General features: G+C 49.3%; 10 protein-coding genes across 16 annotated transcripts in view; 4 read left to right on the forward strand and 6 right to left on the reverse strand.

Annotated features, from left to right (window-relative positions):
* Positions 1–14279, forward strand: part of WNT4 (Wnt family member 4) — a 14535-nt gene extending 256 nt beyond the window's left edge. The window contains exons 1-5 of one of the 3 annotated variants that reach the window (XM_015648602.3): positions 1657–1885; positions 10666–10901; positions 12861–12992; positions 13317–13459; positions 13640–14279. In XM_015648602.3, coding sequence (XP_015504088.1) covers positions 1758–1885; positions 10666–10901; positions 12861–12992; positions 13317–13459; positions 13640–14107 — 1107 coding nt within the window. In that variant the 5' untranslated portion in view covers positions 1657–1757 and the 3' untranslated portion in view covers positions 14108–14279. Of the gene's footprint in view, positions 1–1656; positions 1886–10665; positions 10902–12860; positions 12993–13316; positions 13460–13639 lie in introns of those variants that run through there. The other 2 variants (XM_033519318.1, XM_015648604.1) reach the window with 2 other exon arrangements.
* Positions 14280–39735: 25456 nt separating this feature from the next.
* On the reverse strand, positions 39736–63587 carry CDC42 (cell division cycle 42). 2 transcript variants are annotated; one of them, XM_015648373.2, is made up of 6 exons: positions 63469–63585; positions 50579–50720; positions 49980–50052; positions 47019–47128; positions 46726–46923; positions 39736–41113 (listed from the first exon to the last, which is right to left on the reverse strand). In XM_015648373.2, the coding sequence occupies exons 2-6, from the start codon at positions 50681–50683 to the stop codon at positions 41024–41026; spliced, it is 576 nt and encodes a 191-aa protein (XP_015503859.1). In that variant the 5' UTR covers positions 50684–50720; positions 63469–63585; the 3' UTR covers positions 39736–41023. The 2 variants fall into 2 exon arrangements, with proteins under 2 accessions (XP_015503859.1, XP_015503860.1); XM_015648374.3 differs by lacking the exon at positions 39736–41113 and adding an exon at positions 41732–42594 and having other exon boundaries at positions 63469–63587.
* Positions 63588–66092: 2505 nt separating this feature from the next.
* Positions 66093–69881, reverse strand: C21H1orf50 (chromosome 21 C1orf50 homolog). Its single transcript, XM_015647953.1, has 4 exons — positions 69671–69881; positions 68771–68857; positions 67627–67758; positions 66093–67001 (listed from the first exon to the last, which is right to left on the reverse strand). Exons 1-4 carry the CDS (start codon positions 69815–69817, stop codon positions 66810–66812), a joined length of 558 nt encoding a protein of 185 aa, XP_015503439.1. The 5' UTR covers positions 69818–69881; the 3' UTR covers positions 66093–66809.
* Positions 69882–69966: 85 nt separating this feature from the next.
* P3H1 (prolyl 3-hydroxylase 1) lies at positions 69967–76649 on the forward strand. Its single transcript, XM_015648613.2, has 15 exons — positions 69967–70484; positions 70868–71020; positions 71153–71342; positions 71823–71954; positions 72694–72833; positions 73517–73606; positions 73717–73769; positions 74107–74228; positions 74404–74531; positions 74626–74721; positions 74829–74979; positions 75449–75566; positions 75745–75820; positions 75985–76125; positions 76211–76649. The coding sequence occupies exons 1-15, from the start codon at positions 69993–69995 to the stop codon at positions 76328–76330; spliced, it is 2202 nt and encodes a 733-aa protein (XP_015504099.1). The 5' UTR covers positions 69967–69992; the 3' UTR covers positions 76331–76649.
* Positions 76650–77266: 617 nt separating this feature from the next.
* Positions 77267–80969, forward strand: CLDN19 (claudin 19). The gene is made up of 5 exons (XM_015648437.1): positions 77267–78081; positions 78912–79076; positions 79275–79362; positions 79772–79918; positions 80015–80969. The coding sequence occupies exons 1-5, from the start codon at positions 77859–77861 to the stop codon at positions 80058–80060; spliced, it is 669 nt and encodes a 222-aa protein (XP_015503923.1). The 5' UTR covers positions 77267–77858; the 3' UTR covers positions 80061–80969.
* Positions 80970–85591: 4622 nt separating this feature from the next.
* Positions 85592–87745, forward strand: LOC107213710 (claudin-16-like). Its single transcript, XM_015648440.2, has 4 exons — positions 85592–85705; positions 86130–86232; positions 87188–87352; positions 87498–87745. Exons 1-4 carry the CDS (start codon positions 85592–85594, stop codon positions 87743–87745), a joined length of 630 nt encoding a protein of 209 aa, XP_015503926.2.
* A 2697-nt stretch (positions 87746–90442) lies between these two features.
* YBX1 (Y-box binding protein 1) lies at positions 90443–99811 on the reverse strand. Of its 4 annotated transcripts, none has more exons than XM_015648436.1 (8): positions 99480–99811; positions 99043–99106; positions 95676–95709; positions 93539–93628; positions 93013–93315; positions 92572–92651; positions 92204–92469; positions 90443–90813 (listed from the first exon to the last, which is right to left on the reverse strand). In XM_015648436.1, exons 1-7 carry the CDS (start codon positions 99634–99636, stop codon positions 92235–92237), a joined length of 963 nt encoding a protein of 320 aa, XP_015503922.1. In that variant the 5' UTR covers positions 99637–99811; the 3' UTR covers positions 90443–90813; positions 92204–92234. The 4 variants fall into 4 exon arrangements, with proteins under 4 accessions (XP_015503922.1, XP_015503921.1, XP_015503920.1 ...); XM_015648435.1 differs by having other exon boundaries at positions 90443–90818; XM_015648434.1 differs by having other exon boundaries at positions 92204–92481.
* Positions 99812–102770: 2959 nt separating this feature from the next.
* PPIH (peptidylprolyl isomerase H) lies at positions 102771–112338 on the reverse strand. Its single transcript, XM_015648467.2, has 10 exons — positions 112230–112338; positions 111862–111926; positions 111244–111267; positions 110717–110761; positions 110267–110309; positions 108876–108968; positions 107304–107391; positions 106421–106461; positions 104536–104624; positions 102771–102973 (listed from the first exon to the last, which is right to left on the reverse strand). Exons 1-9 carry the CDS (start codon positions 112293–112295, stop codon positions 104556–104558), a joined length of 534 nt encoding a protein of 177 aa, XP_015503953.1. The 5' UTR covers positions 112296–112338; the 3' UTR covers positions 102771–102973; positions 104536–104555.
* A 3362-nt stretch (positions 112339–115700) lies between these two features.
* Positions 115701–117400, reverse strand: HIPK4 (homeodomain interacting protein kinase 4). The gene has a single exon (XM_033519365.1). It carries the CDS (start codon positions 117398–117400, stop codon positions 115835–115837), a length of 1566 nt encoding a protein of 521 aa, XP_033375256.1. The 3' UTR covers positions 115701–115834.
* Positions 117401–125150: 7750 nt separating this feature from the next.
* On the reverse strand, positions 125151–131163 carry SRM (spermidine synthase). The gene is made up of 7 exons (XM_015648466.1): positions 131035–131163; positions 130702–130794; positions 129125–129278; positions 128353–128436; positions 127886–128031; positions 126896–127018; positions 125151–126344 (listed from the first exon to the last, which is right to left on the reverse strand). The coding sequence occupies exons 1-7, from the start codon at positions 131077–131079 to the stop codon at positions 126327–126329; spliced, it is 663 nt and encodes a 220-aa protein (XP_015503952.1). The 5' UTR covers positions 131080–131163; the 3' UTR covers positions 125151–126326.
* Positions 131164–131169: the final 6 nt, after the last annotated feature.

Raw genomic sequence — 131169 nt, forward strand, 5'->3', positions numbered from 1 at the left:
GGCACGGGGCTCCCGCGGATGTCGAGCCGCCGGTCCCGCTGAGGGTCGCGGTCGTGGCGGGGGTGTAGCCCCCATCCGCAGGCAGGTGGGCGGCGGGGGCTGCAGGGGATGCCGGCTCTCCCCAGCCGCTCAGCGGCGGTGTGTTAGCGCGGCTGATGCGAGCGGGGCCGCTCAGCAAGCCCCTGTCCCATTTTTTTCTGTCCTTAAGTTATGAATCCGGATCGCGCCGGGATCGCGGGTGGAGGTCGGGGCACGGGGTCGGAGCGGGGCCCGGGTGCTGGCGAGGGCCGGGGAAGGCTTCGGCAGAGCCGGGGCGGCCAAACGTGCTGGGCCCGGGGATCTGCAGCGAGCGGGGCTGCCCACGCCTCGGGACCCCGCTCCCGGGAGGAGGACGGGGGTCGGGGGGCTGTTGCACGCCGCAGAGGAGCCCGATGACATCGGGAACCCGCTGAACAAACACTGAAATAATATGTAAGGTAAACAGGGGCGGAAATCGTTCTGGAAAATTCCTACGTGTTTGCCAAGGCGGTGGGACTACTTTCTGAAGAGGACACCCTCCCTTTCCCCCTCCCCGGGTCAGAGGGGATGGAACGTGACAGCACTTTGTCACCTAACTTTGAACGAAGGCATCGGTTCTTCCTAATAAATCTGCTTTGGTGGGAGATGGTGCTTCCCCTGCTCTCGGCTGATGAGAACTCATTATTTCCCGTGCGCGAACCCAGCACACCCGCTCTCCGGCCGGGAGCTTGGGCCGCCTCCATCTCACCTTCATGGATTTCTATCGGCAGGGGCAGGTAAAGCACACGGGATAAGGAGTTCCCGGGGTTGTCAGCACGAAAGATCCCGGGTGTCGTGTACCTTTCCCAGCGCAGGTGCTCAGGTGGGCAGCACATCCCCCGCAAGCAAGGAGTCTCTGCATCCCGATACAGCTCCTGCCTTTAGGTTCAGACTCGCCGTGGGATGTGGGTGGTTTTTGGAGGATTCCTGGGGAAAAGCGCCAGGTCAGCAGCACTCTCGGAGTGTCCTGCCTGTGGGAAAAGGTGGCTGCCTGGGATGCGTTAGTGCTTAGTCCTTCTCCCCTCCTCCTTTGCCAGATGGAGCGACTTGCGTGCCACACGTCTCCAGCAACTGGTGGGTGGATCATAGCAGCTATCAAGGTGGTCTTTTAAGCTGTCATGCTTCTGGTGAAGGTATATTGGGAACTGTGGGAGTGTTTTTTTTCCTGCAGGAAGAAAGTCCTGCTGCGGAAGCTCTGTGAGATGATGGCAGAGCAGCTTCGGGACGGGCAGGGCGGAAAGTGGGGATTTCATGAGCGAGGTCAGCGAGCTGCCCCGCACGGATGGGCAGAGGTGGGAGTCCCCTCGGAGCCGGAGCCTCGCACAGCTGGGTTAGGATTTGGGAGGCGAGGCGGAGGGGGGATTCTCCGCACTGCTCAGGGAGGGCTGTGTGCAGCCGTCCGTGCTGGCAGAGCAAGGGTGGGCGCGGGGGGCTCGGCAGCAGAGAGCGGAGGGCTCATTCCTGCCAACAGGGGAGGAAAAGCAGATACATTTCAGTGCGTTTCAAAGGAAGGGGGTCAGCTTTTTTTGATGTTGCGAATGTATCGTGATAAAAGGATCGTCCCCCGCTCAGTGCTTTTTATTCTTTGCCTTTAGGATTAAGACAATTCCCATTGTTTATCTTCTCACATCAGAAACAAAGGCTGCCGGAGGCAATAAACAGAGTTAGAAGGATCCCAGGAATTATCAGATATTCGAGGAATGAGTGTGCCTCGTATGTCTTCACGTGTGTGGGCTCGGCATGCTCGGCGTTATCCCAGGGCGCTGCCAGCTTGTGCCCAGCACACGGGACGGATCCAGCCTCGCCAGGCACATAGTTCTGCACAGAGGTGTGTGTGCACGGAGTGGCAGTGAATGGTGAAGTTTGCTTTTCCAGAAACCTGCTGGATTAGTGATTAAGCTCAGTTGTGGGCTTTTCTTTTTTGGCTTTTTTTTTTTTCTCTCTCCCCCTAAAGCTCTAAAGCTTCTTTGGACCTGTACAGACTCGCATTCCCCCAGCACTTTGGAGAGATGCCGCTCGCAGTGCTTTGAGCTGAGGGTTTCTGTGAGCCTGGCTTTGTGGGGAGAGCTCTTGTTCTGGCCATGCCATGGTGTCTGATGAGCTGCCCCATCCAGTGTAAAAAGGAGATGATACAGGGATCTCTCAAAGGGATCACTCTGCTACAGTGGCTGGAAGGGATTTCCCAAATCTTTTCATTAAACAAACCATGTTACTTTCTCCCTGGTTAGGAAGCAAACCTCAGGTGTTTTCTCTCAGTGTCATGAGTTTGGCTTCTTGCTTATCCAGAAAGCCTCTGCTCTCCAAATCTGAAAGAGATGCTCTGTTCCCACTTCTTGTGGAAGCCTCAGGCTTGCTCTTCCTTCTGCCTTTGGAGGCTCAGATTTGCCTCCTGCCTCTTCAGGCAGAGGTTTGTAAATTAAATAAAGAGCTGTAGATAGAGCCTTTGACATTTTGCTGGCTGTGCACAGGAAGGTCCCTCTGTCTTCTGCTTTATCTCTGAAGGAGTCCAGTGCTTTATACAGGGGAAGCAGATGAGTTACTTTTCAAAGCAAATTGCACTTTGTAGACACTTTAACCCGCACGTGCAGTGATGTGGCTGAATTTGGAACCAAGGCCTCTTCTGCTCCAAACCCAGCCTGATGCTGAGGATGTTTCAAAGAGACTTCTAGCCAAACAAGCATCCTTCCACAGCTGGCACAGGAGTGCCAGGCTCTGCTTTCACTCCAGTTGTTTAGTTAGTTAGTTATTAATTTATTTACCTGTTTTGGAGAGAAGGAAGTCCACTTGAAGAAGTGAAGTAGAAAATGTGCAAAGTGGGTTGTGGATGTAAACATCCACTAAATGCATGAGGCACTGGGGCCCACTGCCTTGCTCTCTTGGCTTTCAGAGGATTTGAATGATGAGAGAACAGAAACAGAAAACATCAGATACAACAGGGTAAGGTCCTTTAGGGATGAGACCCCTGATTATCAAAACTATCTGGGAATCATTATAGCCTCTCTCCATTTTCTTGCAGCTAAAAGTGGCTCTGGAGGAGGCTGTCCATATGGACATGCTTGGTCTGAGATGTGGTTATGCCATTTTAGAGCAGGGTGTACCACCAGCAGCTCTGTCTACCCATTCTTTACAGGGATTTAAAATTTCTGTCCGGGCTTGGGACTTGGCTTAAAGGGCCAGGAGCACAGATGGGCTTTTAAAACCTTAAAAAACAAAATTATTTTGAGTGCTCTGGGAAAGCTTGAAGACATTGTGAGGGTCCAAACAAACCTGGCTAAGCAGCTGCTCTCTAACCACTTTTGAGGGCTGGTGAGGAAGGGATAAAAGGAGTTTGGATTTCCCTGGCCTCCTTTCATCTGAACATCACAAGGTGCTTTACAAACAGGGGGTCCAATTCTCTGTGCCCATCTCTGCCAGCTTAGGAGAGGGGATGTTGCAAGAGCAGCCAAAATATTCATTTTGTTTGGGTCATTATGCAATGCAGAGGATTTGAGAGGAAGCATTCCTGGGTCCTGCATTTTCATCCTGCTGGTTTTAAACCAGCCTTTATTTTTTTCAAGTGAGTCCTCCACAGCTTTGATAGTGGGGAGAGATCACTTCACCTGGAGCCTGGCATAGTTTAATTTTGTACATTCCTTGCATTGTCATTGCAATGCTTCCATCTTCCACCTGGTGAGGAACTGGTCCAGCACTTTCCCTTCAGATGCTGTGCTGCCCTGGCACAGCTTTGGCAGCTGGCTCTAACACAGAGCTGTTCCTGCCAAGCTCTGCTCCCCTCTTTTTTGCCCTGAGAACAGTGTCAGGAAGGTTCCCAGGTCACATCTGTCCCAGCAGTCAGGATGGTAGCTTGCAGCATTTTGGGTTTGATGAGGAATTTCCTTACTTTGAGGGGTGCTGTGGGTTGGATGAGTGGCTCTTCACCTCTGGGATGCTCAGGGCTCCTTTGCATTGCTCTGGGGATCCTGTCAGATCCACAAGGTCGGTGAATGAACCCCTGGAACCCGTTCCCAAGGCTGTGAGGTGGGAAATTGAAACTGCTGGAAATATATTTGAAATTTTATTTATTTGTAGGTCTTCTGACAATACCATCTGATTTTAGCTCAGTGATGAAAATGGACTGGTTGTGGGTTGCACCCTGCAGGTTGCACCCAGTGGTCCTGGACTTTCCAAACAAGTCTGGCATGTCTCTGAGGACAGCTGTCCTTCAGGGCTGTGTTTGCCAGGGTGTAGGAGGGCCCCTCTAGCTCCTCACTGGTGATGGGCATTTCTGTCCTTTCCTAAGAAAGCCTCAAGTAAAATTATACCCCTGTTTTTCACAGCAGAACCTAACTCTAGGGAAGATGGACAGGAGGGAGATAAAACCACCCTGCACACCAGGCTGTGAAGAACTGGATAAGCTCCCAATATGAGCAACAGCAAGAGGCAGGTTTCTTTTTTGCAATGGCTTGATGTGACTCCATGAATCAGAAATGGACTTTTGCATTAAAGCAAAAAAGTGTTTATGTTGCTCTGGTGAGAGCTACTGTCTGCTTGATTAATTCTTCCTCACAGATGTAGAGAAATGCATTACAGCCACTTCCTTAAAATGATGAAATTGCTGAGCAATCCTGGAGGTTAAGAGTTTCTAGGAGATTCTTCTCTATTTCCTTACAAGTACAATGGCACTGGCTCTTACAATAGCTGGTGTTTTTTTCCTTAAAGCTTTGAAAGCCTTGTGAATCCACAAAACTTGCAGTCATCCAAGGCTTCATGAATGGTAGAGTGTGCAGGTAACCTCTGTCTGGGGCTGTGTGTCCCCAGCACCTGTGGGTGACCCCTGGCAGCATCCTCCAGGCTGTCTCAGAGCTGCTGCCATGAGCTGTTGCACTTCACAGCCAGGAAGGATCTGCATTGCAGGATCTGGCTGGCTCAGCACAACCAGAGCCAGTATTGTGCTTTCATGAAATTACTTGGGGAAAAGTAATTGAGTCTCTTGGCCAATGGAGAGCGGCCTGGGGTCTGTTCAAAGTTGGGTGAGATCAAACTAATCCTGTAGAAGGCTTTTTTTTTTTTGCCACATGTTTGCAAATTCTGATCAAAACTTAAAGCTCATCAGATTTTTTGCAACCAAGTCTAGCCTGAAGCACTGCAGGAGTTGGCCTGCACTTGCCTCCTCTTGCAACAAGGCCAGGGTGTTGTACCTGAATCCAGGAGTAGCTTCTGTTGGCTTAGAAAGGAAGTAAAGGAAGTTTCCTACACATTCAAAGCAGATTTCCAAAACAGATGCTCTTCCCAGCTTCCATCCTGCTCTTCCCCATTACAAATTGGAGATTTTGCCCTCAAATGCTCAGAAAAAAAAAAGCAGCACTGGCTCAGGACCAGCAGCTGTCCCCAGAGATTTGTGATGGGAGAGGCAAGGCACCAGCAGGGGCTGGGGCATGGGTGTTTGCTGGGGGCACACGGTGTTAAATTCAGGGTCCAAGGGGTGGGGGACAGGATTGGAAGTGCAGGTTCACCCTTGAGCTGAGGGGTGGAGGTGTTGGCACAGCCCTGCCTCCTCCTGGGTGAATCTTTTGGCAGCTGTTAACTGGAGCTGAAGAATAGGTGTGAAAAGCAGGTTTCAGCCAAGAGATGGTGGCCTGGCTGTGGCACACAGCTGTATTTCTTTCCAAGAAAGAGACCAGACAGCTTCAAACCTGTAAATCAGAGTTTACACTTAGAAAGGCAGGATGTCTAATCCCAGGAGGGGATGCCTGATCCCTGGGAGAGCCAGGTCTGCTACAGAGCCAGCAGCTGGACAAGGGCAACCTTGCAGGTGTTCCACAGATCCTGACAGGAACATGCCCAAGCTGGCAGGCTTGAGGAACCATGGATGTGGTGTGCCCTAGCAGGCTGGTGCTGTTGGCACTGGGACACCGGTGCTGTTGGCACTGGGACACCGGTGCTGTTGGCACTGGGACACCGGTGCTGTTGGCACTGGGACACTGGCACTAAGCCCAGTGTGGGACACCTTGAGAAATCTTGGGAGCTCTCTGGAGCATCATCTGGCCTGCCAGACTGAGACATCTTTCTGTGGCTTCACTCTCCCTGCTTGGTAGGAGAAAGCAACAAAGCAAAGATGAAGCACTCAGGACCTCTCCCTGCATGGATCTATCTATGGAGACAGATGCATGCAGGGATGCACAGGGTTTTTCCATGGATTTTTCACATTCTAAACAAACCTTTGGTTCTTCCCTAGAAGAAACTTGCCTGCATGAGCAGTCACAATCCTTAGGAGAATCCTGAGTCACTGCTGACTGTCCCTGCAGCCTCGGGAGGCACAGAGATGTGCTTGCTGAGCCCTCCACAAGCAGGGGGGTGTTTGATACCTCTCAGACAGGAGCAGAGCTGAATCATCTTCACAGTTTAAGGCTTGGACAAGCCTTTTGTGGCCTTGGCCACTCAACCTTGTGGGAAGGTTGAGTATTTGCTGAGCAGGGTGAAGCTTCTGAGCCTGATTTCAGAACATGTATTTGAGTGGTTTATCAGGGATGCCACTGGCTGGGTCTGAGAGTTCTCATCTTCAGGAAATTATTCCCAAAATGAGACAATACAAAGAGTTCCTACTTGAAACTCATTTGTTTGGGAAAAAAAAGAAACACCAGAGGTCTCTGCTGTCCCCAAGGTATCTTCTCTGACCCACCTCAATTGAGTATTTTTCAGTGACTGAAATTTCTGTGCCTTTCCATGGCAGGGAATCTTCCCTCTCCTCCTGGCTCTGTCTGCCAGATGCTGTGGCTCTTTCAATGTCTCCTAGTCAATTATTCTTCCTAATGAATGTACTATCATAATTTTTATTTAAGCAGGGCTTTCTGACATCCCCCACCTTTCCAAAGCTCCCTGGATTTGAGATTTACTTATTTGCCATCTTGCAGAGTGCATCTGCTGCAGCTGCTTAAATTATGGGGCTTCATTCCTGATCTCAATACTTCAGATGGGAAAAAAGGAAGGACTTTCTGACAGTTTCCTCCTAAATCAATGACTCCTAAGAGGGAGTCTGTTCTGCAAGTGACTTGCCTGGATTTAAAGGCAGGAGAAAATAAACATACAAGGCCATGATGAAGCAAGAAGACAAAACTTGAAAAAACTGTGTGGGCAGCAGCTCCCCTCTTGAAACATTCTTTGCCCAGTCTTGGAAAAGGAAGAAAATACACCATTGTTTGGGTTTGTTTTCCACAAGCAGGGCTGTTTTGAGACTGCATGTGAGACTTAAATTATAATCTGGAGCTCTGCATAGCAATCGAGATGTGATGTCATGATAGAGATCTGCATTGAGACTTTGCAGAGGACAGGAGCTGTTTGTTGTGTTCATCCTGCTGTGCCTGTCTAGCTCTCTGTGCAGGTAGACAAAGGTTTTGCCTGTGGATTTTATCATTTCAGCCCAGGGAAACAAAGTTTGGAGCAAAGTTCTTGTTAAGGACCAGGCAAAGTGCTGGAGCCAGGTTTCCATGGGGACCGTGGGATGCTGCAGATGGGTTTGGTTCCTGACAGCCCTGGTGCTCCACAGCCCTGAGAAACACGAGATGGAAGCATCTCTGAGTGCTGATGAGGGCAGAGCCTGTTCCCCAGCTCTTACCTCACTCTTCATCTTCCCAGAGAGGGGAAGGGGATAAGATGTTCCCACCTGGTGCTCCTGAATGTGCTGTGATGAGATGCCATGTGAGAACCTCAAAGCTGAGCTTCTTCAGCAAAGGTCTCTCCTTAAATCCTTGCCTCAACCTCTGGGTCCTGAACCAGGGATCAAAGATGGGAGCTTCCTCCCTGATCAAAACCATGTCTTTTGGAAAGCAGTGATGGCTCTCCTGGACCAGTAACAAACTGGGAGCATGATGGGGCCACAGCATTTTTAGGCACAGTTACCTCCAGCTCCACAGAGGGGCTGGCAAACACAGGCTGTGGAGGGGTGATAGGACACAGGACCTGTCAGAGGGGAGAGAGGCCAGAGCACTGTTCTGGATAGTTTCATCTTATTTGTCTTGCAAAACAAATTACCAGACCTGTTCTTGGAGAGCTGTACCTATCTTTGAAGCATCCTTGGCCTTTGTTTTATCATCCCAAACAGCATTAAATGTGACTTGGGAAGGCACCTTATCAGGTGCATCTCCTTGGAAAAGCCTGAAAGGCTCTTGTCACCCTTTCCTTCATTTGTGTTTTGAATTTATTACTCCATATTGCCCAGAGAATCTCAAGCTGGGAAATATATTAGAAAAGGAGATGATGCCACATCCTGAGCAGAGCTGATAATAATGTGGGTGCTACATCTGTGTCACAGAACTCTTCTGCTTCTTTCTGCACTCAAAGCAGGCACTGACTCATCTGTAGGACCAGTCTCATGGCCTGGCATGATAAATGCTGCTGCAGTTGCAGAGGGGGAAGCCAAATCAGCTCAAGGGCATGGTACTGGTTGGTATTCTGATTTTCTTGGCTTCCAGGCTCAAAGCTGATCAATAACCCACACTGTCTTGAGCTGGATCTTACCACTCTGCTGTGTGTCACCTTCCCCATGCCCAGACTGGAATGATGGCTGCACTTGGGAGGAAACAGCTGTAACAGGCATTCAACATCCTCAAAGCTCCCAGAGTTTGGTGCCTTCACCCCCAGGTCAGCCAAGTGCAGGGAGGTGTGAGAACAGCAGCTGTTGCACTCCATGTCTGGGACTGCAGGGTTGGGGACACCCACTGCGTGGTGTGGGGAGCAGCAGAAAGGTGACACTCCTGAGTTTGGCCACAGTGGGTTTTTCAAGCCACCACTGTGCATCAGATTCTGTCTTCTGCAAACAGGGCTGTCCCTTTGGAGGAGCAGGAAGCCTTGGGCAGAGATGATTTGCTGGTGTAAAGGTTCTAACAGCACTTGGCTCTGAAAGCCCAGCAGCCTGCTGTTTCCTGCTGTCAGAGAAGCATTGCCTCCATGATCACACACAGGGAAAACTGAATACTTTTGACATCTCGCCATGCAGACTCCCCACGGACACCATGAGCCAAGACAGCTTTATCCCTGGCTCCCACAGCCTGCCCCCCAGTTGTGAGCATGAAACCAAGCTGGTGAATAATTCTGCTGATGCACAGAAGAGAAAATCCTGTTCTCTCCTCCTGGGGCTGACTGGCAGGGTTAATGGGAGGAAGAGGCTGTGACAACTTGATTTTGTGGCTGAAGTCAGCAGATCTGGCTCCTGGGACACATGGGAACAAGCAGGGAGCAGGAGCCACTTTTGCACAGTCACTTCTCGGAGACAAGCAGGGCTTCAAAAGAAAAAAAATCCTTAGCAGGATGTTGCAACTTGGGAGGGGGAGTTAAAAAAACAGGCAAACAAAAAACCCACAAGTTCTGTAGGGCTGGGAAATGCAGAGTCAATGAATGAAGTTTCCAAATAGCTCAGTACTTGTGTCTCTTGGTGCAGGCAAGGTAACAGCATGAGAAAATGCTGGAAATTCCCAAAGATGCTAAAGCTCAGTGTGGTTACTGGATGGGTGCAGGTGTGTGTTACAGGACCCTCCATGTCCACACCAGGTCAGGGCTCCATGGCAGTGTCCTCTGAAGTTGCTATCAGCAGCCACAGGAAGGAGGGAGTCTCATGTACACACCTGCCAACACAGTCACTTATAGTTGTAGAGGATATTGGATTATCACACAGCCTTGTTGGAAAATCTGACTGGGTCTATCTTGAGCTCCTTCTGTGATCCAGAAGTTGGGGCAGGAGGATGGAACTGGGAAATGGGCAAGCATGAACACCATGCCCACAGCACAGCAAGGGGTGGGAGGTTGATTTACTGGGCTGTGCAGCAGGGACCACCATGCCCACACACTGGACAAGGAAATGCTGAGAGCTTTTGAGGTGCTTGCTCCCTCATTCTCCTCATGCTGACACCAAGAGCAGCTCTGTGGCTCTTTCTGCTGAGGATCATGCTGTGGAAAGCAGTACACATGGTCCTCTCCACACATGGCCAGTCTTTTCCAGACCAGCAAAGACCTCATGTCCCTATTCACAAGCTGGGCTGGGGGAGGATGTGCCCAGCCTGTGCAACTTTACCCTGGCAGGCTCCTGAATCTGCTTCAAACCCTGCTTGAATCCCAAGTGACAGGAAACCTGGCAGCTCCCAGAGGCCATCCCTGCCTGCTGGGATCTGGGGCAGCTAAAAGCAGCCTCCGGGAGGGAAGTGGTTTGGAGGGCAGTGTTTGCTGGTGATGAGCACACAGCCACGCTGTGGGAGCACTGTGGCAGATGGAGCTGGCAGCCAAGTGCCTGTCCTGCTTGTTTTGGCTGACTTCAGAGACCTCTGGCTTTTCCTAGTAGCACTTGGATATGCCGATACTCAGGAGACCTGACCAGGCACATTCACACAGCGCTGAAAATATCTTCCTTGCAGGCAACAGAGGCAAAGGGGAGCCAACAGCTGGACTCCCCAAGAGACAGGGATAGGCTGCTGAGGGATGGTTGTTTCGCCTGGGCTTGTTCTCTGTCAGCCAAAAATGCATCCTGCAGAGCCACTGCTGTGGCACATTTAAAGGTGACCCCAGATGGGCAGGAGGTCTCAGCTATGGAGGGGCTAAGAGGTTCCTCCAGCCTCCTAACCCTTTGTGCTGCTGCCGTGGCAGGTACCTGGCAAAGCTGTCTTCAGTGGGGAGCATCTCCGAGGAGGAGACCTGTGAGAAGCTGAAGGGCTTGATCCAGCGCCAGGTGCAGATGTGCAAGAGGAACCTGGAGGTGATGGACTCAGTGAGGCGTGGAGCCCAGCTGGCCATCGAGGAGTGCCAGTACCAGTTCCGCAACCGCCGCTGGAACTGCTCCACGCTGGACACCCTGCCTGTCTTTGGCAAGGTGGTGACACAAGGTGAGCTGGAAGGATGTGTGCCTGGGGTGATGCTGCTGGCTGTAAAAGCGGTCTGCTGGGCTGCAAGTGGGGTTTTGTCTCTTTGCCCCTGAGCTGGTGGCTGGGGAGGGTCAGGAATGGCCCAGCCAGTGCTGGATCTTGGTGTGGATGGGTCCCTGTGCACCTCAGCAGGGCTCATTCACTGTGCTGGGTACAGCATATCCTGACTCCTGCTGCTCCTCAGCTCCCCTGAAGTTTCAGGGTGAATTTCACACCCATTGACAAGGACGTGCCAAGTTTGAACAAAGGTGCTGAAGTCACCCTGTGGTCTCATCTCTTCCCCACCAAACCCAGGAGCTCCACTCCATAAAGCCATGGGTGCATTTATTCAGTCTCTTTCTGGGCAGTGCTGAAGCAGTGGCTGCTGCCAGGCTGGCACGTGGCCACTCCTGAGCTGAGCATCAATGGGGGCACCATCAGGAGGATGGCTCAGTGCTGCCTGGCATGGGAAGGACATGTGGCAGCATCACTGCCTGCTACCAGCCTTCAGGGCTGGGAATGGCCAGCCCCCAGCCCCTCTGATCCCAGCTGCACCCTGACTTCCCAGAAGCACAGGATCAATCAAAGCAGAGCACTGGAGTGAGGATACAGAGGGGAAAACCCCTCTGCAACCCCTTAAGATCACTGAAGCATCCCTTGCCTCTCCTCAGGTGCTGTCTCTGACACACTGTCTCACCTCCCATCCCAGGACCCCCAGACCAAAGCATCCCCCTGGCTCCTTATTTGACTTTCCTCCCCTCAATGCAGGGGTGAAGATTTCTTGTGAAGGTTCAGGGACTGGAAATACCAGAAATACCAGAAACTAAAAGTCGTCTCTTTTTAGGCAGCCACAGCACAAACCGACCAACATGATCCTACTATTAACCTCGATTAACTTGGAGGCAGTTCAGTCCCCACACTGGCTGGGTCCTCCCCAGCCACTGCCAGCTGGGCCACCAAAGTCTGGGATGCGACCACCAAAGTAGCTGCCCTCTCTCTGACCGGCAAGCTGAGTGATGCCTGCTCACAAGCCATCCCCCCTGTGTCCCAAGCATGGGACCACCCCAAATACCAGCTCTCCTTGCTCAGAAATGAGGGTTTGTGTCCTCAACCAGCCTCGGAGCATAGTGGGGGTTTGTGTGTTGCTAAAGCTGATCCCTGCCACTGCTACTCTGTGTGTTCACACCCAGGGATGCTCCCAGCTTCCCAAACATGGAACTTTTCTCAACCATGTGGCACCACACAGAGCTGGGACTGCACTGCACCCTGGATGTCAATCAGTGGGGTTGTGTGAGGTGCTTTGGAAGCAGAACAGCATTTTGCAGGGTAGTTTGTGAGGCACTGCAAGCTACAGGACCCTGTGAAAGAGGCTGGCAAGGATCTGCAGGGAATGTTCCTGCATATGGAAAACAGACAGCTATTTTGGATGCAGGAAAGATTTCATGGCAAGACAGTCTTCCATATAAGCTCTGGAGAGCTCTGCCCACATTGGCAGTGCAGGTTCTGTCTTTCCTTTTGCCAGGTTTTATCACTCAGCCATGTTTTTAATGTTGTGGGGCAGTTCCCAAGAATGGGCCCTCACTTCTGCAAAACATCTCCCAGCACCCAGGGGTCTCTGATGAGCCAGGTCCAGGCTTGGCACTAAGCAAAGAGCATCCATGGGCGTGGGACAGGAAGGGTCCTGCATGTGCTGATTCATCTCAGGAGGAAGTGACAGAGCAAAAAGCTTGGCCTGAGAGCTCTGTATAGCGTGCTTTGCCAAGAGCTCTTTCAGACCAGCTTTTCAGAGGGGTTGATGTGCCACACCAGCGTTAAGAGGGGAGAGGAGAAGACACACATGTGGCAGTCCACCAAGGGCTTGGTGCTGCACTGCCTGCAGACCTCCCTGTCATGTTGCCTCGGGCTTGCTGCCCTTTCCCACCATGGTCTGTGCCATTGCAGGGACACGGGAGGCAGCGTTCGTCTATGCCATCTCTTCGGCAGGGGTGGCCTTCGCCGTGACCCGCGCCTGCAGCAGCGGCGAGCTGGACAAGTGTGGGTGTGACCGCACGGTGCAGGGGGGCAGCCCGCAGGGTGAGTGTCTGAACAGCTGCCTGGGGATGAAAAGTAGCCAAAATACCTGCAATTCAAAGCCACTCTCTGGAGACATGCAGAAAGGAGGGCAAAGTTTAAAAAAAATGGAACTCTGGCTAGTCCATGTGCCTGTCCATCACCCACAGGACAGAAAGCATCTTGTCCGTGTGTCCCCCAGGGCCACACTCCCTGGCTTTGCTGTTCCCATGTGGCACAGACTAGAAGGCAGAGAGGGGACAGGCCAGCTGGATTTTAGGAAGAGCAGGGCTAGAGAGTGGCACTACAGGGTGGCAGGACCTGTCTCATCTGTGCTCTCTGCCTCAGGCTTCCAGTGGTCGGGCTGCTCCGACAACATCGCCTACGGCGTGGCCTTCTCGCAGTCCTTCGTCGACATCCGCGAGAGGAGCAAAGGGGCCTCTTCCAACAGAGCATTAATGAACCTCCACAACAACGAGGCAGGGAGGAAGGTAATGGCAAGGAGGAAACCTCGGTAGTTGGTGCTGCTCTGCAGCATCCCAGCTGGGCTCTGCAGCCACAGCTTGAGCCATTTGGGCTTTTTTTAATCCCATACCCAGCCAGCAGTGTTTTCTGTGTCCATCCCTCGCTGACCATCCATCCCATCGTGTTCCTTGTGTGTGTTCCTGCAGGCCATCCTGAACAACATGCGGGTGGAGTGTAAGTGTCACGGTGTGTCAGGCTCCTGCGAGTTCAAGACGTGCTGGAAAGCCATGCCCCCCTTCCGCAAAGTGGGCAACGTCCTGAAGGAGAAATTCGACGGTGCCACCGAGGTCGAACAGAGCGAGATTGGATCCACCAAAGTGCTGGTGCCCAAAAACTCCCAGTTCAAGCCACACACAGACGAGGACCTCGTCTATCTAGACTCCAGTCCTGACTTCTGTGACCACGACCTCAAGAATGGGGTCCTGGGCACCAGTGGGCGGCAGTGCAACAAGACCTCCAAGGCCATCGACGGCTGCGAGCTGATGTGCTGCGGCCGTGGCTTTCACACGGACGAAGTGGAGGTTGTGGAAAGGTGCAGCTGCAAATTCCACTGGTGCTGCTCCGTCAAGTGCAAGCCCTGCCATCGGGTGGTGGAGATCCACACGTGCCGGTGATGCACGCGGGGAGAGCACCCACCTGTACCCTCTTTAACTGACCCTGCTTCTCCCTTGCCCCACAGCCAGGACTGAGGAAGTGACCCAGATGCTGCAGGGAGAGCACAGCTCTTTACAGAGACAGAACCACAGAGAAAAACAGATTTTAAAGAAAAAAATATTTAAAGTTTAAAAAAACTGATCATTGTTGGCTTTTTTTTATTTTGTTTTGTCTGTTTTGCTGTATTTATTGCTGAAGCCAGAGCCCCTTTGCTCTCTGGTTGTCTGGGGACCTGTGTGATGCCAGCTCCTGTCGGATGGGCTCCTGCTGCTTTTGGAGTGCTGGAGACAAGAAGTGTTTAAAGCAAGGGTAGTGCAGCATTTGAAATATTCCATTGCAGTTATTTTTGTTTGTTTAAAGGCATGTGCTGAGCATCCTGGAGCACTGCTGCCCTGGCTAAGCCTCAGGAAGGGAAGGAGTGCAGCCAGCCTGTGCAGCCAGTGCATGGCAAGGGACAGGCAGGTGGTGACAGGGTGGCACTGTCCCCAAGGGTTAACTTCCATGTGGAGCCCAGCCAGGGTGATCAGAGCAATGTGAGACACTCCTGCACCTCTTTGCTGTGGGATGCTCAAAGGCCTCCTGGCAATGGATGGATTTTGGAGCAGCTCCAGTGCCTGCTCTGATTTACAGAAGCTCCTCAGTGGCTGCCTAGGGCACGGTGCTCCCACCATTGCTCCCTTTCCCCCATCTCTTCTCCAGGACCTGGTTCCACTGGAGACAGTGAAAGGCAGTGATACCTGCAATCCACTGACTCTCAATGGAGCTGGCAGCTGATGGGAGAAAAACCAAGTTGATTTCTTCTCCTCTGTCCTATAATTACCCCCACCTTGAATACATCCCACAACAGGTCTCCTCTTTCTCCTCCACGTTCATCTCACTCAGGGAGGCACTGGGGGACAGTCCCTATCCTGCTGAGAAAAGCAAAAATATAAAATGGAGCAATTGCTGGGGGTGGAGGAATGCTGATGCTCTGCTGCTATTGCTGTCACACCCTTAGGAAGGCACAAGAGAAAGACTCAGCCAGAGGGATGCTGCCATGTGTGCTCTGGCCACACAGATTTAGTGCAGCAGGGCCCCAGCTGTCCTGTCCTGCTCCCTGGGACACTGCCACGAGGATAAGGCGCTGTCCTGCCTGCGCTGGCTTCCCTCTGCCTAGGACTGGGTTAGTGCAGAGCCCTTGCTGTTGGGCTGCAGTACAAAATATTTGAAGAACTAATAAGCAGAGGGGCACTGTGAGGGAAGGTGGAAAGTGAAAACCAGTTCCTCTCTCCCTCACCCACTGGTCTATGAGTCAAGAAGTAAAAGGGAAGCAGAGAAAAACCTCAACATGGAACCTCAAGCCAACAGGTGAGGAGTCAGCACTGCCAAGCCCTCCTGTGTAGGAGGGAGATCCCTGCATGGTCCAGGAAAGCCCAGAGCTGAAGGAGGGGGTCCCTGCAAAACCTGCAGGCTTGTTCTTGAGAAGGGAAAGGCTGGGGGAATGCACAGGCCTATGTGAAATCCCATCTGTGCCACGGCATGATGGGCTGGGGGAGAGCCTGTGGTCACTGGAAGGTCTCCAGACACCATCTGCTGACAACTGACTTGAAGCAGTGCAGGGTGAGGGAGGTTTGCATTAGGGCAAACCCCAGCACAGCCCAGCTGCCTCCCCCTCCTGCCTGCTCAGCACCAGTTCCAATAAACCTCCAGCAAAATGGGCCAGATGGTGGGAAGGGACACCCTAGGTGGGTCCTGAGGTGGAGCACTGTGGGTTGATCCATGTCAGTGCAAACCAGAGATCTCCTCACCAGAGCAAGGTTTGCCTCTCTCAGTTGGCCAAGGGTGCAGCATTAAATCCCCAGGGAGGGGGGAAATCTAAGCTGTGACTCCCCTGGTTCCATCTCTTCAGCCCCCCAAGGCTGCAAATCCTCAAATACCTTAGAGACAGCTCTTCCCTTCCCAGCTCATGCAGAGGTCACAGACCTCAGGCCATTGGCCAAGTCTTCTGCTCCTTGTCCATTTAGGATGAGGGCCAAAGCTGAACAAGACAATCTGAATCAGCATGGAGATAATCTCTGCATATGGGATTTTTTCAGGCTGCAATGAAAGCTAAGCCCTGCAAATGCCACCCAGGGATAGTTTGTCTCAGCAGCACTCTGGCTCTTCTTACAACTTAAGTTTCAACACCAGAGGGGGGTTTAGAAATGCATTTTCATATTTACTTTGTCTGTTAAATAATGGGTTTGTGCTGAACAAGCCATGGGGTTTTCCTGTCCTGAAATCAGCTCCACTGGGCTGTGTAAAACCATAACGTGCTGCAAACATCTCGTGCATGGTGGTCTCCTCCCAGGAATCCTTAGCTGGGAAGAGAGGTGCCCACATGGTGCCTCCTGACAATGCCAGGAGACACTAAAGCTCTCTTTGTCCCTCCTCCAGTGTCTCTGCAGGAGATGCTGATGTTTGGACCACAGGTGGCATCCCTGCTCTCCCACCAGTGGAAACACAGCTTGCTTCTGCCTTAACCACTTGACACACCACTGGCTTAAGAGGCAACTTATTTTAGATTTCAGTAAGTCTGTGACTTCCTCCTGTGGAGAGGGCATCAATATCCACCTGATCAGAACAGAGCTCCCCTGCCCTGCCCAGAGCCAAGGAGCCCCAGATACCTTGTGTGCTGCTGGAAGCCTCCTGCCATGGGCTCAAGGTGTGTCTGAGCTGGGAGGGGGCAAGAACTGTCCACAGATGCCAAGTCAGGGACCTGCTGCCTTCTGCCTCCATCCCTGTGCTGCAGGATTTGGAGGGGATGCAGTGCCCAATACCCAGGTATGCTCCAAGCTGCCCACAGAAAGTGCATTTTGCTTGTTCCTTGTCCTTCCCCTAAGCCAGGAGCATTGCCTGCATCCTCTTCACACTGTTCCCTACAGTCTGGAGCTTCTTGCTTCAGCAGGGGTTGCTGCTGGTTCCAGCTGCACACTCTGCTTTGTCTCCTTTCTTTAGCTGTAGCTCTCCATTTGTGTGCTCTCCTTTTCATACCAGTGTCTTCTCATTTTCAAACCAGTGTCTTCTCTTCCTTTGGCTTCTGTGCTGGCAGAGCTTGAGGGATATTTTGTTAAGTTTAATTTGTTGCAGAAAGAGGATGGTAGAATGGGAGAAAATTATGCCTGAGCCTCCCAAAAACCCTTACTTCCAACAGCTCCTCTCTTCCCCTGGTGGATCCCACTCCTCCAGCTCTTCTTTCCCCCATTCCAGCTTCAGCCTCAGGTAAGGAATTGTCTCCAGTGAAAAAAAAGATGCTTCACTCTTCTCTTGAAACAAGGTTTAGGGAAACACTGGCTTCTCTGTGATCATAGAGCAAGATATTTGTGTTCTCCTCTTCCAATGCCCTCCTCCTATTCCAGCTGTCCCCTGCATCCCACACGCATCAGACCACATCACCCCGTGCCTCTCCCCACCACTGCATCCTGCCACATGCTCAGCCCCATTCCAGCCCCACAGGCCCAGCACAAGGTCCTCATCCTCAGTCCCCCAAAATCTCCTTAGTAAGCTCATTCCTCCTCTGAGAACTCACAGGCTGACATCTCCACCCAGCCTCTCCCCCTCATAAACCTTCCTGGATGTCCCACTGCCAACTCGAGATCACCACAGCAAAAACAGGACATCACCTCCAAGTCCTCCCCACCCTGCTCCAAAGGGTAAATTCAGGATTTTTTTTCCCATTCCCCAAACTCCCAGCTTTACTACCATGTTTTGCTTCTTCTGTTTTCTTCCTTTTCTACTGGAAAAACACATCTAGGTGTCAGGTACCTTCAGCCTCAGCTATTCCAAGCTCTGGGCTTCACATTTCCCAACTCTCCATCCCAGATCCAGTCCAAGGCCAGCACAGCCAAGCACATGGGCAGAGCTGGTATTTTTCTCCAGATGTTTTGACCACATCACCCTCATGCCCTTTTTCTGGCCAAGGACACTTCCATCACTCCCAACTATCTCATTCTCCCTCCCTGGGCAAGTTCAGCCTCACCCTCCTTGCAAAGCAATTAAATCACTGTGGGTGACATTAATGATGCTGATGGAGCATAAGTTAGCACTCACATCCTTTCCCTCCCTCACACACCATCAGTGAACATTACAGCAAATCCCTTTGCATATTCTTTCAGCAATGAGCACAGTAATTCTTCTGCATCTCTGTCTCTCCCTTTATCCACAATTTTACCAGCTGGCTGTAGGGAAGCAAGGTGATGGAGACAGCAGGAGAGAAGTGTCTAGGACCACCAAAGAGATACTTCAAGGACAGAATGATGTCTCACTGCATGGGCAGGTAAAGAAGAAGATCAGTCTTCCTCAGAGTTGTCACACCACACACACCATGCCACCCAAAACTGGGCATGACAGGCCTCACATCAGCCTGGCACAGGAGAACCCACACTGGGGTGACCATCCCGTCCACCTGCACTTGCTGGAGATGTCAGTGGTGCCTTGGCCATGCAGTGTGTCCCTCAAGGCTGTGCTGAAGGACAGACACCCGGCAGAGCAGAGCCTTTGACAGCAGTATGATACCGTGACGGCAGGAGGGCGCCCAGCCAGCGCTCCTCAGAGAGGCCTCCCGACCCTGACTGCCAAAATCCTGCTTTAAGCACAAGAAAATAAATTGTGCAACCTGCCTTGGACTGAATTGTAACACTCAGTGTGGGTGGAGGGGAGAAAGGGGCAGGAGCTGGTCTGAGGATCAGGCCCTGCATCACAGCGTTTGGGCTGGACCACACTAACACCTGGAGCTCGAGCAGTGCTGGGCTCTGCCCTTCTCATCCCTCACAGGTATGCCCAGGGTCATTCCAAGCCATCAAGCACCTTGCCAGGGATCCAGAGATGCAGCCACATGCAAGCCCCATCCTTGTGCCTGTGCTCAGTCCTCAGGAGCTATGATCTCTCCTAGGCTGGCCTGACCCAGAAACACATTTCTTCTCCCATCCCAGCTCTGGCCATCAGTATTTCCTCAAGTGCATGTGCAAGGAGAGTTGCCTGGGTGAACTCCATACCACTGTGGATCCCCAAACTGCTCTGGCAGTGCATCAACACTAGATATTTGGTCCAAAGGAGCTGAATAATCTACCAGGATCCTCTCCTTCCAGCTCCTCATCACCACAAGTGAAAGCACAATTGCAAGCCTTAATTAGAGTAATTTGTTCGGCAATGCAAAAAAAAATAACCCACCCCAAACCCCTGTTTGAGCCTACTTGGCTCTGATCTAGGACAGTTGTTGCATTATCACAGCTTTGCTCCCATAATTTACATGGGCAGATAGTGATGGGACCACGACAAACTTCAAACTAAAAGAGAATAGATTAGATTGGATGTTAGGAAGAAATTCTTTACCCAGATGGTTGTGAGGCTATTACAGCAAGGCTTAATAAGTAGAGGTGGGAAAAATGCAATGGCCTGTTTCTTCAGGTGTCTCAGCTCCAGGTGATCTCACAGAGGTACATAAACCACTGCCAGAACTATGTACCTGCTGCTTGCTCACCGATCAGAGCTCAGTGGACTGTGAATTCTTCCCTACAGCATAATCTGAGAAGTCACCAGCTTCTCCAGCTCCCATCCTTTGGTCTGCAAGATGATTTCAACTACCTGCATGTACATTAATGTTTTGCAGGTTCAGAAACAAGAGAAGCACAACTCCTCCACATGTCAAGGAACTGTCAGAAAAACTGCTGTGGTCAGGAAAGGATGTAGGAACCAGAAGTGCTGCTGCATCTTCCCTCCTGTCTACAGCTTGCACCAAAGACACCCAGGAGAGCAGCACCTGACAGCATCAGATTTATAGCATCAAAGTGTCCACATTTCTGAAGGAGAGGAAGATGGTGTATAGAATTTTATCAGCAAATAGTCTTGAACCCAAGAATTAGAACTTTTAAAAGGGAGTTTTTCAGGCTGTTTCTGAAAAAAACAGTCCAGGTCTTGTCACTGCTTGTTGAGCTACTGTCCAGGAAGGAAGTTGTGCAGGAAATTTAATGTAGCAGGCCTTCAAACTTGGCTGTAAAACAAGATGTCCAAGAATGACCATAGAAATATAGAATATGTTCAGAGCAGTGCAGAAGGTCTCAGCACTGTGGTTACTATGTTGTTTAATTTGAAGAGTGAAAAACCATGGAATTCTGGGAGAAAAATAAAAATATTCATGTGGAATCTCAGAATTACCAGGGGTAACAGACCTTGCACAGATGAGCTCCATCAACACAAAGTGATGTTCTGCCTGCAGCCACTTTCAAGACACCATGAGGATCACAGAATCACAGAGTGGTTTGGGTTGGAAGGGACCTTAAAGCTCATCCAGTGCCACCCCATGCCATGGGCAGGGACACCTCCCACTATCCCAGGTTGCTCCAAACCCTGTCCAACCTGGCCTTGGATATTTCCAGGGATGGAGCAGCCACAGCTGCCCTGGACAAGCACTGTAGAACAATGACACTCTCAAGGGGTCTGGGACCACAAGGGAAGAGTGGGACAGACCAGACCCCCAGGATCCTGTGAAGAAAAGTGAATTTTGAGATGAATTTTGAGGGAAAGGCAGAACAACCCAAGTGAAGAAGCAGCAGCAGAAGCCCTGCAGATAGCTCACCTGGGACCTGGCGTGGGGTGAGTACTCTGCTACCTGGCCAGCTGAAAAGTATGCAACAATTTAATTTCCCTCATGAAATCTAGCATATCTCAGCCTCAGAGCTGAGTTTGAGGCAAATTAAATCAGTCTTTTGTGACTTTTTTTCTCAATAAAGCCACTTTGTCATCTCAATTTTCCACGTGACACAGCCAGGAAATGTCAAGCTGATAGAAATGCCACTGGGATTATGGTGACCTTGGAGCCCCATAGCCCCAGAACCTGCTCTGGGGAGCCTGCAGGTTCAGGAAGTCAAGGCATCAATTACACATCAACCTTAGATTTTTCTTTACCTTCTCTTGGTGTCTATCACTGTACCTGTAAACCTCACAAAGGCTGGAACACTGTCCTGGTCTTAGTGAGTGCCAAAGGCACAGAAAGCACGATAAGAGAAGGCACTCATGGAATGGGAAAGCATCTTCCAACACCACAGCTGTGAGAGAGCTGCCATCCAAGGGATTTGTCAGATGAAGGTGCTGGAGGCAACAAAATACCGTTTAAGGGAGCAGAGGTGAGGATGAAAATGTGGCTGAGGAGGCAAACAGAGATTTCTGACCAGGCAGAGGTAATGGAGGAGGTGTTGCCACTTCCCCAAGCACTCTCTGAGTTTCTCAGCCAGCACGAGCTGGAAACATCCCAGAACCAAGCAAAGAGCCCAGGAGAAGTTGATCTCTGGGCTAGTGGGAATGGTGCCTGGAGAGCAGGTGAAGACAAGGTTGTAGAAGCCAATTAAGAGTGGGAGCAGTGGGACATATCTATTTTAAATCCTCCTGCACTGCTCTGCCACAGTTTAAGAGCAGACCTTTGGAAGTGCCCAAGCTCTCCTAGCAGAGCAGTTCCCCAGCTGCATCCCATACATCTTCCTGTGGTGCCAAGACCCTTTTACCCACGTGCTTCCCCATGAAGAAAACCTCTCAGTGCTGTGGAGGCAAGAGCACTGGTTGGGCAGATGAAAAGCAGTTGTTTCATCACTGCTGAAGAAGTGCTCAGCCCACCAGAATTTGGGGGGGAACCCAATTCTGCCATGGGGCTGAGCACTCTGAGGAGGAAGTGAAGGATGCAGAACTCAGCCAGGAATGGCACTGGGTGTCCCACAGGTCATCTGAGCACAAGGGCCATTCAGGGGTGTTCTGAGCACAGTAACAGACTCTGCACGTGTTTTTCCAGCCAAACCCAGCTCAGGAAGGTCTGTTCTGCATCCTGATACAGCAGAAGCCCTGAGCTTAACTCTGGAACTGTAATAAAAAGCCTCTCTAATAGACAAATTCACAATGTCCTAATGATACCAACCCCTTTTTTTCCTTTGCAGTAACCAATGGGAAAGTCACCTCAAGCTGGTTTTGCCCCATCCTATTTCTGTCTCCATCTCTCATTTCCTTCTATCCAATATTACCTTCCAAATTCCTACTCTGATCCTTGGATAATTCAAACATATTGCATTGCTTTACAAACTGTGTTATTTTATCCCTTTCACCTGCCACTTTTCTTTTAGATAAACACTCATAACTCCCAACATATCACTTTAACTCTTTGACTGTCACTGGAAATTGAACCAGCTGAGACTTTCACAGGGGAAATTCTTTCTTCTCCTTTTCTTCTCTGTGTTAAGCCAAGCAAAATCTTACCTGCCTTAGCACTGTCTTCAGATCATTTCACTTAAACTCTGCCTAATAGTTTTACCAACTTCTGGCCCTATTGTATCTGTTTAGGCCTCACTTGTGGTAAAGTTGTCTTAACCACAGCTCTTTGTTGAGACCTACTTATTTCTTGCCACAACCATCACGTCTCAGGATGTGAAGGCACTGAGCTGTACCCAGGAATGAGATTTGGATGCATGCATACCCTCAGCATGTCTCACACCACTTTCCCATCCCAGTGCAGTGAGCATGGACAGCACCATGAGCAGGAGCTAAACTAAACACTCCCAAATGAGGAGCATTTTCCTGGTGCTCCTCCCACACCACTGCCATCACTCAAAGTCCAGGCCTGCCTCGCCCTCGCTGCTGGATCTGAGCTCAAAGATGCTCCAGCATCACATCTTGCAAACCAGCACAGTCCAGGCAAGCCAGAAACAAGCCATGGGTGGAGCTGGAGAACAACCAACACAGCAAGCAAAGGGAAAAAGTTGCAAGTTACAGTTCCCCTACAAACAAAAAACAGGAGCACTTCACTCCTCATCTTCACATCCATCACCCAGGGATCCCTGTGCAGTTCCTTGGGCTTAGCTGTGCCTGCACTCCTCAGGACCCAGATCCACCTCCCATAACCATGGGATCAGCTAAATCATCTCAAATCATTCAAAACCTCTAATCCACTCAGTCTTCCCAACCTTAATCTTTTTTGTTTCCCCTAACTTCCTTCAGGACACAGGATCAAAGGGGGTTTTTGTTGGACTTTGCTAAAGCAGGGTTTTGCTTTTGCCTGCAAAACATCCTGCTGGATATCCTGCTTTGGCCAAGTGCTCCTCACTGCTGGGCCACCAGAGCCAGCAGCCTGGTCCTCTGCCTCCCATGCACTACTACCATGTCCTCAGTTTGCCATCCCAGCCCCAAGGGGCTACAGAAACAGGTCATGTACAAGGCAGGTGAGGTGGTGTGGAGAAAAGAGACTTGAGCACAACTTTTCTGCTCCCATGAAAAGATATCTCTTGATATCTATCAGTGGATGCTGTCACCTTCTTCCAGGGCTACCTTCACCAATCTCTGGTCACCATTTGGAGGAAAAGGACCACAATGAAGGTCTTGGGAGGTTCCACACTATCCATGGCCACAATATTGCATCACCTTCTCAGCAACACCAAACCAGATCTCAGGAGCTAACTGTAGGACCAGATGGACAACAGCTGTGCCACGAGGGATGGCTGTTTGGAAACAGCTCACAAATCAGGAGGGATCCCACAGTCTGCTGGCTGCTTTGCCATGAGCCTCAAAAGGCTGCCGGGAGGTGCCTGGGTTAACAGGGCTGCTCCACTGAGATCCTCTGGCTCAGCCAGGGTCACTGCAGATCTGTGTTGCAATGCCTCTCTGAGTCATCTGTTTCCTTCCACTCACTGAAAATGGCCTCAAAGTTTGTACAGATGGTGCTTAATCCCCATTTGGACAATAGGTGTTTGGACTTTTAAAGGATAATTCCTGAAGGAAAGCAGGGGCAGGGAGAGAAGGGTGGGAGAGGGCACAAGCAGGATGACAGGATGCAGGCCTGCAGGGCAGCCAGCCAGGCAAGGCTAAGCATCCAGCAGGGATGAAGCCACAGGACAGACATCCTTTGAGCCCACAGAGGCTCAAAGCAACAGTCAGTGCTAAATCTCAGAGGCATGAGGACCGAGGGACCATGTCCACCCCAGAGACCTGAGTCTGCCTGGGGTTTTCAGTCCTTGACCTGGCACAGAGCCCTCTCCCTGCTCATTGCCCTGGTCATGGCTGCATGAAAGATGTGGTTGGGCTGGCCTCTTCCCAAGGCCAGGATAGCACCTCCTCCTGCCCAGATCCCACCCAGCTCAGGTGAGGAAAGGACGTGTCCATCCCACCTGGATGTTCAGCTGATGCTACAGGAAACAGTGGTGAAGCTGAGCTGCTCGAATGATGTCCAGCCTGCAAAGGTAAACACTCAGCAGCCCACAACCAGGGTTTGGGTGCTAGCACGTCTGGAGGTCCCAGGAACACTTTGTACAACACACAGGGTGGTGCTTTCAAAGCTTCTCCATTCTTGCTTGCCCTCAGCTGTGCTCATATCAAGGTGAGTGAACTCTACCACCACCCCAGCACTGAAGCTATGGCAGGGGCCAGGTACAGTGGAAAGACAGGAATGGAGGGGGTCAGCTCATGCTTGAGCAAGGGAGAAGCTCTTCTGTGGGGTAAAATCTTCCATTTCCACCAGTCAGAGCACTGTGGGACTTAAAAGCATGAGAGCAAACCTGACCCAATGCAGGAAGAACCAGCAGGGGGATTTGGGGCTGGGAAAGCCTCTTGCCCACCAGTTCTCCCCTCCATCCCAGACCAGATGATGTGCAGCAGGGAAGGGGTTTGCTCTTTCTCTCTCCACCAGAAACAGAGCATCACATCTCCATACTGGGGCTCCTGAGAAACAGGGTCACAGCCAAAACACCTCCACTCCCTGCAGATTCACTGGGGCTGATGCAGCCAGGAGAAGTGAGATACCAAAGTCCTGAGAGCACTGAGCAAAACAGCGTGGGGCCAGCCTTCCTCCCTCAGCCACGCTTGCTGTCCCTATCACGCATCCGTTTGACACGGCCCCACACTTCTGAAGCAATTAGCGGCTGAACTGAAGCAATTCCCAGCATGGTGTGTCCAACACAAACAGCACAGGCTGGCCCATGCCCCACACCTCCATGCATGGAGGGCCTGGCTGTCCCTGCCAAGAGCAACACAAATAACCCACTGCTCCTCCAGGTTAAGAAGCAGCCCTGGAGGACTGGAGCGCGATGGCTGAGGCTGAACGCCGGCTCCCGCGCCGGCAGAAAAGCAGCCTCTGTTCACGGGTGGGTCAGGAGGGAGGCAAGCACAAGGCTCTGTGTATGCACTGCCTGTCCCAGGGGCCTGGGGAAGAGGCGTGAGGGCGGGGGGCAGGCAGTGAGGGAACCCCAAGGCAGGGCACGGGGGTGTTTCATGGAGAAGGCACTTGCAAACGGCACCTGCAGGGTGTTTATCAGCCCTGCCAAGGCTCCAGCAGCTGAAATAACAACTTGGGGAAAGGGGGAAAACGCTGCTGGGCCCCCTTGTCCCAGCCCTGCTTGGCTAGGTGCTGCTGGGATGCAGGCTGGTGGGTCACCACAAAGATCAACCCCTTCCCTCCAGAGCCAGGGATGTTCCTGGACTTGGTGACAGTCCCTGGCAGGGTTTTGGGAGCCCAGCAGAGGCCTCCTGCTCATGTTAGAATCTCTTGATGCAGCAGCACAAGCAAGGTTGTAAAGGCTTTTCTGAGGCACATCACGATTTTGGATGAAACAAGTTAAAACCAGGCCACTCCTCTCTGGGGACATCATTTGACAGCAAAGGGACCCAGGCTGCTCTCCAGGAGACTGAGCTGAGGACAGGAGGTGCAATGGCAGCAAGCCCTGCCCCTTGGCATGCCAGCCCCCATCAGGAGCTGTTTGACACCAGGCACTGTGCAGCTGCTGCCAGGCCAGGATGCCACTCATGCATCCCCTGCAGGTCAGAGCTGCCTGGCTGATCAAGTGTGCTCAGACATCCACACGGTAGCAGCTGGCACACAGCAGAGCTGGCACACCAGGAAATGTGTTGGGAGCAGTGTGGGAGAGAAGTCAGTGGGGTTATGGTGATGCTGAGAGCTGTCTTGCCTGGGATCAGCAGGTAGTGGGGATCCCAGAGGGAAGCTGTGATCCCAGTGTGCCAGCTCCTCCTCACCTTTCACTGTACTGGAGCTGTCCTTATCCTAAGAAAGCCAATGACATCCTGGACAGCATCAGGAGGACCAGGGAAGTGATTCTCCTCCTGTACTGGGCACTGGGAGGCCAGACCTCAAGTGCTGTGTCCAGTTCTGGGTACCTCAATCCAGAGAGAACATTGAGGGGCTGGAGCAGGCCCAGGGAAGAGCAACAAAGCTGGTGAAGGGTCCAGAGCACATGTCCTGCAAGGAACAGCTGAGGGATCTGGCAGAGCTCAGCCTGGTGAAAAGGAGGCTCAGAGGGGATCTTCTTGCTCTCTATAACTTCCTGACAGGAGGGTGTAGCCAGGTGGGAGATCAGGCTCTGCTCCCAGCCAACCAGCCCAGGGAGGTGGTGGGGTCACTGTCCCTGGAGGTGTTTAAGGCACTCAGTGAGGTCCAGCTGACACAATGGTGTTCATAGGTTGGACTCAATGATCTCAGAGGTCTTTCCAACCTGATTCTGTGATTCTGTAGTTCAGTGTCTCCTTAGTGCATTCCAGTGTGCCCAATGGCTGAAACTGAGCTGCTGCCATATCCCCAGGGTGTTATCCTCAGCAGGATGGACAGGAGGATGAAGGAAGCCATAAGTACAAAACATGGCTGGAGATGGTCTACACAAATGCCACAGCAGTGGCAGCTATTTTGGGAATGTTTTGCAGGCAGCTGAACTCCTTGGACATCTACCCATCAGATTCCCATGCAAGATCTTCACAGACAAGGAAAGAGCCAGGGATGCAGAGGAATAAACCTCCAAAAGCCATGACTGAACAGAATCTGCCCCAGACTCCAGCCCAGCTAGAACCGACCCAGCCCACCATGGCACCAGCCTTCCCACAGAGCAGACTAACCCAGCATTGCTGTAGTTGCAAACAGAATGATTCCTGTGCAATTAGGGAAGTCTCCAACCACTGCTCAGGCTCCTGTGAGCTTCCAAAAAGCAATGTTTCTGTTTTGTCTTGGTTCCCCAGCTGCCAGCACCTCCCCAAAACAGAGGAGAACCTCGCAGCCAGAGATGCCAATGTACAGCCAGCCAGCTGGGTGTCAACCTCTGGTGTTGGCTGTGTTGGGGGTGCCTGGTCCTTCAAGCTTTGACAGCATCCCTGTTGTCACTGCAGTGACATCAGGACAGATTCATTCTGCCCATGCAATGCCTTCCAACCAGCCCTCAGGAGGGAAGCACGCAAGGAGCCAGAGCTGGCAAGCTCAGCGAGCAGATTCAGGGGCTTTTTGGATGGGGCAGTGTCAAAAGACTGACAGACCCAGCTGCATAGTGGAGCTCTGGTTCCCTGAGCTGTTCCCTGGAATGAAAACACAACACAGACCTTCCCAAATCAGCACTCTGGTCCCAAGACATGCCCATGGGTCATTGGAGTCAGCAGTAGCTCCTCCAGTGTCACTTGTTTTCTTGTTTCCCCCTTACTCATCCTCATTTTCCAAGACTCCAGGACCCAGTGTTGGTCTTTGGATACTCACTGATGCAAAGCTGCAGGATTGCTCAGACACCCAGGAAGGAGCTTAGGTCCCCCCAGCTTTCTTGGTGTGCCTTGGGTGTTGGTGCTGAGAGACAAGGGGGGCTCTGGCAGTGAACACACAGCACATGGAGTCTCCCCTACAGCTCCAGCTGTGGCAGGACCTGCAGGGTGCACCATGCCTTCCAGCATGACAGTTCCTAACTCCACCCAAGACAGTAATAAAAGGCATCTGGCACATTATCCTGCTTTAACCCCAGCCAGCAGCCAAACCCCTCACAGCCTCTCGCTCACTCCCCCACCAGTGGGATCTGAGAGAGAACTGGAAGGGTAAAACCTGGAGAACTCCTGGCTTGGGATAAAGTCAGTTCAATAGGGAATCCAAAAGCCACACAAACAAGCAAAGAAAACCAGAATTAATTCACTGCTTTCCATGGGCAGGCAGGTATTCAGCACCTGCAGGAGGGCAGGGCCCCATCCCATGGAACAGCAGCTTGGGAAGACGAGCTCTTCCTCCTTCTTCCCTCCAGCTTTATACCCTGAGCACGATGGCACGTGGTCAGTTTGAGTCACCTGTGCTGTCACCTGTCCTGGCTGTGCCTCCTCCCAACCTCCCAACCACCCCCAACTTCTTCCCCAGCGTGGCCTTAGGAAAAGCAGAAAAGGCCTTGGCCCTGTGTAAGCCCCACTCAGCAATAACAAAAACATCTCTGAGTTATCAACCCTGTGTTCAGCACAAATTCAAAACACAGCCCTGTGAGGACAGTGAACTCCACCCCAGCCAAAAGCAGCACACAAAGACAGGGAATAACATGGCTGTAGCTCAGGGGCTCCATTATCAGTATGGAAATACATGTCCCTCCTCAGAAGCAGGGGACAGGCAAGAAATGGACTGGAAATCTGGCTTCACTCATGACACCTATGCAGAGCACACCTGGAACAAAATCCAGGCACTGGGGCTAGGCTGTGATTCTGCCAGGCAAGGCAGAGGTGGGAGATGGATTTACCTCCCCCTCAACCACCACCTTGGCATCACTGCATCAGCAATGCACCCCTAAGTACACAAACAAGTCCTTCCACACATTTAAAGCTGGGAAAAGGCCCTGGACATCACCTTTGGCTCCAGTAATGGCAACACAGTTGGCTCAAAATGTTTTCAGAAGCTGCCATCACCCTGGAACTCCCCACAACAGAGGCTGTCAGTGCTGTTATGTGTGTTGTCAGACCCCCATCCCTTTCCCACCCTAAAACTCTGTCTTAGGGGCAGTGTCCTGAGTCTCTGTGTTTCAGGAAGGTCACAGCCTTAGCTAACCCTCAGTCACACAGCAGGTGCCTGCCATTCCCTGCTCTCTTCATCAGGGGACAGGAGCAGCAGCCTCAGCTCACAGTGTGCTGTGACAAGTTTTAAACATCACAACAGCAAACTGCACCTTCTGCAGATCTGGAGCCCCCTGTGCAAACTTGGTTATCTTTACAACCAAAGCTGCAATCTTTCTAAGAATGAAATCAGCTCTGTTAGACCAGGACTATTGTTTTCTAACCTAAATTGCTGTAGGTCACAGAAGGGGAGAGGAGGCAGAGATCCATGATCATCCATTGTCTGGGTGGGTTTGTTAGGAACAGTTTGACAGATTAACCCATGTTGGAGCCAGCCTGAAGCCAAGGCAGGATGGAACTAGAGGGGAGCAGAGTAAGGGGAAGACAGCTGAATGAGGGGAAGTTGAGCCAGGAATCAAACTGCAGAGGCAGAGCCTGCACCATGCAGCAGGCAGGGACCCCAGGAAGGACCAGGACAAAATGGCTTTAAACTGAAAGACAGTGGGTTTAGATTAGACATTAGGGAGAAATTCTGGGGTGGTAAGGCCCTGGCACAGGTTTTCCAGAGAGGCTGTGGCTGTCCCATTCCTGGAAATGCTCAAGGCCAGGTTGGATGGAGATTGGAGGACCTTGTCTAGTGGAAAGTGTCCCTTCCCATGGCAGGGGAGTGGATTAAGATGAGCTTTAAGGCCCCTTCCAGTCCAAATCACTCTGGATTACTGTGAAAAAGCAGATGCCCATGTGAATGATGCTTTTCTACATCCACTGTCAGGTTCATCACTGAAGGCTGGCACCAGTACTGTATGCACTCCACAGGTCCCATAGCACTGTGGACACATCACACGGTCCAGACCCTTCCTCTTTCCTACCAGGGTTACAAGTGTATCTGAACATACACCTCAGTCACACCAGGTTGCCCAAGGCAATTCATGGCCTATTCTGTCTCCATACAGAGCTGAGAAACAGGACAGGCTTCATCAGGGCATCAGGTCAAAGTTCACACCTCTAAAAGCCTGTCAGGCAACATAATCCCATCTTCAAAGCAATACTGCTCTCCAATCATGGCAGCTGAGCTCCAGCCAGACACCACAGCCAGCTTTTCAAAGGTATTTCAGCTCCTCATCATACAGATTAAAGTCTGGAGGGATTTTCAGAGGCACCTTAGTACATGCATCCATCAAGTTCCTGAATTACTCAGGCATCTCAAAAGTCTTCTGCTCTGTCCCCACATTGCCTGGCCAGGATCTGTAAGTGGTAGCAGCTCTTTCATGTCCCATGAAACCTTGGCAGACTCCAGCTTCATCACTCTCAGCAGACAGAAGATGCTCCCAGTCTTTCACTGAACCTCAAAGGAAAAGTCCCAGCCTGGAAACTCGAGGAACTTCTGTTCCTGCAAGAAAGGCAAAGGCCCAGGAGCCAAAGCTGAGCAGAGGCACAGGTCTGCTGGCAGTGCATGCCCTTGGACAGGTTTGTCCCATCCAACTTACAGCAGCCAAACCATCCCAGGTTCACCAGGGCTAAAGACAACAGGGGACAGCACTGAAGGGACATCTACAGATAGGGTGTCTGGGCAGCTCTCTACCCACTCTGGACCATGGAACACCCTAAGCAGGAAGGCATCCACAAGGATCATCGAGTTCAGCCCACAGGACATCCCAAATAATCCCACCCAGTGCCTGAAAGCATTGTTCAAACACTTCTGGAGCCCTGGCAGCCTTGGGGCCACGATGGGGGATCATTCCCTGGGGAGCCTGTTTAGTGCCCCACCACCCTATGGGGGAAGAATCTTTTCCCAATATCGAATATCCAGCCTTAACCTCCCCTGACAGAGCTTCATGCTGTTCCCTCAGGACCTGCCACTGGTCACCAGAGAGCAGAAATCAGCACCTGACCCTCCACTGCCCCTTGTGAGGAAGCTGTGGACTGCAGTAAGGTCTTGGATGGGGGTACCCAAGGGAGACTGTGCCCATAAAACACTCCACAGGGACACAGCATCAGGGCAAAGTGTCACTGAGGATATGCCTGCTTAGCAGCCAGGGACACTCAGGGAAACCCAGACTGCTCAGCATAGTCAGTGGAACAAATTACCCCACCAAACCCCCAAGCCTCTGTCCTCTTCCTCCTGGTCCTGTGTTAACCAGGGCTGGGTTCATCCGGAGGAAGCCAAAACCAAGGCCAGCAGCAGTGGGAGCACAGCTGGATGTGGTTGCTCAGCCGATGCTGCAGCTCCAGCACAGCTGTAAACAGCTCAGCAGTTTGTACACGCCCAGTATTGATGTTATACAAAGGAGCTGGAAATGTAAATGATTGCACTGGACCCACAGCCGGCGGCTGCTGGTGCAGACGGCACCAGCAAAAAGAAATCCAACTCCTCCGGCTTTCTTCTTGGCACTGGAGCCAAGGAGCAGGCTGGCCAGGAATGAGCAAAGCCTTTACATGTTTGCCATCTAGTGGGCTGGGGACAACCTGACACGGGCTGTCCTGAGACAGCCAGAACTCACCTCTGTCCCCTGATGCTGACAGCGAGGTGGACCCGATGCAGAGCATCCTGCAGGTGAGAGCCCAGCTCTGGGAGAACGTGGCTGGGGACAACATCTATCAGGGCAAGGGAGCTGTGCTTATGTGGTGAGAGCCCAAAAATCTACTCCAGGCAGCTTAGGGTGGTGCTACCACAGCCAACACCCAGCTGGGAGTGGGGGTCTGCTGGAGGGCAGGAAGGCTCTGCAGAGGGATCAGGACAGGTTGGATTGATGGGCCAAGGCCAAATGCACAAGGTTCAACAAGGCCAAGTGCCAGGCCCTGAACTCAGATCACACCAAACCCAGGCAATGCTCCAGGCATGTGGAAAAGTCTGGAAAGAACTGGGCAGAAAAGGACCTGGGGGTGCTGAACATGAGCCAGTGTGTGCCCAGGTGGGCAAGAGAGGAGCAGGCAGTGATTTCTCCCTGTGCTGGGCACTGGTGAGGCCCCACCTCAAATCCTGGGTCAGTTCTGGGCTCCTCATGACAGGAAAGACATTGAGGGGCTGGAGGGTGTCCAGGGAAGGGAATAGAGCTGGGAAAGGAGCTGGGGAGCATCAGGAGCTCAGGGGTGGCACAGTCATCCTGCCCATGACAGGAAAATAGCAAACTACCAACCCAAATGCTGGATTTGATCCCAGGTAAAGCTCCATGACCAGAGGAGGAGACCCCATGATGAGGTTTTCTGCACAGGCCCATCAATGCATGTGCTGAGCAGCAGTGAGAAATTCCAGATTATTTCCTGTAGCCAACTCCATCTCCACCTGTTCCCCCACTGCACAAAAATGATAAATTCCCATGTTATCCAAGCACATCCCAAATCAGTGATCAGTATGTCAAACAAGGAAAGAAGATGCTGTGCAAAACATTTCCAGGTTTATTTTAAACAGGCTTTAGCAATCAGCCAGCACCTTTTGGTTTGCCCTTGTTTGCCACAGGAGGCAAAATTCATTTTTCTTCAGTTTTCCCTTTTTCTTTTCATTGTTTCAAAGGAAGTAAAAAAAGGCCTGCAGCCTCACAGCATCCCAGGAACTTGGGTACCACTGCTAGAATCTGTGCAGAAGTGCTGATTTTTCTGCCCAAGGCAAAACACAGCCAACCAGCCTCACTAGGGCTTGTTTGGCTCATTTCTTTGTCCTGAAATAAAAAAAAGAACACCACCCCAACCCTGCAAATACCATGCCTACAGCAATACCTACCTGGTTTACTGCTGGAGCTCCATTCCTTGTGCAGATGAGCTGGGAAATGTGGCTTCATGGAGGCTTTACCTTGTGCTTCAGAGGCAGATCCCTGGAAAGCTGCAGTTACTGGTGCACACTTCTGTGAGCTGGGCTGAACAGGGACAACACAGGACAGGATTGTCCCACTCCCAGCCAATCCCAGCAGTGAGTAAAGGATCCCATGTCACACCAGTTGTGCTCACCAATCTCTGATTCGCTCTACAGGAGCCACTGAGCTCCCATTCCTGTCACACAGCAATGCTGGAAAACTGAGCAGACCTTCTCTTCCACCAGGATCCAACCCCAGACACAGCCATGGCTCAATCAACACTTGTTTCCTCACCCTTTGCTGGCACAAGAGACTCCAGCTCTGAAGTAGGGCTAAATGCCTCCAGGGATCTGGAAAAGCTGTGGCTGTCCCATTCCTGGAAGTGTTCAAGGCCAGGTTGGACAGGAGAAGGTTGCACTGGTCTAGTGGAAGGTATTCCTGTCCATGGCAGGGGACTGGAACTAAATTATCTTCAAGGTTTCTTCAAACCCAAACAATTTTAGGATTCTATGGTCTGCCATAACAACCCCTTCAGTTCCTGAGCATCCCTGCCATGAACAGTGACTTCAGCAGCCACCTGCATGTCCCAGCACTGTCACCACCAGGAATGAAGCCAGGGATGCTGCGCTCCAGAGTGGGCTGCCAATGTCTCTTAAAGCCACATGTTGGATAAATGCAGAGAAGCACACAGCCCCATCATAACCCCCCAGCCCATCACTCTGCTCTCCTGCCCCTCAGCCTGCTCTGCTTTCCAGAAAATAAGAGTGGCTTCTCCTCTTCAGCAGAACCACTCAGACATGGCCAGATCTCAGAGCTCACCAGGCTCACAGGAACCAAACCTCTTGGCTGCCAGGATGATGCCTCAGCAGTTTCTAAAAGTGGTGTCCAGTTCAGATTCTCCACAAGAGAAGGGAAGAAGCTGGAGCAGGTTTCCAGGACAAGCCTTTCTCACACTGTAAGCTCCCACATATATCCAAGCATCTTCCGTGGACTCAGCACAGTCCTGCACCACCACAGCACACACAGGTTGGGAGGGAGGAGTTGGTTGCATTGTCAAGGCCATGGCTGAGGGGGCTGAAACATTCCTTGAGGGCCAAAGCAATCACTTACCTTGCCTGGAAGATGTCAGGTCTCACCTCTTGCAAACTCCCAATCATTTGATGTTTGTAGTTTTGCCCTCACTAGCCTCAGCTGCATTATTCAAAAAGGGAAGAGCTGGAGTATCCAGCAGCAACATTTCCTAGGATGTCAGTGCAGTTCCTGCAGATGTCCTATGTTTTGGTACAGCTCACCTGCTGTAGCAGCTCCCAGGGAAATAAACACCCACCAGATCCTCTGCACACAGCTCTGGGGTCACCCAGCAGGAACCAGCACAAAAACAACCCTACACAGCTCTGGATAGGGTTTCCAGAGACTGTACAGACAGGACCAGTACATCCCTTGTATTATGGGGTTTAGGCTTCTCCCTCACACATTGAAAACATCATTTACACAGCCACTTCAGGCTGAGTGAGCAGATGAACATACAATTCCCATGTGTGCAGGCAGTCACCCCAAGCTGCCCTACACAACCCTCAACGGGGTTCTGATTTCTTCAAAACCAAGGAAAAGCTGGAAATTCAAAATTAATAGAAGTATTTTCACACATGCATCAAGGTCAGGAATTCAGTACCTTTCTATTTTAATTTTATGTAGTTTATTCCAGCATTAATACTGATGGCAAGAGATTAAAGGTGATGGCAAACCTGTGCTTCAGAGCTCAAGCCCATTTCTCACCAGAGCCCATGGAGAAACCTGCTGTAGACATTTTAGTCTGCATTTTCCTGCTTCAGAACTCACCTTGGAACATGAGACCACCTCCATGCAGGAACCAACCTGTATGACCCTTACAGTCGATTTGTTCAGCACCTCACCAGATTTATTAGCAGCAGCATGCCCCAGGCAGCACTGCAGGTCACCCAGGAAGGGCTGCTGGAGTCGATCCTCTCATGTCCCACCCTGCAGGCTCCTGAGCTTGTGACACCAGAACACGGGCAAATTCCAGCCCTTCTGTCACAAACCAGCAGAGGGCAGCTGGAAATGCAGCACGGACAGGCACACACTCGGTCAGTGCTCCACTGCTGAGTGTTCCCCTTGCCCAGCACCCCAGGAACTGCAAGGACAGCCCAGCACACACACAGGGTCCAGCAGGGGCCAGGAGCTGCTCCCATCCATGGCTCAGGAAGTCCTCTGCCTGACCTGACAGGGCCCATGGCCAGCTGCTCCTTAGCTCACAGGGCTCACGTTGACAATTCAAGCCCAAACTCCCCCTGGCATAAGGAAAAGAATTTATTAACTTCCATGGACCACTGCATGAGGGGGTGAGCAGATAAAGATACCCACTGCTTACTCTGATCCTCTGCCAAAGCAGTAGGCAGAGGGGAGCAGCAGCAGGATGAGTCTAAAAAAAATACACAATCTATACCCACAAAAACAGACAGAAGCCCAGTTGTAGACCAGGATTTCCCCTGTCCCTCACCCAAGCTCCTCCATCATTCTACAGTCAATTTTTTTTGCATTCAGGCTTTTTTCCTAAGCCCATGAGAAGCTGTATTTTCATCTCACCTCTCTGTAGTGAGGAATTGGTCAGCACCAGCTTCTGATGGAAGAAGAGGGAGGAGCACTGGAGTTGCTGGTGTGTTTGTGGCAGGGCAGCAGGATCTCTAGCTAAGATAACCTTGTTGTTGAGCTCCAGCCTGGGCCAGTGCTGCCAGGTTCTTGCACAATCCTGGACAAGTCATTTAGGGCAGAAGTTCACAGAGAGCTCCAGCCAACTCCCAGATCATGGTTGCTTTATTTCCCAGGCTCGATTTCAGGAACTGATTCAGCCCATGAAAGGGACAGATCACCAATGGGACCAAGGTGACAAAACCAGTAGAAATTCACAAGTACATTTCAGTAGCTAGAACTTGTTTATTCATAGTTTAATCAGTTCAGGATTATTCTTTGCAGTTTTTGAAGCAGTTACTTCTGTCATGCTCGATCTTTTTAAAGAGGAACAACAGCCAGGAATGTTTTTCTGTTTTGCAGAGTGTGAGCAGCCAGGGGAAGCAAAGTAAGACACCTTCCAAGCACAGCACCCCAGAAGCACCCCATGGAAAAGTGCCAGACAGGGAGAGAGGGAGGCTGGTTCACACAAGATAAGGCAGCAGGGAAGGCTGGGTCAGGTCAGTGCTGACAATGCTCTTGCAATTACCACTCAGAGTTTGGTTTTAAAAGGAAGCAGCTGCTGCCATCTGCAAATCAAGACCTAGATGGTGGCCAAGTACCAGAGACACTGCTGTCTCTTGGGAACAAGAGACAAAATCACTGGTCTGTTTTCAGCTGTGTGCAGGAGCAAGCAGCAGAGGCAGCACGAGCAGATCCACCAGGCAAAACTAACCCAACAGCAACACTGAGATTTTGGGAGCTCTTCATACTCCCACCAGTTGGGCCCCAATGACCCAAATTGCATTCTCTACTGGAGGACAATACCCACTTACATTTCACCCAGTGTAAATCCCACTAACACACTCCAAAACCACTCTGGGATGTGAAATAGAGCACATAAAGGACAGAGAACTCAGGAGATTTGTACATCAATCCAATGTAACACTAAAGCAGCTGCATAGCTGCACTCTGTCAAATCTCCTTTCTGAGAACCCCTTAGGACAGGAAGGGCAGACAAAATGATACACAAAGGGAACCACCCCAGGTCAGATGAACCAGCACAATCCTCGGAAAGCCCTTCAAGGCCACAGGCAACAGCTCACTGGGGGTGTATGACAGGTTTGTGTAATGCCATGAAACAACTGCTCAGGAGCCTGGGTGACTCAGCTCTGTAGGGGAAGATGCCACAGCTCCTGAAAACTCTTCTCTCAGAGGTCCTATCAAATGTGCCCATCTCTACTTACTTGACACCTTCCCCATATTTTAATTAGGGTCACACTATGTATAATGCCCAGCACATTACTGGGAAGGAGAGGGAGGAGAGGAGTGAAGAACAGAGCTGACCAAAGAAGCTGCCTTCTGGGAAAGCTGCAGAGAGCTCAGCCTGTCTCCCTGATCTCCCAAACACCTCAGTAAAGATGACCCTCACTGTATCTGATGTTCAACAGTCCCATTTCTTCCATGGCAAAAGTTTCCCAGTGCCCCACAGGGAAACAGGCAAGGGAGGGAAAGAATATCTCAACTCCAACATGACAACAGAGCAAAGGAAAGCTTGGAGAGAAAAAACAGCCACCATTTTAATACAATCTTAGTACCAGTCAGCATTACAGCAGCCATGCAGAGTCTATGCCTGCACCAGAAGGTACAGAAACAGCAGGATTAGCTGAATCAGCTTATATACAGTGGAAAATTTCCATATATCATCTAAATCAGCAAGGGAGGGACTGAGCTTAGGTTATGCTTAAAATTATCTTCTGCTCAGGAAAGCAAGTGCTGCCCTGGAGCACTCTTCCCACCAATAATCAGCCTTGGACTCCAGTGTCTTGGTTTGGATTTCAGGTGAAAGTATGTCCCCTACAAGAGGCAGGGCTTTTTTCCACATTAATTACTTCCCTGCTTAGTCCTCGATTTCCATATGTCAACTCCACTGACAACAGCACAGTGGGAAAACAAACTGTTTGTCACCAGAGCACAAAGGAGTTTACCTGATACACTGTGGGTGTGTTCCCATCTGCTCCCTAACCCTCTGGAGCAGGTTTGTTCTCCTACCTCCTCTTCCCTTGCACTCCTTTTGGTACCAGCTTGACCCTGAAAAACAGGGTCCACTAGTTCACCAGGAAAACATTGTGCAGGATGTCACATTTCCATGCAATTCCTGAATTTAACTGTCTCTCTGTACAGCTTAATGGAGCTGATGTGAAGGATGTGTGGGAACACAGCCCAGACAGGGAAAATAGATGATCTCTGCTTCAGAGACACCAACCAGCTGATCAAGTGCCACTTGCTTTGAGTAGCCAACAGAAGCAAGAACTCTGCTCACTACCTGATTAATATTAGGAAATAGAGGCTCACAATGAGAGCCAATCAAAACCCTAAATCACAAACCTAATCCTTCTTCAGGAAGAAGTGGCTGTTTAGTAAAAGGCTTACATGAATAACCCAAATATTTTAATAAGAAATTGTGGTGTCACCAAGCTGCTCTGCAGCCCTCAGCTCAAGTTTGACACAATTCTCAGGCATCTTCCCATCAGAGATGTTTGGTCCTTTACACAGGAGCCCATTAGCACATGTAAGGCCAAGCTGTACAGGGCTTGGAGCTACCCAGCCTAGTGGAAGGTGTCCCTGCCCATGGCAAGGGATGGAATGAGATGGGCTTCCAGGTCCCTTCCAATCCAAACCAGTTTGGGATTCTGGGATTTTGTGTACCAGCTGGTTAAACAGCCAGTCCAAACCTCATGTTTTATTTATGCTCATGAGCTGCTCCAGGTACCTCAACAGCCCTCAGAGGTGAAAGGACAACAACCCTGAGCCACATCTGCAGAGGAAAATGGTCTGTCAGTAATGTGAGGAAATCCCAGCTCACACCACACACTGGTTTGCCATACCAGGATGAAAAAAGTGTCACATATTCCCACCTGCCTCCAAGCCCTGTGCTTTCAAACCCACTAGCTGAAAGTGGCAGCTCCAGAAGGAGAAGTGAGTGGTGGATTTGCCTGCTTTTGGCAGTTTTTTCATGCTTTCATATGGGAAGGAAGACAGTCACCACAGAGCTCATTCGAGAAACTGGCAAGAGAGAGCACATCTCACACACCTGGCATCAGACAAACCTCTCTGCCACACTCCAGCAAAAACCAGGCAGAGTGTGAAACAGCATGAGAGCTGCTTGAGCTCATTTAACCAGTCACAGGCTATGACCTAGCAGATGCAGGGAGCTACCACACTTCAGCAAAGCTAATGCAACACTAGGAAGAAGGAAACAGCACCACTCCTTGAAAAGTATGTTTTTCCATCATTTAGCACTTCCTGGATTCCCTCCAGAGCCAAGTTTAACCTTGTGGCCCTGATTTAACAGAACAGACTTTATTATTCAGCCAGTAAGAGCATGCACAGATCACTGCCATGAAGATGTATGCAGAGGGACCACCTAAGGACATATCCAGGACAGAAAAGGCTTGACAGGGTAACCCTGAAGAAGCCATGAAGGGTTGTCCCTCCACTCCAAAGGCAGTTTCCTGCAGGTAATCCCCTGGTCTTGCTGCTGGCTTTAGACATAGGGATTAGGATTAGGTGTTACAAGGTGAAGAAGCTGTAAGAACAGCCACCAACATGCAGCAGCATAACCTTCTCCAGGAAGCCCAGAGTCCCAGCCAAACCTCCCCACAGAAGGCAGCAATTAAAACAGAATTGCAAAGTTGAACAGCAGCACTAATCACTATGAAAAGTGAAAAGACACATTTTACACTAAGATTTCAAATTAGAGTACCCAAAAATCAGCTTCTTAAAAGAAAAGTGAGGTTCTTTCTGATGTGTTTTAATAATAAATACAAATTATTATCAACAGTGTAAGACTTCACTATTCTTCTGGAGCATGAACAAAAGGTGTGATGAAGTGTGTGCAGTTTTAGGATAGGTATGATGTTAATTGTCCCTTTAGGCTTTCTGCTATCCACCCATGAGCAGGGAAGAACAGAAAACTTCTTGAGAGAAGAGGTGCAGGAGCCCAGTAAGTCCCAAAAGCCAGCTTTTACTACTTGGGATCATGCACACTGAGCACTTCTTTTGTTAAGAATACCAAACCATCTCTTCAGAGGGGTCTGACAGCAAAGATGTTGCATCAAAGATTAGAGCAGTTTTGACAGGACTGAGGTCAGAAGCAGACTGACAAGGATTAAACATTAAGGAAAGACCCAAGCTAGCTGAGAAGGAGGAGAGGGGGGCTCACAAGGGATAAAAGCTGTATGTACAAGTCCTTCACACTCAGGAGAAAGGCAAAGGAAATAACTACCCTCAGGCAGGCTTGTGAAGATACTTTTAATACATCTGAAAAGAATGCATATACAAAGAACTTAAGACATGAAAAAGCATTGGTTCAACACTAATAAGTCTACAAGAAATTGAAATTTTGGAAGATGGAGAAGATTCCCTAAGTAGAACTTTTTGAATTTGCAAACCAAAATATATTTTTGGTAAAATCCTTATGATACTGCAGATGGTCTAGGTAGAGACACTGCATATGATCCTCAGGAGTTGGAGCCCCTCATACAGATTCAAGGTAACTCATGAGCAAAATGCAGAAAAAGGGGTTCCCTCAACTGGTCCCGATATGGTGTCACACCAAACACCAGAAGCCCCTCCCTGCACTTCCTTTCAACTGACACAGGTCTCTTTCCACCCCTCCTCGGAGGATGCCAAGCCATCCAGCGAGAGATGCACCATCAGAGCCAGCTCCAAAACCCATTGTAGCACATCCCAGCTCCCTTCAGGGTGTCCAAGCAGCAGTGTATGTGCTGGTCATTGTGAGTATTTAATAATTAAGGATTGGCAGAAGGTAGATTCATTAAAAGCCAAGTGACCCAGCTAGGCATGTTTCCAAAGGCGCAGTTATTTCCTCAGCATGAACCAAAAGATTTAAGGAAGAGACCAGCAAGTTAGTTTCAAGTCTGATGGTGCATCCAGAGAAAATCATTCTCCTGTTCCTAAGGCTTCATAACTTAGAGGATGGGGTATAAATTTATTGACCTGCACAGTTAAAAAGCCAGGGGAATAAGGTACAAGGCAACTTCAGAGAAGATGTATCTTCTATAATCCTTCTCAGAGGAGCACCAGCTTGGGACATTTTGCTTTCCTGACTAAAATCTGCTCATACCCAGGCTGTTGGTTGGCTGCAGAACAGCCCTACAAGGTTTAGAAACCAAGTCTTGCCACACTAGCATAAGGGGCAAGACTTGAGTTAAACAGCCTAAAATTAGTCTGTTACAGAAAAAGTCATTGAGCATGCCTTGATGTTAAACAAAAAAAAATTAGAAACAATAAACAAAATAAAAAACTAGTAATGATCAGTGTCTTCTGATAATACATAATTACTCAAAATTAACTAGTTTAACTGAATTGAGGGGGCACTGGGGAATAAACACTAACATTCTCATCTCACACAGGGGTCGTGTGGGGGAGATGGGAGTGCAGGGCATTTGTCATTATTGCAAAAACAAATTTTAAAATTTGTATCTTTAGTTTGATTTTAACATTGCTTTTAGTATGACATCAAACACCAGCTTTGCAGAAGGGGCTGTGGAGGGATGTTCATAGCAGCACACACCTGCGAGTCTTCTTCGGCTCCGGGGGCTCCAGGGCAGCCAATATCGCTTCGTCAAATACATTCTTTAGGCCTTTCTGAAAAGGGGCAAAGAGAGAAAGGGGCAATCTCATTTTTGAGTTTTCACACAAACAAAACCCCAGAAAGCCATGTGGCAGCCACACCCCTCTAAGGACACGTGGAGATTTGCCATCCCCAAGGCCTGCCTGCCCAGTGAGGCTCAGGACCACTGCTCTCAGCAGTTTCTGAGCACAGCATCTCATTTTCAGAACAAGAAAAGGAATCCTCAGAGAGCAGACCAGTGTACTTCACAAGAAGCAAAACACGCACCAAAGTCATTTCCTTAAGGCAGCTTTTATGAGTAACTGGCTACTCACATATTTCACATGCTAATGACAAAGTAGAAAGTGCTGCATTCGGATGGAAGAGCTCGACCTGGAGCACGCCTGGGACAACACACACCCATGTGTCAGTGGAGGAGAGACAAGGCAAGCATGCAATGATAACCTGCTCCAGTACATGCTCTGCTTGGGCATCCAGCCCCAAATACCCCAGGGTTAGAAGCAGCCAGGCAGAGCCCAGAAGCTGCCACGGTAGCAGAGAAGTCAAGCTGGGAAGAGTACAGAGGGGTACCACACACTCTGGTAAGGATTAAACTGGAGCCAGGAAATGCAACTTGAATAAAGCTTCATCAGTCATTTATACAAACAACCGCAATTTTTAATTTCAAAATTTAAAGACAAGCTACAATTGATGTTTTTTCCTTAAAACAATAAAAATCAGAAGCACAATAGTAAGCAGCAGCTTTACATCTTACAGTAACAGGCTTTAAGGATCTATTATTGAAATGAAGAGCTCTACCATGTTAGTGAAAGCAAGAATTTTAACAGTTCATAAAGCAGTAGCAAGTACATCAATATTTCCTTCCCCCCAAGGACTGACAGATACTCCACTATAGCACAGACAGCCAAAGCAACAGCAACAGAAAACATCTCACTGCACACAGGAGAACCAGAAAACCCTTCACGTTACAGCATCATTTGCAGATCACCAGTTCAGGTACTTTTGTCATGCAAATACAGTCAAGAGTCACAAGTAGAAATGGAAAACACACATATTGTTTCTTCCAGTTGGATTCAGGAAGATCAAACATCATCTCATTTTTTTTTGGTCGTTCTTTAAATAACGATGTAACCAAATCCTTTCCCCCAACAGCCTGAATTATAAAGCTAGCCACACCTGGCAACCCAAGCAGCAGGGAGTTAAGCGAGTCCAGTTCACGTTCCACAGTCACAATGTTTTACTAAAGATCTCAAGTACTGTTTTCAGTCCAAGAGCTAATACAGAGGTTGCTCTAAGATGGCAAGCAGGCACAACAGCTTTCAATCAAGGTGGTTTGATTCATTTTTAACCAGGTTTCTACAGTAGTGGGACAGAGGAAGCAGCAGCAAGAGGGGAAGAAGAAAGTTTAGAATATACAGCACTTCCTTTTGGGCTGAGTTTCCGGAGGCTCGAGGGCAGCTAGGATAGCCTCATCAAACACATTCTTCAGACCTCTCTACAAGACAGAGGGGAGGAGAAAAAACAGCAGCCAGGTTAGAGGATTAGAGAAAAACAAGCAGATACAAAGAGCATTCAGGAGCAGGCTGAATTCACAGAGGCAGTAAACAGATTTACTTTGCAAAAAAACAAAGTAGATCCCAGGAGAAAATCTCATTTAGATGACCCAGAAGTCAATGACAGAGACAGGACATGTGACAGGCCAAGTCAGACAAAATCAACACTCAGAAGGGCAGAGGCACAAACACAGCAAGAACATGGGGGTGGGGGCCACACAAATGTTGTGTGATGTGTACACACAAATGTTTGTGTGTACTGCTTTACATACACTGAGGGAGTTTACAGGGAGTAAATCAAGCACATGGCAGCTTGCCCCACCACAGGGACCCAAAAGGCCAGGTAAACCTTTTGTTGTCACCCACTGTGGATAAGTGAACACCTCGGATGCACAGACTACTGCTCCCAACTCCCAGGTGGCAGCTGGTCCAGAGCAAAGGCTCCAAACAACTCCTCTGCTTTGTGAATTCAGCCCCTGAATAACTGAAGGTCTCCAAATGGCTGGGAACACACAATGTGGGATGGAAGCAGGACCACCCTGGTAAGCCACCATCAGCGGCAGTCACTCACTCTCAGTCTTTAGAAGCGATTCAATACCTTACCAGTGCTACTCTGACACTGGGAGCCAGCATGGGAATGGTGCATTTCAGTTATTCAGTTTAGTTGCCAAAGCAAGTGTAACCACAGAAAGCCAGGAACAGCACAACTGGGATCCAAGAGCAGACAAGCAGCCCCAGAGCTGCAGGACTCTGCAGGGGTCACAGGGAGAACGCGCTGCGTTTGCTGTAAGCACAACGGGAACAGTGCAGGGCCTTTACCACTCCCACCCATCTCTGCCAAGAACACACCACACCAAAAGTGAAACCTGGCTCACTTTAGGCTAACTGGACTCGCCTAAATCTACTGTCATGAGTGCACCCTTCAAAAATTCTGGAGAACTGTTTTATGATAGCTGAAGGCAAACAGAAAAGCTTCGTTTACATCCTGTAAACAACTGCGGTCTGTGCAAAATTTAGACTTGTTTTAAGATCATTCAAATGTAACTGGTTAATCCCTTACAGGTTATACTGGATATATCCCTTTTAGGAGGTCAATAATCTTGTTTTACTGAAGCACATACACGGGAGATCTCAAAGGCAGTGCCATCTGGAAACATTTAAGGCCATCACATTACATGCAAGATTATACTTGAAAGAACAATAGTTTAGGGAAACTACAATGTACATTCTGTGCATTCTGTACATCCTCCCTAGCAATTTTTCTTTTTCTTTAAATGAGTTGCAACTCAGGCTCACAAAAGAGCTAAAGACTTCAGATAAATAATGCCTCTGAAATCTAAATAATAATTAGATTTCCTTTCTCTGTGAGAATAAGGCTGTAGCATAAAATCAATTATGTTCTGTTAGATTAAGAACCCAGGCAGGGCAAAAGTCAAGAAAACAATTTTACTTAAATTCTCCTATTCAGAGACTTCTCTTATTTTCGTATCATCTGGGAGAAATTTGTTCAGGAGTGCAGAATTTGGGATTTGTTTTGAAGGACCTAGCAAAAAAAAAAAGGGAAGAGGATAAAAAAAACAGGACTGGGACAAAACAGCTATGAAAGTGGACCAGGGTTAAAATCATGACTTTTGTGTTTCACTGAGATCTGGATGACATCAGGCCTCCTTTACTCCCTCTATTTATGGACAGCTTAAGGCACTTTATAAATCTGTGTCAAAACTGGCAAGCCACCATCAGGAGAGAAAATAAACCAAACTCAGCATTCTCTCTAGTGTTAGATACCAGGATTGGGCTTCAAAAAGCCCAGGCACCTGCACCCAGCCAAGAGTAACAGAAGTAACAACCACTGGATTTACAATCTGTCAGTCAGCCTTCCCTAACAGCAGAGTCTTACCTACTTGTCACAGTGGCACTGGGCCCTGTTTTGTAGAGAAAGGTTGAAAACAGACTATGAAAATGCCTTAATCACAAAAAAGGATTCCACAACTTGAGGAAAGGGGGATAGAATTGACTCTCCAATAGAGCAGTCATCCAAATTTGGGGAGAAGATACTCTTCTTTACAAAAAAAACTCAGGAGCTCAGCCTCTCATGACTCACATAGTATAAAAATAAATAATGCAGTTCCATGATTCTATGAGTATTTGCTACTGTGGTCTCAAAGTAATTTATAAATTAGTTGGGAAGCAAAAAAATCACCCTGGACTGCTGAGGTGAACTGCACAGACAGCATCCAAGGCAAAGAGAGACTGAATACCCAGCTGAGTCTCACTTCAGCTGAAATCAGCTACTATAGCATTGCCTTGCAGGCAGGAAAACAATCCTCCTGGCCAGGGAAGCAGCTGGCTTCTGTGTTCAGCAAGCCATCAGTGAGATCACTGCAGGAGCTCCACACAGCCCTTCAGATCAGCTGCACTGCTGCTCACCAGCCACTGATGACAGACCCAGGAAAAGAAGTGTTTTGTGAGTCAACAACAAATGAAGGGAGAAGAATGGAGCAGATGCAAACCAACTAGTTGTCCAGGTGAGAAGGCTTCTGAACCCTCCTCCCAGGTCACTCCTGACTCCTAAAACCATCACTTGGTATACAAGCACTAATGCTCTGGAAGAAAATTCAGGCTGAGCTTCCAAGGGCACAAAGTTGATCACTGCAACAGATACACATTAGTCTGTCTGGAAATAGAAAGAATATCCATGCACCATCACCCAAACACCAACATTTTTTGTCACATCGATTCTTGCTCTGGTAATTCTAAGTGATTCCATGCAATTTGAGCAGACTAAAGCTCAAGTCCAAAGCTACAGAGGAAAAGGTCTCAGAGAGCAATACAGGACAAAGGCCCTGGCAGGTATTTACCCAACTAGCAGGTTCTACAGCCTAGTTAGCAGCAGCATTCAGGCTGTGCCAAACACCATCTAAAACGGTATTTTGGGGCTGAACAGATCCATGAAAATCACAGCTCAAGCATAAATAGCCCTCAGACCACCTTTTGATCAGGGATTCCCAGGATGAACAGCAGCATGCCTCACCACACCACCTCCAGTGCCAGTGTCCTGCACAACTCCAGCAAAGCCACTTCCTTCACAGGACACCCAGGAGAATCTTGGTTACAAAAAAAGCGTGAAGATTTCAAACAGAAGAGTCAGCATGCAATCTGGGTAAAAGGGGCAAGATAAGCACTTCAGGCTTTGTGAAGTTTGGTAATAAAGTTTTGTGCTCAAGGAGATGAATGCACAATGTAACTGGAAAGAGTGAGGGGCTTGATACTGTGCACCCCTGGTTCCATGCACATCAGAGAGGAACAAATTCTTTACAGACCAGCATTAAGGAAGTTGTTAAAAGAGTTATAGTCAATTCTGCAAGAGTAAGAACCCAGGATTAAGTTCCCAGAGCATCCAAAGTCAAGGCAACAGAGGTCAGCTAGTCAGAAAATGGCTCCCACTCTAGTATTCCTAACTGAAAGGGAAAAGATAATTGAGCTTCTCCAATCAGCTACTTTAGATGGCTTTTGACTCACATTCACAAGTTATAAACATGATATAAGAACTGTCTTAAGAGCTATTTAACTGTTATTTTCTGTTTCAACAGAACTTCTATCTGAAGGAAGGACACAGGAAACAGCTCACCACCAGCTGCACAGGAAGAGAAGGCAGCTCTCAACCATGAAGGTTTCCTGTCTTAAAAGTACCAGCATTATCTTTAATGAGAGGCTTTTTCTTTCCTTTGCTGCTTGTTTCAGCAGCGAGGTGCACTCTGTGTCCCAACCCAATCATTGTCCATAATGTACCTTCTAAGTTTTCAACAGTTATTTTTCTCCAGCACAGAGGCAAACACAGAAAGCACATCCTCCTCCATCACCCCTCTACACTAGGCCTAACCCACACAGGCTGATTTTCCTTGTACCACTGCCAACTCTCTGTGCCTTAGAACAACAGGACAAAGAGAAAGCTACAGTGTAAATAGCAGAAACAGAGCTTACACCCCTTCACATCCACACTGAGCTGTTCTTCCCTGGAACTGAAAAAAGTATGGAATAAAAGCAAGCAAAAATAGTCAAAGACCAACCCTTACCTGCGTAAGTGCAGAGCATTCCACGTATTTTACAGCCTTCAGGTCCCGGGCCAGCTTTTCAGCAGTCTCTGGAGTTATGGGCTTCTGCTTGTTCTTGGCAAGCTTCTCAATTGTTGAGGGATCATCTCTTAAATCAATCTGGGTCCCAACAAGCAGAAAAGGAGTCTTTGGACAGTGGTGAGTAATTTCAGGTACCCACTGAAGACAGAAGAGACACAGCATTTGTTACTAACCACCTAAGATAACTTCTGACACACTTCAGCAGCTCCCTTTTCCAGCAAAGTTCAACCAACCTTTTCTTTCACATTTTCAAATGAAGAAGGAGAGACCACTGAAAAACAGACCAGAAATACATCTGTCTGTGGATAGCTGAGGGGTCGTAATCTATCATAGTCTTCCTGACCTAGAGAGGAGGAAATTAACACTGTATTAGACCCAGACAACAAAATCCTGCCCTTTACAGGGAGTCAGAATGCACATTTCATCACAATAACATTGCTGTGATTAATCCTAACTCTTAAGCAAAGAGCCAACTCAAACATTTGAAAAATCTATGTTTCAAATCCAGAATTCATTCATTGCCATTTAACAGCTGCTGAAAGTCACAGGAAAGCTGGTAAGTCTCCAATACATTTTGAGATCAAGCACCCTCAGACTGCATAACACTCTCTTCATTTAGAAAGTTACAGAACAACATGGATCCAGTTCTAGATGAGGTCCTCTGCACCTAGTCCATTCATTACAATTATTATGCTATCAAATTTCCTTTTCCCTGCAAAAAACCTCCTGCTCTTTGGAGGGGAGAAAAAAATAGTTTTATTCACAAGGATGTTCTGACTTACTCTGTGAGCACTCAGTGAAGTGTCTCCAGGCATGAGGAGGAGAATGTTGCTGGTACACATGACTGTGACCAGGCCACCCAGCACTAACTATTCCCCCTAAAACCTCACCAAAGTCCCAGCACAGGCTGTGTTTTGGAAGAAGCCAGCTTCTTCCCTTTGAGTCTCTATGGGCAGGCAGTCTCTGCAAGGCACCATTAGCACTCCTCCACCAGCCTGTCTCTGTCCAATCTCACTCTTAAACCTCCTCCTGCCCAATTAAGCAGCACTGCTTTTAGAAAGCCAATTTGGCACTGAGGCTGCTGCACTTACTGGCCACCAAATCTGAAACATCTGTTTAAAATGTCTCAGATTCCAACTAATGCTGTCTCACTCATCACAGAACAAAGACCTACAAGATCTTGAAGGAGCTGACACAACAGCTGGGACACCTCAATGCAGAAGACCTACAGTTTGAAGATGGAAATCTAAACAGCCCATTTCATCTACTGTGCTTGGCTGGACACAGAGGAGTAAGCACTGACCAGAATCATAGTCTCAGAATGCTTTGGGGTGGAAAGAACCTTGATGCTCATTTCATTCCAAGCCCCTGCCATGAGCAGGGACATCTTCCACTAGATCAGGTTGCTCCAAGCCCTGTCCAACCTGGCCTTGGACACTTCCAGGGATTCAGGAGCAGCCACAGCTTCCCTGGGCACCCTGTGCCAGGGCCCCATGGTCCTCACAGGGAAGAATTTCTTCGTAGTACCTAATCTAATTCTATAATATCTTGCTGCAATTAACAGACTACTCCAAAAGTCTGTCTTCCAAGTACAAGCTCAAAACAAAGACTTGGGTTTTAATCTGAGAACTAGCAATAGGGGTTTCATCCATTGCTAAATTCTGTCACTGTGCTGGCTGCTATTTAGAAAAAGCAAGAAACTATTAAAAACAAATACTTCCCCCTCAGCAGTCCAGCTCTGGAAAGAAAGCCTTTACATTCACAAGTGCACAGAGTCACCTACATGCACTAACTACTCAAAATTACTAGTTGGATCACTGTTCATGTTGGTAATAGATGAATGTGTGTAACAACACACACAACACTTCTCAGAGGTCTGAACCCTTGGCTGGAAAACAGGCAGAGAAAGGACCCAACACAACTCCTTACACAGGGACAATGCTACAACTGCTGTAGGACAACTGAGATCCCTACAGCAAACCACACAACAGGTGTCAGGAAAGAGTCTCTTTTTCACCTAACTGCTTATCCATGAACTAGGGAGCTTACAATAATGAGAACATAAATCACATTTGGGAGGAGAACACGGAGAGCTAAGTGAAGCCATGCTGAAGAACACATTCAGTACAGACAGCTCAGGGCACAGGTGCAGTGCCAGCTGCAGGTTGAGCTCTGGGTGTCTGGGAGCCCCAGGTGAGCTGGCACTGACCTTTTGCACAACAAAGGGCCCAGGGACCCGTGGCACAGCCAGCTAATGGACATTCAGAGATACAGCAGGAGCCAAGGACTCAGCTGGAAGACCCCAGACTTTCAAACACACACTGAGGGACATAAAATCCCACGGTTTGCTTTGTTCAGGGTCTCTTCCCAGAGGCACTAGCTCAAGCTGTTATTTTGGTTTTGCACCACAGTTAAATTTCAAGGATCTGGATGCCTGAGATACCTGGGGCCAAGGCAGTAAGGAGACCTTGTCTGACTGTGAAGTGTGGTGCACATTGAGAATCAAATGAGGCCCCACTGGAGCTGCCACTACCAAAAGGCTTCAGTCCCAGCTCAGGTGGCAAAGTGTGACCAGATGGCCAAACAGGAGAGTTTCTTTAGCAGCCATAGGGTTTAACTGGAAACCTAAGATTGTTTCATTAATTAATTTAGATGCTAATGATGCATGTAAGAACACAGCTGGAAACAGATTAAATTATATCTGACAATTTTAGATGAAAGCTTATGAACTAAATCTCTCTAGAAGGGCTCTTCTGAAGAGGAGTTTACAATACCAGTTGCTGCCACATCACTTCAGTATTATTGGGTGGTAGGGACTGAGTACCCAGCAGCTGAACCAGTTTCTACCCTTTCCTGGTAACTTTTCACACATGCAAAGCAATGTTTAGCTGTTTCATCATTGCACATTTCTCCAGCTTAAAACTGAGATGCAGCTCAAGAGGCCAGCAGATTTTTAATTTTTAAAAGCACACAGTGTGAGGGCTTATGAAATCCACACCCTGACTTCATCCCCATTAAGGATGCAGAGACACACACAGATTTAAGAGGTTCTAATATTAGTTACTCTGTCTTAACAGAATCAAGAGATTTTCCCCTTCTATTAAAAAAAAATCTCAACAAAAAAAACCCAATTGTATGTCTTCATGTCCAATATAAGCTCAGTTAAATCTTAACACAAGAACTTGGTTTCTCACCTGCAGTATCAAAGAGGCCAAGGGTGTAAGGCTCTCCTCCAATCATCACTGTTACAGCATAGTTATCAAAAACCTGGCAAGAAAAGAGACATATGTTTAAAGGAGACATGAATAAGCCATCTCCCAAACCATCATCCTACCCACCTTGCCAGAGCCACCTGTGATTTGAACAAGAGAAAACCTCTACTGGTTTTACTCTACAAAGAGTTGCTCCCCTTCCATAGTTCTCTACACCTCTGGATCTTCCAGAGTTGCAAAAGAAAAATGAGCCTCAGAAAATGTTAACTGTAGTCAATGACTATTCCAGCAACATGAAACACTCCCCTAAAAAGAGAGTAGCAGGAAGTGATAGCACAGCTGGGAGAGGTGTTCCTACTGCTTGTCAAGGAACAAGAACTGACCAGACACAGGTGAACTGACCAGCACTACCAGGGTATCAGACTGATAGTCACTTTTCCATGCTGTATTAGTCAGTCTCCAAGAGGAAAGGAGGCTGTAAGAACACATATTAGGGCATGGATGCCATCATGTTCAAAAGGGAACTCTTGCTACCCCAGCCCATCATGCAAAAGAACAACTGGAGCCATTCTCACACCTACCGTTGGTACATATTCCGATGGGAATTTATTTGTTGTGTAAGAAATTAGGAGACAGGTTTTACCAACAGCACCATCGCCCACTACTACACACTTGATCGTCTGCATAGCTGAAATCTACTAGAATATCAACTCCAAAGATAACCTGGAAGGACAAAAAAAGAGATATATATAGTTAGATGTTTCCCATATACACCAGATAGCCATGCACATCACCTTTGATTGGAGCCCAAAATACTGAGAGCACATGTGAGATAGGAAAACATAACATTCTGAAAATGAGCTGGTAGATCCTCTGCCTCCACCACACAAACAAAGCTGCTCACAATTCACAAGTGAAATGTAACCTCTAGTTACCTAGAGGTGGGAAAAAACATCTTAGGGCTTTTCCAGACTCGATTTTTTTATGCATGGAAGCATCTAGCCTCAGATGCACTGAAAGCTGGAAGTGTAAGCTCTGGTCTTGAGAGCTGCTCAGGAACACACCTGCCTTCCAGAGAGCTCCCTCTGGAGAGCAGCTCAGCATAAGACACACCAGCAGTGCTTATGGAATAAAAATGAATGTGTACAGACAGAAATTGACATGATTATTTTCTTCTTTCCCTGCCTTTTTTAAGGCCTAAGCACTGTTTTACAATTTTCTAGTTAAAGTTGCTAGTTAACACAGAACTTTAATAATTTTAGTAATAATTTTAATTCTCCACTGTGAAGTGTAAACAGCACTGAGAGCTCAGCAGGGCATTCAGATCCCAAGGGGATTACTCTCCTCATTACAAAATCCAAATGCTACTCCAACACTGTCTCAGCAAAAACTTTAGGACATGAACTAAACCAGTATGCATCACCAGTATCTCCTCCAAAAGCTTGCTGGCTATCTCCAGTGTTGCACAGCTGTCTTTCATTTGTGTTTTACTTTAATTAGAGGTGTACCACGATCATGCCTTCACATAGATGTGTGAAATTCTGACCCCAGGAAATTAGTGGCAAAGCTCTCACTGAACTGTCAGCACAGTATCATCTGAAATAATTTTATTTACATCGACAAAGACTTGCTGCAAAGTCTTTGTAAAGTCCTGACAGGGGCAGGGAGTGTTGTAAGCAGCAAATTTGCCATCATAGGAACAGCAAAGCTTTAACCAAGCAAGGATGCTGCCATGGCTCTCAGGTCTGGGTAACTGCAGGTCAGGGTAACTGCATTAAAAAATCCAAATCAATCCCTCCTGAACTATGCATTTGGTCACTTCCTGGGGATTTAATTTCTTACAGTAATGTAAATAAAATACAGTGCAAATCTAGATTTTTGAGGCTTTAGTCACAGCCAGCAACACGATTTGATACTGTATATCACACCATCATGCCTGCAAGGAAAGGAAATCGCTGGAGACTCAAAAGAAACATACCACCCCCAGCTCTTCTTCAGATACTGCAGGGATGCTCTAAGATTGCAAGAAAGAGTTCCTTCATAATGAACATCCTCAAAAGTTCCTAAGAACAGTGCTTGGAGGGGAATACTAGTCACCACCATTCCCACAAGACACGACAAAACCACAAGCAAAGATTCTCAGAGCAAGCCATCAGCCAGCACCTGGTACACCAGGCACTCACAGTGCCATCCTCATCTGGAAATCTTCTCTCAGCAAGCAGAGAGACAATGAATGATGTGTGTAAGCATCAGGTGTTGCCACCAGTCCTCTACTTGGTACCCCATTTCAATATCAATAGAATCTATTGATTTATGCAGATCTCAGTTTCCCAGAAGTCATCCAGCAGGATGCACTGTGCAGACAATCAACAGGCCCTTCATTAATATAACAAAAAAGCTCTGCAATTTGGCCCTGAAGCAAACACATATTTACTCAGAAGGACAAAGCAACTATTTACATTTCAAAAGACACCTCCTTCGTTCAGGCCAGTTCAACTGTTTATATCCAAGTACTATTATTCAATATTGCCTCAGTTGCAAAGTGCTGCTACAGTTCTGCCTTGCCAATACTGATTGATCCTGGAGAAAGTCCCATTTCACAACAAAAAAACAGCAACCAGACAGAAAGCAGGCAGTGGAACAGCACAACACAGACCCATATTAAGTCTCCACGCTCAGAGCAAAGGTGCAAAGGGATGAGCCACTCATTAAGGTGATTTCAAAAGGAAAATATGCCAAAACTCAGGCAGAGCAAATGAACACAAGTAACCCCAGCCACAGCCACCAGTATGCCCTGCTCACATGGGCAAGACAGGTCTACCATCTGCCTTTTGGTTTGGGAAAAGCCCAAAACATTCAGCTCTGCCACTGCTCAGTGCAGGTAAGCTGCTGCCTCCAGGAATACCTCTCAGAGTTAGTAAATGAAGTACAAAACAAATCTCCACACTGGATTTCCCAGCCACTTCTCATATGTTTTTCCAATTTCCACTCAAATTTGTTACACTGCCCAACCAGTCCCTGGAAGCCCTGCTCCAGCTGTCCCTGCTCACAGGGGCTGGCACAAGTGCAGGAACATCCCTCTCACACAACAGCACTTACAGTCAATCCTTTGGAGAAGCACTCTTTCCACACAGCTCTCCCCTGGGCACACCAGAACTCCTCCATGCTGCAATCCTCCCTTCCTGTTCTACCTCCCTCCTCTACCTGCTCCCCCAATTATTTGCATTTCCTTGTTTACCTGTATTTTGTGGGTTACACATCTGCTTCAGACCACCTCTCCAGAGCCCAGATAGCACACCAGAGATAAATCCTGGCTCAGAAGCATTCCCTTGTGCTCACTGCAACAGACCAATCCATGACTTTCTATAAACCCAACTACCAGAAAAACTCCCATACACCTTTGTAAAAAAAAACAAAACAAAAACATGGGTTTAGTATTACTCTTTAAAGCTCATTACTCCAGGAAGCACCAAGCAAACCACAGTACTAGAAAGCATCTCAGGTCACAGAGTGTGCTGCAAGCCTTCACTTCTTCCCTGTCCTTGGACACAGCAGAGTTCCCCCGCTGGCCCTGGGAGAGAAGCTGCTGTTCTCTGGCAAGGGCTCAGGTCAGAGGCTGGGGCTGACACAGCAGCAGCTGCACACACACACACACACACACACAAACACACACACAAACACCTTGCACACAGCTCACACTCTGGCAGTGAGCTATCACCCCTATCCACACAGTTTCTCTCAGAGAGAACGCCTGCACTGCAAATCAAGAGCATCTACAAGAGCTCTGCTCATGTCCTCTGCACCTCCAATTCCCTCCTGAAGTGAAGCACTGACAACCCAAACACACACACCACTGTGTGTGTGTGGGGGTGAGGCAGCACACACTACCTTTTTCTACCAGGTGACCTGATCCTTTCAGTTTTCTGACAGTGGGAACAAAACAGAGAGCAAATAACCCAAAGCCTTGCTCTGGAGCCTAAAGCAGAATCTGAATGGCATAACAGGGGGCTGGAAAAGCCCAGACAAGGTTGTTCTCTTTCTTTTATGGGTTTTTTCCTCTTTCCTAAAACACAAAATTAACAGCATTTATATTTCTATTTAAAACAACTGAACTGGACCACTTGAAGTTCTCTATGAAACAAGCAAGTACCACTGCTCTCACACAAGTTGTTCAATTATGGTTCCCCCTGCCACAATTACACACTTCAAGATTACACATTAAAAGAAACAAAACAAATTTGAGCACATCTCTTTGATAAAGGTATTTGAGCACATCTCTTTGATAAAGGTATCTCCCCACTTTTTTTAAATGGATGTATAACTTTATGTTTAGATACTGAAATAAGATGGTAGAAGTTTTAAACAGATTTAGAGTGTTCAGCATAGGTCTCCAAAGTCTTGGCACTGGCAAAGTACAGCTGTTGAATAAATTATTTTCCTTGGATTAGTAGCCTTTCTAGATTAGCTGGATGAGCTACTTCATGTTTTGCACTTCTTAGAAGTCCATAGATCACAGCTGAAAACAAGCTAATTTCTAAGGAGCTTATATTCACTATCCTGGGACCTTCTCTTCCATAGGAATAGCTTTAAGGATACACACATCATTGACTTGTGGTTTAAAAGTAATTTAATCCAATTTGAGATTAACCACAGAATAACTCATCCCCAGAGTGCAACGACAAGGAAAATAGAAACAAAGAAGTTACAGAGGCTTTGGGCTTGTTTCCCCCCAGAAGTCACCACCTAATAATAGGAAGTCTGTATGTACAACACCCAGCAGAGAGAGCACACCAAGCAGTTTTAAATATCTGAGGGAATTAAAACAGACTGGAAAGCACTGAAGTCATCCAGCCTGAGTGCAGTGAGTGGATTTTGAGCCATGTAATTGTGAGCCATCTGGCCAAGGCCAGACAGGAGAGCTGATAAAGACTGGAAATGCAATGCAGGTCAATATGACTTAGTTCTGTTCAAGGAGTTCTGAAGACTTCCTAAAAACATAAATTACAAAAAAAAAAAAGAAACAGAGCATTGCACTGATTTGATCTCTCTGTAGTGTAACCAAAAACTTCAGCAATTCAGTAAAGTACATGTTAACTAATGATACTTGCAGCATTTGCTGGATTTTAACCTGCTCAGCAGTGATCACAACAGCAGGATTTCAGAGGACTCAACACTGTCCTAGAGAACTGAGATCCAGCATCTGGAAACTGTGGATTACACAGACATGTGAACTGTGTCAAATTCACAGGCCCATTTTAGAGAATTTTGCTTTAAAGCTCAATTATACTTCTGTGGAAGCCAGCTGATCTGTTAATTAATTGCAAAAGTGTTAATTGAAGATGTGAGCAATACAACAAACAAGGAACTGAAGTCTCCAGGGGAACATTCTGGAGCTCAGTAATCCTTCCTGATGCAAAGGAAATTCTGGAGTAATGCACTTTGGTCACACAGGTCTGCTCAAGCACCAAGACACTGACTGATCACAAGAGTCAGAAGAAATCCACAGTACCTATGGCAGGTTCCCATTGACCAAGCACAAGCCATACCATCCCAAATACACTTGCATCTCCTGTGCAAGTCTGACTTTCCTATCCTAAAGGCAAGGCAAGCCTGTGAAATGTGGCAGTACTACGAGAGCACTTTGTTTTCATGAATTTTCTGTAATTTATAGAGCAGCTACAATCTGTTCCAGTACCTGTGTGCACTACTAACTGGAGATTAAAGTGAAATTTTGTGGGATTTTGTACACAATCAGTGTTCCCTACTACACCCAGAGTTAATAATCTGCACAAATCTCACCTTCACTCTTGCTGTGCATGCAACCTGAAGGAGAAACCACAAGCCTTCAAGCTTGTTAAAATGTCTCTAACTTTTAAGCTACTGAAGTTTGTTTTCAGGTTAAAATGTATACATTCTCCAAGCCAAAGGAAATTGTGCTGTCAGATCTTGTCTGGGTGTGCAGAACTCGCTTCCTGCCTCAGCAGCACCACCACTTCCTCTATCAGGGAGGAGTGAAACTGCTGCCATTTCATCACCAGGACCAGCTACCTTGGCTCACTGCAAGGTACTGCAGACCAAGAACCAATTTGTGGTGCTCTCTGGGGTACACCATTAGCTTAGAGTAGAACCTTAACCAGCCCATCACAGCTTCCAGATCCTGTTTGGGCACCTGCTCCACATTCCAAGAAAACAAACAGCCATTTCTGAAAACTAAGATTTTTTTTTTTTCTTTCCCCATCCAAAGCCATTTTACAGTTAACTATTTATTCGTCCAACTCAAAGCACTCAGGAGTCCACACTGAAAGGAACAATATTCACAGGATTTTACTCATGATGTCTGGTAACTGTTTTTGCCCTTTCACGGTACTTTCATTTCATAGCCTTATCCACACAGTTCTAAGTAAAGTTTTGCTTTGCACTTGATAATTTCTTCCCAAATTAATCCAATCCATCTCAAGGTCCTTGCCCTCAGCCACCTCTTCCAGCCCTACTACAAATGAACACTTTTGCTTTTCAAAGTGACAAATCTCTCCAGTCACAGGGGCACCAAGGAGAGGTATCTGGCTGCTACAATCCCAGCAATCTGATTTCTCACCAGCTGAGGAGGTACTTTATGCCTGCATTACTAACACTAAATGACATTGGTCACCATGTACAATACACTCTCTCTGCACAGATCCCAAGCCACTAAAAAAAGGGACCACATGAGCTCAGCTGCCAAACACACAAGGAAAAGACCTTGAACCTCTTGGTAACATAACTTGTAACATAAAACACAAACAGAAGCCACTCTGATTAAAAGCTGAACTACAGAAAGACAAACTGGCACAGAAGGCAAAACTATTTTTAAGAGCACTATCACCACAGCCAGAATTCTCCTCTGCACATAAGCAGCAGCTACCTACAGACACTATGAAAATCCTCCAGCCCAAAGCCCACCTTCCAGCTTGCTAAGAATCATCTTCTACACGAAGATTTCACCCCAGAACTAAACACATCTGCCACTTCTATGCTAGTAAGGTGATAAATGGCATGTAAAAAGAATATATTAGGTTCTAAATCACCTGGTGTCCAAGCTCAACTGCTCATCCTGTCCACAGTTTAGGCTGCTGCAGACACTTAAGCTCTATACACAAATACATTTGTTTCCAGAGGTTCCAAGCCAAGCTTATGGCCTGGGTCTTTAGTTTCTTAGGTGAGACTTAAACTGGCTGTTGATCTACAAACCAGCATAGCACTAGAGTTCCACTCCTCTAGAGCAAGGCAAATCATGAAGTCCAAGCTACAACCTGAAAAAGGACAAGGGACAGACTTGAGACACAATCTTGTACTGCATCAGTTCAGGATCTTGGAAAGGATATCCTGCTTTAAGCATTGTTTTGGGGTTAACTGTCACTAACAGATCAGACACAATCCTTTAATAAATATTACCACTTCTCCCTGCAGAGTACGAATTCTGTCTCCAAAAACCAGCTGTTCACTTTATAAGAGCATCTAATTATGAGACACAGCCACCAAAGTTCAGCTGCACTAGCAGCTGTGTCAAGATAAACACAAGAATTCAGGTAAAGACCTGGATCTGCAGTGGGTGAGTTTTTATCTGAGGTTGAAGAGACTGACAGCAGCAGAGCACACTGCTGGGCTCTATCCCACGTGCCTGCTCACACCAAAAGTCTCAACCTGGTGTCAGATGTCAGCACGAGAAATTTGTGAGTAGGCAAACAAAAACAAACAGTGGGAAGAGCCACAGGATCACCATCAGCAATAGAGCTGGATCAACACCATGACAGCCCTGATATAGCTCATAGGCTCCTGTTGTTCTTGAAACCCACAAAGTTTCATTATGGGAATCCCAGTTGGGAGATAAAGCATGTGTCTGAGGTCCTCAAGCACCCCTTAATCTGCCACTCAACAAAACCTGTATATCCCAACACCTCTGCAGGTGTGAAGCTCCCATTTCTGGACAAGTTACTGTGAATTGCCAAAGAAGCAGTAAGAGATTTCTTCTCAAAATGCAACTATCATAGAACAGAATATGCTGAGTTGGAAGGGACTCCACTGTTTGAGGTAAACTGGTATTTTCTATACTTAATGCAGTTTTCTTTTTCTATTTCTGTAAGATTTGAGAAGTGCTTTGCACGTATTTCCAAAGACTCCTCACAACCACCTGGTACATACCCACGTAAGACAGGAAGTGAAGACAGTTGGGCAGGGGAATTTTAATAGCCTGAGCCCAAACTACCAGCAGCACCATAACACACATTCCAAGTTTTGCAAAAAATCAAAGGGAAATGTCATTCCATTTTAGCCCTAAATTCAGAAAGCTGATAGGTAGATAAAGTGACTCAGCAGGCTCTGCTGCCACAGCAGTTACACTGTGGTGCAGCTGTGCCTACACCTGCTTTACCACAGGCATTGCCCACTATCCCATTTCAAGGTTCCAACCAACCACCTTCACCTGAACACCAACTCCACAGAAAAAAGTGACATCTATCCCATTATCCCTCTGGTTAAGGTTACAGTGTCAAAAGTAGCATCAGCACTGGAAAAACCTGCCCCAGATTAAGCACTGGGAAGTGTGTGGGGTTACATTAAGTCCTTTTCTGTCAAAGGCATTTTTATCTTATTACTCTTTACTTGCATACTCTACAGGAGGCTGTTTTCCTCAACCATGCAACAAAATCCTGTTCAATATTTTACTACCACTTAAAACCCCCTATTTTTACTAGCTTAGTTGCATACTGATAATATTTAAAAATACAAGCTGCACCTACACTCTTACTTGAGCACAGCATCCAACCAAGGCCCACATGGCCCTAATGGTTCTTCTCCACTTTCCCATTGCCAGCTACATTCAACAGTGATAGAAAATACACTGGCAGAACAGAAGTTCCTCTATTTTGAGGTATGTTTTTCCTCCATGAGAAGCACCCTGCCTTCCTTGCACACTGCAGCAGATTGTGCTCACTCCTGTTATGCTCAGGGAACAGGACAGCTGCAGGTGTTCCATCCACACAACCGGAAAGTTCCTGGGAAAATGTGTTGTGTTCAGGGGGAATAACTCAGGCTGTGTACCCAACATGCTGTTTGAAGACTCCAAAGATAATTCTTGGTTTAAAAATACTACAAAAGCCACTTTTCCCAGATACTGAGCTATTCTGGATTTCTGTTAAAGTAGCTGGAAGGCTCACCAACACAATGACAGCAGCAGGGGAGCTGCCCTTCATTCACCTGACCAGCAGAAGGAATCAGAGCAGCTGGAACCACCCCACTTTGCCTGGCCCAAGATGTGCCCCAGCAGCCCTCTCCTTAGACCTAGAGCCTGCTGGGCAGCTGGCACTTATTCAGCCATTGGCAGACACACAAGAGGCTCATGAAGAAGTAACAGCACACCAGGATATGGCAGACTCAGCAACATTGAAATACCACTGAACTCAATTGCTCAAACACACTGATGCTGTCAGATCCAGGCCCCACACAAGCCCCTCTGCTTTCAGCTGCTCCCCAGCCACTCTCTGGTGCACAGAGTCATCCAGCTCATGGAGTGGCAGAGGCCTTCCTGACTTGCATCCAAAGCTGCAAGAGCATTTTTGTCATTATTTCCCCAAACAGAACACTCATCATTGGCCAGAAACACAGCACAGCATCCTTCAACTTGAGAAGAGCTGAGCAATTCAAACCAGCTTGTTCCAAAGCAAGACAATTCTGGCAGCCTCAGCCACTGCTGTGAGTCTAGCACTGCATGCAACAGCAATCCTCTGCAGCTCCCTGAGGGTCTCTACCAGCCCAAATCCACAGCAGCTTGCTCTAGCACCACCAGCCTGCTGAAAACCTTCACCTGCCAGAGTTTTGTCTATGCTGGAAAACACATGCTGATCCCACACAATCTGATCATAGGCATGGACAACTTGGCTAAAATGAAACAGTACCTACACACCCTCTCCAAACAAAGGCCTCAAGGAAGCCCCCATGTTACTTTATTAAAAAAGGTTCTGTATTGATTTTTCATGAGACAAGAAAACAAACTCTCCTGGTAAGAATTATGCTGCAGCGCTCTAAAGTAATGGGGTGAATTGGCAACACAAGGGCTTAAAACAGAAAAACAGCTTTTAAAAGCTTTTGAAAACAAATTCTTTGTTTTTTCTTTATAAAATATCACTTATTTAGAAGAAAAATCAACAAATCTCAAGGAAAGAACAGCTGCTCTACTAAAAATAGGCCAATTAGTATTTTGAAGTTTTACACCTCTTCAGGTCAGAGTAATTCTCTAAAACTCCAAGGGAAGATTACAAAGATTAATTACACAAACTTTTCTCTTGCTCTCACTGTTTGCAGTTTTCTGCATACCCAGGGCCAGGTAAACAAACACAGTTTGTCCACTCAAAACCAACCTAAAGGATCCCCTACCAGAAGCTGGGAATTATCTGCCTTAATGCCATTCCTGTCACCCATCTCAGGTAATTGACACAGACACCATGGGCTGCAAGAGGCAGCTGACTGCTGTGTTGGGGTGGCCAGACATCCTCAGGGAGGAAGAACTTTTCTGCCAGGCTCCAGCCCTTGCAGAAACTCTGGAGAAAGGGCTTCCTTTACCTATCATTCCTAAAGGCAGTCCTTCCTGATGGATATACCTTTAGCTTGTACAGTGAAAACCATAATGAAGTGTAATGTGTAGGGTTTGGAGGCAGCCAGCTGATTAAATGGTGACAGGCTGCAGAAATATAAAGATACTTTAAATTTCTTTTAAAACTTTGCATAAAAGCTTATCTGGTCAATAAGTTGTTTTATTTGTCATATATTAGCTACTGAAAATAAGGTTCTTACATTTCTCAATGTAAGAGAATGAAAGGAGCCAAGGAAGAAGACTAAGTGGTTAAAGAGAGCTTCTTGCTACCTGAAGCACTAGAAACCAGTTTCACTTCCATTTGATTTGACAGCACCTTCATCTTCTGAAACAAAGAAGATGTTTTTCTTTCCTCAGGAAAGGGCAAGGACAACTACACCCCCTACAATTGCTCCTAACTGTCCCCTGCTCTAGAAACTCCTATCAAATTCATGATGGAGTCAAAGGACAGCAGCAAAGCTCAGCTGACCACAAAGGGCAGGCAGAGGAATGAGTGGGATAAAACACACAAGCCCACAACTTTCAAAAGCTGTGAGCATTCACATGGGCATCAAGCAGATTACACACACCTCAGCTGCAGTGCTGTGTGTTCATTTATTGTCCAAGTCTTCCAGAGCCAGCAGCAGAGCTGGAACCCAGCTACACCAACCCACCATGGTAAAAAGAGAGGTGCTAAAAAGGTTTTAATTGAAAGGTCCAGCTATCTGTGCTGGTAAGACTTGGAAATTTATTTTAGTACTACAGCTGCATTTTAAACAAATGAAAACTTTAGATCAAGGTTAATGGCCAGCTTCACGATGCACTTTCCATCAGCCTCACACACAGTTTACAGCAACGAAAGCCCACTTCTTGTAAGAAAAATCCCTGGGAGTTTCACAGGAGCTCCATTTCTGTTTACTGTTGGTTTTTAGCAGAACTACAGTTTACATTTTAGGTACTTCACACTCTAGAGCTTCCAGAGCTTACTTTACTTAAACAGTAAAAACATCATGAACTCCTCAGCCCAGCCATCAGTTGCAGGCAAACAAACAACCCTAAAGCAGAGCACTTAATGAATTCAGAGCATCAGTTGCAGGTCATGAATAACCAAGTTCAAAGTATGCAAATCCAGTGATTAAAATTTCTGCCTAGGATATGTTACCAAAGTGAAAACATGTTTTATCTTGCGTTGCAGTAATTTTTTATTCCTTGCCAAGATGTAAAAATCCTCTTTTTTTTTTTGTTACTGAAGCATAAATGAGAACAGTTTAAACACCAAACAATTTTTACAGTCAGCAATATACTGATTCAGACCTTACATAAAGTATAAGACCTGACTCAAATATTCACTTTCCTATACCATCTTCCTCAGAACCTAACACTGACAACAAGAGTTTACAAAGCAGAACTTTACAAAAGAAGGGAAGTTTACAACAGCTTCCTCACACACAGCCAGCTGAATATTATTTGCTTACCAAAAAAGAGAAGCTGTAATGCTTTACTGAGTTGTCCCAATCAACAATACAAAAAACTTGATTGAGGTTTTAAATACCCCTTCAAAAAAAAAAAAAAAAAAAAAGAGAGAGAAAGAAAAAAAGGAGAGAGAAAGGGGTTTGGGGCACTGCAACTCAATACTTTAAACAGCCCATAACTCCCTCCCTGGGATAGAAACACGGATGAATATGAGACAAAGACAATCACAGATGGCCAGACCAAGGCACTTCTGATCACTCAGTTGCCATCTAACATGGCCTCCTCACCAGAGCTTGTCTTCCTCATGCTGCTGTCAAGCGGGGAGCTCTGGCTGTCCTGGTGACAGCATCCACACGGAAAGGACACCAGGAATCCTGACCATTCTTTGTGACATACAGGTTTCCAATGCTGACTGTTATGTTCACAGCTACCTGGCTCTGTGACTCTCTCCTACTGCTGTCACCAGCTGCAAGTTCTTTCTACTTACAGATACACAACTGAAGTCCACATCACTAAAGCAGACCTTTAAAACACAGACAGGTGTTATGCTGCTGCAGTATACACATTTTTATGAGATTTCTAAGAAGAATAAGGAACATATGTCAACACCAACACTCGAAGCAGTGCTAGCTCCTGCCCCAGCTACAGCCGGTGGCATCACGGTGTAACGAGAGCCGTGGGACAGCTCTGGGTGACCCACAACCTTCAAGTTCATGAGGCAAATGCCCAGAAGAGTCTGCGACTCCTCGACTGAGCGCTGTCTGTGCAGGGCACACAGCTGGAGCTCAACCCCTCGCCATTCCCGCACCCCGCTGCGGTTCAGGGCTTCGGTGGCACGGCACACCCAGCCCAGCCCGCAGCCCCTCGGGGCTTCTCCCACAGCCCCGGGCGCAGCCGGGCCGCACCGAACGCGGAGGGCCGCGGCTGGGCCGGGCCGGGCAGGGCGGGGCCGGGCCGGGCCGGGCCAAGGGAGCGCGGCCGGGCCCCGCCATGGCCGCGGGAACGCTTCCTGCGCCGCTCCGAGGGTCCAGCCCGCCCGCCCGCCGCCCGGAAGGCGGAGAACGGTGTTAAGGAGAAGCGGCGGACATGCCCACCGTCTCAACACACCAGCCCCACAAAGGAAGCGCCCGCCAGCAGCCACCGGGATCCGCCGGGAGGAGGCCGCCCTTCCCCCCGGCAGGCGGCTGCAGCGGAGGCCCCGCACACACAGCGGGCCCGGCAGGGCGGCTCCCGCACAGCGGGCGCTCCGAGCGAGGTGGAGGCCGGGGGTCTGTGGGTGCGTGCCGGGCGGGGATCGGGGGCAGTCGGTGGTCCCGGTGTCCCGGTGCCCGGCCGGGGGTCCCGGTGCCGTCTCCGCCCCCCTCCACCTCCCCACCCCCACCCCCCCGCTCTCACCTCGGACGCTCCGCCGGGCGTTGGCAGCTCACTGCGGGGTCTCCTCGGCGCAGGCACAGGGGCAGCCGGTTGACGTCACCGCGTAGCGTGCCGGCGAGGGGCGTGGCCGGCTACAGCGCCCCCTGGCGGCCGCGCGCCGCGGCTCGCAGGGCCGGCAGGGGGCGCGCGAGGGCACGGCCTGTGAGGCGCCGGCCTCAGCGCCCCAACTCCCTCCCTCCGGGTTTTCTTTTCTTTTTTGTCTTTTCTCCCTGGACCTGAAGGGAGAAAGACCCGCAGTTCCTCCTGCTGGGACACTCCTCCGAGCTGGGAGATGATACCCCAGAGCAGCGGACAGTTATGGTGGGTAAAATCCCCTTAACCTCCCCTATCCTTCAGGAACAAGAGGCCAGGGAGAAAATCTCCTGGCGCAGCCGCTTTGAGAAGCAAAGCAAAAATCTGGTCTGAAACAGAAAACTCCGGAGTAATTTAAATTTTAAAAGCTTTGCATTGTACCAATTAAAAGCATTGCAAGTACCAGTGCCAGCAGCCTCAAGTCACCAAACGCTGGCTCTGGGGAGCACCTGGAATGGGTCAAACCCTGGGAGCATCTTTGTGTTGGGCCTCCTAAATGAGCCTAAATGGTTCATCTGCATGGCCAAAGATGGAAAAAAACCCACTCTGCATAATGTAATGGTGTCAGAAGCACATCTGTGATGCCTTCTGCAAATATTGGCCATCCTTGGGGATTTTGAAAAGAGCCATTGCCTTCCGAATATGCTCACTGCTGCCCTGAGCACTCAAAAAAGAGCAAAGGAAGAGGAGTATTTTCAAAAGAATTTTCTTGAAGGATTTTCTTCATGAAGAAATCGTGAATGGATGTCAGTGTCTCACTGTGTCTTCCAGCTGGTTTTGGATGAAATCCCTGCCCTGTCAAGCACAAAGGCACCAGCTGGGTAGAGTCTGAGTTGAGTGAAGAGATCACAAACCTGGAGAGGCCCTGAAGTCTCCCACAGGGCACCATCTCCTCATTTCTCCTGAAACTCATCCTTTTCTGTGTTCCAGATTATAGGTTGCTTTGGCTCCAAAGCACCTTCCAGCATTTCTGATGATGCCTCAGTCCTTTGGCTTTAATTAGATCCCAACAGTGCAGAAGCAATTTTGGGGGAATGGTTCCCCCTTTCCATCAACCTCTCCCTGCAACAGCTTCATTCCCCACTTCCCACAGTGGCAAGAACACTGTGCATGACTGAGCTCATCACCTCTGTGTCCTGTCTCTTGAGGCCTCCTTTGTGTTTTCATACAAAGCCATAGTGGTTTTGCTTTTTGGGGGCAAATCCAAGAGAAAGACTTGACAGTGCCTAGAGGAACTGCAGAACACCGGTGAGTTGTGGGGTATGGAGGGCCAGGGGAGTCTTCTGGAAACAACTGACATCCCACCAAAGGCTACAGAGGTCCACAACCACCACCCCCCAATCCTCTTGTGCATGCCATGGTACAGCTATTAATGATGGAAATGAATAAAACCAGAGCAGGAATCCCCAGCTCCCAGAGGAGCATAAATCAACACACGTGAAGACCTGGTGTTGCTGTAATTAGCACCACACAAAGCCCATGCAGTAATTAACTTTCTCCCTTCCAAGTTAAGATTTAATAGCATGCAGTAAAATCAGACCCAAGGCGATGAAACAAGCAGAGAAAAACCCCATCAAATTAGGCACCTGTGACTTGATAAGGAATTAATTATAGCCTGGTCTAATACTACTACTAATAATAATAATAATAAATTGCTGAGTGCTCCAAGTGAGGAAAGACATTGAGAAAAATGTCCCATATTGAATCCAAGGAGCAGCTTTCAACCATGCTGGGATGTAGGTGACCTACTGCACTGGACAGAGCTGGGAGAAAAAAATCTGGGACAAAAAAAATCCTGGGCTGCTAGGGAGCTGCCCCAAACCTCCCAACCTCTGTAACACCAGCAGGGAACAGCTCTTTCCATGAAGAACTGCCAGCAGCCTTGAGCATCTCTCAAAGCAACTCCCAGTGTGTGGGGATGAGGACAGAGGGACACCAGAGATTGAGGCAAGGCTGTATCCTGCAAAATCTCCAGCAATGGTGAAACACAGTGACAATGCTGGTCCCCAAGGGTTTCAACTTTGCAGATGCCCTCACAGTTCTCCACCAAGAAGCACCAACTCCATCCATAGCAGGCCCAGACCCCAGGGTCAGAATTCAGCTCCTACAAGTGGTCCCCAACCCTCCCATGTTGCCCGTGGAGGTGGCAAGGCCATTGTGTACATGCAATGCCTGGAGCAGCACATAAGATCACCTTGTCATGGCAGGAAAGTGAGCAAGTCATGGCAGGATCCAACCAGAACTAGTGTTACATGCCAGGATCCAAACTGGACATCCTCTCTGTCAATAAATTCCAACTTTGGCTCCTCACAGAAGAGCAGGCAAGTTCCTGAAGAAGCCCTGTGTGGCTGGGCAGAGGGAGGATATCTCCTTGGCATCTCTGGTCTTTACTTTTCCCTAGTTTTCCTAGGTGGAAAAAAAATGCTGGAGGTGTCCTACCAGCTCCATGTGCCACTAAGTCTCCCTGGCAAAGCTAAAGGTATTTTTGCCATGCAGAAAGAACACAGGGCCTGTTTTGGTGATACATGTGAGATCAAAATTGATTTATTTTACTCTCCCCACTGCTCTGGCATAAAGTCATCCAGTATCCTGTCTCTACCTGGCAGCTCATGCACTCAGATCCAAGGGGTAATGCATGAGGATGTGAAACACACATCATCTGGAGAGCACCTGCATGGCACTGTTGAGGATGTTCTTTCCAGAGAAGAGAGCTTCAGGTCACCCCATGTTCCCAGCTCAGGGATCATGACCAGCTAGGACAGAGTCCAGAACATTCATCACAGCAGACCCTTTGCCACAGGCCTTTGACCACTCTTCCCAGGCCATAGAGCTCTCTAAACATGTGCATTTTAATAAGGGGAAAAATCCAGCCCTGAGATTATTACCTGACTCAAGCACTCACAGTGAGGTACACCAGAGCCAGGCAGATAGGAGATGTTATTTTACAGCATTATCACATCTGCCCCAAGAATTTCTGCTTTTTCCTCCAAGTGATCTTGGAACTCACACCTTCTGGTATCACCTGTCTCTTGCTACAGCTTGGCATAGATCAATGAAGTAAATTATTGAATTACTAGAAAATCCAGAAAGACTGAATGCAGAATTAGTCTCCTTAAAGCACAGAGCAATCAGCATTTTTGTTTCTTGGTCTCTTTCATTGCCCTGCCTTTGGCAGTGTACAGGCACTGTGTCCCCTCACTCAGGGACTCTGCTCAGGGGGTCCTGTGTGGTCACTTGTGTGACTTGGTCAGGCCCTGGAAGTTGGGCTCCGTGCACGAGGGCAGTGCTGCCTGCCGGCTCAGCAGCTTCTCCAGGACAGTTATTTCAGCATCTCGTCTCTCTATGTCCTCAAACGGAGTCCAGGACATGTCATGCTGGAGCTTATAGGCACCAAGAAATTCATGGGGGGTGGTACCCCATTCCTGGTGGAGAAAAGAGAGATTCCATCAGTGCTCAGTTTCCCTTGGAACTAGGCTGTGTTGTCCCTCAGCCCTGCTACCTTCAAAGCAGCCCCAGCTACATGACCATCCCATTTCCTAACCTAAAAACAGGCTCAGCTACCCTGAGTCTAAGATCAGGTCAAGCTCCAGCACTGCTGACACAGGAAGGTTTGTGGACACAAAATCTCCCTGACCTGGCCCAGAGCTTTGCCCTGAAGCCTCCACCCTGCATGTAAGAAAATGGGTGGTTTGGAAGGAGAAGGAGGAGACTTCCAAGACCATCCCCTCAGCTGCAGCTGGGCTGAAAGAGCCCATCCTGCCAGGCAGCCACACCAGCCAGGGAAGGCTCAGGGCATGTTGGCAGTTCTTCCAGACAGAGGACCAAAAGACAAAATTCAGGTCCATGCCCCAAAGGGCTTCTTGCCATTCTCCACCAAGAGCCAGGGAAGTCCATAAGATGGCTCTGGCCCCAGCAGGCTAACCCAGAGCAAGGGACCAACAAATGCCCCATCAAGCTGATGCTTTTGCCTGAGCTCCATATATTCCCAAGCACCAGAAACAGGACTTTTTTCTCCTCCCTCCTTCTTCATGGGCTGTAACCACCCACCTTAGGAGACAGGATAGAGAAATACCGCTGCCCACTCTCCCGCCTGTACATGTAGTAAATATTTCCTGGCTTCTTCACAAGGTTGCAGGCCACGTGGTTCAGATCAGCATCCCTGTTAGCTTCATCCAAGACCTGGAATACACAAAACTTAACATTTTTACACTTGAAATAAAATGACAACATGCTATTGCCTCTCAGCCATAGCCCAAGACACATCACTTGACCTATGGGGTCATTGATCTCCCTGGCACACAGGAAGGAGATGCTTTCCAAAGAGATAAAGTTTTTTTCTGATTCTTCCCTGTCAGTAGGATTCCAGAGAACCTCTCCACAGAGGTGGAGATACCTCTGCATCTCACCCCAGATTCACCTCTACACTTGACACCACTACATCCTGGGCTTATTCCTCATCTCTGCACACAGCTGTTGGACACTGGGGCCTTCCTGCTGTGCCCCACAAGGGAAGGGGCAGCAAACAAAGGAGAATTCATCTCCCCAGCTCCACCACCTGACTGCTCCACTGCTCCAGCTCCACCAGTTAATGATTACATGATGTAATGGCCTCAATGGCAGTCAGCCAGTTGCAGTGACTGGCAGATCCTTCCCCACTCTGGCTCCAGATTTCACCCCTAAGGGTGAAGGCTGGATTGATGAGCACAGCCAAGCCCTGCTGTGTGCTGCTGGGACCACTCACTCCAGCAAATGAGCCAGGATTAACGGGAAAGCCAAGCTTATCATCAGGTAAGAGCTCATCTCTCCCAGGGCCTCAGATCCAGCTAGGGACACATTGTCACTTCACCAGATCCTTACAAGAGCACAGTGCACACACAGGTCACCTGTCCCAAAACCAGAGTCATCTCTCTCTGTCCTCACACCCAAGCTGTTTTGGATCGCCCTTGCTCCCCTACTTTTATTCAAGTCCTTCCTGGTATGCTCAGGATGCAGGGAAAGCACTGAAATCAACCCTTCCCCATCCCCCTTGACACTGGACAATAAACCTCCTTATTTTTCCATCAAATCTTCTCTGCTCAGCTCCTGGCCTCAGCTCACACCTAGGCCACAGCTCTCCCCAAATGCCCAGCAGTGGCAGCAGATGCTCATCACCCCAGGCAAGGCAATGAGCCTTGTGCCCATCCTCACTCACCTTGCGTGCCTGCTCCTGCAGGTACCGGATCTGCTCAGCGATGACTGTCAGCTTGCTGCAGGCGTTTGCTCGGACAAAGTCATCGGCCTGGGAGAGAAAATCAGGGCTGGTCACGACAGGAAGAACTGCAGCCCTCTAGACTGTGCTGAGCCAGCCATGGTTGAGCTCAAGGCATCAACAGAGCTGGGGAGTGCAGGAGCAAGGAGCAGGAGCTGTCTGGATAGGCTGAGGGGCAGTGAGGGGGAGCAGCAGGACATACTGGGAGACACTGGGTTGGACTGGTAGTGGGATGCACTGGGCAGTAGGACATACACTAAGCATTTGGGTGAACTGAGAAGCCCTGGGGGACATCATTGGAGTACAGGATGCGCTATGAAGCACGGGGGAACAGTGTTACATAGTGGAGGGCACTGGGAGGACCAGTTGGACATATCAGGAAAAACTGGGATGGACTAAAAGGCAGGGAATCACTGAAGCAGTCACAGGACATATGGATCTAGGATGGACTGGGAGTGTGGGAGTGGGAGGTATCTGTAAACGCTGCTGTGAACTAAAGATAGTGGGACATACTGGGATGCAGCAGTGCATACTGGGGTGGGACTTCAGTGGGATGCTCTAGGAGTCACAGTGGGAAGCACTGAAATGCAATGGAAGTTTCTGGAGACACCAACAGCGTGGGAACTCGGGAAAATACTGGCACAGTGAAATACTGGGAGGGGACAGTGGGACATGGTGCGAAACATCACAAGACACACCAGGAGGCCGCCGCGGCCACCGGAGAGCAGCGGGACGTTCTGGTAGGCACCAAGGCCGCCGCCGGTCCCGGAGACAGCCGGGAGGCAGTGCGACATCGAGCCCAGCCCTGCCCCGGCAGCCCCGCCGCCGGGACCCGGCCCTCACCTGCTGCACCTGCCGGGCCAGGGCCACTAGGTCATCGGGGTCCCCGACGCGCCCGGCACGCCCGGCGCTGCCCTCGACCAGGGCCAGCCCAGGGTCGGGACCGGGGCCGGGGCCATCATCCCCCGGTTCCGCGCCGCCCTCCGCCATCGCCCCACCGCTTCCGCCCGGCGGGGCGGCTTCCGCTGAGGCGTCAGCCCGCGCGCTGGGGGCGGGGCCATGGCAGCGCTCTGCGGCCGCTGATTGGGCGGGGGCGGGGCGGGGGCGGGGCCAGTCCCGCTCCGCTGCCCGGACGGGGGTGCCGCGGCCCGGCCGGCGCTCGGACATGGCGCCACCGCCGCCGCCGCCGCCTCTGCTGCTGCTGCTGCCGCCGGTGCTGCTGGCGCTGCTGGCGCGGGCGGTCACGCCACAGGAACCGGTCCCGGTCCCGACCCTGGCACCGGGCGACCCGCCGTTGCCCGCCCAGCCCCCGGACGCGCTGTTCGCCGCCGGTGCCGAGGCGTACGCGCGGGGGGACTGGCCCACGGTTGTGCTGCAGATGGAGCGGGCGCTGAGGGCGCGGGCCGCCGTGCGCTCCCGCCTGGCGCGGTGCCGCCTGCGCTGCGCCAACACCACCGCGGGGCCGGCGGAGGCCACCGAGTCCCAAAGCGACCCGGTGCTCCGGGACTTGTGGTACTTTCGGGCGCTGCTTCACCGCGCCGCCTGCCTGCGGGACTGCGGGCCCGCCGCGCCCTCACGGTACCGCCTGGCCGAGGAGCTGGACCGCGAGTTCAGCCGGCGCAGCCCCTACAACTACCTCCAGGTCGCCTATTTCAAGGTGCGGCACCGGCAGCGACGGAGGGAAGGGAAGGGGGTGGCCCACCACAACGGGATTTGGGACGGGCGGGATGCATGGAGGATCCCGGAATCAGGCGGGAGGATGGACGGGTGGGACCGGCGATCCCGGGACGCCGGGAGGGTTCGGTGTCTGCCCCGGCAGAGTGGGGTTGCCGACAGCCCCGGCTTTGCCCCCTGCTCCTTCGCGCCCCCCCCCCACCAGTGCCACGTCGGAGCTCGGCGGAGCCGCCCCTGTCACCGCCCTCCGGGCCGGGATGCCCCGGGATGCCCCGGGATGCCCCGGGATGCCCCGGGATGCCCCGGGAGCGGGTGTCCCCTCCGCTCCGCACCGGATCCGCGCTGTCTCACCCCCCTCTCGCCCAGATGAACCGGCCGGCACAGGCGGCGGCGGCCGCTCACACCTTCTTCGTGGCCAACCCCGGGCACCAGGAGATGAGGCAGAACCTGGAGTACTACCAGGCTATGGTGGGAGTCCACGAGGATGACTTCACCGACCTGGAGGCCAAACCCCACCTGGTGAGACCCTCCCCTCCCAAAGGACAAACACACCACAGCTGAGAGCTCATGAGATGCCATTGCGGTGGGGACGAGGTGATCCATCATGGGGAGTGGAGCACTGAGATCCCCTCGTTTCTCATCCTTCTGCAGAGAGAGTTTCAGCTGGGTGTCCGGTTCTACACAGAGGAGCAGCCAGCTGCCGCCATCCTGCACCTGGAGAAGGCACTGGAAGAATATTTAGTGGCAGACGCCGAGTGCCGCGCTCTCTGCGAGGGACCGTACGACTACGAGGGCTACAACTACCTGGAGTACAATGCAGACCTTTTCCAGGCCATTACAGGTGGGAGCCATGCCTCTGTATCCTGTCACAAGAGTTGAGTACAATTCTCAGCAGATTGGTCCCCCTGGGGTTGGGGTAGGGGGTCCCTGAAGAATGGAAAGCTCATCCTATCTTTCACTAGGGAAGGTGTGGTGAGTAAGTGGCAGGAGGTGTTTACCTGCACTTAGCACTAGGGCTGATGCCCAGGAGTCCTCCACATTCCAGAGGAATATGGGAAGACAGAAGAGAGCCCTGTGGAGGGTCACCGGGATGTGATGGGAGGCTGAGGATGGCTACTCTGTCCTGAGAGAGCACCACAACCCCACCACTGATCAACTCAGGGGTGGACAATGCCCATCCCTGAGGGTTTTCCACTTCCATAAAGCTTGCAACAAGCCCAGTATGAGCAGGAGGTTGGACACCCCTCAGGGTCCTGCCCCCCAGCCCGTGGGTGACCGTGAGCAGTGACATGCACAGTGACATGTGGTTTTTCTCTGCCAGATCACTCCATGCAGGTGCTGAGCTGCAAGCAGGGCTGTGTCACAGAGCTGGCCTCACAGCCTGGCCAGGAGAAGCCTCTGGAGGATTTCCTGCCCTCACACTTCAACTACCTGCAGTTTGCCTACTACAACAGTAAGCAGCTCCTCACCCCATCCTCTCTGGCTGTCAGCACCAGGCACTCAACTCTGCATTGAAATCATGATCCTCAGAGTGGTTTGGTTGGGAAAGGACTTTCAAAAATAATCTTATCAGTCCAACTGAAAATGAAGGGATATCTAGCACTGGTCACTCAGATCTCGCAGAGCCCCATCCAACTCGGTCTTTAACACTCTGGGCAGTCTCTGCCAGGCCCTCACCACTCTCAAAATTCCCTCCTTATGGCCAACCTAATGCTGCCTTTCTTCACTTCAAGACAATTCTCCTTGTTCTCTCACTATAAACCTTGATAACAAGTAGTCTTCATCTCTCTTGTGGCTGCTCTTGGTATGGGAAGGCCATAGATCTCCCAGGAGCCAACCTGACTCATTCTGTGATTGTGTGATTCTGTGATTCCACATGTAAATGGGGTAGGAAGCTTCAGTGGCTGGAAATTGCAGGTTTGCCAGTAAATGGTTGTGTCTGGCTACCTGTAAATAGGCTTTGTAATGTTTTCCAAGTGAGAAAAGTACCCCTGATTTCTGTTGTGATGCTTTCTGGAGACAGGAGAGCACCACAGAGTCTGAATTTTGCCTTTGTGACAGCAGTTATCCTTTCTCCAGGGGATCTGCCCTGGAACACAAGGGCTGTGTCCCTCAACTCCCCTCCACACCTGTCTTTGTTCTGCCTCTGGTGTCCTTGGACATGCCATTAACAGCCCCATTTCTCATTGCAGATGGGAATTATGAAAAAGCCATTGAATGTGCCAAAACCTATTTGCTCTTCTTCCCACATGATGAGGTGATGAACCAAAATTTGGCCTATTACACTGCTGTCCTGGGGGAACACCTGGCCAGACCCATCCAGCCACGAAAGGTGAGCAATCAGATGGGACAAATGATTGCAGGGACACCTTGTCTTCTCACTAGGGACCTCTGCAGAAGTTGTAGGGTCTCCTCCATGCCAGCTACTGAAGGTGGACAGAAATGGGTGGATTTAAGTTCAGATAAGCTGGAAGATAGCTGAAAAACATCACTGGCAAAATGTCTTAGGCCATGTGAAGCTGGATGACTGGCACACATGGACCCATTCCTGAGAGAGGGGGCTGTGAGCAGCAGGTGGACAATCTTTATAGGGGGATCTGAGCCCTCCTGTGTTGCACTCTTCCACAACTGAAGAGAAATTGCTTAAAAAGGAGAGGATTTGGCTTCAAAATAGCCAAATCTATTGGGATGGCCAGGTCCTGCCTGGGATGTGATAGGCATGGATGGGAATCTGCCCCACACCAGTTGGAGCAGGGAAAGGGAAGCTGCTCCTGAAGAGCCTCCTGCAGAAGGACCACACATGTGCCTCTGCTCACCTGTCATCTCCCCAGGGTTTGTCCACAGGGAAGTTCAGACAGGATGGGGAAAGCCACCTTCCTTGCCAGCTGGAGCAAGAAGCCAGGCTGCGGGTCTGGACCACAGCAATGGTGTAAACCCACACCTTCCTGCCCACACTTGGGGTCTTTCAGAACCCTCCTGCTGTACCTCACCTCATCCCTCTGCCCCTTGCCACAGGAGATCCAGGTGTATCACCAGCAGAGTCTGATGGAGAAGGAGCTGCTCTTCTTCAGCTACGACGTCTTTGGCATCCCTTTTGTGGACCCGGTGGGTGGCGTGAGACCAGGGGGATGCAGTGGCCAGATGGAATGCAGATGAGGGGTCTGTGTCCTGGCCAGATCCTTGTCCAGCTCCTGATGTTGTTCTTCTGGCTTCAGGACACATGGACACCTGAAGAGGTGATACCAAAACGACTGCGAGAGAAACAGAAGTGAGTGCTCTCCCCAGCCAAGCTCACCCAAACCCTTCTTCCTCTGTGGACTTTGGGCTAGGGGCCATGGTATAGAGCTTGGGCCAGGGGAAATTTTGATGTTGGGACTGGAAGAGGCTGCTGGAGGGCAGAACTTTACTTCCCATCCGCCCATGGGATGATGGGCACGTGTAGGTCACCTCAGAGTGAGGGATGTGTTGAGGTGACTCTCTCCAGTCTAGGTACCAGCTTCGTTACTGGCACCTGAGACAACTTGTCCTGCCCTTGTGTTAGTGGCTCTCATTTCTGGTGTGGGTGCAGTGGGGTGGTGGTGCTGATGGCTGCTGTGCATGCCCAGGGTGGAGCGGGAGACAGCAGCACGCATCTCTGAGGAAATCGGCAACCTCATGAAGGAGATCGAGACACTGGTGGAGGAGAAGGCCAAAGAGTCTGCTGACATGAGCAAGTTCATCCGAGAAGGTGGAGAAGGCCAGGAGGGGAGGTGGGATGGGGACCTTTGTGACCCCTGCTGCCAGCTCACAGTTCCTACACACATGGGTGGCAGCAGGAGCAGGTGGTGGGACCACAGCTTCCCAAGCCACCCCAGAGCTGGTGACACCTATCCCCACACCCAGCAGTCCCATTTGTGCCACAGGTGGCCCTTTGGTGTACAAAGGAGCCAGTGTCACCATGAACTCCAAGGCCCTGAATGGCTCCCAGCGTGTGGTGGTGGATGGAGTCCTTTCTGCTGAGGAGTGCCAGGCACTGCAGAGACTCACCAACGTGAGTGCAGGGTCGTGTGGAGCAGGCAGGGATGGGTGGAGGATGCTGAGGGGTCACATCCCATCAGACCAGTAACAACAATCGGGTTTTGCAGGTGGCTGCCTCGGCTGGAGATGGCTATCGGGGGAAGACCTCTCCTCACACTCCCAGTGAGACCTTCTATGGCGTGACTGTCCTCAAGGCCCTCAAGGTTGGGGTGGAGAAGCAGGCGGTGGGGACAAGGGAGGGTAGTTTCAGGCAGTTTTGCCCATGCCCAGCTGGGGCTGAGCCCCTGTGCTGTTTTTTCCTCCTCCACAGCTGGGCCAGGAGGGCAAGGTGCCCCTGCACAGTGCCTACTTGTACTACAACGTGACGGAGAAGGTGAGGCGCATGATGGAGTCCTACTTCCGTCTGGAGGTCCCACTCCACTTCTCCTACTCCCACCTCGTGTGCCGCACGGCCATCGAGGGTGAGCGTGCCCCAGAGGAGCAAGTCTCACCCTGCCTGGACCTCCCCTAACAGCTGCAGTGGTCTGGTCTTGGATCTTTCTCTGGAGACCTCCTTGCTGCTCCCTGACCCACTCCTTTTCCCAGGAGGGTGTAGGAAGCTTGTCTCTAAGCCCAGGTTGGGAAGATGAGCAGCAGCTCTGCTGGTTGCCTCTAGCAGGGCAGATGGCTTCATGCCATACAGGATTTCATCACTCTGAGGCATTTTTGGGATGGGTGCTAAGAGAAACTGTGCCTGGAGGGCCATGGAAATCCCATGGGACAAGTCAAGAGGGTTTTATGCCACCCAAATGGCTTTGCATGATCCACACTCCAGCAAGTGGAAGTGCTTTAGGCTACACGTGACTTTCTTGTCATCTCCAAGCACGGGATACTTGGGGATGGACCCTGTTCTTGCACAGAGGGGTCCTGACATGCCCTGTTCTACCCTAGAGAAGCAAGAAGGCCGGAGTGACAACAGCCACGAGGTGCACGTGGACAACTGCATTCTCAATGCAGAGGCACTGGTGTGTGTGAAGGAACCCCCAGCCTACACTTTCCGGGATTACAGGTACTGGTGGTGGCTGTGAGCTGCAGCTTCTCCACCACGATTTGGTGGCACCTGGGTTGGGAGGAGCAAGGTGGGAGGACACCAAACTTGGGCTCTCCTGCCTCTGGCTCTTGCCATGGTGTTGGGGAGCTCTGGTGATGGTTCCTTGTCACCTCCACTTGTCCCCTGCTCCCTTTAGTGCAATCCTCTACCTCAATGGAGACTTTGAAGGAGGAGCTTTCTACTTCACCAAGCTGGATGCCAAGACTCAGACTGTGAGTAGCTCAGCTCCCAGGATCCATGTGCAGCACCAAATCCAGCTCCTGCCTGTTGGCCCTGTCCCCTGGGAACATCCCCTGAGCCGCTGCAAAAGATGAGCTTGGGTTGAGGGGATCCAGCTCAGCCCTGACTGGGCTGTCCTGGTCTCCCACCTCGACAGGCAGAGGTCCAGCCGCAGTGTGGCCGTGCTGTGGGCTTCTCCTCTGGCTCAGAGAACCCCCATGGGGTGAAGGCTGTGACCAAAGGCCAGCGCTGTGCCATTGCCCTCTGGTTCACCCTGGACCCTCGGCACAGTGAGCGGGTGAGCTCCCTCCCGGCAGCACCAAGGGGTTTTGGGTGGGACAGCAGCTGTGCTTACACCATGGAGCTTGTGCTTACACCCACAGGAGCGTGTGCAGGCAGATGACCTGGTGAAGATGCTTTTTGGAATGGAAGAGGGGGATTTGGAGCCAGAGCCGGAGAAGGAATCACCAGCTGCCGTTGTGGTGGGGAAGGATGAGCTGTGACATCCTACAGGGATCCTACAGGATGTTTCTGCTGGGACTAGTCATGTCAGCATTGTGGCTTCGGGCTGCACAGCCACAAGGGTGACATATGGGACCCCCTCTGCACCCAACCCAGTTGGAATGGGGCTTTGGAGAATGCTGTGTACTGCCCCTGCAGCATCCAGTGTGTGATGGAGGCCCAGGGGTGGGTGACATGGGGACAAATGTTAGGGGTGGGGCCCTGGTGCTGACGGGTGCAAGATGTGTGCCTTTCCTGAACTTGCAGCTATTTAAGTGCCTTCTGCAGAAAATGAGTGAATAAAGGTATTTTTTTTTCTAAGCTGTCGCTTTCTGAGTGGGGACTGAAGGCTGGTGCCACACTCTGGCTGTTGTCAGCGTTGGGGTGCAACTTTTCCTCATGGCAAACATTTACCCAAGAGTGTTGTAGCCCTGTGGCCTCACAAAGGTGTTTGGGGGGCAGAAGGTGCCCCAGGGACAGTAGAGGCAACACAATCTCCAGCTGAGCATCCTCTGGACCCTCCTCCCATAGCGTGGGAAGGAACCCACCCTTCCAGGGAGGAGGGAACCGTCCTTGAACAAGAAGGACATTGAGCACCCTGGCAGGCGGGGACAGGGCACTGAATTGTTCCTGCAGATGTCTGGCCATTACCATAACCATCCTGGGAATGTGGGCAAATAAATCCTGCCCCCTGTGCAGCCACCCAGCACCCCCATCCCACTTGGAGGGGTGGGCAGGGGCAGTCTGGAGGATGATTTCTCCAGGATGAAGATAGGTTTCCAGTGGAGGCTGCCCACCATCCCAGCATCCACCCCCAGCTGCCCGAGCGCGTGAGCAGACTGCTGATGAGGCCAGGGCGGTTAACGATTGCCAGGTCCTGGGGCTGCAAGGGGCTTGGTGTCACCAGGGTGGTGACACGTGTTCCCCACACCCCCTGTCCCTCTCCTGCAGGCGTACCCCGCTGACAATGGCTTCTCTTGTTGAGTGCCATGGTGGCGTGGTGTGCCTGAATTCCCTCAGTGAATGAACCGCTTCCCTGCTCCCTGTTGAATTCCTGGAGTGACCTCTGGGGGGGTCCCAGCCCACGGCAGGGGGTCAAGGACAACTTGGGGGTCAAGGTAACTTCCCACACACCCCCACCCCCTCCACCTGTTGGGGAGCCCCATTTTCCCACGTCCCTCCACTGTCGTTTGAGGGACATCTCCCTCAAGCCCCAAATCTCTCCCGTAGGACCCAAATACCCTCCGTGCCCCAAATCTTTCCCTTCAGACCACATTCCTCCCTTTAGGATTCAAATCCCTTCCCTCCAATCCCAAATCACCCTCCTCAGACTCAAATCTGAGTCCCCTCCATCCCCCTAATCCCAACCTCCCAATTCCCCTTAAACTCCAGCTCACCCTTTAGCCTCAACTCTCCCACTCCACTCTTTGCCTTCACTTCAAATCCTCCTCCCTTCCCTCCTCCGGAGCCGTTTTCCCTCTGGGGGCCCCCGGTGCGGTTCTTTCCCTCCCTCCTGCATCCCGCGGGGCGATGGGCGGCGGGGCTCGGCAGCTGGCCGGGTACCTGGCGGCTGTGGCCGGCTGGCTGGCAGCGCTGGCCGCGGCCGTGCTGCCGCACTGGAGGCAGAGCTCGTATGCCGGAGACGCCATCATCACCGCCGTGGGGCTCCACGAGGGGCTGTGGATGAGCTGCGCTGCCCAGAGCACCGGGCAGGTGCAGTGCCGCCTGCACGACTCGCTGCTCTCACTCGAAGGTGGGTACGGGGACACCGAGGGTGAGACGCGCTGCTTGTTCCCCCTCCTCATCTCTGCCTCGGGTGTGAGCTCCCCTGGGATCCTGAGCTGCCCTTGCCACGCTGTAACTTTGAGCCAGATGTGGGTTTGGTGCTCCCTCATAAGGCTCTGAGCCCTTCTCTGTGTTTGAACCCACCTGTAGGGGTTTGAACACATCCCCAACAGCTCTGTACCCTCTTCATGTCTGGATGCCTCCTTCCCCTGTGGATCTGAGCTTCCCTGGCCCCTCCTGGAGCCTCAGTCACCTTCAGGCCCAAGTCCTTCTTGCCCCCACCCCTATTGTAGGTCTGAGTCCACTCACCCACTGAGCTGAGCCTTGATGTGTGTCCAAGCTTCCCTCTCCCATCCTGGGCCCCAATTTCCCCACCCCAGGACCGAGTCTCTCTTGGTTCTGTGTGTTTGAGCCCCTTTGTGTGGCTGGGACACTCCTGGCCCCGGCAGGTTTGAGCTCCAGTGTGGGCATCACATTTTGATACCGACAGTGCCCCATGGGGACATCAAAAACATGACTGTGCATCACCCTTTTGGCATTTGGGGACTGTGGTGCTGCCCAGCCCAGCCCAGTCATGAGCAAGATGAGGGTGGCAGGGAGGAAGGTCAGGGAAGGCACTGGGAGCAATGCCCTGAGCTGAGGTCTCCATATCTGCTGGGTGGGGAGGACATGACCTGGGAACTGCACAGCAAGGACAGGGTTAATAAGGACAGGTCCACCACCAGCATGAAATGCAGTGAACTTGCTCCCTGTGGCCAAAGGCACCTGCTGGGAGCAGTTTTTCTTCCCCTCTTGCAGTTCACATCCAGACATCCCGGGCTCTCATGGTCATTTCTCTGCTCCTGGGCTTCTTTGGCATCATCGTGAGCGTGGTGGGCATGAAATGCACTAAGGTTGGGGAGGAGGATCCTGTCACCAAGAGCCGCATAGCTGTTGCTGGAGGTGTCCTCTTCGTTCTCTCTGGTAAGGCAGCTCTGGCCTTCCTTCACCAAAGTGCAGGAACCCTCAAACACCTTTCAACACTGACAGGAGCAGTTTGGTGAGGGCTGGGTGTCACTGACAGCCAGTGTTTGATATCTCACTGCAGAGGGCTTTGCACTAGGTGATGTTTAAAGGTTCCTTCCAACCCCAAGCACTCAGTGATTCTGGTTCTGTGCCCAGGCCTGTGCACGCTGGCTGCCGTGTCGCTGTACGCAACGCAGGTCACCCATGAGTTCTTCAGAGAGAGCATCATCCCCGTCAATGCGAGGTGAGAGCCCGGCCCAGGGGCTGCCCTTTGGGATTCTGTCTGTCCCTGACATCCCACTGCACCTTCTCTCGCTGCTTTTGGTGGGGCACAGCGCTGTGGGTCAGTGTGCCCCACAGCTGGGACCTCTGCCAGCCCTCACTGCCACCTTGCAGATGTCCCTGATGCTTTTGTTGTTACCAGCTGGGGCAGGGTAGTGGTGGACATGTGGAATTTCAGCCCAGGAGAGGATGAAAAGATGAGGGCACGTGGGAGCTGGATATAGCCAGCAGGAAAAGTGGGGATGGAGAGGGAAGAACCCAAATCAGCCTTGGCATCACTGGTCACCTCATCAGGGCTTCGAGCATCCCATTGCCCATCTCAGTTTGCACCTCTGTCTCTCTCTGATGATCCCTCACCCCTTTCACCACAGGTACGAGTTTGGCTCTGCTCTCTTCGTGGGCTGGGGGTCCTCCAGCCTCTCCATGCTGGGGGGGTCCCTCCTGTGCTGCTCCTGCCCTGCCCAGGAGCGCCGAGACCAGCAGTACCAGCGGCAGTCCCAGCCCTCCACGGCCCGGGAGTACGTCTGAGCACATCCCTGTCCTCCTGCTGCCTCCCTGCCCTCTCCCAAAACCAGGCAAGACCCCGTGAGACCTTTCTCCTCCTTATCTTCCAGGTTTCAGCACCATTTTCAGTGCCAGCCTCTGCAACAGAGGTTTTAAGTGTCACACCTCCCGTATCCATCACTGCCATGCTCTCCTCAGCCGGAGTTATGGCCAGGCCGTGTCTGTCTGTCTGTCTGTCTGTCTGTCTGTCTGTCCGTCACAGGGATGCTGGGTCCCACAGGGGCACAGAGCCAATCCCACAGGGTGTCCTGCACAGAAACCAACCCCATCCCAATCCTGTTTTGGAGAGCTTGGTTTTCCTGGGATGAGGTTTTCACCTCTAACAGCACCAGCCCCCCTCGGGGTTGAAGCATCCCCACACCCTGCTCTTGGCAGAGAGATGTTTTCAGGGTGCAGCATTCCCCTGCCTCATTGCTGCTGAAAAACAACACTTTTTAAATTATTATTAATTATTATTGATTCCTGCCTGGAGGCCTGTTGCTCCAGCTGAGCTCTGCCAGCCCAAACCTGCCTTGGGCTCATTCCTGTCCAGGACCAGGCTGTGCCTTGTTAAACAAGAATAAATGGGTTTGGGCAAATTAAAGCAGCAAAAAGAGGCTCTGAACACAAAGGATTTGTTTTTAGTTTTGGTGCCCAACACAACTATTTTAAGTGGCAGATGGACAGAGCCCTGAATGTTGGTGCCTCCCTGCTGGGTCCAAATCCCTCTTCCCCACCAGGATCACCTAGTGAAGGTTCCAAACACAACCTGCTAATTGCCTCCACCTCTTTGTACCTCTAATCTTCTGCTAATAATTGTTTTGCAACTTCCAAAGCTCCAATTTCATCTGTAAATCCTCCAAACTCCCTGTACTCCATCGCTCCAGCTCTGCTGCAGGTGTTGTGCCAGCCAGCCCACAGGGAAGGACACTGGAAATTATCCAAACAGCTTCACTATCTGATTTTTTTTATTGTTATTTTATTTTTAAACCCAAATATGAAGAGAGATGATATTTAAAATTTTTATTTTATTTTATTTTACCTCATTTTTATTTTATTTTACCTCATTTTTATTTTATTTTATTTTATTTTATTTTATTTTATTTTATTTTATTTTACTTTATTTTACTTTACTTTATTTTATTTTATTATTTTATTTTATTTTATTTTATTTTATTTTACTTTATTTAATTTCATTTTATTTCATTTCATTTCATTTTATTTCATTTTATTTCATTATATTTTACTTCATTTTATTTTACTTCATTTTATTTTACTTCATTTTATTTTCTATTTCTCTGCTTTATTTTACTCTCTTTTTCTCCATTTTATTTTCTTTTCCTCTATTTTATTTCCTTCTCCTCTCTTTGATGTTATTCCCATGCCCAGATCTGAGTCCCTGGCTGTGCTGGAGGAGAAGGAATGTTATTTTTTCCCCAGGGGGGGGTGATTTCTCTCTTTCTCCCTGGCATTAAGTGCCTTTTTCTCTTTTAAATTGCAGCCCCCCTGTAAAATTGTGTCCTGCACCCCTCAGGGGAGAGCAGTGCTTGCAGGCTGGCATCACCCAGCAGGTGCTGAACCCAAATTTTGGGGTTCCCTTTGAAAAACACCAACCAAAAGCCACTGCAGGAAGGATTGAAAAGAAACCTTGTGCTTTAAAACAAACAAACAAAACAAAACAAAAACCCCAAACCAACTAAAAAATAAAAAAGGCCTTTTTATATTTCAGTGTAAAGAATGTTTTTAATCTATTAATATAAATTCCATTAACTTTTCCATGGGATGTGTGGCTTGGAAATGGGGTGGGATTTTTAAATGCTTTTTTTTTTTTTGCTTTTTGTACTAAAAATTGTGACTTGTTGGTATTAAAATATTTTCAATCATGGGCATCTTTCTGGTACTGTCTCTTTTATCTCTCCTCATTCCCCATCTGGACCAGTCCCTTCCAGTGACTCCAGTTCAGAGCCAGTCCTGCAGTGGGGCAGGAGCCTCTTCCCCATCCTCAAAGGTTCTTTCCCCTCTGTCTAAATTGTGTCTTTTGCCACGTGTTTCTCTCAAAGGTGGGGATGTGGCCCTGAAAATTTCTTCATTTAAGGTTAAATCCCTGGGAATCCCTCTTGGCTCCTCCACAAGTCTCTTCCCAAGGCTGAAATGCCACCAGCACCTTCCACTTTTGGACATTCTTATGGACCCTACGAGCTGAAGTCTCCCTGTTTTCTCCCATTTCCCATGAATTCAGAGCTGATTTGTGCCTAATTGGGTATTTGCTAATTGAAGCTGATTTTTATTCCCCTGTGCAGGGATGTGAGCCCTGCTGTGCATGTTTTTCTTCAGAGATCATGTTTTCCATCCAGGTTTTTGCATGGCTGCTGTGTCATCTCAGCATCCTCGTCCTGTGCCCTGCACCTGGACCAGAAATAAATCCCATCCCACCTCAAACCCAGGGATTTGCTGTTCTTGGTGGTTGCTGTGACATCTCCAAGAGTCACCCAAAGGGGATGGACACCCAGGCTGGCACATCAAAGCAGGGGATTTGCCTTTGCAGGTTAAAACAGAGTTTCCTCCCTCCAACACACATTTTTTTTTTGGTCATTAAACCAGTTTAATGAGCAGAACTGAAGGTTTGGGTTGTACCTCTTGCTTTCAGCCAAACCTCTGGGAAATAATAGCCACTTTTAAATGAGGGAAAAGGGAAGATGACCCTCACACCAAGACATGCAGAAGAGTTTTTCTCACACCTCTGAGACATGGCTGTTTGAATTTGGTGGTGAATTTTTTATTAAAAAATAATTCTTACTCACTGTCCTGCCCCTACAGCATCTACTGAGTCCTCTCAAGTTCTCTGAGATGATCCCACCCAAGAAAACACCTTCTTTTTTTTCCTTTCCAGCCACAGCAGGATTTTTAGTACAAAATTTGCTAAAGTTCAAGGTTTGGGTCTTGTCAGCACTTTTTTAACACATGGTTTGGACAAACCTCATGGTCTGATTTTCACTGTCATTAACCCAGGAAAGGAGCTTAATCATTTGACTACTGCTAGTTCTGCTCCTCCACCTGCCCTTTTTCACCCCCAAAAAGATTTTGTTTGGGGATTGACAAGGCAGATTAGTTTGATATATCATAAATTGAGTGTTTAGACAAGCAGAAAATATAAATACACCTATTTTATAGGTGTTGCCAAGACCATGGGGGTACAGTATTGTATCACTTGGGGTCACACATGTCCAAGAACTATAAATTCCTGAGCCATAAAGGTTGGAAAATGAAGGTTCACAAACCCTTTTGAACATTTTTGGCCCTAATTCAGTGTTACATGCCAAAGCATTAGACCTGCCATGTGCCAGAATTCTGGGAAAACAGGAGAACTCAAAGGAATTTCACACATCAGGCACCTGGGCATCTCTGCAGGGCTGAAGGATTTGCCAAGATTGGTGTTTTGCCAAAATGCCCACAGCAAAATGCTGCAGAGGATTATCTAGAGGGGAAAAAAAAAACCCCAAAAACCACAACAAAAACCAAAGCCACCCAAAAAACCCAAGTGCCCCTCAGCTGTGACCCACACAATGGAAATCTGAGTGTTCCCCATGGGTCTGGGAGATGAGGGTGAGCAGTGGCAGAGCCCAGGGATGCTCAGAGGATGCTGTAACAGATCCTGTGTAATCCCCAAAAAGCAGGGGATTAGAGAACAAACCTGAGGTTTTTAGGGCAGCTCCAAGTGCCAGACAGCTGGTTCAGTGCCTGAGCCATCACCTCTGCAGTGGTTTTCACTTGTTTTCTGCTTAATGAGGAAAATAGGAAGGTCTTAATTACTATCCAAAGAGGTTCATTATCACCCTGGCATTCCAGTTCCTTTCCTTGGCCCCTTCCAAACCTCTGAACTCTGGGACCACTCCTGGACCTTAGGCCGCCCCAGTGTCTTAGGCCACTCATTCCTAGGCAGGAATTGAAAGGTCTAATTAAAAAACCAGGGGTTATTTGTCCAGGACACACCTGGGGAGAGCTCCCAGCAGGTTTCCAGTGGTTTCCCCACGTGACATTTTTGGGGAGGCTCCGTTCCCAGCCTATGACTGCTCTAACTGCAGGGATGCCCATCATGTCTCAGAGCACAAAGCCCACCTTGGACAGACCTTAAATAGTCCAGAGCAAGCTCCAGCTGGTGCTGAGTACCCCTGACTCCATCAGGTAAATCAGGATCCAATCCCATCAGCACTTAAGAGCCTTCTAGACCTACATCCCTATCCCAAATCATCAGCAACAGAGAGATTCTGTCATCATCCCACTGCATCCAGGATGAGCCTGCAGTGAAGGTAATGCTCCCCATGAACCCCTTTTATTTATCAACAAGGTTTAGGGCTGGTTTTTCCCAGCATTAAGAATTTCTTTCTCTTCTTTTTTTTTTTTTCTTGCTCATTTAACTGAAATGGCTGAGCAGATTTTCTTCAAAGGTTCCAAAACAGCTGGGTTGTAACAGAAACAAATAAGGTTCTGGGGAGTGAGCTCAGAAGGGAGCCTGGGGAATTAAAAAAATTATTGTAAATTGAAGTCTCAGAGACTGCCCACTTGGAGTGAAGCTGATGGAAGTGCTCAGAGATGAGGGGAGAGTGATGCCTCCACTCCCAGTGACCTCCCAAGAGGGGATTTGGGGAGAGAATGGGGCACACTGAGGACCATGACCCTCCTTCCCAGCCCTGCCCCACAGGGAGCCTGTGCCATGCCAGGGTGGGCAGCCTCTGGTGATGATGAGTTATCATCTCATGGTAATTAACCCACGTGGCTCAGAAACTCATCTGCTAATTAACACATTTGTATGAAGCCCTGTCCAAAGGGCTGTCCAAAGTGGTTGCAGCTTCAGGCAGTAAAATGTTTGGCATTTTGGGTTGTCAAACATGGCAAAGTAGGGTTCCTGCCCAGGGTTTGCAGGCACAATGTCCCCTGCTCATACCTTGGGCACAGCTCCCCTCTCTGCAGAGTTCCTTCATCCAGAGTTCCTCCATCCAGGAATGGAAAACAAATGGTGCCATCCCTTCTGCTCTGTGAAAATCCCTGGCAGCTCCTCAGGGCACCCACATCATGCCCCAGCAGCCTTTGGAATGGGAGATAGGACTTTGGGCTTGTGTTTAAGATTAGGACACCTCCTTGGGACACTTGCTTGTGCTCCAACCTGGATGTTCAACACCTCACAGCTTTTCTTGGAGTAAAAAACAAAAGCAAGAAAAGGCAGAGGATGTACCCACCAAGACAAGCAGGTGTGGAGGTCTCTGGAGGTTCTCTGGAGATGTGCTTAGGTCACAGGTTTTTGTAGCAGCAGTTATTTGACAGTAGTTTCCAGCAGCTCTTGGTTCCCAAAGGGAAAGTACTGATGGTTGGCAGGTTCTCTTTGGAGGACAGGGAGCCAATGTGGGAATTTCCACTAGAAAATTACTGTGTGTCTAAAAGCTCTCTCTGCATGTAAACCTGGTGGCCCAACCTTGGCTGAGGATATTCAGAGCATTTTGACAGCAAGTGAGCACTGTGAGACAGGACCCAGATGACTCCTGGGGATCCAGAGGATGCCTGACCTTGGTGGCACTTTGTCAGTGGAAGATTGGGTGTGTGGAAGTAGCCAGAGCAGAGTTGGTGAACATCTCTGTGCCCTTGCAGGTCAGCCCATGGGTGCAGCCCTGCAGGTGACAGCATTTGGGCTCGCTCTTCTCTCCACACTCTTCCTCCTCCTGGCCACGTGCACGGACTGCTGGATGGTCAATGCTGATGACAGCTTGGAGGTGAGCAGAGCAATCAGCTGGAAGGTGAGCAGAGCAGTCAGCTGGAAGGTGAGCAGAGCAGTCAGCTGGAAGGTGAGCAGAGTAGCCACCTCTAAGGTGAGCAGAGCAACCATCGTCCTCAAGGTGAGCAGCTGAGAGCAAGGTGGGTGCCTGGTCACCCATGAGGTTGCACCATGTCTCCACAGGCTTGGAAAAGGGACATGGTGGGACAAACCCAGCGCTTTTTGAGGTGAAGGGTTAGACAATTATAGAGATAAGAGGGATGGAGCAGGAGAAAACACAGAGCAGGGATGGGCAGGGAGCCATGGGACACATACAGGTGTAGTGGTGGGAGTCTGAAATCTGCCCTGCTGGGCTGGGAGATCCATGGGAAGCTGGGGAGACTCTGGTGCTTTTTGCATGAGTGCCTTTCTCCTGCTTCCAGGTAAGTCACAAGTGCAGGGGCCTCTGGAGGGAGTGTGTCACCAACATGCAGGACGGGGTCAGGACCTGTGACCAGTATGACTCCATTCTGGCTGACCACCCAGGTGAGCTCACCTGGCCTGGAGGCATTTATTAAGTTCACAGCTCACAGTCTTCTTGAAAGGGAAGAGGGAAAGTGATTTTCATTGCACTGAGCTGCCCTTTGTCAGTCAGCCACACCAACCTGGGGCTGCTCCTGGTCTCCTGCCCCAACAGCCTGGCCTTGACAGCAATTCAGGGTTAAACCAGACCTGCCCTGGGGTCATCAGGCAGAGAAGAGGCTGTGAAGCTGTGGCACCTCACAACAAAGGTGTCCTGGCAGGCAGAGCCCAGGATTTGCAACCCACCATGCTGCAGGCAGAGCAAGGATCATTCCCACTGGCCCAGGACTCGTCCCCACAGCTCAGGGACAGTCACATCAGGGTAGGAATGCTTCTTCTGGCCTGCACAGGGTACACCAAGCCCTGCAGAGAGAACCCTTGTGTTGATCATGACATGGAACAACACAGATTGAGCCAGTGGAGAAGGAAAGTATTTGATATGGACTAAAGGGGGCTGCCACCTTGCTCTGCGGAGAAGGGAGCTCTGCAGGGCACAGGCCCATCACAGCTGCTGATGTGATCCATGCCAGCTCCTGTTTTTTCACTGCAATATTGACATTTGCTGTTCAAAACACCTGCTACACAACTGGGAGGAAAAAACAGTGTGGACAGCAGTGTCTTCTGCTCAAGAATGTCTTGAGCAGGTGACCACATAGCAGGTGCTGATGGCTGTACCTTGAGTTGTTTGGTTTCTTGAGCTGGTCTAATCATAGGTTTAAGTCCTTATTAAGTTTCTGATGAGCTTGTTGAGCACATTCCCCTGGCCCATGGCAGGGATGGGGTTGGTGGGTTCCAGTGTGATGGCCACTGGTGTGCTGGGTGACTGAAAAGGACATGGGCAGAAATTGGGAGTGGAGAGACCTGTTCCTCTGGTAATTCCTCATTCCCATTTCTGGTTGTTTTTAACTTCCCTGCCCAGTGAAGATCGTGGTGACACGGACCCTGATGATCACAGCAGATCTCCTGGCTGGCCTGGCTTTGGCTACACTGATCCTTGGGCTGGACTGCATCACATTCCTCAAGGAAGATCCTTGTGTCAAGCTGAAGCTGTGCTATGGAGCTGGAGCCATCCTCGGTGCTGGGAGTGCGTGGCTGGGAGAGCTTGGGAGCAGAGCTCACGTCCCATGGGGAACTGGGGATCATTCTGGGAGCTGTGGGCACCCCCTCAGTGGGGTTTGGGGATCACAGGGGGTTCTGTGGTTCCTTTTAACAAGCCTCATTCCTCCTAGGCATCCTGGGGCTCATAGGCTCCGTGTGGTATGCAGTGGATGTCTACGTGGAGAGGGCCATGCTGGTGGCACACAATATATTCCTGGGAGTCCACTATGACTTTGGCTGGTCGTGCTGGCTGGGGATGGCTGGCTCCACTGGCTGCTTTGTGGCATCTGTCCTGCTGACCTGCTGCCTCTATGCCTGCACAGGTCAGTCTGGCTCGTTCACCCCATCCTATCTCAAGGCTTTTGCCCTGCAGGGATAAGGAGTGAAGGATCAGCTCAGGGGGCACAGGGGCTTCTTGTAGGGTCCAGCCTAACCAAGGGGAACCCCTTTTGTCCTGTCCCTTGTGCCTGTGCCCCTTGGCTGGGGAGGCTACACAAGGCAGAACAGGGCTGAGTGAGGAGCCCCACAAACCCTTTAAGGGCATGAGGAGGGTGCAGGGGCCCATGCACATCTGTGGGCCTCCAGGTCCTGGTGAAGGTGTGCAGATGTTTACTCAGAGCAGGAACTGTGTTGGAGCTGAATCCCTGTCACCAGCCAAAGCCTGAGCCACTGGCCAGGTGTAAATTCCCTGTCCAGCAGGGACATTGGGCAGGTGATTCCTCCCCAGACATCATCTCCAACCCTTGTGCCTGGTCCCATGGGGTGCAAGTTAACCCTGCTGGCTGTCCAAGCTCCTTTCTCCTGCAGTGTCCCCGTGCTGTGGCAGCCCCAAGTCACCCTATGACAACCCCAACTCTTTCCTGGCAGCCCCCAGCAGCCACTGCCCTCCCCAGAGGCATCCCCAGCCCCAGGGCCGAACAGCCACCAGCAAGATGTATGCCATGGACTCCTGTGTGTGATGGGCAGCAGCACCTCCTGCACCCAGCCCCCATGTGGGACCCCCTCCCTGCCATCTGACCCCATTAAAGCACTAGAACCTGTACTGAGACATTTCTGCAGCTGCTTCCAGGCTCTGACACAGCCAGCTGGCTCTAAAAGCGAGGGTACTGCAGCACTCAGCCAGGGAAGGGATTTTTCCCCCACTTCCCGCCAGGTTTCATGAAATAAATCCCAGAAAAGTGTTGCTTTAGGAAAAGATGTTCCCCAAGAAAGCTGTCAGGACACTGAGGGCAGAGTAGCTGCTCTGACATTGCTCAGGCCATGCTTTGGGGGAATTCATTGGGAAATCTTTTCTGCACAGAGCAGCACTGACTCCATGTGGCTGGCAGCCCTGGTTCCTCCCACACCAGCCCCACAGGAAACCTTCCCTGGGCTTGGGTACAGGGCAGCACAAGGTTTGTGCTCAAGAACAGGGTAAAACCAGGAATCTGAACACTTGGTTATCAATGTTCTCATGAGGGATCATCAAGGAACACTAAAGCCATACACACCAGACACAAGGTGAGTCAGGCTGAAGCCTGATGGAGATCTCTACCAGCAGAATGCAGTTTTTAAGTTCACATAAAATGGGAATTACTTCAGCATTTGCAAACCATTCTGAAAACAAATCAGAACCTGAAGTCACAACTCAATCCCCACCACCCTCAATTACTGAATGCCAGTTTTGGCCTCATTCCCTTACTCCTCACCCCAAGCTAAGCACACAGACACCTCTGCAGCACAGGGAAAGCAAGCAGAAGCTCCTCAGCACTGTCCCCTGAGGGGTGGCAGGTCGAGCTCCAGGCTGAGCAGACAGTGCTGCAGGGGGACAGTCAGTCCCAAAAGAGACAGACTTGCAAGTGAAGACTTGCAGTGCCACTCCTGCAGCCCAGCCAGGCTGCAAAGTACCTGCATTCAGAATGCACAGGAGCTGCAAGGGTCCTCTTGAGCCATTTGCCCCATCACATGAAGCCAAAAGGCAGCAAAGCTGTTGTTCATTGCAGGTTCTTACACTTCTGCCAGACAGCATTTCCAGGACAAGGCTGTCCCTTGTCAGCAGCAGCACCCCAGGGAGCTGGGAAAGGAGAAAATCCCAACACTGAGTGGCAGGAAGAAGGAACAGAGAGGAGACTTTGCTGTCAAACAGCAATGTCAGGATGCTCACATATGGCACAGCCAGGGGATGGGCAGGTGGGAGCATCAGAAGGTGCTTGGAGAGAGCAAAGCCTGGAGCACTGGGACTGTTGGGACACCTGATTGGGACACTGGAACCCACAGGAAAATGATTTATGAGCACAGAGCTCATTTGTGTGTAGAAAGGTCCCAGAAGCTGCCACTGGACAGCCACCCCCTCGTGCAGGTGCTCTGCAGTGGTTCTGTCTCATGTCAGAGCATGGCTCAGCTGGGCAGACAAGGGGGAGCAGCCCCCACTCCCCAAATTCACACCATGGGGTGCAGCCAAAGCCAGCTCTGGCACAAAGCACAGCTCTGACTGTGCTTCTGCACCCCTGGGGGAACAGCTGGCTCTGCAGCACAGCCCTGAGCAGTTATGCTACAGCACCAATGACAAGCTTGGGATTTTTTGGGATCTAGAATCTGGCATGGGGTGCCAAGAAGCTGCCCCATCCCTGCAAGTGTTCAAGGGCAGCTTGGACAGGGCTTGGAGCAACCTGGGATAGTGGAAGGTGTCCCTGCCCATGGCAGGATAGGGGATGAGGTGAGCTTTAAAGTTCCTTGTTCCTCCAACCCAACCCAATGTGGTATTCCATCATTTCTGGGAAAGGGATTCTGCCTTTTTTTTTAAGCACCCTCACACCACCTCAGTTCTGCAAGTGCTGTACCCCAGCAAGGACACAGCCAAGCTGCTCCAGCAAACAGCTCCTGGAAACACACTGGGTCTTAGCACCCATCCCTCTGTGCCTGCCCATCCTTCTCCACTGTCACTCAACTGCATCTCCATTTATTTCCATTTTTCTATTTTACCCCACCAGCCTTGTATGCCCAAAGAGTAAAGCAATCACATTTTTTACCAAACCTTCTATGAATACTTAAATCCCTTTCAAACAAAAGTGGGTTTAAAACACCTAAGCACACATGGTAACTCTTTAAGACCTTTATTAACAGATGCTTGCAGTTTGACTTGAAAAAATCAGGCGTATACTTCATACAAATTAAAAATGAGGTTCTTAAAAATCTCAACGTGACCAGATATGAAACAATTTACAAACTTTTAAAGGTATATTGAGAAAAAACAGGCTTTTAAAAAACGTGTTTATCATTTCCAAAAAGAGAATTCTTTAGGTAAAAATAATAAAAACCCCATGCTGCATAGATAATGCAGATAGTTCTAGTAATCTGGTCAACAGCAAAAAGCAAGCACTTAAGGTCTTCAGTTCCAATTCTTTTGTTCATTTCTTATTGCTGGAATTTCGTTTTCTTCTTCATTTCTTAAAGTCTTTTCTTTGATGACTAAACTGAAAAAGAAGGAAAAAAAAAAAAAAAAAGGGCTGATCAGACAGGTGACAAAGGGTTACAGGGGTGCTTTGTGTACCAACACCTGCAACTCAAAAATTCACCCTAAGCTGCCTGTCACAAGCTCACAACCCTCATCCCCTGCAACCACACCAGCCACCTTCCCACAGGAGCAATGCCATGGACTCCAAAGAAAGCTCTCAGTCAGCTTAAACCCAACAGAACCTTTGGTCATGGGGAGAGGGCTGCTCCCACCAGGCTCTGCTGACATTCAGCCACTGCTCAGAACACAGAAACTAAACCAAATATTCCCCAATGCTACCAGACAGCAAGAGGAACCAAGGTGCCATTGTGGCATCCTTTTGAAGCTCATATTTTTAAGAATTCATCCAGGAGGTGTTGACCACAAAGATGAATACCAGGATACAACAAATGTTCACCAGAAGTGCACAGAGATCACTGCAGCACAGCCTGGGCAGTGATGAATGATCCATCTGCATGTGGAGCCCCATGCAGAGCAAGTCCCCAAGCTCCCACAGTTTGGGGAGGCTGCAGCTGCTGCCAACACTGAGCTTTTCTCCCAGCCCCACTCCTCCAGCCCCTGTCCATCCCATCAATGTGAACACTCAGTCTGCTCCCACTACAGCCTAAATGCCTCTTCACTTTCCTGCCCTCCAGCCAATGAGCAAGGAGCAAGTGACAAAAGGAATGGGACACACACACACACGGGTGACAAGAAATGCACAACAGGTAAAGTCCTGGCAATGAAAACATTCCTAAATTAGCAGAACTGTCCCTCAGGAGTCAGCACCAAACAAGCTTAAATTGCAGCCAGGTTCCTTTGCCTAACCCAGCCTTTGGCCCCTGCCCTGCACACAACCCTCCCAAATCCACACCTCAGCACTGTGACAGCTCCCACAGCTCTGACAAAAGCACCATTTCCACCGTTATTTCCAGCACTTTGATTAGATAAAAAGTTGCTCCTGAGACACCCCTGCTAATTCCACATCACCTTTGTAGAAATGGATGCTGAGATCTCAATGCCATCCACCTCCCAGTAGGGACTCAGCTGGATAAATCCTAGCACATGCTTCTCCTGACTACTTTCAAGTCTTTACACCAGCACTGCTTGAATTTCTGGGTGAGCAGAGACTGCTGCACACCCGAACTACCACACACAGCCAAGATTTAAAGTGTAGCAGTATTCCATCAATAACAATTCAAGCTTGTAACTAAGACCTCCCAATTAGTCAACAAAGCCTCACAGAGCTCTGCAGACACACAGATCAGTTACAGCACACATGAGCAAGAAGAATCCCAACCTTCTAAGGCACAAATTAAAAGCATGAAAAGAAAGTCAGCAGAAGGCATCCCCAAGCTCACGCACCCGGATGATGGTAGAGATGTTAAGCCGGTATTTACTCAGCCCCGCCCTGCTCAGCCTCGGGAGCGGACGTGTTCTCAGCTGGTGGTTCGGCTGTCTTCGTCTCTTTGCCATCTTGTGGTTTAGGGTTCTCTGGGCGTCTGCGTCGGTAGTTGAAATTACGGCGGTACCGACGTTGAGGTGGCTGCTGACTTTGGGTTTCATCCCCTTGGTTCTCTTTATCTTCTTCATTTCCGTCCTCTCTAGGCTGTCTTTGACGAGGAGGACCCCTGAAAGTCAAGCTAGGCTTTAACCATGCAGCACCTGAGCATCGCCGTGTCCCGGCTGTGCCGCTGGACAAGGCTAAGAGCAGCAGCTGATGTGCAGCATACCTGCGAAATCTTGGTCTGTAACCCCGGTACATGTTTTGCCTGACTGGTCTGCCGTCTCCTGCACCCTGGTTGTCAGCACCCTGCAAGACACCAGGCCACAGACACCCTCAGCCCCAACCAGAAATGAGCTAATTCCACAGCTTGTCAGGCTGTGACAGAGGAGCTGGAAGGCTGTCAGCTCAGTCAAGGTGAACAGCAGTTTTAGGGAACAGGTGTGCACACGATGGAGAATCCTCCAATTAATCACCCAAATTGCAACACTCCGCTTTTTACGAGCTGCAACAAGGACACCTTCAGCTACTTCATTTCACATTACTGCTAAACCTTACCAAAATCATCTGGAGTGTTGATTTTGACACAACAAGTGCCAAAAGGCACATTCCATCACCCTGCTGCAAAGCAACCAAGCCCATTTAGCATCATTTGTCAGGCAAACATTACCTCCACTATCTCTCCCTGCACGGGAGGGTTGGTATATTGTGGACGACGCCCGTAGGGCCTACGCATGTAGTAAGGTGGGTACCGCCGCCTGCGATAGGGACGGCGTTGCTGGGCTTGACCTTCTGGTATGTTCTCTGCTCCTTCATTCTTTTCCCCACTCTCACTGTTCTGGTAGTTTTGCTGGTAGTTGCGTGGAGGACCCCTACGACGTGGATATCGTCTGTAATGGTTACGATCTGCTGCGTATTTACTGCCCTGCACTGGAACTCCACCAGGTCCTGTGACATTGGCTGCCTCCGCGCCCTAAAGAGTGGAAACAGTGTTAGGGAAACATCACCAAAACATCCCACCAGCTGCAGTGGAACAGTCTAGTGCTGAGCAATGATTTACATCCACATTGTGAAGAAATGAAAAACCATTCACCTCCTTGGATGTCATGAGGCATCAACTCGAACCACAGGCATCACAGCAAAGCCTGCAATCTGAGTTTTCCACGTGTGCTCTGATACCTGAGACATGTGTTTACCTTTTCTCCCTCAACCACATCAAACTCCACGGTCTCTCCATCTCCTACGCTGCGGAGGTACTTCCTGGGGTTATTCTTCTTTATGGCAGTCTAACAACACAACAGTGCAGGCACAGTGTAAGAATACAAAGGAAGACTTTTTATTTCTTTTAAGATTACTAAATACTCAAATTTTTTATCTTAGGAGAAAGACATGTACTCCTGAAAAAGCAACTGAATTATTGGGAAAATCCAGGAAGTCATAAAATGTACCTGGTATTATGCTCTGGACTATTTGAAATGTGCAACAGCTTTACCATTAACTGGAAGCACCTGTCAGCATGCTGTCTGCTGGCTAAAAAGGCAGTTTGAAAACAAAGAGGAAAACTCCCACACCACACACTGGCTAAAGGATTCCTAATCAGAGTTTAAGATTCAACATCACTATGGTAGTTATACATTCCTCTGAAGCCTATACACCAATATATCAGCCTTTCCAATCACCCTCTTGGATTTCCAGCCCTTCATTATTTCCCACACACCACAGGACACAGCAGCTTCTGTGTTCCATACTCTGTAAACATAAAAATGGCCAGGTATCAAGAGATCTCCTCCTCCAAGGCTTCCAACTCTATAGTTTCTACAGGACTAATCAATTAATCCTAAATCTACTCCAGCTGTGTACTGCACAGTAAGGATTGGCTTTTTCCAGGTGTCAGCACCAGACAATCTCTGCATGAGTGGCCACCAGTCAAACAACATCACTAGAACAAAGTTTCAGTGCTCTGCAGTACTGGATGACATCTTTGACAGACAAGTTAATACTCAATACACAGCATGCTCAGCCATGTTCTGCTTATCAAACACTTTAACTGAAGGGCAATAAAAGTATAACAACTTTAACATAAATACCTGCCACACAATTTGATTAGATTTTTGCCCCCTAAATGTGCTAAAATCAATGGAAAACCATACCCTCAAGGCTCAGTAACTTTAAGGAAAGCCTTATGACAACAGCAGCCAGTCCAACAGCTTTTTGTGATACCTGAGCTATGTAACAGGGATGGAGAAGAAAAGCATACACAGCTAAAACTTCTCAACCTGATTTCTTTCAGATTAGAGCCCTGTAACTGGTTTTATTTATGTAAAAATATTACAATAAAACCATTACCAAAGTGTTATTTCAGAAACATAGATAGTAGCTACATGCCAAGTCCTGTAACACAACCAGTAAGTCAAGATCACTTACAGGTGACCCTAACTTGCCAATTGGGTGTGAAAGCTCCCCCTCAGGGTATGTATAACCTCTCACAAACCAGTGCCTCTAAAAGCTGGTAATTCACACAAAGAACAAGCAAGAAGCTGAGAGATGATAAACACAAAACGTTTCCCAGACATTGCTTTTCCCTTCCTTTGTGTTAACATCAGCAGGATATCCCTAAGTTGAGATAAAAGAATGACCCAAGGACTCCTAAATGCCAGAAGTAAACCAGGCTCCACCAGGAATTATTTGTGGGCTGCTTACTAACAAGATCTTGGGCCAGAAAGGGCTAAAAGCAAATTGCTGATCACAAATGTGCAATTCAGACAAACAAAACTAAGGCAAACCTGCTCCATATGAAGCAAGACACAGGTGTGGTGTGCAGTCTTGGGCTATTTTCCAGAGGCTATTTTCCTGTTTGCCAAACATTCTATCTAAGGATACATATCAGTTAAATTGAAAGGCCCCTACTAAAATGTTTGTAGACTTTCATTGAAATCTTAGAGCAATAAAATCTATAATTTTGCCTATGAAAAAAAGAGCTTCACTGGCACTTCATCCCTCAGTTTAAATAATTTCTCTCCCTGCTGCAAGCTTTTAATTTAACTTTATTTCCAGTGGCTTATTTAACCACTGTATGAATCCACAAGTTGACTGGACTCCAAGCAGATATCCCCAAACCTATGCTGGCAGCCAGTGCAATTCAGTTCTCATCACTGTACACCATCAGCCCACTCAGCCAATGTGCAAAACCCCAAAGTGCAAGCAGGCTCTACTTGCAATGCAACCAAGAAAAAGTTGTTTGTAAGGCTCTTCCACAACTTCAGCCCTACTTAAATGGGTCAGGCACAGTCAGGTTCTGAGAGGGAGTATGTTTTAGTTTCAAGGAAATCTTACCTGATGGACAAACACATCTTCCTTGGTGTCATTCCTGCAAGATAACAGGAAATTTAAAATTGTGAATAAAATGCACAGTGAATTAAAAATTCAGTTGTTATGCAGATCTATCATAACAGGCTTTGAGCATTACTCCTCAACCTGCTCTCAACTAACAACTTTCCTATCAGCTTACTGCATGTAGGAAAGAGATCAGCAGGCAGCTTACACCAAGTGCAAAGCACGTGCTGAAGGTTGAGTAAGGCACTCTCCTCCTCACTGCTGCACACCCCTTCATCCTTCACATGCCATCAATGGAGATGTCTGAACACCTGACAGTGACCACTGACTCCTTCCCAGCAGTGCTCTGTGGGAGACTGCCAGCTTTTGGAAGCAGCTCTGCCTTTGCCACTGGAGCCTCACTTCCCTCCCCTCAATGTTTCACTCACCTGAGGAACAGCAACACCAGCTGCCCCTGAAGGCAGCACAGTCAGCCAAGCCCTGGTCTCCCCTCTCAAGAAACAGAAAACAGCTCAGGTTTGTATCTATAAGGACCCAAGAGCAGCCATCCTTCAGCATGACCCTGGCAGAGCTTCCACAATTGCCATGAGCACAAACAACCACAGCTCAGTACCATCTTCAGTGACAAGTTTCTGTTCTGCTCTGTACAACAGAGTCACCCTAGTGCTGGTTGGAGCTGCACAAGCCATCTCTCCCACTCCTGAAGCACTGACATCCCAGCTCCCATCTCACCAACCCACCCTCACCACAGTGTGAAGTTTCATTACTACATGAACAGTTTGAATCAACACCAAAGTGGCTTTGATTTCCCAGAATGACTGGTTAAAGGCATAAGTAGACTTGTGTGAAAACATGCTCTGAACTGGAGTGCTCATAGCTAGTAGTAACAGAATACTTGGATTGGTTTTAGTAAGATAAAGCCAGGTGCTCCTCACCCCAGCTTTAAAAAGTGAGAATTGACAATTAAACTTCTTCCAGAAACTCCATCCAAGCTACAGCTATTCTGTCAGGCATCACCAGTAAAAATAAGTCTCCTTGTTTCCTCTTGAAATTGATGCCTACAAATTCAAAGGTTACTGGGAAAAGGCAGCCAAAAGGCAGCAGAGCAGAGCCATTCTGATCTCATCTCCAAAGCCCCACGATGCAGCACCCAGAAGCCCTCGCAAAGCCAAAGCTGAAAGACTCTTCTTCAAAACACAATGTCCAAAATGCTGAAAACCTTCACAAGAGCATACTAATATGTTTCTAGTAAAAATGCTGAGCACCTTTCCTCATCCTCACCTGAAAAACAGTGGTAGGAAGTACTAATCCACAAGAGTGGACACCTTGTACTTTTGCTCAAGCTGAATTTTGGACAACCAGACCAGATACTTGTTTATAACATCCTTTTGCAAAGTGCTTTCCATTCAAGAGGACATTGGAGTTTTGGGCTGACAACTGACTGGGTCACACAGAGCTCAATAAGTCAAGTGAAAAACACACCAGGGCATTTTACAGCCTCACACCACTGGCCACTCCACTCCCAATGCTGTTTTCCAGCAAGCACGCTGTCATGTGGATGATGGAACAGCAGGACCATCACTTTTTCAAAGAAAATTTGGAAGGCTACAAGAGATACACCCATTCTGATGGCTGAACAGATAATTTAGCTGATCTTTTCACTATGCAAAACTCTTCTATTCATGCCTTTTATCCACAAAAATATATTAGAAAAAGGGAAACAGAAAAGCAGACAGACAAAGATGCCAAGTTCAGCAGGGCACCAAAGACCATGCCAGACAGTGCAGCTCCAGTGATGGTACAGACCAAGCCAGCAGTTTTTGCACATCTACTTTTTATTTTGGCAAACATGAGAAACAGCTATCAAAGACCCAGAATTCAAACTCCTTCCTATTTTGGAAGAGAATCACACTTCTAACATTAAAAACACACAGAAAATACCTGAAGTGAGCATGCACACACATCAAAGCTCATTTCAGTTCCAAAGGCACATTTTATCTGAAAGCAGACATGGCTAAAGCAGAGCCATGCAAGGCCAGGAGCTCCCAGCACAGCTTCCCTGCAGCCAGGCAAAGATTCCAGAGCTGAGGAAATGTCCTCCCCTTCAGTTACCAGGCTCTAATCTCTTGATAATACGAGATCATGCTGCGTTTCTCATTACAAATGGCAACCTCAGGGATTAAACAGCTGCCAAAGTAATGACTGGGGAAGCTACTCGGATGTCTCAACTAGCTGCTGCTGCTTCCTTGCTTGACTGACATCACAGAACATTTTCACTACTGAGGGAACAGGAAAAGCCTTCCCTCGAGGTGGGGTTTGTGGCTGGGACTTGGGAGGCGTTTCCAAGGCCAGAGACACGACAGCTCCCGGCACTGGTGACTACACAACACTGGGAGCTGAAGCACAGTGTGAACAATGCAAACTGGGCAGACTGGGAGGCAAGTTTGGAAAGCTGCACACACAAAACCAATTCAGGAGCTTGACACATAATTCAGACTAGTTCATAAAGGAGCAGGCAGTTCAAAAAGGCAGTGTTTAAACCAAACATAAACACAAGGTCCAATAACAACACTAAGCTTGCTGCCCTAAAGGGGGAATTCCTCAGTTTTTAGCCACATTCTGAGACTGGGGAATATAAGTACCACGAATTAAAGGAAACAGCTCTGGCAACACTCCAGGGAGGCCTCCCCTATCAGTGGGGCCAAGAATTACCCATTTATTAAAAACTTGTTCACAGAGCACTCCCTCTCCCTGACAGGCCTACTTTATGCATTTACACAACTCCCAAAGCGTTCAATTTTTTCACACCAACTACTGTCATAAAAGGAACCTTCTAGGCACTTGTTTCACATAACCCATCCATACATTTCAGTGTGGCACCACACCGTGTGAATTATGCTCCTTTAGATCATTTTCCAACCATGTTGAGAGTGTCCTCATTAGAGCATGTATGAACTACCAGGTGCTCAAAGCAATTTTTGTCTGCATTGACTGAACTTCACGCAGGAGTTTGAACAAATAGTCTGTGTGCTAACAGCCAGTATACTTTTATATCCTTAAGAGGGGAAAAAAAGCCCCAAAACACCATAAAAGAAAGGACCATAACGTAAGGCACATCACCGTGGCAATACACTCGCTTCGAGAGCGCGGCTCTTGCCCAGGTTAACGGACCCAAAAGCCAACCAGGCCAAACCCCGAGCGGGTCAGAAACCCCAGGGTGGAGAAAAGGCGCATCTCACCAGCTCCTTCTACCGAGCGGGGCGAGAGGCGGCAAAGGCACGGCCGCCCCCCGCCCCGCCTGTCACAAGCGCCGCGCCCCCTCCCCGGGCTCCCCGCGCCAAGGCCCGCCGCGTCCGGGCGCTCTCACCTGTTGATGAAGCCGTAACCGTTCCTCACGTTGAACCATTTCACTGTTCCCAAAACCTTCGTTGCTGCGGGAAGGGGGGGGCAGAGGGGAAGGGAAGGGAAGGAGGGGAGGGAGCGGCGCGTCAGGGGCACGTGGCGGGGCGCGCGCACAAAGGCCCCGCGTGGCGGACATCTTGCGCCGCCCCGCCCCCACCCGGCACGCGGGGCCGGCGGCGCGCGGGGAGGGGCGGCGGAGGGGGGCGGCTAACGGCCGCGGCGCGCGCCAGCGAGCGGGGGCACGCGCCGGGGGCGGGCAGGGGGCGCGCGCCGCCCCTCGAGTGGGGGAATGGGGAGGGGGGGGAAGGGAGCGCGCGCCACCCTCAGCCATGGCGGGGGAGGGGCAGGGGATCGGGGCTTCCCGCCCACCCCGGGACCCCGGGGACCCCAGGCTGCCCTCACCGATGACCTTCTTGTCCCCGCCAGCGGGAGGCGCCGCCGAGGCCAGGCCGCTGCCCCCGTTCCCGGTCCCGCCGTTTGGCTTAGAGTCGGCGGGGGCGGCGGGGGCCGCCGCGGGGACGGGGGCGGCGGGCGGCTGGGTCTCGGCCTCGCTGCTCATGGCGGCGGCTGTTCGGTGCGGACGGTGGTGGTGACTGCTGTTTGCGCCGCCTCCCGCGGTGTGATGGTGACTGAGGCCGGCCGTGGGGGGGCTGCTCCCTGCTCCGGGCTCGCTGAGCTCCGCTCTCCGCTCCCGATACCGATCGAACTGGCCACAATGGCGGCGCGCACCGGCTAGCCACCCCGCGCGCCCCGCCCGCTCGCGCCGCAATTCGCCACCCGGCCCGCCCGTTAAACGGAGAGCGACCCCATTGGTCTGTCCCCAAGCCGGCACCGCCCCCCGCCCAAATCCTATTGGCTGTCGCACCTGCCTTTCCTCAAGCGCTCGCGCCCATTGGCTGCTCCGCCCGTGGCTGCCAAGCCAGCTTTTCTCACCGGCCGGGCCGGAGTCCCCGCCCCCGCCCCTGATTGGCCGTTCCGGCCGGTGCTCCCGCCCCCAACGGGCACGATCGGGGAAGTGCGCGCGACCATGTGGCGGTGGCCGCTGTGCCGTGCCGGCCCCGAGCGCCGCCGCTCGCCGGGCACAGCGCTGCCCGCTCCCGTTACTGACGGCCACAAAGCGCCCGGGAGCGTTAAGTAGCAACGGGAAATAATGGAGCCGTGTCAGAGCTCCCTAATCCACGTACGGACGTGGAGCTACAGCACTGAGCTGATCCGCGGGGAATCAGCTTTTCCATAAGCATCCCATCGTTCCCGGTGGGGAGGGGGATGCTCCTCACCCTGAGCCGTTCTACCCACCCAGGCTGCCGGGAAAGCAGCACTGCTGGGTCCTTCACCCTGCTGGAGCCGTTCTCCAAGCACCATCTCCCAGCTCCTCTTTGCCTCCTTGCCCTTATGTCTTCAACTTACAGTGGTCTGGAGATATCCAGCATTTCTTGCTGGATTCCCCAGAGGGAAGGTCCAGAGGAAAACCCTGTCCTTGTCCAACAAGTTAATTTTCCTTAGACACTTGAAAAATGTGGTTGGTGGTCATAGATCCCTAACCCTGCCTTGGCTATGTCATTCATCTGATATAAGAGGAGGGAAAAATCATCAGCAACCGCGCAGAAGGTCTCTGGGAGGTGACCCACCACCCCACCATTTTTACAACCAAAAATCCCGTTGGGATCAGCCCTTTCAGCACCGCACACAAATCACTGTCCAGTTCACCATCCCCACATTCCACCCTGGCCAGGTGAGAGACTCCAGTGAGGCCAAGGTCAACCCAACACATCAATCCATAGAACACTGGTCTCATCCAGCTCTCTTGGGAAGTCTTCCACCTGATCTTCAGCTCAGTTAAAGAAGGGAAGGGCTTGAAAACAATAACACAATCCCAAAAGGATCTGCACCAGGATGATGACCTGGATAAAGAAGCTAGAATGATGTCAAAATTGGATGCTGCTTAGTGAGTCACCTGAAAAATAATCTTACAATAGAATGGGAGTTTTGGAATACACCAGGCCCATGAGGGAGAAAATGGTGGAGAAAACTTCAGCTCTGGGAGAAAATCTGTGGGGATGTCAACAGCCAACAGCTGAAACTGTGGGCCCCAAGAATGTTTTTAGGGGGTAACACTGTGGGGTCCAGAGGCAGCTCAGACCCTCAGGAAAATGCACAGGTCACCAGAAACACCATCTCTAGCTGCAGCATCCACAGCTGGAGGAAGATGCTGGAGCTGAGAAGAGCTCCATCATCTCCTCTACAGGAGGACATTCTAAGATTTGCTACATACAACACAAGGGTGATGTCATCACGGGGGAATTCAACCAAAAATGTGGTCTTTGGGAAGACTTTCAGCCAGCAGGGAAGGAACAAGGCACACAAGCTGGAAAGCTGGAACCCTGCACATTCCATGTTGAATGGAAATATAATGGGATGTAATTAGCCATTGTAACAGCAAAGAGGTTGTAATGTATTTGCCACTCCTAATTAATCTGGGGAAGCTCTGTGACCCCTGTATGCAGGAACTGAGACCAGCTGATGGCAGTGACATAAATACATCAGGCTGGAAAAGTGCTGCTAAGCCTGGACCAGAAATAAACCAGTTTCCCTGGTGAAAAAATGGTGAATTTAGGTACCAGCAGCCAGAAGTGCAAACCTCAGCACAGCACTGCCAGGTATAGCTCCCTGAGGCACCTGAGCCAGCCTGTTGAGAATCTTCAACCTTCCCCTCACAGGAAAAGCCCTCTGCAAAGCATTTGTGGGGCTGGGGAAGAAAGGATTGGGGTGTCTGTGCTTCTTTTATCACCTGATGTTCTGCAGGTACAAAGTGACATGCCTCAGGCTGGAGAGAAGTGTCCTCAGCTGCTGTGCAATCCCAGGAATGGGGACATAGGAATGCTGACTGCCAGAGCCTGCTGCCAGGATTTCAAAGAGCCATGAGAAAGAAAAAAGAGCACAGCCAAGCCTGTGGGAGCTTCTTCCAGCATGTCAGTGCTGGCCCAGCTCAGGCAGAGTGCACCCTACAGCTGCTGGCCCAGGGAGGGATGGGATCTCTCCATACCTGCTTGTGATAGAACAGACTCTAACTTTAAACAGGTCCTTTACCTTTAAACAGCTGGATGAGAAGCTCCTGCTGGAACCCAGCCCTGTCCCCTGCCAGGTGGGTGAGCTCCCAGCTCTGTTCTGGGAGAAGAAAGGCAGCCTCAGCTGCGCTCTCCTCACTACACAGGACAAGCAGCCCCAATTTCATTCCTATAGCATCACCATTCTGTGTTTCCCAGGTGACAGACAGGCGTGCTCCAACACCCCTGTAAGTACCCAGGTGAACTCCTCCTCCAACACTTGGCATGTAACAGCTCCATGGCCTGGTGCTACCTGGTGCTAGGGGAAGGCTGAAAGACATTTATTTACATCAGAACTCTCCTCTGAGCCCAGCACTCACCATGATGGAATCTGTGCTATATCAATTTCTCCTGCCTCAGTAAGGCTGTGCACACAAAGGTTCTAGAGATTGCCAAGATACCAAGAACCTTTCTGCCAGCCAGGGAGTTGTAGTTACCTCCTTTCACCCCTACTTTCTCTCAATACCATGCAGTAAATGTTCCTGACTGAACCAGCCAGGGATAATGAATGTTGCTGAAGATGTTACACAGCCCTTCTCACCTGGAGAAGAATCCATTCTAACAAATGTTAATTGACATGCACTGCACATGTTTAAAAAAATTCTTTATTTACATTTCAAAATGTAAAACAAAAAAAAAAAGGAAAAAAAAAGAGATGCCCATTAGTAAATAATTTCAGGAGAACTTCAAGAGCATGGATCTGGCCTGTGGAGAAGTCTGGGGCAGTGGGTGAGCTGGCTGGAATTGGAATTGCACGGAGCCAGCACAGGTCTAATCACCGGTAAAGGAACACTGAAAGGAAGAAGAAACAAGTCTGAAATGCTGGACAGCCATTCCCAACAGATCCTACAACAGCCAGGGGCCACACAGCAATTTTAAATGCATGCCAGTTGCTACACACACCAGCTCTCATCATGCACAGAACTTGGGAGTCCTCCTGGGTCTGCCTGCCAGGCAACTGCATCTACTTGTGAAGTTAAAAGCAACAGTGCTTGTTTCTCCCAGCTGATTTTCAAGGATCTTGACAAGTAGCTGATGTGGCTGTCTGACATCAAGCAATGCAAAACCGTTCTCTTCCCCAGTCAGATGAGAGACATGAGGGTGCAGCAAGGCTGTTCCTAAGACCTGGCTGGGAAATAAGCATGGTACCTATGAATGAAAAGCTTCCAGGCTCAAGCTGGGCATTGGCCAGAAATCCTGTACTCCAAACTAAAATTATAAAGAAGTCTGGGCCTGAGGACAACCCTAAAGGGGACACAACCCTTCAGGACAGCTCTGCAAGAAAAGGGACAGCTTTGCTAGCAGGCTTTTTTCAAAAGCCTGGACATGGCACCAGAAGTACCAGGGGAATGGAAGAATGATTCCATTCCATGTTGTCACTTCATCAAATAGCAAGAAGTCCCAAGGGTCTGAAGTGCTGCAGGTCTCTAAGACTTTATTACAAAACAGAGAACATTATGGGCAATTCCAGTTGCCTTTGGATATCATTTAATGGAAGGTCAACAATTTTGGTTATGTGCCTTTGACAGAACTGCCCCCTGAAATTTGGAAAAAATCAGCAACCAAAAGGCTAATACAGCAGATTTTTGACAAGTTGCAGCCCAAAAAATCTAGACAGATTTGTTTAAATACCTATGTTTTTTACAGTAAAGTGAGCAGACAAATGGAGACAGAATACTGTGTATTAGCCTGAGACTATTGGTTTAACCAAAATGAAGCCTGAATAACAGTAAATAGTGGAAACATCTCCCTTCAGGTAAGGACAGTGGTACTTTTTTCAAGTTAAGGTAAGACTATGTAAGATGGTAATTCCTTGGTCCTTCAGTGGTGTTGGTCCTACAGCTGTGCTGAGCAAGAAGGCTCAAGTCCTCTCTTTCTCCTCTCCTTTTTTTGATCCCTGCCTGTCCCACCCATGGACACTCTGCTTTTTGTAGCTGTTGGAAAGTTCTCCACCTGCAGGTCAAAGTGAGGCCTCCCACCAACTAGACTGCCTGGGTAATGCCAGATGGATTACTGCTGCAATTTCCTTTCATCCACTTTCTAGAATCCAGGCTTCAAGGCAGCCTAACCCAATCCAAGAAAAAGCTCCCACAAACCCATCTTCCCCTTGACTGCAGCTGCAAAATCTTTTCCCTGCTGTGCTGCCTCTGGTGTTAGTGCAGCTTGGAGGGAAGCCAGTTCTGGGACTTCAGCTGGCAAAAAATGAATGATGTTAGAGAAGCACTTTCTGGTGTTTCACTGAGCTGAGACAGCTCTCTGCAGGTTCAAAGGAATGTGAATATAAGTCAAGAGAAAAGTAAGGAGCAGAGCAGCACAGAGTTCATGGCACTGTGCCTGTGAAGACTGAGACTTACCACATTGCTCTGTCATTGCTTCACATTTCCCCACACTGAGAGATCACAACTGGCAACTTGGGTTTGTTATTGGGACCCGTAGGCACATTCTGGGGACAAACAAATACAGAACATTAAAACTTATAAAAGCAAACCCAGGCAGTGACAGGTACTGGAAGAGTGGCTAAGAGATATCTCTGTAACATGAGGAACAGGGAATTCCAGACACAGCTCTGAGGAGCAGAAAAGCACCATTACACACTTGGCAACAGGCCCAACCATAAGCTGGTGAATTCTGTAAGCAGAGGTTTGGGACACAGACCAGAGGCTGGTCCTTTGAACTGGATGGAAGGAAGAGAGCAAAAGCTGGAGAGATCCTCATGGAGATACTTGAGACTGCTCCAGCTTTTATACTAAAAGCAGCTGCCACAAGTAAAACAAACTTGTGTTCATACAGAAAGGAAAGAGAAGTGGCAAAGCAACTCTCATTCTGAACCTCCTGATGTGCAGGACTCAGCTGTTCTCTGAACCTCTAATTTTCTTTACTTTGGTCTTACTGCACTGATACCCAAAGCAGGCTCACCACAACCCTTCAGCAGATTATACCACACTGTACAGCTCCTGCCAGACCTTTTCTCAAAGCCCAACAGCTCTGTGCTTGCCCTGCTTCCTAGACTAGAGCCCCTTATGCACATTATCCCAAGTGTGTCATGGAGTCAATGCTGGCAGTCTCAGAGAACTTGCTGCTATTTGTTAAATCTACTCATTATCCTGCCATGACACCCAGGCCTGATGCTGGCAGCAATCATCACCCGGATTGTATTTATCTTCAGCTTCTGGAAGCCCATCAGGAGATTAGTTTAATTTTTCTTATTAAACATGCTGATCATGGATCAGCAGAACTGATGATTTTGCATCCACTGAATAATCCCAGGCAATGGCAAAGAAGTGAGATGCTTTACGCTCTTGTCTGAGCTGCTGATGGAACAACTTTTTAATTCAGCCTCCTGAACAAATGCAAAGCAAATAAAGCCAAGAACGCAATCCCCGCTCAAAGACTATCACAGTCACAAGATCCTAGCAAATTTCCAAAGCCAACTCATATGACAGCCTGGGCTTCAACAGATTTCCTGCTACATTATAATGGTGACAACTGATAATGCCAGTTATCAACACTGGTATTCCCTGGTATCCTGTAAACAGCAGGAGGGAACAGGACAACTCTACTGTCTTGGGTTGCAATGCAAGATGTAACCAAAAGGATGTTAAAACCAAGTGGGACAGTGTTCTTTATCTCTCCCATGACCCATCCTCCCTCCAGGGGCAAATCTGCTGTTCATGGGCCATTGAGTCTCACTGCAGGACTGATAAAATTCCATCATCCCCTGGGAGATGCTCCACCCAGGGGGAGGAACCAAGCATTCCTACCTGGATATAATCAGAGACTCAGAACACCACAGGCAGCTTTTCTCCACTGGATTCCCAGAGCGAAACAGGACCCATCTACACCACCACTGGACCTTCAGAGGAAAACTACACCCTTCTACAGGATCACTGCTTCATCTGTCACTCCAGGAGGACTGCAGCCACCATTTATTTGGACTGCTACCAACACCCTGACCAACAGGCTGGCAGGCTGTATTCTGTCAGTGGGGGTTTTTGTACTAGTGTGTTTTTATTTTTATTTTCCTAGTAAAGAACTATTATTCCTATTCCAATATTTTTGCATGAGAGCCCCTTGATTTAATTATAATAATTTTGAGAAGGGATTCCATTCTTCCATTTCAAGGGAGGTTCCTGCCTTCCTTAGCAGACATCTGTCTTTTCAAACCAAGACATCTAGTTAATCCTGTACATGATTTTGCAATGCAGACATTCACAAGGATGTAGCCATATTCAAACTTACTTCAATTTTTCTCATGACCAACAGCCCATCGACAATTTTACCTAGAATGAGAAAATTTATCCACATTAATATGGCTGGTTTTTACCTTTGTTCCCTCCCCAGCTCATCACAGGTACATGCATTTTTGTTCTTCCTGAAAAGCCCTGTGCTGTGCAATGTTATTGGGCACTTCAGGATTTGTTACTGATCTCTGAAATCATAAAGGAAACATCCCTCTTCAAACATTCTCCACATTCAGCACAGATTAAGTGCCTTTTCTCATCACAGGGGTGGTGTGTGCAGAAATTTGGGGTTTGAAACCACCAGCTTAAGACTGGCCTGGAACTCCTACAGTTCAACCAGCAGTAAACACAAATTAGCAGATGTGATTTCACAGAATTTCTGTCCAAAACTCTGCTGAAAGCTCAGCCCTCTCTGATAGTAGAGAAGAAAGGAATCATTCCACTCATCTGTGCCTTCTGCACTGGCACAAGGATTTGTACAAAAACAGTACACTGAACACTGATCTGGATTAAAGCTAACCTGTGAAAAAATGATTCATTTCAGCAGTGATCCATCACAGCATCAGGCTGCACTGATCCCTCAGCACAAGCGAGGAGGGAAGAATGAGCAGTCCACACCCAGAGGTGGTTGGGCACTGAACAGGCACCCCAGAGAATGATCACAGCCCCAAGGCTGCCAGAGCTCCAGGAGAATTTCAACACTGTCCTCAGGCACAGAGTGGGATTGTTGGGGTGTCCTGTGCAAGGTCAAAGTCAGTCTTGAGGATCCCTCTGGGTTTCTCCCATTTCAGAAGATTCTGATTCTCACTATTTATTTTAACAGCTGCCCCACAGGGATGTCTGTGAGCTACCACTCCAGGACTTGTACTGCAGGTACTCACCAAATACAACATGTTTCCCATCCAACCAGTCACACTTGGAGCACGTGATGAAGAACTGGCAGCCGTTGGTACTGGGACCACTGTTTGCCTGGGGGTTGAGAATGGCAAAATACAAGTGTACAATTTCAGATTGGCCAGATACATAAAGGTGTTGCTCAAGACTTATTTTTATTATTTCTAGCTTACTGCTACACATACCAAAGGAAACAAGATGCACATCTGTGCATCTGGGATATCACCACCTCTGGTCACAGCAGAATGTGCAAGAGCCACGTCACCAGCTATTTATTATATTTCTACAAAGGTGTGTTCAATACAAGACTGTGCCAAAGTCCAGGCTCTAGAGCATGCCCCTGAAAAAAGGCTGAACTTTTTGGTGACAAGTATTTATTAGCTGCAGCATTACCCTGAGGAAAACTGAATGCCAGAAACCAGGGCAAGAAAAAAACCCAGCTGATTTCTGTTTTTTTGGGAGGTTTCCTCAGAATAAAAATTAAAAATTTTCAATGATCATGATGAAAAAAGTAACAACTGTATTGGCACAGGGCTCACAGGAACCGTGGGGTGCAGATGTGAAATTTTATTCACACCCAAGTACAAAACCCAGAGCTTTTGCATTCTGTTAAGAAAACATCTCTGCAACACTGAAGGCCACTTGTGATACTGACAACCAGGAGCTACTAAAGCAAGTTTCTGTCCTGATGAGTGAACTGGTCAAGTTTTGCAGCTGCAAGACTGCAAAGGACAGGGTCATTTTGGCTTGCTAGTTAATGCTAGCCAGTTTCAAAAAGATCCAGCTGGGATCCATGGTTTGACCCAGTATGATGACTTCAGAGCCATGCCACTTTAACACAAAGCTGGCAATACTGGAGTGAACCTCTTCTCTCACCCCACACCACAGCAGGTACTTAGCTGTGCCATGACACCTCTTTTTGGGCCATGTTTTCAAGATGAAGGAATAACTAGCCCATATGATAACATGGTCTAAGCAAGTGGTTTTATGGGCAGAGCAGCTGAAAGAGGTGGGGAAGAAGTTGTAGATAGAACACTGAAGCACTGGCTCCATTTGCTTTCTATTCTAAAAGTCAGGGTATTGTTCCTACCAGACAATGTGCAATGGTTGCAGTTTCTCCTACTATGTTGAATAGGAAGGTCTGTTTTAAAAGATACCATGGTAACACTGCTGTGGCTTTGGAACTCCCAAATCTCTCTGTTTCATCCTTGCCAAGGTCAGTGTTTGATAACAGTATCAGGAAAGAAGAGAACACCACCAACTCACACAACTCACTGCTGTATGAAAACTCTAAAATTTAATTAAGCTCTTCTGAAAGCAATCAAACCAAGCATGTCCCAGCACTCCAACAGGCAGCAAAGAAAGGATGCTGCAGGATCAGGACCATTTTGTAACTCAACATTAACCCATAAGTAACTGCTTGACTAGTAGTTACAAAGCAGACCCTGTACCAAATAGCAGAGATTCTGTTGTCCAGCAAGTCTCCTGTACATTTAAGAAAAGGGCACGATAAATTACCAAAACCTTTTTAGTCTGTAATATCATTATTTCATACTCACCATAGAAAGCAGGCCAGGAGCAGAGTGTTTCAGCTTGAAGTTTTCATCTGCAAAAGGACCTCTATATATACTGGCTACTCCAGTGCCATCTCCCTGCACGAGAGAGGTACCCAGTCAGCCACAGCATTTGTTCTGTAGCAATTGCTAAGGAATATTTCAATTTAAAAATTAATTTAAAATCTCCAAGCAAGAGGAAAGGGCAAAATGGATGTTGTATTGCCATTTACACACACCAGCAGTGAACACATTCAGTCTTCCATTTCTGAACAAGAACAGCAACTGGTTTCTAACTACATAGTTAATTGTTCACCATTCATATGTTGGCAGAAGCCCATGCAGATGTTAAGCTTAAGTCCAAGCCTCCCAGAGTGGAGTGGAGGCTACAGATCGCTTGGTACAGACCCATCAGGACTTGGAAGGGAAAAGGGAGAAGACACAGCAGTATGGGCACATGCAGCTCCACATCTTTTGCTCTACTTGCCCAGCCTTTGTTTGTTTTCCTGCTGCTCTCTGTAGTTTACTTAAACTGTTGGCTCTGAGACAGAAACGTACACCCTGTCTCAGGGGTCAGTGTGACTGTGCTTGTTCCCCAAGTGGCTTTGTAATAAATATATAAATTCCAAATACTGGAGCAATCTGTGAAGCTTGTTGAGATGCAGTGGAAGTAATATGGCACACTGGGACATCTGAGCAGTGTCACAATTAGCAACTACACCAGAGTCTGGTGTTGCTGAACCACCTGCTGTGTGGTCATTTCTCTCAGAGACTTTCATACAACCAAGTTTTATATTAAAAAAGCTTTATCACTTCCCTCATATTTTGAAACACTTCCAAAAACAAAATAATTTTATTGAGTCCTAGACCAGTGAAGAGATCCTGTGGCCCTTCAGCCTTACTCATATTCTGCTTATCCCCATGTCAGAGCATGACCACCACTGTGGGTGCAAAGTCTTTTCTGTTTTGAGATTCTGACAATTTAGTAACAAAAGGCTAGTTTTGATTTAAATGACCTCTTATGTCACAGACTGGGTTCTGTACTTAGGGTCTATCTACAATGTGAATTGAAATTCACAGAGGATTTTGTTTGGAGGAGGACAACAGAAAGGGGAAGGAAAACGGGAAAAAACAATTCAGGTTTTGAAAGCTTCCAGCGTATTGCCAGGCTATTGTAGAAAATATTTTGGGAAGAATCTGTGTTCACCCAAGGCTCCAGATTTGTCTTCAAGTGATTTACTGCCTGTTGCAGTAAGACAGCAGCAGTGCCATGAGGACACCTCCAGTTACTGCTTGATACCTCAAAAAAGAGGCCCTGAAAATCAGCACAGACCATTGGAAATAATAGCATGTTATACTATAGAGGAAAAGGACAAAAAGAGTACAGGAATACATACATTTACGAAGTCACCTCCTTGGATCATGAAATCCTTTATTACCCTAAAGAAGTAAAACAACACTTAGTTCTCAGTGGCCAAAGGCCTCAAGAAGCTCAGTGTAAGGTGAAAAGGGGTTCTGCCTTGCTGTGCAACTGAAGTTAACAGTCTATGAATGCTGCAGCCTTAAATCTACAACAAATATTAATTAGTGGTTGATATGAGGCCATTTAGGACTCATTGCTTTTGACCAGGGATAGTGGTTAGGTGACAGATGTCATATCTGACATGGCACAGCAGAAACAGGAGATTGCTCACAGTGGGGAGGACACAATCCCCACATCCCCTAAAACCACAGAACTTCATTAGCCATGATCCACAAATCAACACCACTAATAGCTCAAGGCAGGTCACAAAACCCCATATGGCTCAGGCTACTATTTAGTGTCTAAACAACAATAAATCATTTACCTGTGGAAAGTGCTTCCTTTATAACCTATAGGGACACCATCTTTCCTGTAAGGAAGTGAAAAGGAGAATTACTGCAACCTACTGGATATCCCAACACAAAATTCTCCCAGCAATTCAGAGTCCCAAAGGGTTGCCCTATACATTAGTAGCTGCTTTGAAACACAACCAAGTGCCACAGCCTCCCAGCTCCTGCTGTTGTTGGAGGCAAAAAAAAAGCCTCAAGTGGGCTCTGCACATGAAATGACTGTTCCCTGCAACACCCACATCATCATCATCTTCACAGGATCCATGAGCAGGTGGGCTTTGCAGACAGGGCTTTTTAAAGCCACTTGGGCACAAAATAAGTCATATCCAAAAGGGAAACCTGTCATCTCTCTGAGTCTCCCAACCCCTCACAACTCCCTCAGAGCAGACTTGTCTTCCATTTTGTACTGGCATAACATGAAAAAGTTCAAGACAAACCCTTTCTACATCACCCAGCCCTGTTTCTCCAGTGGCACACTTAAAGAACATTATAATCCACTTACCTGAATTCACCTGTACAAAACTGCCTGGCAAACAAAAAGAGAGGAGAGTGTTAGGAGCATGTGAATTCTGAGGGCTGCATCAACTGGTGCACAGGATTTTCCTTATTGTACCAGAGATGTTCCCAGAGAAACAGGAATAGGAAATGGCAACTCCTTCCCGCTGTCATTTCCAAACATTTTCTGTGCTCTTTGTGCTGAGGAGGTCAGAGAGTGATCACCAAGGCTGTAAGAGACAGTGAATGTGGGGCAGGCTCTGTGTTTGACAGAGACCACGGTATGTGCATCCCTCCGATGGAAGTGGGATTTCACATGGTGCATCCCTCAGTTGATGGCAGAATTGGGTGGCCAGGAGAGCTCCACCACAGCACAAGGCACTGCCTGTTCTAAATGCACAGAGCACATCAGGAGGCTTCACAGAAAGCAGAAGAGGACCCCTTCCATCCAGACAGTGTCCCCTGAGAGACCAGGACACCACACAGCATCTCTGAGAACAGACACACAAAGCAGGTGAAGCAGTTTGGGGTGGGTGTCAACTGGTTTTGCCACCAAAAGCCATTCCTGCACCAGAAAGCCTTTGCAGCTCCAGGCTGAGCTGCAGGAACGGTAGCTGCTCGTTACCTGAAGTTCTCTGCTGTTTTGGGTACAACATCGGCGAACAGCTCGATCTTCATGCGGCCGACCTCCTGAGGAGACGGGGACCAGGTGAGTCTGCCAGGTCCCCTCTCACACACACACACACCCCGGGCACTCGCACAAACCCGGTCTCCTCATTCACCCCCATCGATCCCCGTCCCTCCAGACCCCTCCTGCTCCCCTCCCCGGCGGGCGCAGTGACCCCACAGCCCCGCTCCCCGGCATCGCCCCTGCCAGCGCTTCCAGGCGCGGCCCCGCAAGGCTCCAACTCCCTCACTGCCCCACATCACTCTCTCCCCACAGCGCTCCGACACCCCCAGCTACCGCCGCAGTCCCTCCCCGGGCACCCCTACCTGCCCGCCGATGGTTACATCGAAGAAAACCACGGGGTTGTTGGGATTCGCGGCCAGCGCCGACATGACGAGCGCCGCTGCAGGAAGCGGAAATGGCGGCGGAAGCGGAGGCGGCGGCGGAAGGCGAGAGGGGCCCGGGCGGGCTGTGGGGCCGGGCGGAACGCGGGGCTGAGGCTGGCCGGGATGGCCGGGAGCTGTGTCCGCACTGTGTCCACGCTGTGTCTGGGGTATCCGCGTGGTGTCCGGAGCTCCATCCTGCTGCGGCAGCTCGGGGTCCGCAGGGCGGAGCGCTGCCCGGCTCCCGGGGAAGGCCGGCCCTCAGGGAAGCCCTGCCCGGCCCTCAGGGAAGCCCTGCCCGGCCCCCAGGGAAGGCCTCTCCGGCTCTCAGGGAATGCCAGCCCGGCTCCCAGGGAAGGCCGGCCCGGCTCTCAGGGAATGCCAGCCCGGCCCTCAGGGAATGCCAGCCCGGCCCTCAGGGAATGCCAGCCCGGCCCTCAGGGAAGCCCGGCCCTCAGGGAAGGCCTGCCCGTTCATCTCGCTGCCGCCCTGGGCACACACCGGCTGACACATTTCCCTGCCCGGATAGGCAAGGAGGCCAATGGTACGTGGGCTGTACCAGCTGCAGTGTGGCCAGTGGAACCAGGGCAGTGACCACACACCTGGGCTGAGGCACCTCCAGCTCTGGGGTCAGTTCTGGGTGCTTCACTACAAGAAGGAAATGGAGCTGGAGCATGTCCAGAGAAGAGAATGGAATTGGGGAAGGGTCTGGAGGACAAGGAGCAGCTGAGGGAGCTGGGAGGACTCAGCCTGGAGAAGAGAAGGCTTGAGGGGATCTTCTTGCTCTTCACAACTCCCTGGCAGGAGGATGCAGTTGTGTGAGGGTCAGGTTCTGCTCCCAGCAAACAAAGGACAGGACAAGAGGGACTGGCCTCATGTTGTTGCAGGGGAGGTTCAGGCTGGACATCAGTAAGAATCTCTGTGGAAAGGCTCATCCAGCCCCAGCACAGACTGTCTGGAGTAGTGGTGGGTTTAAAAGGGTTTAAAAGGGTTTAAAAGCCGTGTAGATGTGGCACTTGGGGACGTGGTTTAGTGGTGGTCTTGGCAGTGGTGGGGGAACAATTGGTCTCAATCTTCAGGGTCTTTTCCACTATGTCCATGATTGCAAAAGTTAGGTCTGTGCTTGTTTCCAAGGTTTGATCAGCTGAACACTGTGTTTGGGAGGTTTACAGGACATCCTTCAATGTCCTGACTGTGCTTGAGCAGAAGTCATGCTTTCTCTGGCAGAAGGATGAGCAAGATATGTGAACAAGTGCACTGCAACTTTTCTGCTTGAAAAGAGACCTTTCCTGGACGAGAATCCTGATTTGGAAATTGTTATGTATGTACACAATGGCTGAGTGGAGCTGTTTGAGTACAATCAGTGCTGTAGCTGGGCTTTGCCCTTGTGGCAAGAGAAGGCTCCAGTGTGAAGATCAGCCCTGACTTGGCTCATACAATACTGAGCTGGCCCAGAACATTTTTCTGCCACTGACATGCTAAAAAGGCAATGCCGTTTGTTTTGGTGAACAAAGGTGATCTGTTTCTACACCTTCAGCCTTTGATTGATGACACAGTTTTCTCAGGGCATTTCCTAATGACTCTAAAGATAATTTTTGAGTCTCTTATTGCTTCCTGAAGGTGAAAATTCATTCAGTGGTTTGCGTTGCTGAATTGTGTCCTTCAGTGTGTCCCAGCTGTGGTTTTGCTTTAAAAACCCTTGCAGTTCATCTGAAGATACTTTCTTTTGCAGGCCAGGGATAGGCAATGGTACAAGATGAATGATGCCTTAAGACATCTCTCTGCCAAAGTACATGTTTACTTTTCTATGCCAGGAAGGAATGAGTGTGAAAGGATGTTCAGAATATACTCTCTCCTGTTACTGTTGCTGTTCTTCTCTGATGGGTTTTGGCTTTTGTCATAGGAAAGGATGACTGTTTGTCCAGGTAAGTTCTGTCTGTCCTGCAGTTTGACAGGCCCTTTTTTTCTCCCTCGCTGTCTGGCACTAAACCAGGCTTGTGTAAATTGCTCTCTGAGAAGGGCCAGCTGTGAAAAGGGGCAAAATGGGCATCTGAGAGACTATAAAGGTTTCAAGCAGAGCTGGTAGCACTGCTTGAAAGGGACAGACATGGCTGGAAAACCGTGATCTATTTTCCAAAGCCTTGTACTGCTTCAGTTTTCTGCGTGTCATATCAAGTATTCCAGAAAATAACAGGCCTGAAAGCCACGAGGAGACTGCAAGAAATCAAGGAGGTGGAGAAAGCCCACACACACAGAGGAGGGGGAGAACCTGAACAGAAGCCAGCCAGACATTCCACCTCCCAGGAAATGCAGGACACCCTCACCACCAGCTGGGACATGGCCATGGGAACCTGCTCAGCTGTTCCCACAGGGAGAGAAGGATCCTCCTAATGGGGGAAGCTCAGGGGAGGACGGTTCAAGAATGAAGGGAAGGAACTCCAGAGAGGAGAACTAAAAAGTAGCAACACTTGCAACACTGCAACAGTTGCCTCACTCTTTTCCAGCCCCTTCAAGTTCATGGCTTTTGTAGCGACCTGTTCAGTAAGTGTCAGCACACTTCCCAGAATTACCTCCCAGGGACCACCAAAGGCTGCAGACTCAGAGGAATGTTGACCATTAAACCTGACATTCACCATTGAAACAAAACAACCATCCCAGTCCCAAGTGGTGCTTCTGATTGTTCTGGGGAGAAACTACACACATTTCCAGAAAAATCTGCAGATTTCTGCTTTGTGAAAGTTTGGTGTAGCTTTTATAGTTTGTCAAGTGAGAGGTGTCTTTCAGTTAGGAATCCAGCTTATCTTGCCAAATTTCACTTCAGCAGTAAGGTGTTTATTGACAGTCTGCAGGTGCCAGACTAATGTTAACCAAAATAATTCATACAACCATGTCCTGTTTGAGTTATCTGACCAGGTAACAAGCTACAGGTAAGTTTTTGTGGGGTGTGAGATGCCCTGCTACAGGGGAAAAAACAGAAAATGCAAGTTTTGTGGAGTTTATGTTGTTGAGCCTGGGAGTAGGGGGTTCTCTGTGCTGCAAATGTAGAAAGTGCGAGGCCTTTGTCAAGTGTTGTGCCGTCCCCAGGTGAGAAGCTGGGACACCCCTTGGCAGTACCAAACTCCCTTGGCAAATAATCAATTGAAATGCTCAATTTTTGGCAAAACTATTTATTGGGGGATCAGTGTGAGAAACAGAGCCGGTAGCATCTGGCACAGTATGTTCTGTTGCAGCCCTGGCTGTGATCCCCACCAGCAAGGCGCTGGGTTTTGGCGGTTGGGGTGCCTGAGGGTGAGGAAGAGGAAGGTCTCTTGCAAGCTCTGGGCTGCTGGAGCGTGTGCAAGGGTTGCTGTGGGGTCTCAGTGGTGCTGGGAGTGCCACTGGCTCTGTAGTAGGAGGAGCTTGCTGAGTACTGCAGGGGCGGCCCAGCCCAGCCTCCGCAGCCCATTCTCCAAATCCCTGGAGGCTTGGGGTCGTGCCACATCACCAGAGCTCTCTGTGGTGGGGAACAGGGGGGAGAGCATGGGGTGGGAGTGAGTGTTACCTCCTTTTTATGGGGACCTCGGGCACCTGGGGACATGTGGCACCAGGAAACCCAAGCATGTAAGGGACCCCAAGCACACTTTGTCCCGGAGTGCCCATGCCCAGGAGCCCCCTCCCTGTACCTTGGCACAGGATGAGCTGCAGCATCTTCCAGGCAGGTTCTGTTCCATGGTGCCACCAACAGCTGGGCTGCCACTGCAATGGCTGTACTGTTTTATTTTACTGGGAGACCCCAGCACAGTCAAGTGACGGTCAGTGGGCTCCATCTGGGGACACCAGTGATGCTGACAGTACTGGCTTCTACAGTGGGTGGGGCTGGGGGCTTGGCAGATGTTCTGCTGATGCTTGTCAGCAGTGTCCTCAGCTGGCTCAGCCAGACTCAGCCCATCCATCTGGGCAGTGGCCTTCTGGATGCCTCCCTGGCTGGCAGGGATGAAAGCACTTTTCTCTATGCTAGGGAGGATCTCAGCTATCCTGGAATCCTTACAGGATGCCCTCAAGTCTTCCTGACTGAGCTGGTAGTACCGGGTGGCCTCAAAGCTGGCCTTCACCTCCTGCATGGAGATGAAAGGATGATGAAGGGCAGCACTGGGTGTGATTCGCTCACGTGAGTCCCAAGTGAGCATCCTCTTGACCAGCTCCACCATCCTGTACAGATCACAGCGCTTGGCCAGCTCCTCCTGGTCAGGATCAGGCATCTGGCAGACATTCACCACTGCCAACTGATCCAGTGAGGAAAAGATATGTTCCCTCCTCTCCATGGGCTTTGCCATCACCTTCCCTGGTGGTTTGAGCTGCCAGGTACCAGTGGAACATGGCACACGCTGGAAGAAGGACCGTGTCTTCTGGGCAGCGCAGAGCAGCTCACCCCGGGGTAGCCCCAAGGTAGAGCAGATGTAGCACACCTGCTCATATTCATCACTGCCAGGGTAGAGCGGCCAACCCAAGTGAAGCTCAGCCATCACACAGCCCAAAGACCAGATGTCCACCTTCTCACAGAAGGGTAAGCCCAGCAAGATCTCCGGTGCCCGGTAGAAGCGGGTTTGGATGTAGGGCTCCTGGACATGGCAGACCTCAGGGAGGAGGATAGCCGAGCCAAAGTCAACAAGCTTGATGCGAAATGGATAGCGTGCATGGTCCACCAGCATGATGTTCTCTGGCTTAAGGTCAGCATGGATGATAGAGAGCTCCTTCAGCTTGACCAGTGCCACCAGCACCTGTGCTGCGATGGTACGGATGTGTCGGATTGGCAGCGGTGAGAAGTTGTTCTGCTTTTGGAAGTCAAAGAGGTTTTGCTGCAGCAGCTCGAAGATCAGGTAGGTCCAGACCGTGTCACTGAAGGACTCGAGGAAATGGATGATGTGAGAGTCCTTCGTGTCCCCCTCCCGCAAGGCCTGCAGCAGCCTCAGTTCATTCTTCACTATTTGGCCATTGTGATCACAGTTCTTCAGGATCTTGATGGCCACCATCTCCCCAGTGCTCCTGCACTGCCCCTGGATCACCTGTCCAAAGGTCCCCTTCCCCACCATGGCCATTATATCATAGCACTCAGCACCTACCACTAGTGTCACCATGGTGGGTTGGCTCCTCATCAGGGGCTCGGGATCCTCCAGCTCAGCACCCAGTGGGGACTGGAGACACCTGACTGTCCCAACCCTGCCTCACAACACCCTGTGTTCCAACATCACCATGACAATACACAATGTCATAACAGAAACAACCCGGCTGCAGGAACCCCCTGAAAACCAACAGTGACCCCCAGTGTGGTGTTCCAAGCTCCTCAGCAGCCTTGCTGTGCCTCCCCAGCAACAAACCTTCCCTCTTCCCAACTGCCCCCTGCAAGGGACACAGGTACACGTCCCCCTCCACTTGTCCCTGACAGCCCAGTGGCAACAAAACAGGGGAAAAAGGGACTATGGGGAGAACAGAGGACATCCAAACAACAAACCACATTAACTTAATGCAAATAAAACTTCCCTCAACATACACACAATATTCATCCCTTAATTATGAGAGCCAATCCTCTTATTCCCCATCTGTAATGGGTAGGAAAGGCAAAGGAAATCAAAGTGGAGGAAGGCAAGGCCTGGGAAGAAAGGAGTAAGTGAACTTATGTGCTGGGTGAAATTTGAGCCTCACCTGAATATTCCTGCATATCATAATCTGATAAGGATTACCCCTATGTTTATGTGGCTATATGAGTAAAGAGACCTTTAACATTCTCAATTGACACTAGAGCTCAAAATCAAGTTGCTTACTTGTAAAGAAGCCAAAAAACTAAAGTTAAAAAATTTAACTGTCTCTAATAGAAAAAGCATTATCTGTTACACTGGCAAAGTCCATTTATGGTCCAGGGGAAAGTGAATTACTTCACATACATTCACAATTGCACATCATGAAGAAAACATTTTAGGATATGACAGCCTTAAAGGAAAAATTTGGCAATTATCAAATGGGGATGTTTGGTCCTATGGACCCACAAAACACAGGAATCTTTCTGGGAATGATAGAAAAATGGATCTCTTAAAATTAGCTCTGGTGTTGCATATTTCTACTGTAACTAATATCAAACTATACCTTCTAGCCTCTGCAGACAAACAAGAGATAAACGAAGTAATTAAAAATTTAGAACAAAGAGGCATTATGTTTTAGGATGCATTCTGCTTAGGATTCTCCTGTTTGGCCAGTGATAATAGCAGATGAGAACTGGCATTTAACAACTGAATATTGAAGGCTTAATGCAAATATGGGACCACTCACTGTAGCTGTCCCAGATATTGCAAACCTCACTGCTATGCTGCAGGCATCTGCACGTAAGTGGATGGCAATTTTGGATATAAAAGACATTTTTATGGTCCAAATTCAGGAGGAAGATAAACCCAAACTTGCATACACTTGGGAGGGATCACAATACACCTTCAATCGCCTGCCCCAAGGGGACAATCACTCACCCACGATAACACACAATGCTTTGGCTGAAATCCTTCAACAAATACAAATTCAGGAAGATTTATCAGTGCACTGATGATGTGTTGGTAGGAGGTGAGGAGGAAAGTGCAGTAAGAACAACAGCACAGGACATAAAATAGATTAAATGAAGAGGGGGTAGAAATGCTTTCAACAAATTGTCAAGATCCCTCTAAGGAAGTGAAATTCCTGAGAACCTAGTGCCTAGCAGGCCAAGCTGTAATTCCAGATGAAATAGTTACAAAATTAGATGCTATATTTATCCCCACTACTGAAAAGGAATTTCAAAATATGAATGGTACTTTGGGATAGGAGTAATCATGTTTCTGGATTTTCTATAATAACAATTCCCTTGTACACATTAATGAAGAAAAACAGATGATTACTGCATCTGACCCAAGCTCTTAAACAAGTAGAAAAATTCAGCAGCATCAGCCTGTAGAAATCCAAGGACTTTTCAATCTGTTAGCCAGCACCAGCAGTGCTCTGCCAGGGGGAATTGCACAGACCAAGAGTGCACAAATGGTGTGCAGCTATCTCGGGGGCCACAGGTCAGATGGATGTCACTGAAGGGCCAGCAGAACCTAAAAAATCACAGGTAGCTGACTCCAAACATGTTAGCTTTACAACAGCTATATAAAGCTTTTTATAAAGCTATATAAACCTGGTCCCATACTGGACACTCCTGCATTCACTTGAAATTCTGGAGCTGAAGATATCTAATTTACTCACAGCTCAGCCAAACATTTTGATGGTATATGAAAGTACAGAGCAGTTGCTGTTGAAACAAAACAATTCACTCAACAGCAAGGAATATCAGTGTTAAGCAGGCATTCTTTATTTACAGGGCTGGGGCCACACCGTGAGTGCTCCCAACCACTGGATGAATTAATACAGTTTATATTTACAAGGTTGTTATATATTCATTACACAGAGGAAGAAATCAGTAACATAAAACCAGCCTATTTTAGAAAGTGATTATACGAACATTAATTAACTATTTCACGGTCTTTGCTGCCATCTACTGTCCTTCCATAAGAACACAGTCCATTCCATAGCCATCATCATTTGTCCTTTAATTGAACTTTCTGAATTGGTGCATGCTCAGTCTATGTTAATTGCTTTTGAACTACAAAACTGGTTATTTCTGGTGTTATTATCATCCCAGATGGTTTACTTTTCAGCCTTGAAAGTTGGTTATTGTTAGCTGATTATTTATTTTAAGCAATATTTATCCTCTCTTACAAAGTCATTACTTATTTGGTTGCATTTTTCCTGAATATTTTTTAGTTCTTAGTTAATCTACAGATCCTGTTTTTTAACCTTGCTCCCTTTGTTATGTGGTAGGGCAAAAGGTACTAAAAGCATTTTGGTAGTTAATTTAGATTTAGTCACATATAATGAGAAGCCAGCAAGTGTCTTTCACTCTTAGCACTGAAACAAGAGTGGAAGTAGCAAAGGAGGAATAGGAAATACAGGGATGGGAGAGCTGGAAGCTGTATGCTGGCAGTAAAGCAGAAAGCAAGGATGCTGTATGCTGATTTTCACACAGTCTGGTGCCACACAGTGGTGTCAGTAGGAAGCATTAAATTGGCAAGTGAATGGAAAAGAGGTTTGGCTCTTGGAAATGTGTGGAGTTTCTCCTGTGAGTAGGGACACCAGCTTAGGGGTTACTCCCACAGAGGTTAAAACTATGTACTTTATTCTCATTTTGGTGGTAAGTTCCATTTGATTTCAAATCAATACTATTTATTTTGCTAGCTTTAATATAGGTAACTTAATATCACGCACTATTTTAATCTACTAGTATTTTTTTAAAATTTTGTACTCTCTACTAAGTAACTCTGATTAAGATCTCTCATCTGTTATCTCCTGTCTGTTTAATAAGTAGTTTTATTTTTAATGTTTAATTTTTATTTTTAAGGGGTTTTTTTTTGTTTTTTTTTAATATTTAATTTTATAGGTAGACCTGAACTTCCATTCAGTGCATGCCAGAGAGATTTAGGCAAGTCTACACTTCAGAAATCAAAGGCAGGGCTTGTCTGGAGTTCACACTCACCCCGTGATGCAGACCTTGGCCTCCCAGGGCTGCTTCTCAGAACATCACAGCTTTAAGATGAGGAATCTTGGGGCACCTGGCTGCAAAGGACTTTGCTTTTCCACAGGAAGGAAAGGCTGGTGTCCTGTTGCCTCAGGGGCAGCTGAGAGGTGGCATCTGGGAAAGCAAGGCCAGCCAGACCCATTGGCAGCTTTCCTCTGGGAACAATCCTGGGATGTACAGAATTTTTGAAGTGGATCCCACTTTAGGCCATGGGTGATGGAAGGATCTTTTCCACAGGATGAAAAGACCTGTGCCCCAGTGTCTCAGGGGCAGCTCGAGGTGGACCACAGCAGGAATGGATCTCTAAATCCAAACATGTTCCCCCTGAGTTCTGCTACAGCTTCTCTCAATATTGGGCACCTCTTTCCCAGATTCCTCCACATTCTCTAGTGCCCTTCCCTTTCCTCACATTTACCCCTTGCTGCTTCCCCTATGTTGCTCTGTCCTCCAGCCCCTTTGCAGATGCTGCTGACCACCTCCCCAGCACCAGATATAGCACCATCTCCTTCTCCAAAGGGAGTAAAATAACTCTCTGGTGATAAAACTGGCTCTTTTTTGTAATCAGTTAGAATTGAATGTACAGCCCCAGGATTGTTCTTTATTGCTACTGTTCCTATTCCGTGTGCTTTAGTTGTCTGACCTTTAAGAAGGCCTCAAATTTCATATATATATATATTTATTTATTTTAATTTTTTTCCCTGACCCTTAAATGCTTATGATCCTGTACAGGAAATGGTAAAAGTCTTCCCTTGGAACAATAAACATTTCTGTTTATTCTGTTATCTGATTTCCCCTTTGGAAGTCATGTTCCTTGATCCTCTCCTGCCCTCAGCTGCACGTGGCCTGGGTGGATTTCTGCACTCAGATCTCTCTGAAATCAGTGCAGCTGTGACCAGAACCATGGGAACCTGAGTGGAGCCCTCTCCAGAAGGTATTTCTGCATTCAACAACTGGAAAAAGCTTGCCTCTCCAAGGGTTTTGTCTGACAGCATGGCTCCAGCAGAGGTACAGAGTGGGTTCAGAAGCACAGCAGAATAAGCTTCCACAATCACTGGAGAGAACTCCATCTCCTTGTGAGGAAGGCTGCACGTACAACATGCAGTGGGAGAGGTTTTGTCACTCAAGGAAGAGGCCTGTGTGTCTGTGCAGCAGCACAGACTGGGCTGCAGGAACAGAAGAGCTGTCACTGTGTCTGGCACCAGATGCCACATCAAGGAACAAGATAATGTCTCAATTTCTCTCCTCCATGGCGTGGATATTTGCTGTTTGTTGCCTGGTCTGGGTTCAGGTCACCCATGTTTGAAGCACTCAGCAGATCACACCAAGCTTCCAGAAGTTTCTTGTTCCTAAAGGTAAAGGCACTCACCTGCAGCAGAGGGAAGCTAAAACACCTTCCTGTCATTGGAAACCTTGTTCTCTGCCCTCAGGTTACAAAGGTGAATGCAATAAATAAAGCAATAGTTAGCTGACAGTTGTGAGCCTTTCTGGAAGGGGAAACCAATTCATTCACAAGCTTGAAATCAGAGCTCATTAAACAGGCCAGGTCTGCAGTTTTGCCTGGCACTGTTCTCCCCAGGGCCCTGCAGGAGTGTGCAGATGGCTGCTTCAGCCATGGCTTTTCATTGGCACTAATCTAAAACCCAGGGAAGAGATGGCAGGAGCCTCATCCCCGCTCAGAGCAGCTGCCAGGAGGAGGAGGAAGAGGAAGAGGAGGAGGAGGATGTCTCGGTTTGAGGAGGGGAGGAAGAACCATGGGGATGCTGCCCTCAACCACAAGCCTGTCACAGCTCTCTGGGGAGAGGGAGCCTTCTCTGTGTGCCAACCCCAAAGGGACTGCAGGACACTGAGGGAAGGGCAAGCAAAAAGTTTCACCTGTATGCTCAAAGCCTTCTGTTATTTGACTGCATGCAGTTAAACATTTTGATTATTCCACCAAAAATCTTCCTCAGAAATAACTAATCACTATTAAACTCTCCTATTTAAGAACAGGAAACACTGAAACATTTTGCCTGGCTCCAAGCAGGAGGCATTTCAGGCTGTGCAGTTTGGGGTTATTGTCTACCCACTCTTGACCTCTGTTACACCAGAATTGTCCCATTGGTGGCAAGATTGGCTGGACAAGAATTGGATAGAAACATTCCTTTACCATTTGGATTACCTGAGGGATTGCTTATGCACACCAGGGGTGTTAACACATGGGTCTGTGAGACTGGGAGCACTAAAGGAGGTCCTGCATGGCTGGGAGAGCCTTAACCAGGAATTGCAGATCCTGTGAGGTTCTGGTTACTTCTCTCCTACAGCTTAAGGAGGAAAACACATGCAGAGGCATCCTATACATCATATCTTGCTCTTCACACAGAATTAGCTTTGTTTGGTGAATTCCTTCCTGGCTGTGGGTTGCTGCAGCAGCCCTTAAGTACCAGTTCAAGGAGCTGCTGTCCTTGAAAGGCCTGCACTGAGATCCCTACCACGTGTAAAACAGCCCCATCTTTATCTGCTTCACACATCACTGTGCTACAACTGCAATTCTGTGGCTCCAGTTCCCCATCTTTTGCATATTTTAGAAGGAATAAACTCCATCCAACACATGAGTAGGAAAGAGCATTTCCCCAGACTTCTCAGTATTTAACTTTAGATTTCTCATCTTTGTAACAGCATTTTGTCTGGCTCTTCTGCTAGACCTGAGCTGTTCTTTCATGTCCACACTTTTCCCTCTTCTTCCCCCATCATTTTAGCAAGGGAACTTCCCTCTACCTGAACCTGGTGGCACTTTTTAATACTTTTTTGACTGCTTGCTTACTGATTTGACTGCTTGCTGTTCTGATGAATGTCATTCTTCAACAGCCTCTTGTTCCAGCCAAGCTCCATCAATAATTCAGCCATGCCTCAATAACATCAGCTCTGGGTCAATCTGACACTCAGGCCAATTAACTGACTGAAAAGGCTCAAGAGATACAGGCAAAAGGTTTCTCTCAATTTTTTTGAAACTCTTCTGAATTTCTAAAAACTGAGTTAGTTCAATGACTAAAGCTCAGGGCAGTTTGACACAGTTCAAAAGGTGCCAAGCAACTTAAGCAATGGATTAAAAAGCCCATCAGTCTCCATTCCCTTGCTTGTCTCCACCTGCTCTGACATTTTACGTTACCTGGGACAAAGCCTATCCCCTGTTCACATGCTCCTGGCTGGATGAGATGCTGGAACACGACTGCAGCATGTCTAGACAAACATCACCTTTGTGACTCTTTGCTTATGAACAGTCTTGCTTAACTAGCCTTAGGCAAATGGCAGCTAAAACTCTGAAAAAGGTATTTCAGTTGCCCACCTAGAGACGCTGCAAAAGTGGTCAGTGCTCAGTTCTACATGAGACTCCACAGTTTCCTCCTGTATAACCCAAATTTCCAGTGTCTCTTCAACCCCCAGCATCCCTTGGCCACCACATCCTGCAGCATAACAGCTCAGACACAAATTTGTGGAAGGGATGATGGATCTGTAGCCACAACCACCTTGCAGGTGCCAAACACCATCCCAGCAGCTCACAGGGCACATAGAGCTGTGGCAGTGCTCAGCACAGGGGTGATTTTTATGTCCTGAAGCTCAGAGCTGCTCAGGTGGAACCAACCACAGCTGCACAAGCCCCTGCTCCCTCTCTTGCTGCATTCATTTAATGAGTGTTGATTCAGGCACTGAGCTCTGTCTCCTCACATTGAAGGCACTGAAGTGTTTGGAACTCTCTGTGGGGAACAGTGACTTGGAATCACTCAGAAACTAGATTTATAGGGCTTTGTGGACAGAGTATGTGTGACTTGGATGGGAAACAGTCTTGTCTCCTGCTCTCATCACTGGCCACTCGCTGAACTCACGTATTTGGAGAGAGCTCAAAGAACCAGAAGGAATAATTAGTTGTGTGGAGGCCAACAACAGGTTTGAGGAAGCTCTTTCCCTCCTGGGCATTGTTGTACTCACCAAGGATGGGTGAAAGGCTTGAACTTGTTACTGGCTGGCTGCTGCTCTAAGGCCTTCCCAGACCATAGTCCTGGTCTTGATTCCCATTCTAGGGGAAAGTGACTGAGCTCATTTTCTGTCAAGGATGAAGGGCTGAGTGAGGTTCAGGACCCACAGGAATTTCAACAGGAGGAGCTAGAACCAGCCCCCATTACTGGTCTGCTCCTTATAAAAACACAAGGATGGAGCAATGAAAATGATCTCTGTTTTTCCCCCCCCACTCTCTCCCCAGAGAACACTGACCCACACTGATGTCACCTTAACCAGAGCCGAGTGTTTAATTGAGTGCAGGGAGTGACAGTGGCACAGTGGCTGTGCTGGGAGGGCGATTCCCACACCACGGAATCTTCAGAACAGAAGTAAAGAAGTGAAGGCAGATCCATCTTACAGAGTACAGTGAAAAACAAATTATGCATCTGGGGGCAGCATTGGAAATAATGATGCCTCCTAAGGACTTGCAAATACCCAGGCCTGAGGCATCTCAACATGACTGAGATGAGAGATTTGTCAGCACAACTGACTCCCCAGCATCAGTACTGAACATCAGGCAATGGAGCTAAGGTTTGTTTTTTATATATCTAAATATCTATAGATATATATTTATGTATCTACAGATATAGATATATATATAAAGCACCTATCACCATATTGATAAACATTCTTTGGAACCTCTCTGAGGGCAAGAGGTAAGAACAGGAGTCAGCCTGTTGGCACCTCAGCACTTCTGTTTCTGACCAATTTTAAAAATTAACAACCAAAAAAGAAGCCACAAGACTGCTGCCAGCCTGCCTGGCTGGTGTTTAATACTGCTACTCCATCAGGGTTGGAGGGAGACCTATTGTGAATGGCAACAGTTTGCACTGTGACTTCTCCAGCTGTGCTGCAGGGCAGTGCAGGAGTCACAGCAGGGCAGTGGGACACAAAGGCTCAGACCTGTTACCAGTCAAAATGTGTCAGCAGCAGGAAGCTCCCATGAGGAGAGAGTGAGCTAACTGTGCACAAAGCTCTCTCTCTCTCTCTTTCTCTCTCTCTGTGCTTAAGGCTGAGTCAGGGACCCTTTGAACTCTTCCCAGACCACCAGACAGAAATATGTGTCAGTTATAAATACATCATGTCAGTTGGGGGGGATGTGGGGTGTGGTTGGGAGAATTTAGAATGGGTGCAGGGAGGAGAGAAAGGAAAAAGACATCTTACATTTCCAGCACTGGAAAGAACAGTTTTGACCTCACGCAATAAGTCACTGGACCTTTTCAATAGTCTTATCTGGCTTATGCCCCATCATCTTTAACACATCAGAGGGAATGTTGGCTGGCCAAGGGTTAAACAATCCCACACAGTGGAGAGCAAATCTGCAGTCTGCTGAGAAGATCCCAGCCACATCACTGATGATCTCAGAGTCCAGCTTGAAGGAAGGAAGCAGCACCTTGGCCTCACACATCGCTCAGGGCCTGCAGAGAGCCAAAGACAAACTGTCAGGATGGAGCTGCCTCAGCTCTGCCAGGCTGCAGCAGAAATATGAATCACTCTGCAATACAGTTATGGTATTTGCCTTCATTCCTATGACACTCTAAGGAGTTCTTTTTTCTGGAACCTGCAGTGGGGAGATGATGGAATCATGTGAAAATAAAGACCATCCTTCAAAAAGCAAGACTGAGCTACACTGGAGCATCCCTTCTTTGCCCTCTGGCTTGCACTAGAAATCACTAGCACATTTTATCTAAGACTTTTGGAGCTTTCCAGTGGGAAACACCAGCTCTGCAGGCTCTTCAGGTGAAGCAGGAGGGATCTGTCATCAAGGCACGGGACATCAGCCCAAAGAACAGCTCCTAAATGAACTCTAGTCTTCCCTGACTGACTCATACTCTGCTCTGTCATACAAAACGTTGTCCTGCTCTGACTTGCCCACAGAAATCTTTGGGACTGCAGGAAATCCTCAGTCCTATCTACTCCCACTCCTACTTCATCCTTGAGGGAGGTGTTGTGGCACGGCCTGGCTTACCTTCCGTGCAAACTCTGGCAGAATGAATGCTGCCCGGTGAATTTCAGAGTTGTAGTATTTCAGACTCCTCTCCTCTACCTGCTGCTGCGAGAGCTGCTGCACGGGCTCCCGGAAATTTGTGTTCTGCAAAAAACAAAGTCAGGTAGCTCTGATTATTTGGGTAAGGAGCCAAAGGCTGTGTGACAGGCACTCTGATCCATGGCAGAGAACTGAGATGACTCACAGGAGAACAAATAACTTTCTGTTCTAGTATGAGGTCAAAGGTTCTGCGCAGCCCCAGTTCCAAGGGCTGGGGTTTATGCTCTGTAACTCCTGTGAGCAGCACTCATGCACAGATGTCAGTGCATGAGGTCAGACTGCATGAGCCATGTGCCAGATGAAGCTGTGAGAGTGCCTGAGCATCCAAGAAACAAGGCTTTGCTCTTCAAAGGAGAATCCATGTTTGTGTTAAGTTTGGCACGGTGCATGCTGCCAGCATCCCAGACTAATCATGTACAGTGCAGCAGTGCTGGCACCCCAAACCCATCTGACAGCCACATTGAAGCAAAATGGGAAAAGAATAAATTCAGTGGTCTGACAGAGTTACCAGCCCACTTCCCAACACCCACTCTCACTTGGAGGCCTCTGTGAGCAGATTACCAGTTTCAGGCTGATTCTTAGCAGGTGCCCGCTTTGTAACAGTCAGCATCAATAACCCAAAGCCTTAACACGCCCTGGAAATTGGGAGTGACTTCCTCCCTTCCAAATTTGTTGTACTAGACAGAAAATTATGGTAATCTCTAAAGCAATTGGTCCATTCTGCACTTCAGTCAGCACTGAGCAGGCTGCACTGGTGCTCTGGGGCTCTGGGCTGGCAGAGCCAGGCCCCATTAAGAACCTTGAGACCCCACAGCTGGGAGAGTCCAGTGCCACAGCTCAAGTTCTGCAAGGGACAGCCTCAAGGAGGCTTCTAGGGAATGGAGAAGGACACCTGAGGTGCCTGAAACTCACAGGGTTCTTGCTGCAGAGCATGAAGCCAATCTGCCCGCTGGGATACGTGGGGATGGTGCAATAGGCGTATTCCACAACCGGGAACAGAGACTTGCAGAACTGACGCATCTCCTTAATGAGATCCAGGTGCAGCCACTGGCACTCTCCTGCAGGGAGAAAGGAAGTCAGGATGCAGGGTGAGAGCTGCCCCTCTTCCCTGCACAGAACTGTGCCAGGTTAGCAGTGGTTCCAAGTCTCAACCTGTACAGCTCATGTGGTTTCAAAGACAAGACAAGACCCTTATGCCAGTTTTGCTAAGCCCAGTCCAATAAATAATGAGCTGACAGAGACAAAACCACTGCTTTACCTGGGAGGTGACTTGTTTCACTCCCTGCATCACATCTCCCCAAGAAGAATCCCCTCTGTGCCTCCCACTTGGTATGTAAAGGTCTGTGGCATCAGCCTCTGCCCAGGGACACCATCCTCACCTTGGCAGCAGAGAATCCCATCTTCTCGCAGAGCTGTCTTCATCAGCTGGTAATAAGATTCTTTGAACAAACTTTCTGCAGGACCTGGGACAAAGGTGAATAAAGAAAAGTTTTGAGCCTAGGTGAACCCCAGCCTGTACCTAGCAGGGCAAAACAGTCACAATTTTAGCTGGGCTAAATAGCAAGCCCAGGTCCTACATTAAACCAAGTCTTAGCAGCTGCCTCTTGCTTCACAGAGCATTTTTTAAGCAGAACTCCTGCTCCAAACTGCCTTTTAGAGATGCCTCTCTCTGTGTTGATGACAGCAAGAGTGAAGGTGACTCACACTCATTGATGGGTTGCTAAAATGAGGTGCCATATCTACATTTGGTCCCTCTCTACCTCAGTTTCCCCCTTCAGAAATCCAGCAGCCTGACCACAGCTGTCTTTGGGGTAGGGGCTGCAGCAGCAGTGTGTGAGCCACGTGTGCAAAGCTGCCCTTGCCAGCAGCTGTATCTCCCATGGGATTGCTGGACTCAGGGAACAACTCTGCCAGAAGAAATAGTTGCTGGAGCTGAATTTTGAGGAGAGAAATGTAAAAGGCTGGCTTGAAGGCCTGCTAATACAATTTCATGGTTTCCATCCTTCCCCTACTAAAAGAACCAAGTCAGCAAGAGTCTTTTCACTCAAAAGGATCCTGAGCAGGCTGGCATAACTTCCAAGAGGTAGGCAGAAGAATAAAAATGAAGGAGGGATGTGGAAAGCAGTGCCCTTTTATGGCTAGAATTCTTACCCATGGGGTCAGACGAATCCGTGATAATCACATCAAAGGCTTCTTGATTTTGTTTCATGAACTCAAAACCATCTCCCACATGCAAGGTCAGCTTAGCACTGGAATACCCCACTGCCATCCCTGGGAGGTATTTTTTAGATACCTGGATCACATCCTGCAACACAGAGAGCACAAGTGGGTCAGAGGCTTACAAGAAGCTGCTTCTCAGACTACTGTGCAGTTGTGACTGGAAGAACAGCACCATGAGTCATTTCCTTCCTTCAGCTCAAGTCTGACTCGTCAGTGAAATCCACAAGAGCTGCCAGCATCTTCAGCCAGCAAGCAACTCTCAGCCTTTTCCTACAGCCTCAGGGTTTGGTGACATTGTTGGTCTGTCCATGCCAAACTCAACAAAAACCTGGAGCTCCAAGAGCTCCCTGAGGAACTGAGCAAATATGATTACAGGTCAGACTGCTCTGTGCTCCTTTTCCCTACAGAACATCATTTGCATAGGTGATCTCAGCTAAATCTATTTATTTTTCTTCCTAAGTAAAATCATGCCAGCAGGTTTCTGAATGCAAGATGAGAAATATCCCCATCTCTGCACTATAGTCATTATATCAATCTCTTTGTAAAATAAAGTTTTCTCTCTAAAATTGTTAGACAGCCACTGCCCTGGGCCCAGCAATTGTACTGAACACTACCAGCTTCTCACAGCTGGCAAAAACAAAAAAATATGCTGGTGTCAGGCAGTGCTTGTTAAAACCAGGGATGTTTGCCTACTTAGCTGGCAGGCAGAGCACACAATCTCATTTAGCAATGTTTCCTGTCCTTAACAGAGCAAAACTTTCTCAGAAAGTAAAATATCAGTCTGAGTAAAGAGTAAAATAAAACTGGCTGAGAGGGGGACTGGGAAAAGAATAAATTCAGTGGTCTGACAGAGTTGCCAGCCCATATCCTAACACCCACTTTCATGGGGGCCTCTGTGAGCAGATTACCAGTCCCAGGCTGATTCTTAGCAGGTGCCCCCTTTGTAACAGTCAGCATCCATAACCCAAAGCCTTAACACGCCCTGGAAACTGGGAGTGACTTCCTCCCTTCCAAATTTGTTGTACTACACAGAAAATTATTATAATTTCTAAAGCAAGTGGTCCATTTATCACAGAAGCAAATCCCTGCTGCTTATTTCCTGATTTTGGATGCAAGAGACTGCTCAACAAAGCAACCATCCTCCTCGGCAAGGAGAACTCTGCTCGGCAGCGAGGGAGAGGAAAAAGCAGCACCTCCAAAAAGCCAGGGCACTCCTCCAGATCCCGTGCTTGGCCCAAGTCTGCCTGGAAGGGCCTCAATCGTACGCGTGTGAAAGAAATCACATGGAAGAGGCAGCCAGCTGCCACGTAGATGACTTGTAAGGCAAAGAGGTGGCGCTGTCATTGTCACGCCAGCAGAACCAGCAGCAAACGCGCCCGGTGCTGACGAGAGCCAGCAGGTGAAACCGCAGCTCCCGTGGATGCTGAGAAAGCCGGGCCGGTTTTGCTGGGCAGCCCGCCCGCCCCCAGGCCCGAGCTCCCGGGGCTCCTGCCCGCAGCACAACGCACCTCATCGATCTCGCACTGCACCACGGACTCCACGGTCGGGTGTTTGACCACCTCTCGCAGCACGCCCCCGTCGCCGCCGCCGATGATCAGCACCTGGCAGGGAAGAGGGCAGAGCACGGGGCTGTCAGCGGGCTCGGCTCGGTGGAACTTTGGCTGCGCGGCCAAAGGAGAGCGGAGTGAGAGCCCTGCGGGCCCGCGCTGCCCCGAGCCCGGGGAGGAACCGCGGGGCCCGCGAGTGGCCCCCGGCAGGCCCCGGCAGCCCTGCAGGGCCCGAGGTGGCTCCGCTGACCCCGGCTGGGGGGGACCCCGAGGTGCGGGCCGGGCACGACTCACCTTGCGGGGGTCGGGGTGGCTGCAGAGGGGCAGGTTGGCGATCATTTCCTGGTAGGAGAACTCGTCCCGCTCCGTGCACTGGATCACCCCATCCAGGACCAGGACGTTGCCGTACGTGGTGCTGGGCAGAGCGGG

The sequence above is a fragment of the Parus major genome, chromosome 21 (genome assembly GCF_001522545.3).
Source record: "Parus major isolate Abel chromosome 21, Parus_major1.1, whole genome shotgun sequence".
Classification (NCBI taxonomy): Eukaryota; Metazoa; Chordata; class Aves; order Passeriformes; family Paridae; genus Parus; species Parus major.

Bases quoted from the DNA above. Each gene is read 5' to 3' on its own strand.
- CDC42 (XM_015648373.2), bottom strand. From the start codon at position 50,683: ATGCAGACGATCAAGTGTGTAGTAGTGGGCGATGGTGCTGTTGGTAAA. The intron at 50,053-50,578 runs GTAGGTGTGAGA...TTTTCTTGCCAG, and splicing joins CATCGGAATATGTACCAACG to GTTTTTGATAACTATGCTGT. The intron at 46,924-47,018 runs GTTGGTTGAACT...TTCTGTCTTCAG, and splicing joins TTGAAAATGTGAAAGAAAAG to TGGGTACCTGAAATTACTCA.
- C21H1orf50 (XM_015647953.1), bottom strand. From the start codon at position 69,817: ATGGCGGAGGGCGGCGCGGAACCGGGGGATGATGGCCCCGGCCCCGGT. The intron at 67,759-68,770 runs GTGAGTGAGGAT...TGTGTATTCCAG, and splicing joins TGCAGGAGCAGGCACGCAAG to GTCTTGGATGAAGCTAACAG. The intron at 67,002-67,626 runs GTGGGTGGTTAC...TTTCTCCACCAG, and splicing joins TCTCTATCCTGTCTCCTAAG to GAATGGGGTACCACCCCCCA.
- P3H1 (XM_015648613.2), top strand. From the start codon at position 69,993: ATGGCGCCACCGCCGCCGCCGCCGCCTCTGCTGCTGCTGCTGCCGCCG. The intron at 71,955-72,693 runs GTAAGCAGCTCC...TTCTCATTGCAG, and splicing joins GCAGTTTGCCTACTACAACA to ATGGGAATTATGAAAAAGCC. The intron at 74,980-75,448 runs GTGAGCGTGCCC...GTTCTACCCTAG, and splicing joins GTGCCGCACGGCCATCGAGG to AGAAGCAAGAAGGCCGGAGT.
- CLDN19 (XM_015648437.1), top strand. From the start codon at position 77,859: ATGGGCGGCGGGGCTCGGCAGCTGGCCGGGTACCTGGCGGCTGTGGCC. The intron at 79,077-79,274 runs GTAAGGCAGCTC...TTCTGTGCCCAG, and splicing joins TGTCCTCTTCGTTCTCTCTG to GCCTGTGCACGCTGGCTGCC. The intron at 79,919-80,014 runs GTACGTCTGAGC...CTTATCTTCCAG, and splicing joins CAGCCCTCCACGGCCCGGGA to GTTTCAGCACCATTTTCAGT.
- LOC107213710 (XM_015648440.2), top strand. From the start codon at position 85,592: ATGGGTGCAGCCCTGCAGGTGACAGCATTTGGGCTCGCTCTTCTCTCC. The intron at 86,233-87,187 runs GTGAGCTCACCT...TTCCCTGCCCAG, and splicing joins CATTCTGGCTGACCACCCAG to TGAAGATCGTGGTGACACGG. The intron at 87,353-87,497 runs GTGCGTGGCTGG...CATTCCTCCTAG, and splicing joins AGCCATCCTCGGTGCTGGGA to GCATCCTGGGGCTCATAGGC.
- YBX1 (XM_015648434.1), bottom strand. From the start codon at position 99,636: ATGAGCAGCGAGGCCGAGACCCAGCCGCCCGCCGCCCCCGTCCCCGCG. The intron at 99,107-99,479 runs GTGAGGGCAGCC...CCCTTCCCGCAG, and splicing joins CGGGGACAAGAAGGTCATCG to CAACGAAGGTTTTGGGAACA. The intron at 92,652-93,012 runs GTAATGTTTGCC...GGTGTCTTGCAG, and splicing joins TGCAGGGAGAGATAGTGGAG to GGTGCTGACAACCAGGGTGC.
- PPIH (XM_015648467.2), bottom strand. From the start codon at position 112,295: ATGTCGGCGCTGGCCGCGAATCCCAACAACCCCGTGGTTTTCTTCGAT. The intron at 111,927-112,229 runs GTAGGGGTGCCC...CCGTCTCCTCAG, and splicing joins ATGTAACCATCGGCGGGCAG to GAGGTCGGCCGCATGAAGAT. The intron at 110,762-111,243 runs GTAAGTGGATTA...ACTTCCTTACAG, and splicing joins TTTTGTACAGGTGAATTCAG to GAAAGATGGTGTCCCTATAG.
- HIPK4 (XM_033519365.1), bottom strand. From the start codon at position 117,400: ATGGTGACACTAGTGGTAGGTGCTGAGTGCTATGATATAATGGCCATG.
- SRM (XM_015648466.1), bottom strand. From the start codon at position 131,079: ATGATCGCCAACCTGCCCCTCTGCAGCCACCCCGACCCCCGCAAG. The intron at 128,437-129,124 runs GTAAGAATTCTA...CCTTTGTCCCAG, and splicing joins GGATTCGTCTGACCCCATGG to GTCCTGCAGAAAGTTTGTTC. The intron at 127,019-127,885 runs GTGAGTTTCAGG...TGTTTTTTGCAG, and splicing joins TGCTCTGCAGCAAGAACCCT to AACACAAATTTCCGGGAGCC.